Below are 144,179 nucleotides of genomic sequence, written 5' to 3'. Positions count from 1 at the left end.
CTAGAGTCTAGCCTGCCATTTCCCAGGTCCTCAGTTTTCCTACCATCAAGGCATTAGTGCAAGACCCTCTTTGTAGAGCATGGAGAAGTTGTGGATAGGAAATGCAGAAGTGTTTTACATAAAGGAAAAGACAATAGAGAAAAAGTATGAGAGACCACCCCTCCATCACCGCCATCCCTTTCATGGGCTGACTGGAGAAGAGAGTTTAAATCCACTACATGCCCTTTTAAAACACTTGCCTACAAATATGGTACTGCTGGATGAGTCCTCATTTATACATTTAAATAGAGAAATTGCTCATTTCTTTCCCATTCAGCCGTGTAACATGAGGCTGTGACATATCTCAGAATCAAGTGAATAACTGAAGGCTTTAAGAAGCATTTCCTGATGGCACGGTCAGTGTGGAAGGTGACTTCCAGCTTTGATACATGCTAAGGAGAAGGAAGCGGAGACTCAGCTACCTGTACCTTGTGTTACACAGATGCCATTGCAAGTCATGGCAGCATGGATATAGGGTTTTTGCTAGTGAGTTTTCATATTTCTAGTGTAGAGAGAAGAAAGGTATAGGGCATGAGAAGAGGGGAGAAAGAGGAAGGGCCTTCCCCTGGGACGCAATACACATTGACAGAAAGCACTGAAAGTACTTTTGAAATTTCTTCAATTTGGATTTGCCTAAGTTCTCTGCACCATATGAGCCACCATGGGTGTCAGCATCATTTTCTTTGCTCTCAGAGGTTGAGAAGCATCCCTGTCTGTGGTATGTAGGGAGTTAACTGAGTTGTCCTTAGTAGTCAATATTAATGTGAGGAAGGAAGAATCCGAAAAGGAGGAACTCTTCAGTTGAAACAGTTTTTGAACAATTGGTTTGTCCCCACTTGTGATTTTACAATGACTCTATAAAGAAGAGCCAAAAAGTCATTGAAATGGGTTGAGCTCATAGTGGAGATGGAAGGCTACTATGCTTCAGCCCCATCTGCAAAGTGAGCTCCCATCTGGGGTTCCAAGTCCTTAAGAGAGCTGAACATCTGAGGCCAGTCTTAGATTGGGGCACAGGTTGGAGGGTAATTCTATTGCAAAAGAACTCAGCAGTGCAAGAAGGGAGAGAAAGAAAGAAAGCTTCCCCTTGCTCTGGAGGACTTGGAGGATGGAAAGTGGTCAGCAGATTTTTTAACGCAGTATTTCATCAGGGGCTAGTCTTTTCTTTGAAGCTTTCCCTGAGGGTCTACATCTAATTCCAGTGTTTTACTTCATATTGTTCTTAGCACCCAAATGGAAACTACCTCTACTCTGGGCTCTCATGCCTGTGTCTGCCTGTCTTGTCAGTATGTTATAGTTCCACATCTACTCATCTACTTTCTCCTCTGGAGTATAAGAAGGCAGGGATCATATCTTTCATCTCTGGAGCCCTAATGCTATCACAGAATATCACAGTATATATAGATCCATAATCCCTTATCTGCAATTCCAAATTTATAAAGGTCTGAAAACTTAAAGTTTTTTTTTTAATAACTTATTTTACAGCAAAACCTAGGTTAGGTGTTATCGATGTTGCAAAGTCAAAATGTAGTAACAGAGTAGAAGCAGCTGGAAAAATGAAGGAGGAGCTAAAAGGCAATAAAATCAGGAAACTTTGCTGTTTAGTCTAAAAATCAGTATAACAAAATACCTGACACAGGTTACTTATGAAGTCTAGTGGTTTATCTAGACCCATGGATCTAGAGGTTCAAGTTCATGGTCAGATGACTCATGAGTTTGGCCTCTGGTGAAGGTAGCACATCATGGTAGGAGCACATGTTGCAGTGGGTGCTCACTGCTGTGGCCCGGAAGCAGAGATCCCAAGAGCCCAGATCCTGATCCTACAATCCTCATCAAGATTATGCCTCTACAGGCCTTCCATAGATCCTACTTCTTAAAGGTCCTCAGTGCCTTTGAGCTGCACCACCTTGGGGACTAAATTTTTAATACATGGATGCCTGGGGTCACTCAACATTGTAACTATAGTGAGCATGAAGGAAACAAGAAATAGTGAGACCTTCTGAGATGAACTCTGCAGGGATCTCAAAGACCAGGACTGATGTGGGTTTAAACAGTAGATAAGATTCCTAAAGATAAAGGAATGGAGTGGGGAGATAAACTTGGGTTCATACTTACAGCTTTCTGAGTATTTACCCAAATTTTTTAGGTATATTACTCTCTTCCAAAGAAGTTTTCAAACTCTCCCAGGACTGGGATCTAAATTTTAGTTTGCTATTCTTACCACTAAATTCAGAAAATATAGTCATTTTCCTGGAATTCTCTAAGTTTGTAAGAAATAATTTTAGAACTTACATATAAATTACAGGTTCATAGTTTTTTGAATGAGTAAAAACTTATGGAGTAGTAATTTTTTAAATCAATATATATATATATTTTAGAGCAGTTTTAGGTTCCAAAAAATCTAAGTGGAAAACACAGAGCATTCCCATTGATTTCTGTACCCAAAGACATGCATGCTCATCCTGTACCAGTGATGTATTTCTTACCATCAATGAACATGCATTGAAGGTCATTATTTTAATGTCTGTTTGTCTATGCACTATCTCTTTCTTAAAAATAATAACGGAGGCAGTCACATCATTTCCCTAGGTCTGATCTGCCAGCCTGGCTCCATTTTGCCCCTGCTTAGAGGTTCTTGTTCTACTGAGAAAGTTGCCAGCTGCAAAATTGCAGTGCAGAGATAGACCAGGATTATAAGTTTTGAAAGGAGCAAACACTGCAAAAGCATTGAGATTATTCTTGTGCAACAGAGGAAACTCATTGGCATAGGTATTAAAAATAGAAAATGACCTAGGAGATCATTATCCGCCCTAAGGGTTCAGAGTAGGGGAAGTAACACAAGCACATGGGCTCCTGGTTCTCCTTGAATGGGGGAACAAATCGACACATTTGTCACTAGCTCCCAGGGACAGCTGAGGCCAAGTGTTCTCTTTGTCCATGAGTGTGGCTCCAAGGACAGCAGCACTGATCACACCAAGCCCTTCCAATTACTTGTTCTTTACAGTTTGCTAAGCACATTTAAAGAATCACTGTAGCCTCACAACATCCTAGTGGGTTATGCAGGGTTTGTATAATTCTCTCCACCTAATAGATGAGGGAGCCTCATGGAGAAAGTTTCTCCTAGCTTCTCAGGGGTGGAGTCAATGCATGAGTGGCATGAGTTATTGGCCCATATTTACTGCAGGGTATGTAGGGTTGGGCATCAATTTCAGGATCCTCTGGATCCTATGATAAAACCAGGTCAATTATTTTCTACTTTAATGTATAAAACGAGAACAACAAAGAATAGCCATCCTTCTGAAGCAAGGTGTTTTAATTTGTATGTAGGAAGAAAGATTTCTGAACCAAATAATTTTAGGAAAAGCTTAAGTGTGGCTCTTCATCTCAGATCTTCTTGAAGTCATTAGCATAGCAATGCAGTTGTGAATCTTCCAGAGATGAAGTGGGTGTAGCATTCCCCCCCAAAACACTGGACCATGACTGAGCATCCTAAGTGGACAACTCTTTGGGAAGTAGGAACTTGAATGGGGGCCAGGTAGCTGCTTTCTGTCTACTACACATCGTCGGGTGTCCTCTGTAGAGGATTTCAGAGAAGCTTGGAGGGTAAAGGATAGAAAACTGAAATCTCCAAGAAGCTAGAGAGACACACTAAGAAAAAAAAATACTGTCAACCCAGTGAAATATATTTTCAAACATATAAGCATGTTAGGGGGCCTGGAGCCTAGTATGGCCTGGTGAGGGGCCCGTACAGATTTGTAAGCACAGAGTCTGGATTCACTGCAGCTAGGGGAATCTGAGTCAGTTGACTGTAAAGAATTCACTATGAAACAGACATCATTACCTTATGTGTATAGATGCCTGCATGACCAATGTGATACTACAACATGTAAAATCAGGAAAATGGTACTCCATTTGTGTATAATATATCAAAGTTCATAAATGTATTCTACTGTTATGTTTAACTAGATAGAACAAATAAAAATTAAAAAACATAAAAATAATAAAAAACAGAAGTGGGAGCTTTGGAGATAAGGAGCTAGGCAAGGTATAGACTTGGCTATCCTGGGGTTCTTAGAGAATCTTCTAAGACTGTGATGGCCAGGTTGGCTCCTGCTTTGAGGCAGGGGACTGGACAAAATGACTCATGCAGGTCATGTTCTGGCCCTAGAGTACTGCAATAATGAGCACTCTTCAGTATTAAGCAGGTCTGCAGAATGAGCACTATGGATGCTATCTGTCAGAGGGGGTGAATTCATTCAAACCTAAGCCAGAAGGGGTGAGAAGGTGAGGGCATAGGAGAGAGAGAGAGGAGAAAGACTTAGAGCCAAAGCCATTTGAAAAAGTCCCAGAACCTCTGAATGAAAAGTCACCCTGCCTGCAGAAAGCTGACCTCCCTTCTTCCTCCCTGGTAGCCGAGCAGAGGCTGACCCTGGGTCTCTGTCACTTCCACCTCCTGCAAGAAAAGAGGCTCTTCTCTCCCTGTAACCTCAAAGTGCATGACCATCTGAGGGCCACCCTTGATCTCTGTGGTCTGTGAGTCACCCACACTTCATTCCTTCATGACCTCTCCTCCATAGAGGGGGGCAGGCTGTGTGGGGAGAGGTTGGCAAAAAGTGACAGTGAGCAGCCACGAAACAAAAGGAAAATCATGAAGGGAGCATGTACCCTGGGGATGGGTTTCTTGCAAAATCCCGAGTTTCATTAAATATAGAAAGGTAGGATGAAAAAATAATATTCGCTCATTGTTACAGTTTCAAAGTCGGAAGCTGGCCTTGATTTCAAAGAACTTATGTGTAATGTGATGCATGGCTTTTTCTTCTGTCTCTCTTTTTATAGGTAAGTGACATTTCATTCTGCTCATCCCCAAGGCAAAGTTGGATGTTTTTAAAGTGGAAAAAAAAATGAGTGGAAAAAGAAACGGGGAAGGTGGGAAGAGGTGGAAGTCGAGGGTCAGCACAGGTAGGTGCCCGCTCAATTCTTCATTGTTTTGTGTACTGGAGGGGCCTTCCTCGGACTTGGTGGCAAATCCTTTCTCCAGGAGTGAAGGTCCAGGTCGCAGCTGCAGCTTTAGAGATGGTGATGCCTTTGCTCTTTGAAAGGGACCGTCCTATAGAATGCTGGCTGTGCTGTGGCCAAGAGATGTTTTTTTTTGGGTGAAGTCTCAGGTGTGAATGGATTTGGGGCTTTGTGTCCCAATGTCATGCATCAGCTACTTGCTGTGGGAAGGAGTCAGAGGACGCAGGGAAAATGTTTGCATAGAACGAGAAAAAATTAGAAACATGGAAGGCTGAAAGGACTGTCCAAAGTATAGAAATTTCTAGATGGAAAGGATTATGAGGAAACTGAGATCTGGTACATTAGGAACCATTTACTTAATTTTAAGGTCTATTTAATTACTGTCAACGTATTTTTCCATTCCTGCTTTTGATCACTGAGGCTGAAATGCCACTTATTTTCTCTTTAACATGAAGCAGAGTGGCTTTCTAAAAAAGCTGGAGGCTGATTTGTCATTATAATCACCATACCTCTTCTTGGTCAGTCAAGGGAGGCATTTTAAAGTTTCAGACTAGCGTGGGCTTTCTACTGCTTTTAAATTCAATTGCTTTCCCTTAAGATTGGAGTGGAAGTGCTCTTTTTTTTTTTTCTGAGTAAATTGCCAACGATCTACTGATATAATTGACCAATGTCTTGGTCCCACTTGTATTTGTTATTTTCCTTGAGAGAGAAAGGGAAAGAAATGTAAAACATCCTACTTAACAGTGTATAAATCTAGATGGAGAATGTAAAACTCAGTTCAATAAAAATATCTAAAACATGCAGTCCTATCTTTGTCCAACTAAGGGAGATAAACAGAACTAAATGGAGGGTGAGTTGCTAGAAGAGGAGGGGGTATAGAAAACAACTTCAGTATATGTCAAAGACCTCCCAGGAGACTCTCATGCACACTAAAGAGGCACATCTGTGACTTGAGAAATCTTAGGAAGAGGCCAAAAGAAAATCTGTTATTAAAGGTATGTAATTCCATTTCTGAAATTTAAATGCACGGATATTATTTAAATCTTTCCTTCACTATCAACAAAATGGAAAAACGTTCATACTACCTCCCTAAGCAAGGGAAATATCACTGTATATGGAAAAATAACAGAACATCTCTTTTCATGGTGTCATATCCCAATCCTGTAGATCTTTTATTATATTTTCTACAAAGATACTGTGACTCCTGCCACACCATCTTAGCTGCAGACACCTGGGAATACATTTTGGTATTTGCTCTACATGATGGTGAACTCTAAGCTACTATCTTTCTGGACCCCAGCCCAAGTTGGGGCTCTACTCTACCCCTACCCTGTGTTGGAAATGAACAAAACCTGAACCAGGATGTAATCCCAGAATCATGCCACTCCAATAGGGCAGTTAAAGGTGGGTTTGTAGCCATGGACTATCAAAGTTGATTGAGTCATTGACTTAGTAGAAAGAATCCATTGTTTTAAAAATTTATCTATGTAATAAGGGCTGCAGAATAATTTCTAATTCATCTTGATAGTCTGCCTTTTCTTTATAGGGCAAATCGAATGCATGGGTGGGAAAGGGGCAGCTTTTTCTCCCAGTCTTATCCCCTAGACACCATATTTGCCTTGTCAGCCTGGGAGGGCAGGGAAGGTTGGACACTCAGCTTATTATGATGGATGAAGTCAATGTCTCAGAATTTTCTATTAATAAGGAGGTAATAGAGTATATGTTAATTTTACAAGAAAAAATTCCATGGAGCATATGAGTACATGGGATATATTTGAATAGTTTTAATACATGATGATTCTCAGAACCATGAGAATAAAATTCTATTTGCACCTACCTAATAAATAACACATTCCCCAGCAGTACTGTACCCTGTGGACAAGGGGGTAGGTTGTGTTATACACACATATCCCCCCAAATACATAAACTCTTGCACATGCTCTCTAACACACATGCCTATTTTTAGATGCATATTTATATAGCTGTGATTTTGTCTTTGAAAGGTGCCAAGGAGAAAAGACATTTTTTTCAGAATCAGATCTGCCCTCTTGATATCAGTTCTCAAGATCTTATGTGTTCTATTTCATCTCTTCCATCACTCACCAAATGCCTTTCCTGGTCACTATATTTAACTTCTGTGCATGGCTGCTTAATGCACCAAGTTCTTCATTTCCTTGGTATTCATCGATCTGGCTATCTCCCCAGCTCCAGTGACCCCTGTTGGCACAGTTAATCATTTTGAGCCTAGCATTGATCTTTCTTTCTCTGTTCTCCTCTCCACCTCAGGTCCTGTGGCCTTTCTTGACCCCCCCTGTCTATTTGTTCCAGTCTCCACCTGGAACAAGAGCCAGCAAATCCGATGGAGTCTGGTGCTTCTTGGTCTCTAGCATGTCTGGGTTTGGGGAAGCACCAATGAGTTTGTTGGGGACTATGTGCAGTGACTTCTAGCAGAGATTGAAAAAAAGAAATATGTTATATTCTATAGCAAGACAAGACTTCTGCCATCCCTTGCAAATCCTGCTTAGGGACTGCTAGGCTCCCAGTCTTTGGTCAGGAGGAGTTTTTCTTTAAAGCTAATCCTTACTGGGTTTCTAACATCTTGCTAACTACACACACACACACATGAACACACACATACACACACACAGATACACATACACACTTATTTTATTTTCAAAACAATCCTATGTCTTTAGTTTAACCACCACTTTAAAAAAAATGGAAATAAAGGCTTAAAGAGATGATTTCCCCAAGGTCACCTAACCCTAAAATGTGAATTACAGCTTGTGACTATGTATTTATTACATTTACATCCTCAACTGCTAAAAACTATCCTCGAAAAATAGAAGATGCCAAGAAAGGAAAGTCTTTGACCCCATCTGATCTTGCTCTTTTCTAGGAGTCCAGATCAACCCAATTTGTGACTGTGCAGTCATTCTCTGGACAGAGCTCTGGATGATCCAGTACAGATGGGTGAAACATAACTAAGCTGAGATTTAGAGGAATCTAGTTTGAGGCTCGCAGCTGCCACTAATTCACTGTGTGCCTTTGAGTAATTTAATTCTCTGAGTCTCTTACATTATGACAAAAACTTACTTGGCATAATACTTCCTAAAACTATCAGAGACCAAATAACAGAATGATACTCTGAAAGGGTATTCTAATGATATGCAATCATTACCATTATCTGGAAAATTTCCCTTTGTCCTGGCCTTCCAAATCCTTAAGTCTAGTGCCCAATTTTCCTGACCGAGTGTAGAAGTTTTACCAAAGTAAGGAGAAGTTCTTGGCAGCTTTCTGAATCTTCACTTCCTTTCAATACCAGCCTAGTGGAGAGCAAAATTAGCCTGTCAATCACTCAGAAATGTGTGGGCCCCAGGAAATTAAATTCCCCCTCTCTCCAGCTGTCTACCCCCAAGTGCCAGGTACCAATGCATACACTTGTTACATGTTTCTGTTCCCGAGTCTCTTCTTCCATACGTTAATCTGATAATTTTAGCAAAACAAAACAAGTATATTTGAAATGGAATTTATTCATCACCAAAGTCTAAAGGTTGTAGAATGCAGTTTTTATGATGTCGGTTGGTTTCTTTCATCATTCTGTTGGAATTCAACTTTTCATTTGCCCCAAAATATTTAAAAGCCATTATTATATCTGTCTGCCCTCCCTTAATGGCAGACATTAAGAAGAGAAGGTTTTGGCTCAGAGAAGTCAAACAGGGGAGCTAGGACCGGTCAGAACAACCTTATGTGTGGCTGACCTGGAAATCCTGAAACCAACGCCCTTCATGCATCTCTTCAGGACCTTGGACAGAACCCACTTTCTGCTTCATGCTCTTGTGACAAGCTGTAACAAAACACTCTAAATGCTCCCTATGTTTGCAGGTGGCACTCACACTTCCCCTCCTGTCCCTTAGGGAAATTAAGAAGGGATCTTCTCTGAAGATTGACAACTGGAGACAGCTGCTCTATCTTACCTATCCTTCCCATACCTCATCTCTGGAGTGAGTTATCTTAATCCTGACATTTGCCCAACCATTCAGAGTTAAAACCTTTTCGTACAGCAGGATGAAAAATATTTTGATTGCAGTGATGTGAAAAGCCAGGTGGAGATTCCATGGCAAGTGAAGGATAAAGAGTATTATCCAAACTACTTGGTCACTGTTACAGGCTGAACTCTGTCTTTCCAAAATGTATATGCTGAAGCCTGAGCCACAGTAGTTCAGAATGTGACTTTTAAAGAGGTAGTTAAGATGAGGGCTTTTAAAGAGGTAGTTAAGATGAGTGGAGATCATGTGACTGGACCCTGTTCTAATGTGTCTGGTGTCCTCATACAAAGGAATTAGGTGACAGACTCAGGGAGGAGGAGCCATGTGAGGACGAAGGAGGAAGACAGGGAGATCAGCCTTAAGAGAAACTAAATAGACAACACCTTGAGCATGGACTTGTAGCCTCCAAAATGGTGAAGAAATAAATTTGTATTGTGTAAGCTACTGAGGGTATAGTATTTTGTATAGCAGTTCTAGTAAACTAATACAACCAAAAGATGAGTTCATCAAGACCCAGCCTGAGTATCTATCTGGGAACAAGCAGAAGCTCCCATAGGCCCTGGGAATAAGCCAGCATTTTTAGTTAAATTCCTGCTTTGCTGTATTTTTCTTGACATTTGGCATGTTGCTATTTCAGAGGTCTTAGTCCATAGGTGGCTGGCTTCACTCCTCGGGGCTCAAGGTGAGGCAGAATTTCATGGCAGAAGAGTGTGGCCGAGGGAAGCAGCTCATATGAGATCAGGAAAAAGAGAGACTCCACTTGCAAGATAAAAATATATACCCAAAGCCATGCCCCAATTCCCACTTCCTCCAGCCACACCCTACCACTTCAGTTACCACTCAGTTAATCCCTATTAGGGGATTAAATCACTGGTTGGGTTAAAACTCTTACAGCACAATCATTTCTCCTCTGAACCTTCTTGCATTGTCTCACACATGAGCTTTTGGGGGACACTGCATATCCAAACCGTAACAGATATGTAGCAGTAGTATCATAGAAATATAGCATAGTATTATAGTATGTAGTATATGCCAGGGATTGTGCTAAATATTCATCAAGATGATGTCACTTAATTTATCTGGTCTTTTCCTCTCCTGGTAATTGAAAACAATTCATCTATTCTCAGTACTGTCAAACTCCTCAACAATGAGTGGAGGGTCTGAGAGAGGACTATGTACTCTTCTCCCTTTACCTTGCTAATATTCACTAACTGCCACTTTCACTGTCTTGTGGTAAGAAACAACTTGAATGTCAAGGAAATCCATGAACCTCATAAGAGGTTCAAATCCCCACCCCTGGCCCTGACTCCTACCTTACCATTTAGTGCTCCTTATTTAAATGGAACTACTGGCCACAGACAACTGAAGTCAAGCTCCAAGGATGCACATGTGGTGAAATTCCCACTGTGTTCTCACCAGTGACAGGGCCCTCTCAGCCTTTCCATCCACAAGTTGACAGAATCAGAGTTACATAGATGGCCAGACTTCTGGTGACTTGCTGACAAAGCAACACTGAGAAAAGGGTGATGGATGCACTAGAATTTGGGCATCATCAACCATGGTGAAGTATGGTTGACTATATCAATGTTTCTGAACGATGAGTCATTGCTCAATTCCTGGGTAAAGATCTGAAGCACACATTCTCCAATATTTTCTTCCTTAACACATCTAAGAGTTTTAGCCTCATTCATTGGGATTTAGAGTCACTGCAATTTCCATAAGGGACTAACTATGAGGACTACAGGACCTCACGCAGATGGAATATTTTGACTGGTCTCTTTCCTCACTTTCATCCTTGGCCCTCAGTATCATAATGTTAGGAAATTAGTGGGCTTTAGTGATGGCTTATGCAATCTCGCCACCCCTTCTCTGCCCTACCTAAAATTCCTCAACTTCAGTTTTATTCTTATCCCATAAAGAGGAAGGAAAAGATGCTACATGGGATCTACAAACCACTCTTGCTGCTGGCCTGCTTGTTCTACAGGTCCTCTCTTCTCTGGGCTTTCAGAGTTCAGCCATGTGGGCTTGGCACTGGTCCTTGTCTCTCCAGCTAGAAAGTAGTTCCATGCACAACCTTGAATAGCTGTTAACTTTGACCTCACCTTGGAGGCATTAGAGAGCTTTAAAAGACACTAGTACCCTTGCCCCATGCCTAAAGACTCCTATTCCGACACTGGGGGGTGGAGGCCTGGACATCCAATTGTTTGCACTGTGCTGCCAGAATTAGAAAGAGTGCATGGGAACACTCCCTCTTCCCACTGCCTTGGGTTTGATGAGTTTAACTTCGAGAGCACCTTTCTTCTAAGTTCTTCATAATCATGATCTTTATACCCCATGCAGACACCTGCCAGTGCCTCATGCAACTAGAGCCTCATAATAGAGAGCTGTTTTCATTCCTATTTGTGGATGAGAAACTGAAGCAAAAAGAAAAAAGAATAGAGGATAAATATCTTGTGCAAAGTCATGCAACTCATAGGTGAAGAAGCAGGGTTAGGTTGGAACACATGTCAAGAGAAAGAAGTTTATTTCTAACAATTCCAGAGGTTGGGAAGCCAAGAATGGGCAGCTGGTAAGAGCCTCTTCACTGCTTCTGCCTGTGGCAGAAAGCATCACATAAGTAAGACAGTGAACAGGAGGGGCAAGGAGGACAAACTCAGCCTTTAGTCACTTAAAAAAAATTTACCACTTCTGAAACAATGACATGAATCCATTCACAATGGCAGTATCCTTGGGGCCTAATATTGTTAAAGGCCTCATCTCCCATTATTGCAATTGGGATTAAGTTAGCAACACAAGACCTTTGGAGGGCACATTTAAATCATAGCTTACCACCAATGGAGAGTTGAGGATTAAAAAAAAAAAACTTGATTATATGTTACAAGTCCCTAAGTCCCTGGGATGTGTCCCCTCCCCTACTGCTTATAGCTTTGAGTTGAGAAAGGACAGTGCCCATGTGGCCTCTGCTGTGAGCTCTCCTGGCCTGGTTCTTGTTGAGCAGGGCTGAGGTGGAAGGTATAATGAGTTTGAAGCAAAGACTTAAGACAACTAATTTTCCCCCTTCTAATCCCCAATTTCGGACAAACACTGGGCCCAGAAGTGAGTGAGGGAATTAAATTAACGAACACAATTTCTCCCTGTCATTGAACTCTGACTAATGAGTCTATTTCTGGGTAATAAGAAGGAGCAGGAAGTGACAAGGCAGTGTAATGAATTAGTGGCCCAGAACCTCGTTAGTCAGAATAATCTTTCCACGAAAGATAAATGATGCAAACATTAATTATAAAGCCAAGATGGAAATGCATCCCATTATTTGGCTTCCTAAGAAATCTATCCCAGTTATTACGAGGCATCTCAGACAACAACAATAATAATAAAGCAAAGGCTCAGTGAGAACTCTAACCCCCAGGGAGACTCACTCCACTGGTGGTGGCTGGTGGAGGAGGACTGAGGTCAGTACTGCTTTTTAAAGGGGCTGCTGATTCTAAAGGAAGCCAGTCCAGCCCTCGGGGTTTTGTACCAGAAAGGATGAGACTGATTCCCTGGCTGTGGCCCCTCTGTGCCTTGCAGGGTTCACTCCGGTCCATCAGGTCAGGTGAAGGGTTCAATAAGAACATTCTACCCATTTTAAAAAAAAGGAAGAAGAAGAAAGCTAAGGTTTTCCAAGAAACTCTAGCATCTTAAAAGTCAGGTTAGAGATCAAAACTATGGAGGAAATAGAGGTTAAGAGATCAAGCTCTGGGGCTGGGGATGTGGCTCAAGCGGTAGCGCGCTTGCCTGGCATGCGTGCGGCCCGGGTTCGATCCTCAGCACCACATACCAACAAAGATGTTGTGTCCGCCGAGAACTAAAATAAATAAATAAATAAATTCTCTCTCTCTCTCTCTCTCTCTCTCTCTCTCTCTCTCTCTCTCTCTCTCCCCCCCCCTTTCCTCTCTCTTAAAAAAAAAAAAAAAGAGATCAAGCTCTGGATTCAGCCAAGCTGACATGCTCACTCTGTGTGTTCCAGAAGGTTCCTTGGCCTGTCTCTCCATCTAAGAATTGGAGATAGCAATGTGTCAAGAGAGTTATCAGCACTTAAGTGGGGGCATATATGTAAAGTACTTGGCATGTATTAAGCGCTCCATGGATGTCGTCCATAATTTCTTTTCTCTTTTGATGTGTTGGTAAGGTTATAGAGCTCGGAAGCTCATGGGGAGACATTAAAGGCAGTTCCCTTGTTGCCAGCTGTGATGGGGAGGTGGGGGAGGACAATCCTGCCAATAGTGTCTTGCGTTTCTTCAGTGGCAGTGTGGAACAAACGCCTGGCTCCAGGCTCCAGAGAGGAAGTTCTCTTATCTCAAACTTTGTGTGTGTGTGTGTGTGTGTGTGTGTGTGTGTGTGTGTGTGTTTCTTTCTTTCTTTCTTTTCTTTGTTTCTTTGAATTATGGTCATAGCCCAGAAGGTAAGGAAGGGGATAGGGAGGAGGACTTGACCCTAAGCCAAAGTGGAGGAGGGTGCATCTGAGGAAGAAATGTGGTTGCTGAGACGGCTCCTTGGGAGAGTAAATAAGCCGGAATTAAAAACTATAAAAAGTGCTTTGCAGTGTTGAGGTAATAAACTTGTGCGTGACTTAGCAGCTCAGAGAGTCCTCTGCTTCTGAAGACTTTTGCTGTCTCTTGCCCATGGAAGAACTGGGAAGTCATCTGCTGGCAGGAGTTGGAACCAAAAATGTTGAAACCCTCCTGCATCCTTCCAGGTGGCACCTGAGGTAGAGGCTGGGAGTTGCTTTAGCTGTTTAGGATTTGCGGTTGTCTGACTGGCAATACTTGGTAATGAGAAAAGAGAAAAAAAAAATCATTAATTGGAAATGAGTTTTAATTGTCTCTGACTTCTCATTTGTAGGCTATTAAAATGAGTTTTCTATTAAGCTATCACATCAGGCTGCCACACTCTCAGCAGAAGACCCCAGAAAGTACCCCTGACTTGTCTTCTGGCTTCTGCTTCATTTCTCTGGCCTTTTACAAAAACAGGGCTCTTGGGTTTTAAGCAGAACAAAGCAAATGAAAAAGAGAATAGAACTAGAAATCTTACTGTCAAAAAGATTTTTATTTTGTTTGCTAAAAAACACATGCCTGCATGTGTTTATGATTCTGAGATTGTTTCCTGCACATTTCCAAGAGCTTCAGGAAGGTTGGTTGGGAAACTGGGCTTGGTGAGGTCCGGATGCTCCTCTGTTACATGACTTGTTGTCTCCCTGGATTTGAGGGTCCAGGTAGACCTAGAGAAATGGAGTCTCTTGGTGGGGCAGAGCAAGAGGGGTAGGAAAGGCTGGACCAGTTTGCCCACCTCTCCTCTCCACCACATGCATATCTGCAGTTCCAATGCGTCAAGGGTATATTCCTGCCCAGGGGCTTAGGCCTTCTTAGAGATGGAAGAGGTCTTTCTCAAAGATGTCAAAGGTGGGCAGAAACCACCCTGGTACTGTACATGGAGAGAGCAGGGGCACCTCAGCCCTCTCCTGAGGAGTTTTAAGTATGGAGTCAATAGATAAAACCCAGGACCTAGAGGCACCAAGAACCAAGGAACATAGTTCCTGCCCCTTCTTACTCCGACTTCTTACTTCCCCTTCTCCCCCTCCATTACTCTGGCTCTCTCCTTCCTCCTTCTCTGCCCTTTTTACTTCAGTGCTATATTCTCTACCCACCACCACCACCCCCACCTCCCGCCCTATCATGTTTCTTTGGCTCCTTCCTACCAGCTCTTGTCTCTATGCAGAAGAGCCAGGAATCCCTTAATAAGCAGGCTCAGCTCAAGAATTTGCTAGGTGGCTCTTGGCCTCTCACCCTACTAGGTAAGCTCTGCTCTCAGCAACTTTACGCTGCAAGGAGTTATTTCCATCCCCCTCAGGCAGAGGCATAACCAGCCTGGAAGGCCAGTTCCACCCCTCACCTCCCCAGGGCACTATCTGCTTCTATCCTCCCTCTTTCTCCCCAGCTCCATCACTGCACAGTTTATTTATGGAGAGCCAGTAGCACTTGTCTCCTTCCATCTAAATTACCTGCAAATTCAGGGGATCCTCCACAGTGCTTGCAGTACAGGCCTTGTTAGCTCTGGGATTATAGAAAATGTGGTTGAATGGATGCTAACTCTGGGTCTGGGAGGACCCTGCAGGGTTCTCTCACCCTCTTTGAAGCCCATGCTGGGCTGGGCATGTCTATGACTTGGCAGAGTTGGAAAATGGCTTGAAGCCCTGTGAGATCAGCCAAAAGTCAACAGTATAAGAAGCCAGGACCTGGGGCAAATCTGCAGGTCACCAGAGATTGACAAAGTGTCAATCAACAATAGTTGATCAAAGCAATGGCCTCAAAAATGGCAAAGACAGTAATGGCACCTTGGGAGCCTGGTGTAGGTGATGGTATTTCTTGGTTTGAGAGCTGAGGTCCTTTTGGAGGTCAAGTCAAGGTTTAGGGTCTCCAGATTTTGGTGCCCTGTGACAGCAGCAGGTGCTCAGCTCAAGAATAAAAAGAACTCTCTCCTTGGCCCAATTTCAGAGCCCTGAGCTATCCCTTGGTCCCCTGAACCCTCTGCCTACATTGCCACTAAGCGGCAGATGGCTGGGCCCTGCAGTGCACTCTGTACTCCTCTCAGCAAGCTTCATCTCTTTCTCTTCCAGAAATTGTTTCTGGAATGAACTAGACTTTCACACTGGGTTCCCGAATGTCAGGGCTTCTTGGCAAAGGAGGAGGGAAAACTCTGAGCATTGTGGGCATAGGCATGCAAGCTCCTCAGCAGCCCCAGGAGAAGCTGCAGGATAGCAAGAGGACCCCTAACTGTTCCCCCGTCAGGATGCCTCGCAGCAGAGCCCACAGGCCTCAGTGCCTTCAGGATGCAGTCAGCATGTCCGGGAGCCGGTCTGGCTAGGGCAAGGTCGTGGGGAAGCTGACAGAGTGGATCAAGTGCTCCTCCTCTGAAGGCATCTCACGCTCATTGTAAACCCTGAGCCTGTGTAACACACATTACCTGGGGCACATTAAGGTTGAGCATCTTGTGGCTTTGCAACTCTAGAGAAACCCAGGCAGTGGGCATCCCCTGTCCCATTTAATTTTCCTGGGATTCCTGTTCCTACTTTTCAATACCTGGTTTAACCTAACCCTTTTCATTGTTCCCAGAGTTCTATGACAGCATTGATTTGATGGCAGGGTGGCTATTTACACTTTTCATCCCTACAAACTCCTGGAATCTATGGGCAAGGGACGTGATCTGACTTAGGTTTTTAGTATTCCTGGGACATAGTATTCCATATTGGCTTGTGGAATTGAAATACCCATGAGATGTCCTTGGTTTCTTTTCAGTCCCCCTTCCTCCACTCAAACTTCATGATAACTTAGACTTTGAAAGAAAAGTCTGCTGTGCTTTGGGAAAAAGTCCCTGTGTTCATCAAGTTCCTTGATGGAAGCCTAAGAACAGCTCTAAGCAGACAGGGCTGGGAAGGGCTGGAGGGTCAGAATTGCTGGTACTGAATTGAGGATAGCAGTGAGATGCTGCAGGCTGCCCAACATCTGCAGGGCTGGGAGACCCTGCAGGGACTTCGGACCCAGTGGGCGGAGTTCGTGCCCCTGGGTGATCTCCATCACTCTCTCCTACGCCTGTGTTAGAGGACACTGGAAGGCCAGTGATCCTTTCTGAGCAGGCAGTGTGGCAAACTCATGGGGACACATGGGCTTTCTGCCAAATGCACCACTGGAGCTTCTGCCAGACTCCCAGTCTGCTTTTCGAGAGAACTGCTAATTGTTTGCCCATGTCTGTCTGTATGAGTGTGCACACGTCTGTCTGTCTATCTTTCCTCCTATCCCTTTGACCCTGCTCACCCGCCTGCCTTAGTTTACACTGGAAAAGCCTCCATTGAAACAGGACACATTTTGATGCCGTTTGGGGTGTATGCTCACCATCCCAACAGGCTTCTCCATTGAGATCTCTCTAGAACTATTCTTTGTCCTTCAACAGAAGCTGGACATAGGACACTGTGCTTCGGCAGTCCTAGGTGACATCGGAAGGCCCTCCCACAGATACCATCTTCGCCCTACACTCTCTCTCTTCTTTACCTCATGAAGCGGGAAGGCGGAGGTCTTACCTTGGCAGACTGCCTTTTAAAGTAAAATGCCAGAACAGGGATTTGACATCCCAGTGTCTTTTTTTACCCCTCTCCATCCCCCCAGTATGTTGGTGTCAGAATCTGATGGTTTGAAAAGCAGTGCAGAGAAAGAGGGTGGGAAGAACAGCATCTCGGGGAGATAATTGACTTCAGAAATGCTATGTCTGAGAGAGAGAAAGAAAACAAGTGAAAATATGTTATTTTACAACCTTGATACTCCTGACCTCATTGAAAATAAATATCCACACGCTGTAGGGGTGAGCAGGTAGACAGGAGGCGGCGTTCCAGCGTGGGGCACTGGCGCCCTCTTGTGGCCATTAGCAATAGTGCCATGTCTGAGTGTTCTCTTTCTGAGAAAAGCCGGCAAGTCTTAAAAGCCTTTGATCACTGCCTGAACTCAATCTAGAACTTGCCTTAGAGCTAATTGAGAAAGGGAGCAGTTCATAAAAGTCTCCCTTCCCTATCCAGGACATTACTGTTTCTCCTAGCTTTCTAGAAGAGAAGATGCCAAGTACAGTAGGGGAAAAAAAACCTCATTCTAAAGCTCAGTTTTGCCTTCGTGATATATCCATAACACATCCTTTGTAGGTCTCAGTTTCATCATCTGTAAAATGACAGACTTGAACTAGATGATGCTTCTGATCCCTTCCAGCTTGGATAGTTTGCCCTTGAAGTATGCCAGAACTCCAGAGAGCTGGCAAGTCCTTGACAGCAGTCTGATGGGGATCTCTTTGTATGGGGATTGCTTTATTTCATTTGAATTCATTTAGGCCTATTGTTGTCATCCAATGAATCTTGTGTTGGCTCAGTGTAAGAGAACCAGCTTTTTTTTTTTGTTCCCACTTGCTGTGACGAGAATATGGCCATTGTTATTTGCTAGGCTGATTTTCCTGTCTGCATTTCTGTCATTCGATCCTTCTCTATTTCTGAAACTCTCTAAAAGATACAAAAATCTTTCCCTTGGGATGTAAGGCATCGGCCACTAAACTCACTGAGGCTCCAAGAGGTACACCCACAGATCTGTGAGCTGATGGCACCCTGACTTCTGGGTTAGGAATCAAAACATGAGGTTTATTATTAGTGCCATTTGTTCTTGTATTTTCCTTTTCATCTGGATCTTAGCAGAATCCACTCACTGCTAGAAAAGAAAGCACTCCAGTATTCTAGGCATGCCCCCAAGCTAACATTTTCTCCACTAATCCCTCCATATGTGGAGTGTCTGGTATTTTCACATGTAGCCCACGTGAGCAGACCTCAGCCCTTGCCCTGCACTCCCACCTCCTGGCCCTGGCTGGACTTCTAGATCTCCAGATCCATCTTCATGTTAGTTTTTGTGTAAGGCTAAAAAAGTCATTTATCTTTCCTGCTCGAACTCTTAGTATATTTCTGTTTAGCAAGACGGCAATATCAGACAGCTACTTTGTTTTATTAAGTGTATTAAAGAGCTGAGAAGCTCATCTGTTTTCTACAGTTTGTTGACTGGTTATTTTGGCTACATCCCAAAATATCATGGGTTGTTTTCCCAACACATTTTTGAATTATCCTTACTGGCTATGCTATGATTTCACTGATATTATTATTATAATTCATTTGTATCTTTCAAAGACTATAACATAGACTAGAACTTTGTCAAATGCAATACTACAACCTGTTTGGAAGGGTGGCTATGTTGATAAATAATCATTACTTGTCGAGTGCCAACTGTGGGCAAAGAGGCTTTGCCTTCTGGTTCTTTCATTTCTCATGACAGATCTGGAAGGGAGGGTGTATAGTATTATCTCATGATGACCCTGAGCCCCAGGGAGGCTGAATGATTTCCTCATGTTGTCACAGCATCCAAATCCTAGAGGAGACAAAATTCACACCCACCTCTAACTCCAAAGCGTGTGCATTTATCATAATGGCACTACTACCTCAGTCCCATCTCTACATGAATTTTCACTTGGGGATTTGATCTACTGACCAGCATATTGACTGTGGGTTTGTGTGTTCTCTTGAATTTTGAGACCCCTAAAACAGAGTGGTCCTGTCCCTAGAAGAGAGGCAAAGCTCATACCTTCACATAGTTTTGACGTTCCATAACCTGGCGTCCAGATGCACAATCTATGGGACTCTTTTATTGCTTTAATCATGAGTGCTGGAGGGATGGATGGACAAACCACTTGAAACTACAATTTTACTCTTATAAACTTAGCCAGGCAGATTTGTTTCTGAAGGACTAACAGCTACATTTTGACATGATAGCCTTGAACTTGAACCCTTGGCTTTCTCTTCTGGAGAACTAGACTTTTTTTTTTTTAATACAAAGGATTATTAGAAGACTCAAAGCTCTATTATGTCTCTAAAGTATTTGAACCTATGGGAGAGAAATGGTCTTGAAATATTTAAATAGTTTTTGGTTGAAAACTAATGAGGTGCTTTCAATTAAATTGCATAAAACCAAACCAAGACCAATGGGCAGAAGTTACTTAGAAACTACCAGTTCAATATAAAATTAATTTTAAGGATCTGAAATGTCTCAAAAACTGAAGCACTGCACTAACGTGCAGTTTTTCTAGCACTAGAAGAGTGTGTGTGTTCATGCAGACTAATGTTCACACAGGTGTCCATGTACATAGGGAAGGGGGCCAATAAAAGATAGAAGGCTTGCGTAGATGACTTGAATGATTTTGCATCTTCTGTACATCTATAATTCAGTTTTAAAGGTGGATCTGTATTGGAGAGATATGATTGCCCAAGAAGCTTGCCTGGTGTACTTTCTTTTCTTTGAAATTTCAAATCTTTGAAATAAGTCACAAGAATAGCACATTTGTCTGCCTTCACCCATATTTACCATGCATCTTCTGAGAACAAGTTTTTCTCTTGCATAACCACAGCACAATGATGGAATTCAGGAAATTTAACAGTGATCTATGACTATTATCCAACATAAAGTCTGCGTTCAAGCTCACCCAGTTGTCCCAATAATGTCTTTTGTTCCATTTTCCCCTGACTCAGGTGTCTTTAGACTTCTTGAATCTGGAATGCTTCTGCAGCCTTGTCTTTCCTGACATTGACAGCCTTGACAATGAAAGCCTGTTTGGTAGTGCTGAGCACTTTTCAAATGCTGCTCAAATCACTGGCCAAGTCGGTGATGTTGAATTCGTACAAGTGGAATGGGAAGAGATCTGTGAACTGGTAGTCACAGCCCCTGAGGTTGGGATGCCCACGGTGTGAATTCTGTCCTTCCACTTAGGGCCACTTGAATTTGAGTTAAGTCCCATACCTCTTCCTCTCTGCAACGGGGCCATCTCAAGGCAGTTACCAGAACTAAGTGGCATATTAGAGTCCTTAGGAAAAGAGAGCAAAGTGCCAGACAGAAGCAATACGTTATTATTTGTTATTAATATGCCAGAGAGACAGCCTGAAGATAGAAAAGAGTAGTGAAATTGAAGTCTTTAAAAAACTATAGAGAAAAGTAAAAGGGGTTAGTTAGGCAGGATCGCTGAGTGTATGGTCAGATGTGGTGTCCAGGGTCCTTCTGCAGGTGTCACATGGTGCCTCCCCTCTGTGCCCACTTCCAAAGGCTCCACCATTTGGAATGGCCATGGCTTGTTGAGTATCTACTGAGAGCCATCTGTCTCCATGGGAAGCCTACAATCTCATGTAAACCATAAATGTGCTTATGATCTCAGTGTTAAGATGCAGAGAGAGTTTCAGACAGATTAGGTTATCTACTCAGAGTCACACAGTCAGGAAGGGGCAGAATCAAGACTCGAAGAGCAAATTTCCAATATCCCTGCAAAGTGGCAGGGTAAGGTCCTGACTGTGTGTACTCCACTAGTCCTAAGATGTCACTGCAGCCCAGAGACACAGAACCCTGTGACATGGAGCTGGTCAGCAGGTCCTACTCCTCTGTAACAGAGTATATTTGAGTCTGTAAATCACCAACTCTCGTTAGGCAAGACTTATTTCTTCATTGATATGCAGATGTATGCTAATAAGCTCTGGTTCCACACTTCATTTGATGACCTTCTCAGTTTTATTTATATACTGACTTGGTAAAGTGGTGAATCTGAAGAACTCTCTAAGGAAATAACAAGCATCACAGCTTCCTGGAGCTCCCTCTCTTCATCTCCATACCTTGGTCTAGGCCAGTGTTTTGGAAGGTAGAGAACCCAGGTGCCCATATCACATGCTAGAACACACCTAGGCATTCACTGGTTTCAGCAGGGCCAGCTGGATGGACCTCTATGGGGTTGGGTGGCTCAGGCCTGATGGGTGTACTTCTGAGCATCATTCCCCAAGTGGGCCAGCACTGACCACTGAACATTCTGTTCTCCAGTGTCACCCTCGCCTGCTCAGTATAAAGGCCAGAAGGCAGTGCAGGTCTTCTGCATCTTATTTGACCACGACACACGACACAGAAAGAGGAATCAATCTGAAAAGGATTCTCTTTCCTTTTGTACCCTCCATCCTAACCTGGAGCCACGTGCATGCAGAAAAGGCCTGGCTGGTGGATTTGGGATTTTTAGACGTGCTTCTGTCCAGATGCCTGGTCACATCACAGTTATTCTTCAAACATCTTGCTCTCTTTGTTCTTCCCCTCTCTCTATCTCATTCCTCTCTTCCCATCTCTTTCTTTGATCAGAGGCCTCAGATGGCCTATTTTCTCTTTGGGTTTGGGGGAGAGGTAGTCACTGGCTCTATCCTTTCATTTCTGGACTTTTGATGGTCCCTATAAAGCAGAAAACAGGGAGCAGTGGGGTGGGCTGGGGTGGTCAGCAGACTGGGCTGCATGGAGAGCATATTCACAGGCCCTAGGTCCTCCTTCTAACAAGGCCTCATCTTCTTGCATTCAGCTTCCTCTGAAATTTTTTCCTCACTTATTACAAGCTGTATAACTGCTTTTAAAATTGAAAATATTTACTTTTGAAAAGGTTTTAAGGAGACAAAGCCCTTCAGGCAAGAATCCTCCCTCTGGACCACAACTGGTTTCATCCATGAGTTCATCCCCTTCCCTTCAAGTTCAGGGATCTGCTACCTCTCCTATTAGAACATGTTCCTGCCAGGCTTTTTTCCCTACTCCTCCTGTATTGTTGGGTCCAGGTGGTTTAGCATGTCCAAAGTCAGAGGAGAAACTTTTATGCATGAAAGGGGAAAGGGCAGTAGAAGAAAAATAGGGCTTCTATAAGATGAGGGTCCAACTCTTAGAGAGTAAATATCATAAAGGGCTTTCATCATGCTGTCAATTTCCATCACTTTTAGTGGCTTCCTGGAATACTCATTGAGAAGGATTCTGAAGCCATGTCTGGACTTAACAGGCACAGCGGCCATGACTGATTAATCATGGCTTCCATGGGCACGGACAGAGGAGTACTGGCATGTTGCCATCATCACTTTTTCATGGTGCTTCTAACCAGGAGCTGCTGTCTACACCTCTGATTATGCTATTCCTTCCACTGTGTGGGTCCAATTTCTATCATTTCCTTCTGACAGCTTCTGGGGCTTAGACTCCCCTACTAAAGCAATAAGAAAAAAAAAAATGTGAAATGTCCAAGCATTACTATCACCTGAAACTGCATAGAAATGCAAAATCTTGGGTCCCACCATGGTTGTACAGACTTAGAAACTGGGGGAGGGGGTGATACCTCCAGATCATCCCAGTGCAGAATAGTATGTGGGAACCACTCTTAGGAGAAGGAAGAGGTATGGATGTTGAATTGGAAAAGGCTGGTTTTTGACCAACATTTTTTTTTTGTATGATTTCAGCAAAGTCATGGGAAGGTGAATCTGCTGGTTTAGGATTCTGTGGGTGAAGCAGCTTGAGAAAGACCTATATTTTATAGCAATATTCAGCAGCAGATTTTATCGAGCTTCAGTAAATCCCTCCTGGACAGGGGAGGATGAAGCTCTCTGGGTGACTGTGTGATGTGAACCCAGATGCAGACATTCTCTGGAGCCTTGACCCCCCATCCCTCTCTGGTATTTACACCTCTGTCCGGCCATTGCATCACCCAGCCTTCCCTCCCTTGGGTCGTCCTGTTCATAAAATCGGGCATTTTTTATTTCATTGAAATGAATGAGAGAGGATACCAGATCTGGGCTGATAGAGGGAACTGGGAATACCTAAGGACATGCATTCTGGTGTGGATATGTGTGCACCTCTGTATGTCTGTGTGTACAAGGATGTTGGTGATTATTTTTTCATGTCTCTGTATGCACTTGTGTATGGTGTGAGTAGGTCTCTGTGTGGGTCTACATATCTCTGTATGTCCATGTGTGTGTCTCTCTGTGTTTCTCTCTGTGTGTCTTTGTATTTGTGATCTATTTCTGTGTTCTGTGTGCATGTGTGCATCTCTGTGCAAATGAGTGTGTATCTTTCATTGTGTCTGCGTGTATGTTTTTTCTGTGTGTGTGTGTGTGTGTGTGTGTGTGTCTTTGTGAGCCCATGCTCCCTCACTGTGTGCACTTTGGCTAGAGAATCAAGGTAAACATGAGTGAGCAGGAGCACACTGAGCCTACCCATCCTTCCAAGTCCCGGAGAGAAGAGGTCTCTGGGAAGAGCACGCCCAGGCCCCAAGTCCCGGGGCTGGAGGGAAATTCTACTCATCTGCAGACACCTTTGCTGTGCCTTCCACAGGATCATCATTGAACCATTCCCCTGACGGAGGGGCCTGGGCTAAGCCTTGCATGACTTCAGGAGGTTATTGATCTCAACCTCCCTCTTCCAGCTGCTGACAGCTCCATCTCTGCAGGCATGCTTCATCAAAGGAAACTCCAGTTACTCATCTGGAAAATAGGCTAATGCCTGACTCAAAAGTGATTGCAAGGACTAACTAAGAACATCTTACATAAAATAGCAACTGTGATTTTAGGTGTTTAAGGGGCATTCAGCAAACCCCAGAAGACCAACTCAGAAGTTTCTTCCATAGCACGTTCCTGCTTTCTACAAACACTTGTCAGCTGGGGGCCAGGGCAGACTGAGGTTGACTAGGTTCTCCCTCCCGCCCTACAAGAAAGCCAGAGCACACTCCTATTCCTGCTACAAGCAGGACCGTGCCCCTTCGTGGGGACTGAAAATCCTCAAGCTGGGAAAGCCATGGGGTGGGCCAGGCTCTTGTGTTCTCTTGATGCCACTGACTTGGAACTAGGGTCCTTCCTTTTCAAAAACTCCTCTCTAAGGTTTTCTCTGCTCCCATTTGCTGAGTTTCTATAAAAGAAAGGCATCCCAATTTATTTCTGTTCTGATGAGTCAGCTGCCTCTCACAGCAAAAGGATTTCTTTCGAGATCTTATTCACCTCTACTTTTGGGTTTAGACTCATTTTAGCTCTTAGCAACTCAAGAGAGGGGCAGACCCCACCACGGGGTCTGTTTTCAGTGAAGGAAATCTGTGCTCATATCCCACTTCACATTTTACCTATGGTCCAGGATTGCAGGATGAAATAGAATGAGCTTAAAAAGTCACATAAATATCACACATCCTACAACTCCAGCTTCCTCCCTACCTCATCCTTTCTGACACACACGCACACAGACAGGTTCAGGGGCCTGTAGAATTTTCTAGAAATTCTGCTAGTGCAAGTACCATCCCACTCTCATCAGCACAGCTCTTATCTCTCATTAGAACTGAACTTTCCTTCTGAAAGTACAGCTTCCTACTTTACTATAAAACCCAGCCGGAAGGTTTGCATGCTTTATTCCTAGTTAAAAGAAGAATGTTAACAATACTTCCATCAGCAGAACCTCACTCCTGAGACTAAGTAGCTCCCCCAAATTCATCTCCTTTGTCTTTGCTCCTCTGAAGTAGTACAGGGCAGGGGGCAATGATGTGTGTATCACAGGAGACCTTTGGCAGAGTAGACCATAGCTGGGCATCATACAGAGCCAGGCAGGAAAGGAAATGACCCTGTCCTCAAACACTGGTCCTAAGTGTCCCTTCAAACACATGAAGAAATAGAAAGATAGGCTACAGAGGAGTCGCATGGGGTGGGCGCCTTATGAACAAACACAGTAAGCAATGGGTGGGCATAGCAACAGGGCTAATGGAACCCGATTTGGATGGGAGGATGGATTTGTAGTTTCAGAAATAGGGTCCAGAGATATCAGAGTTTTACCTTGTCAAAATGTTCTTGCTAAACTTGCACTGGGACTGAGTGAAACACAAAATGTCAAACCCTATCATTACTGCCATTGAGTGGGTATAGCATGAGGGCAGGTGGCTTGGTTCCCAAGCCAGCAACAGTATTCACATTTTGGGAAATTGCAGAGAGATGCCAAAGAGCAGGAGGTTGGATATTTCCTTCAGAGAATTGTTGGACTTTCCTTTGTCGTGGGAACTGATGCTTTTTCAGGCTGACTTTCCTTTAGATTATCCCAACCTTGGCACCATGTTGATTATGAAGAAAGGATCTGATGGGAAGGTGGGGCATATGTGCAGTTAACAAGGGGCATTGATGGAGGCTGGGAGATTGAAGCTTATTCTGATTAATCGAAATTCCCTCTTACTTGGAGTTCAACAGAACTAGTTTCCAATATACTACTTGTTTGCTGGTTTTGCTGCATGATAGACTATTCCATTTAATGCAGCCTTGCTCAGCTGCATTTCTTCAATCAGCAAATGCAATGGTTTGGATCTTAATTGACTACAAAGGCCCACTTTAAGGGGTATCCCCAGCCTGTGGTGTTATTAGGAGTTAGTGGAAACTTTAAGAAAAGGGCCCTTGTTAAAGGAACTAGGTCCTTGGAACTTTGAAGGGGATATTGGAACCCTAGCCTCTTCCTCTCTCTCTGCTTTCCTGCCACAATCGGTTGAGCAGTTGCTCCACCATACACTCCTCACCATTGGCTCCAAGAAACAGGGCCAGCTAATCATGGACTGAAATTTCTGAAACCATGAGTCAAAACCGTGAGTCTTTTTTAGGTGATTATCTCAGGTATTCTTTCACAGCAATGGAAAGCTGACTGACACATAGTCAGGATAATCATCTTCTGATTTTGTCCAAAGAAATAAATGTGGTACATGAATGCGGAGCTCAGCACATAGAGTTCAACTTGGTGATGATGGCATTGACATGAGGATGACAACTGAGATGGCAGTTAGTAGACCAAAGGGTCTCCTGTGATATACACATCCTTCCTCTATCTTTCCACACCACCTTTCTGGAATGATCCAGGAAGAACCTTTCAGTCAGGGTGACAAGTGATGTTCCTGAAATTATAGAACTGTAGTCCAAACCTACTCACTACCTGGAACCTATAATAAAAGTGTCCCCCTCCCCCCACACAATGCTACCAGGACAAATGCAGCCCACCCTTTCTGTTTTCTGCCTTAAAAGCTTTTTCTCAACAGCATTCTGAGACTCGGCTCCATTCTCCTTATGAACCCTCTCTAGCCAGAGCTAAAGCTTGCAGGGAGAAAAGAGAAGCTGTAGGAAGCTTCCACTCACATGGTTGCTCTACTGGCCAATCTCCTGTGCCCTTACTGGCTCACCATTTCTTTATGCAAGGTTTTAGCTCCTCACTGGTTTAGCTTTGAGGTCCAGTGGTCCATTGGGAATTTGACTAGCCCCAGGTTGTTGGCTCTGCAATCTTCTCAAGTCTGCTTGTGGTCCTCATTTTCATCTCTCCCAGGATATTCTTTTTCCCAATATTTCCCCATTCCTAGAGAGCAGGAAGAGGTCTGAAGGCAGCAGTGTGAAGTAGCCCAGGGGTGACCTGGGAGATACTCTGGGACTCAGTTTCCCCAGCTGTATAAGAAGGCATGCTACTCTGCACCCACCCTGACAGGAAGATGAGCCTTTGTTGGAGGCAGAAATGAGAAGAGGAGCCTGGGTGAGTCTCAGAGAGTGACTGAGTTTTCCAAGGGCAAGCGAGAAAGCTGTCTCCTGTTAAGGTGGGAGAACAGAGGGAAGACAACCTCCGCATAACAGAGGGGACAGTGGTAGAACCCATCTAAAGGGAAGGCTTAACACAAGAGAGAGCTTTCTGGATGTTATTAGGTAAAAGTGAGGTTTCCCTTGGGAAATTATGGAGGTGTCTCATTTAAATTTTACAAGAGCCTTGTGAGAAGAGACTGTTGATGACCATTCTTAAGCCCAGCAGTTGGGTAGCTTGCCTAGAGAACTCGGCTTGGGAAGCAGTCCATACTCCATACCTAACCTTAGCCTTTTTGGATGCACTGGCCCTGAGGATGTGCAGCTGAGGCAGAGCAAGCATCTCTGAGAAGCCCTGAGGGGAGAGTTGGGCTGGCAGGCTGACTGCTCTCCAGCCAAATGGTAGTGTCTGCTCTTTGCCAGTCACTAAGTCTCTGATCTGGTCTTTTGTCACCCTCTGTGTTCGCTCTGCTACAGTTACATTGATAGCCAGCATGCAGCCGGTTCTCACACACCAATGCACTTGCCTCAGCCTCTCCACCTGGCTGTTTTTCTGCTTGCCTGCCATGCACCATTCCTCTATATCAAGTGGATTGTTCCCTCACTTCTCTCAGGCCTGTCATCAAATGTCCCTTATCAGAAATGTCTCTCAATCTCCCTACATAGTAGAAACAAGGCCAGAGCATTCGATCTCCTTTCCTTGGTTTTTCATTTTTCTTCACCACTTTCAATACCTGACAAATTATACATCTACTTGTTTGTTTAGTGTCAGTCTCCTCCCACTAAAATAAAAGTTTCACACAATCAGAGACATTGCTCTCTTCCTTTCTTCATCCCCTGTGTCTACAATATTGGCACAAAGAAGCCATTTAGTGTGTGTGTGTGTGTGTGTGTGTGTGTGTGTGTGTGTGTGTGTGTCTGAGTCTAGAAGGACATTTCCACCTCTGGAATCCTATGGTGGTATTCTATGTATGTAGTAGCATGAGATGATGATAAAGAAGTCTAGACTTGGCCCTGATCCCTGGGAATTTTAACATTGCAAGAAGTGGGGGACACACATAAGGTGCTCAATCACCAAGCATGGATCATAGCCCTCAAGAGGGAGGGTATCACAGGTTGGAAAAGGGTGGGCTGCTGAGGGCAGCCAGGCCTGGGTATTTGCTTCCTGTGCTCTTAAGAACTATCTGATTCAAAGATGGCTCTGTGCACCTCTAATGGCTCAGCTCCACCCAGATACCACAGCATGCCTGTGTGAGAAGGACAGATAAGAATGGGGGTAATTGCCTTTGATTTCTTTGATGTTTCAAAGGTAGAAAATAATTTATCCTCTTCTGAGAACCACTTAGTGATGGGCTGGAGGTTGAAGAAGTTTCCATCTGTTGTAAATGCTAATTAGAAACAATTATAACCCAGACTTGACCTGTCTGGGTGCACCTAAGTGAGTCAGGCTGAGCGGTGGTGGCCAGGCCAGAGGCCTTTGGGGGCAATGGAGCCTGGGGCACTGGGTTGTGTTCTGCAGGACCAGTAAAGACAGCCGGAAGTGCTGGATTTGTACAGACAACTGAGTCTGAGAGACATTCCATTTGCAGTATGAAATTCTGTGGCAGATCCAGGCTAAGTCTCAATGTACACCTGCATCATAAAATGACCTTCCCCTCTGTTACCTATTCCTAAAAAAATGATTTCACTAATTCAGTGTTCCAAGGGGCATTAAAAACTGTCACTGCAAAAAAAAAAAAAAAAGACAAAATATGAACTATGGTAGCCTGTTAATCTTTGTGAATTGATGATCTTCTGGAAGCAGGTGTCCAGAGATGGTCTCTTCACTAAAGGTTGCCTGCCCAACAAAGTATTTGAATGTAATGTCTCTGTCCCTTGCACAAAACTGCATGTCCTTTTCAACTTGGGCCTCTGAGTAGGGACACATTCCAGCTCCATCCCCTCAGTGACCCTAATGAGGGTCACAAGAAGAGCAAGAATTTTATATTGTTATGACCAGGAACTTCCAGGGGCTGAGCAGAACGCTTGGCTTCCAGCCCTTCACCGGGTCATGAGGCCAGGAGACTTTGTCTCATGCTGTTAGAGTCTGCCCTTCTTTCTGTTTTCCCTGTCTTTTGGGTGTGACAGCAGAATGGGGTAGCCATAATTCACTTGAATTAATGCTACCTAATGACCTGGGATGGGAACAGGAGACTTTGGAAGGAGTAAATACAAGAAGCAAAACAACTCAACCATAATGATACTGGAAGAGAAGGATCAAAGGTTACAGGGAGAAGAGGGTCCCCAGGTTGGTTGGAAGAAGCTATGAAGTCCCCTGCCCCTTTCTGGCTTCTGCTGTTGATTCTCGGGTGGATTTCAGCACCCCCCAAGGAGCCCTTTAGCACACCGCCCATCACCCCCAGACATCCCTTCAGTGCCAAATGTGCTCTAGCAAAGCAATCAAGTGAACGTATTTTTAAAAGAAAACTCATTTACCAAGCAGGCCTCTGGAGTAGTTGATGGAATAGCCCTCCTCTGGATGGAAATAGTGGTGTAATGGCCTCCCCGGGGCTATTATTGCACTGACATTACAGCAGGCTAATAAACCCCAGAGGGGTGCGATACATGCTGCCAGGCACTTCTCACATCTGGATGAGGTAGCTGCAGATGCAGGGCTGGTGGCCTGCTGCAGCTCTGGATGATGGCCACCAGAGGGCACCCATGCTCCCTGTGCGGAAGAAGCAGCCTCTGCTGAAAGCCGGTTCCCTGAGTAACTAGGGCTCTTTTCAGAGGAATCTGTATTGGCGCGGGACCAGCCTGCCGTGCCCTCTCTCCCTGTCCTAGATGAGTTTGCAAAGCAGAAACGAAAGGAGATTTTATAGCACATGTCACTAACACAGGCCAGCATGTGCTTGATTATTTTTAAAGTACACAATGATTTCAAATCCTATCAAATTTGATTGAATGTTTTATTTTGCTTTTGGGGAACTTTGAGTTGAGCTCTAAAACCTCAGAGGCAATGTGAGTTGTTCCTTGCTCCTTTCTGTCACCTGGATGTGCAGATTTCTCTTCACCTGCCTCTCCTGTCCATTGGGACAGGATTTTACCCCAGTGCCTGGACCTAATCGGAATGACCACAGGGCTTCATTGAGATTGTGTGTTGAATTTGATGTTGCTTCTTTTAGGGGCGGAGGTGATGTATGTGTAGAGGAATCAGCCACTCCCCAGTGTACGACAACCAAATTGTCCATCCTGCTGTCAGATCAAATGACTTCATTCTGGATCAGAAAACATGGCCCTTATCTCACAGAGCAATGACCTCACACTGTCTCAAAGGCCAATGAATGCCAACGCATATTAGAGGTGTCTCTCTAGGATCTATAGACCACAAATGAGCTCTGAAAGACATATTTTTATTTTTTTTAAATGAAATTAGTTGGTTTTAATTTTACATGTACATATGCTTCAGTAAAATCAAGTGCTAGCCAATGAATTAGATGTTTGCTTAATGAAAATTCTGGGAAGCAGCCTGGTAGAAGAGGAAGGATGAGACAGTCCATGGAGGACTTCAGGATCCTGAACTAGGTGTTTACTTAGGAAAATTAAATTATCTGGTGAGTGTGGGATGGTCACCTGTGACTCAGCATGGAGGAGTAGTATAGGAGCATAGCACCATGACAGAGGTACAGGTGGCAGGGGAGTGGTTCTCAGCCTCCCCTGTGTAGGCTGAGCCCTCAGAAGCACAATAATCCTAAAAGGTGTGGTAGCATAGGAAGATGGAAAAGGAACAGAATATTTGATCCGATGGATGGTGAATTTATACCCCTTCTAATTCCAGCATGGGACAATAACTCTGTTCCTTAACTTTCAGGGCCTTAATTCAAAGGCTAGCTTCAGTCCCAAGAGAGACATAAGATTTATCTTGTGGAATTCAATTTCCCCACAAATGTTGCTTTTAGTCCCGTTTCCCTGGAAATCACTCATTCTTCTGTAGTTTCTCTGAAAGCAGGTGAAGGCAACATCCACAAGGCGGGGCTGGCAGGCTTGGCAGCCTCTCTAGAGGGATGGATTGGGAAGGCCTTGTGCAGGGGTGTGTGGAGGCCTCAGCTCTTCATTGCTTTCCTTCTGTTTCCAGGCTGCAGGCTGCCCAGGGCTCATGGCACAGCCGCTCTCATTTTGAGGACTCCCTGTCTGAAAACAACTCCTTTTCTACAGACACTAAGTTCACTGTCTTCTAGGATACTTGCCCATAATTTCATTATATAGACATTCTGCCTTCCTCTCTCTGCTGCAGAAGTGAAAATGAGAAAGAGACAGGTGGGAGAAATGGAGAAATTATTAGTTACCAGCACCTTATACGCTGGTTTTCCTTCAGAACACAAAATCTAACACAGAATATACCTACTAAAAATAACCCCAGCTATTGAGAGCTGCTCCTCAGGTAGTGTGCTCTGAACTTGGCATTTATCATTTTCTTTTTTCCTTCTCGCAACTACCCTAAGAAACAGATGCCGTTCTTGCCACCCTTTTGTAAATGAGGAAACTGAGTCTAGGAGTAGTTGTGAGTTGTCTCTGGTAGCACATCCAGTTTCAGCTGAGTTGGGTCTCACTTCCAGGCTGTGCAGCCCAGCGTGTGACTATTTGGGCTGGGTGAATTGGCAGGAACCAATTGCTCAATAAAGCCCAGGAGACTGGTGATTCCTTGGCATAATATCACTATTGTGTTGTGCTCCCAAAACCTTAAGAGTTAATGAAACTCCCTTATATTGCTTCTCAGAGCTCCATATTTCTATGATAAAATAGAAATGCAAATGTATACCCAAGAGACCAGCATGGGTGACACTGATTCAGAGTTTTCTGTGTCTCATCTCCCTTCCCTGGCCTCTCCTCTCCTACCTCAGACTTGGACTGAGCACTTCAGAGGTCTAGGTCAAGGCCACCTCCACCCTTCCTTTTGGGCAGCTGGCATGACACCTCAGGACACTCTTTCTTACTGTCACCACCTACCAGCCCTTCAGGGAGACTCCATAATAAAAAAAGAAACTATTTTGTTTTATTAGTAAATATCATTTACTGGTGATCATGTGCCAGTAGTAAATGGCGGGTTCACAAGATTGGCTCCCTGCACTGCACACTACGAAGGGCATCAATATGATCCTACACTGTGCTGTAGGAGATGACAGCAGAGAGTATTAACCCAGTGGTCCTGCAAGCCAAGACCCAAACTGCTGATGTCCCACAAAGAGGGATATACACTTCACACTCAGGATTTGGGTCGCTGTACCTTCCCCCTCCCCTGAGACTGAGCATTTCACTTTCCATACTGGGTATCCATATTGGGTACAGGAATGCACTGGGCTGTCAGGGAGAAGTCTGGACTCTTGATTAAAGAAGGAGGACTCAGGCCTCCCTGGGATCCTGGTACAGTTCACACGTTCACAGACATTTTGTTGGGAATCTGAGCAATGTCTTCCTGGATATGGAGGGGTAGGCGTTCTCCCAGAGGAATGCACACAGTTGGTAGAGATTTGTGCCCCAGTACCTCAAATATGAGCATGACCCACCCAAATATGCAGGAATCAGCTAGATGGAAACTGTCATGGATCTGCCTGGTGCAGGAGTGTGAGCCCCCATCTGGGCCCTGGATACCCACATGAAGACATATATCACTGGTGGTGCTGGGTGGCGCCAAAATCCAGGAACACAGGAAAGTTTATACTTACTTAAAGAAGTAGAAATGTCCCATGCCTCCAAACCATACAACAGTGATGTTGTCCAGTGCTGAAATAGGGACCAAATTCCCATCCTCAGGATGTCAGAACAAGGGTATGTGCAGTTAGATAGGGAAGTTCAGGACAGTGAGGAGACAGCATGGGTCCAGAGGAAGGCTGGGCTGGGGTGCTAAGTCATGGCCTTTGTCCAAACCTCCAAGAAACAAAATGGTGGGGTCTCTCCTTTTAGTTTGGGATGAACAATGGAAAAGAGCAAGTCTGGCATAGAGGGTAGAATGAGATCAGGAACCCAGGATGGGGGCTCCATTTCCTCACCCCAACATTGCATCTCCATTGGAACTGAACATGCAATGTCATGGCATAGCAAGAGGAGAAGTTGGAGCCCAGAGGCCAGAGGTGTTGGGAGAATTTACTTCCCAAGAAAAAAGCAAAACTTAGGAAATATACTCAATAAATAAACCAACTAGTATATACAAGAATGACTGGTACATCCTGCAAAAAAAAAAAAAAATCCTTGACTAGATAAATTTGGCCTAAGAGATCTTCGCTAAGTATGACATTTTAAAAAACTGGGGTAGAGAAAGGGTATCAGGTATAGACAGAAGCATCCCTGGGGATTTTGTAGGCGGGCACAGGTGTCTCTGGAGGTATCAGGTGTAGGCACAGGGGTCCCTATTGATATCCCCAGCTTTGAGGGATCACTTGAGGCTAATTTCTCCTGAATGCATCTACTCAGCATATTCTGAGTTTCTGGGCTTCACAGGTTCAGATGCTAAGACACCTTGTGGTACACACCAAAACTCTCTGGAGTCACTAAAGAGACAGCTGTGAAGAACCAGAGATAGAGAAGCTGGTGGTTGTCTCCTGCCCAAAGATTGGCTTCCTACAAGGGTATCCTACAGCCTAGTGGATCTATACTAGGTACAGGTTGTTAATTATTATTATTATTATTATTTTAGTCTTGGATAAAATCAACAAGCTTTACTTGGGGGAATGGCTGTACCCCAAACGTAGGGACAACACTGAAAACCTCATTCTAACATGCATTATGCCATTGCCTGGGCTAACTGGCCACTTCCCTCCTTTGGCAAGAGTAGAAGGGCCTTGTCATGTTGCTCATCCTCCTGCACTGGCCAGTCCCAGGAGACTAGAATGGAGTGGGGAGAAGGGGAGAGAAGAGAAGGATGAAGGTTCAGAAAATACCTACTGTGTTCTCAGGCCAGAGTGAGAAGCAGAGGGAGGCTGCAGGACAGGGCTTGCAGGATGCTTTCATATAAAGGACAAAGGGAAGTGGAAGCCACCTTTCATTAAATTGGATCAGGAGGAGCCCACCACCTCAGGCCCCAAGCCCCCAGCCCTGAGAGCTCAGAGGGAACAGTATCATCTTTGTCTCCTCCTGTCTCTGGCAGCTTCTTCCCAGACTCTTCTCCAGAGGTACCTATGCCATTTGCCTTATTCTCCCGGAAAACCTTTCCTCTAACTTCCTTCTGTTTCTTTTGATATTTCTTCTCTATCTTCTTTCTCATTTCTTTTCTTCCTTTAATGTAAAATCCCCAGAGTGGGGTCTGGGTAAAGGTCACAACACCCAGGGCTCAGGTCACCCTCACAGAGTTTCTTTGGGATGCAATGATCACACTGAGCTCAGTTCCACTTCCACTAGGGGCAGCATTTTCAATTTTTTTTCTTACTTTTAACTTGTCTAATAAGACTTAACTGAAGAAAGGGGCTGAATTAATGATATTCTTTGAGCTCCCACCATGCGTTAGAAAGTTTCCTTACATTTTCTTGATACTCAAACAAACCAAAATAAAACTAGCATGCAGTATAAATAGCCTTACTTTTGACATGAAGCAATTGAAGATTATGACCTGCAGTCAAGGAAACAGGGGAGCCATGGATGGGAACTGTGTGTGTCATGTAATAGTGATCAATGACACGATGTTAAATAAATAGGGAGTGAAAAAATGACAAAGTCAAGGTGAAGAAAAGCCAAGAAAAGGAGATCAAGAAGTCATAGGCGTGCACTTCTGCAGTTCTTTATAACCTCCACGTTCCTATTCTCCTTCACCCATCTCCTGCCAGGATTTACTCTGATCCCCCTCTGCCCCAGAGATTGGTTGTGAGCAGCTTTCTGAATCACTGGCATAAGGCTGGCTCCGTTTTAAGGAGAGAAAGGAGTGGGGAGAAAGTGAGAGACCAGTTTGCATTTTGGCATCTGGGTTTGGTGTGGCATCAGGGAAAAAAAATGCCTTACTTAGGATGTTACTTAGCTTTTCATCATTGTGACCAAAATAGAGGAGGAAAATAACCTAGAAGAGGAGAGATTCATTTTGAGTATGATTTTAAGAAGTTCAGTCCATAGTCAGCTAGCTCCAAAGTAGGAACATGATGGCAGAAGGGCATAGCCAAGAAAGTCTGCTCAGCTCAGGACAGCCAGGGAAAAGAGAGAGCACAGAAGGGATCAGGGAAAAGATGAACCCTTTCTAGGCAGGCCTACAGTGACCTACTTTCTCTAAATAAGTCCCAATTTCCAGTAATCCATTTAGCTATCAATGGATTAATGCACTGATGCAGTTAGAGCCCTCGTGGTCCAATCAGTGCCTAAAAGCCCCACCCCTGAATCTTGCTTCATTGAGGACCATAAATTCAGCACACGATTTTTGGGGGGATAGTCCAGATCCAAGCCATATGATCAAGCTTCATAAAGGATGTCAGAAAAATGTAGAGAATTGGGCAGTAAACCAAGAAGCCAAATCTCCCCAAGGCTTAAAGACATTTTCGATAAAGTCAGGAAAAAGAAAGGGTTAACATAGAAGGCAGCAAAGGATTAGCGATTCCAGGAAAGGATCAGAGGGACAATGTCACTGAGTATTCAGGGCTAGTTTTAGATGCTTCAGCCAAGAAAGAGCATTGTGGGTCATTAAATGAATTTAGTTAGGATTTTGGGTTTTATACTGTGGTTAATGAATCTATGTAAGTATTTATAATGGGAATGGCAGAACAACTCTCATGCAAGACAAATCATTATAAGGCAAAGTCAGGCAGGCCCGTGAATGGGCTGGGATGTGGACAGGACTGGGCACTTGGCCTTACAAGGAATCACTGTGTTGAGCTGTGGGTCGGAGCAGAGGCGGATCAGGAGAACTCAACAACGATCTCAAGAGCTCAGGGGTCCCTGGCCCTGGTCAGAATAACTGTGGGACAGAGGCTTATTCAGGGGATTGCTTTCCTAGTTCTGAGTTGTTCTGTCTCAATGAGGGATGGGGAAAAAATCTCCAGCTGAAAAATGTCACCTTCAACCTGACACTGGAGCCAGAGCATTTACAAATCTGCCTGTCACCATGACAGCCTGACAGATAGCAACCTTAGCCGGGACTGAGTTAAATCGCCACTATAAGTCTTGCAAAAAGTTTTGGCTCTTAAGATTTTTATCATCAAGACAGGTTAAGGAATGAGGGGCCCGGCTTCCAAACAGGAAGGAGACTGAGGGTCTGTGTCTGCCTTCCCAGGAAATCCAGCAGCTGTGGGATTATCTATTACCTGAGGGGAGGTGACAGGAGAAAATTACCCAGCACCAGCCCCATCTGTTGCTGAGCACCATTTATTTCACCTTCACTAATTCACTGGGTTTGTCATTTTTTTCTTTGTCTCAGTGTCACCCACCCAAACCCTACATATACATGCCCTGTGTTCCCAGCCAGGCTCTAAGCTGCAGAGACAAAGCCTCCAGGATCTTTTCAATGAACTGCAGTCCTCTTGAGCATCTCTTCATTCCCCCTTTCTCTGCCATTTCTTCCATAATTGATTAGGAACTGGAGGCGAGAAAGGAGAAATGATGATGATTGCTTTTACAGCCTGGCTGGTTTTGCAGGTAGAGCACATTTCTGCACTTGGCTTTGTCTCTGGGGATCCACCTCTGTCAGGATGAGGTGGCTGAGTGTTACTAAAAGATCACAGACTTGTGTCACTGGGAGAGAGATTGCAAAATCTGGGCTCAAGCCTTGGCACTTGTGTTATCCTTAAATGCTTGGTCATCGGCCTCTCCCCAACTTCTGTTTTCTCATCTGGGGTATAGATCTGCTTCCTGCCCACCTGCAAGGGTTGTTGTGAATATTAAATGAGATAGTATTTGAAAAAGCTCAGTGAGCAATGCAAAGGATTATGAAATAAGAAAATGAATTTAAAGCAGTTAGTGGTGCCCTGTGCATAATAAATGTTCAATAAAGATGATTAGTATTTGTATGCAAATATAAGCAATTATGATTGCTCTGTACTTTTGTAACATCTGCCATTTTGGGAGGTCTCAAGGTAGAAATGGTTCCTTTCAACATTTATTGAGTTAGTTTCATGTGCCAGGACTATATTCTATCCTACATCTGTGGAGATTTCAAATTTCAAATTTATGTCTTCTGGATCTGGAAACATAGAGTCTTGTGGGAAGGACTTTGACTGATTGGAGAATAAGCTTAGACCTGCACCTAATGTGGATGGGAGAGGAAGCTGCCAGAAAAGGGCCCAATAGAGAAAGTGACACCTGAACTAGGGTTTTAAGACATTAGCCCACTGAATTGGGGTAACAAAAGGGCATTGGAGGCAGAAGTGGGAAACGTACTTCATAGACACTGGAGGACAGGGATCAGGGCCCCCTGGGAATGCTGGAGAGCTGGCAGTGACCCTGAAGAATAGGGCTCCAGAGCTAACACTGGACATATGGACAGAGGAGATATCTCAGAAGGAACATATTTTATTTTATGCCAAGGACCATGAGCTTTCCTGAAGGGCATTGAAAACCATTAAAGGCTTTTAAACAAGAGTGATAGGATCAAATTTACCCAGAAGATCACTGAGGATTGGATGGGGCTGAGTGGAGAAGAAAGGTCAGCTGACAATATAGACATCCAGAGGCTGGAAAGACACTGCCTGCCTTAGTGAAGGATGAGAAAGCAGTTTACAGTACGATTGTCCTTCAGCATCTGCAGGGCATTGGATCCAGGAGGCAGACCCTGTGGATACAAATTCCATGGATGCTCAACTGATGTAGAAATGCATAATATTTTCACAGAACCTACATACTTTTTCACATATGCTTTAAATGATTCCAAGATTACTTATAGTACCTATTACAGTGTAAATGCAGGAAAAAATTTCGTCCATGTTCAGCAGTCACATTTTTCTTTCCAGTACTAAGGATTGAAAACAAAGGGGCTCTAGCTTAAAGCTACTCCTCCAGGCCTTTTCATTTTTTATTTTGAGACAGGCTAATTTTCTTGCTTGTTTGCCCAGGCTGGCCTCAATCTTGCTATCCTCCTGCCTCAGCCTCCTGAGTTGCTGGGGTTGTAGGCATGCACCTGGCTGAGACACAATATTTTTCACATACTTTTAATCCACAGTTCGTTGAATCTACAGACGCAGAATCAGTGAACGCAGAGGGATAATTTGTACATTCCACTGGACTTTCTCACCCTGAGGAGAAGCTGGGAGGGGACCATCCCTAGCAAAGAGGGTCAGTCAGGGAGAGCCAGGAAATGACAAGCTGATGCCACCGGAGGGCGATGACAGAAGGGCTGAGATGCCCGCCATTACTCCTCCAAGTTAGATCACGCAGAAAGAGCAACAGAGGACTGTCTGCTAGAGGACATACAGGATGCAATGTCAGGAGCTTCTCGGTGTTCTGGCTCATGGTCAGGTCAAGGATTGTAGTCTTCTGCCACCAAAAAAAAAGAAAACAACAACAACAACAAAAAAAAAAACACCAAAAAAAAAAAAAAAACCCTCTGTGACAAGATAAAGATATGTGCTGGGCTCTGTAAGAAGTTGGAATGTGCTTTTAACACTCCTAGCAGGGATACCATGGCACTACCCACCAAGCAGATCCCCATGAGATGGTGTTAAATATTAAACAGAGTTAGCCTAGACAGGCATTTTGAATAAATGGCTTTATAGCAGGTTCACCTGGTTTTCATTATCCATCATCTTCAGTTCTGTGAGCAACCCTATGAGGCACCTATTAACACTATATAAATGTGGTTTACAGAATTTATATGATTTTCCAGGAAATGACAAAGGTTTTTTTACCCCAGAGCCCAGGGCTTTCATATCAAATCCTCCCAGTCTCTTGTATTCCATAGACAGAAAATATGTGGAGACTGAATGTCTATGGGAAACCTCATCTGCATACCCACCATGGGGGTTCAAGCAGCAGGTCAGATGTAAAACCCCAATTACTTGAGTGTTGACTCTATCCAAGGTACTTACGTGGACATCTATAATATAATCCTTGAAGCAGCAGTATGGGTTCATGATTATTCCCATTTTCAAATGAATAAACAGGATCAGAGAGGGGTTAACTTTCCCAAGGAAAAACAGCCATAAATGTCTGTGTTCTCCATAGCTGTTGTCTCTGCTCTATTCTTACCCTAAGATTGACAGGAACAGAAAATATTGTTGATGCAATAGATCCATGATAATCCCAGGAAAGGACTGGCTCCGGGAGAAGGGTAATGAATTCTATCAGCGACAAAAGGAGTTATTAGCCTCAGAGGAAACATGCACATTTCCTCATCAGTAAGGATTGTTGGGAGAGTATTGGGTGCCCATCATCACTGTGAGAACTGGAAATGGATGATACACGTGGCATCTATCCTGGAAAGGATCATGGGGCCACCAGGAAGCAAAGCAGAATGCAAGCCCAGAAAAGCAGCACTGATGATAGAGTTAATGCAAGTTTAAGTTGCTTTTGTATGAGAGTCTCACTGTCTCTTGAGATAGAATCATCTGGGAGATATGGGTAACCCCAGTTACATTCTAGGTTCTAAGGAAGAAAGCGTGCCAAGTTAAACGGAGTTTCCATTCACCCCCACAAACCTGAATTAGACCCAAAAATGTTGTGCTTCTGTTTTACATATGGATTCTGGATTCTTTCCAACATGTCATTCTTTCTAAGTATTTTCTTTCCCATAGAATTAGATCCATACCTAAATGACCCTTTCCCTGTACCACACTTCTTGGAGCCTCATTCTCCTCATGTGATGATAAATGATACTACTCTCCTTATTTGACTGCTCTGAAAACTGAAGAATTAGCATCAATGATGATAATTAGCTCAGGAGATGGCACATTAAAGCCGAATAAATATTGGTTTTTCTCTCTTGTCTCACCTTCGTGTTGCAAACAGGTACACTCATGCACACACACGCACGCGTGCGCGCGCGCGCACACACACACACACACACAGCAAATCACAACCTTGCCAATAAATCTATGCTAAGTCAGAGTTAACTTAGAAAATCGACATGGTGCAGGAGCTTTTAGAGGACTGACATTCCTCAGGTTATGGAAAACAATAATAATAAATCTTAAGGAATGTCACCTTGCCCCTGGCACTGAAGACAAGAAGCAGAAAACGTTAGTGGAATAGCCTTGAGTATGTGGAGAACAGTGCAGAGACATCAGCTCACAGCAGGGAGGGGGCGGCAGTGTTCAGAGGAAGCAAGCTGGGGGCACAGTGGACTTGCCATTTCGTTGTCAAGCTCTGTGCTTGTTAATTTCTCTGATTCCATTGCAGTGTGAGGTTACAGGGTAAGATGGCAGTGAACGTGATAAATGCAGAGATCACAGTCAATGAAATTTTAGAATGAACTCAAAAAATGCTGCTACATTGGTCCAAAGCCATTCAGATAGTGCTTCTCAGAGCCTCTCAGACACCACAGGGACTGTGCTGCTGCTATGGGCATGGTGGCCATTTGAGACTTTCCCTGGATCTATCACTATAGTCTCATCTAAAGGACTTCACTTTTAATTGTTTTACATATTAGCCCTTTGGGTTTTGTGTATGTATTTGTGTGTGTGTGTGTGTGTGTGTGTGTGCACAAACCTGTGCGTTTAGGTCCTTTAGTAATTTTGGAAAGTTATTAAGCATCTGTATCTCTTACAATATTATTTCTCAGCTCTTTCACTCAAAGTTCCCATCAAGCATCTGTCAGGTCTTCCCCTTAACTGCCATTTCATATTTTCCTTTTCTCTATTTCTGGATGACTTTCCCAGATTTACCTTCCATTTCAATAATTGTTTCTTCTCTGATGATGTTTAACTATTCATAGAGATTTTTAAATTTTTATGACTTGATTGTTTATTTCCCGAAGCTGTATGTTTTAAGGCTCCACTTTTTTAGGCCTTTGATTTCAGATGTATTTGACTTCTGCTCTTTGAAATGTTTCAAGATGACTTATCCCATAGTCTCTATTTAGTGATTTGGTTACTTAAAGTCCATAGGGACCTTAAAAGTCTAGTCTCTGACGCCTGCTCCTGCTCAGATACTTCCTGGTGCATTTGGGATTATAGAGTACAGGGACATCTACAGTAGAAAATGTGGGAGTCAGAACTCCTTTGTGGCCCAAGGTCAGAGTCTGTGCCTTCCAGAATAATTCTGTTTGCCTCTGTCTGGAACAATTTTACCATTACAATTAGCATAGAGATTACACATTCCTGTGAATTAGCATGGGGAGTATAACTCTGGATCCTAAATCCACCTATAGCCAGGCCTATAGTCACAAATTCTCTAGAGGCACAGCTATTCCATCCAGAGTCCAGGTCAAGACAGAGTTTTTTTGCTGTCCCCATGCTAATTTTAGAATTTTTTCCAATGTAAGTTTTAGAGGCAATGAAACATCTCAAAGTTATGTCATCCGGTTCTTTGCCTCAGTCCCCAAGCCCCTGTTAAAACCTGGCCTCCGAGTGCATGCCACCAGCAGTTGATCTCTCTCCTCACCATTCTTCTTTAAGTCCCCTCTTCGTTGTTGCTGTTTGGCGAATTGCCTTGTTTTCTTTCAATTGTCAGCACCCTTAGCAACATCATTATTTAGGAGCCTTTACTATGTGCAAGCTCTGCTGTCAGTGCCCCCCATCTTTTCAGGAATTGCTTCATTTCACCCTCCAAACAATACTCTGAGGCAGCTGCTCTAATTATCCCCATTTTACAGATGAAGAAATTGTGATTTCCTTTAAGGAACAGGTGTTGAAAAAAATGTAAGTGCTAAGGATGTAGTTAATAATTTTATAGAGGAGTCAGATTCATAAAGGAAAATGATTTCCACATAGCTAGTTCACATCAAAAGTGAGAACCAGCACCCTATGTCCTTACTCTCAGCCCAGTGCCAACTTTCCTTGTTAGGAGTCTTTCTTTTATGAAGCTGTACTTATTTCTTCCATTGTAGTTAAGATTTCATTTGCTGAGGGACCTGAAAGACCAAGGCATCCTTTTCATAAAGGTACCATGACCACTTTGTTCTATGTCACAGCTGATCTTTCTAACCTACTTAGTACTAGAAGATATCAAAAGGAATTGTATCAACTGAACACAAAATTTTTAAAAGGGTGGATGTCAAATTTTGTCCATCAAGGAGTGTGCTTCTTAGAAACACAGACAAAGAAATTCCCTCCATGAGAAGTGTGGAAGTAGATGTAGATTCCCTCCCTGAATATGAGCAGTTTGGGGAAAAAAATCCTGTAGCCTTTGGGGTGTAGAGATCACTTAAACAGCATCTGTATTGTGCTTTCAAATTATATCACTGCTTGAATAGAGAATTAATGTTAAAAGGGAGAGGCAGCATGGAAACACAGGATTTCTTTTTTTGCTGTCTTAATTCTCTCTTGTGTTCTTGAAGATGACTGCTCATAGGAGACCGAATAGAACAAGTGAGAGAGGATGGGGCTGGGGGATTCTGTGACCCTTAGGATATGAAATTTTGGATAAGGCTGGAGGACAACAAAATAAGGAGCCCTGTGGGTCTAAAATGCTAAAGGATCTGCAGTATGGTGACAGCCATATAAGTACACATGAGTCAAGATGTATTGACTAGTCCACTTAACGTGTGTGCATTTTAACTTTCGTACCTCAACAATGTTGACTAGAAGTGACAACAAAAGTAGCCAGCTTCCATGTTGAACAAGAAGGGGTCCCAAGCAACAAATCCTCATAGATTCATCCAGCCTAACAGAAGAGCCTAACAGAAGAGGCTGAAAATTGAAATGTACTTCCCAGGAATAAATTAAAAATTGAGTTTTGGGGAACCTGCAGTAGTCAAGCACTATGCGAGGCCCTAAGGCTGTGAGGAAAACTACCTCGGATTTAAGCTTACAGTCTAATAGTGAAGACAGAGGTGGGAAGTTGGAATTCAGTAGGCAAATGCTCGGTTTAGTCGAGGCAAGAGCAGAGGAGATGAATGGCACAAAAGTCCTTAACACTAAGTCTATATGAACCCTAGAGATCAGAAGAATCCTCCAGTATCGCTGTCCAAAACAATCAGAAGATCAGGTTGTGGATGTAGCTTAGTAGAAGAGCATTTGTCTAGCATGCTCAAGGCCCTGGGTTCAATACTCAGTACCACAAAAACCAAACAAACAAAAAACAAAAATAAAACAGTCAACAACATACACAAAACCCCTTTGTGTGTGTGTGTGTGTGTGTGTGTGTGTTTTCAGTACCTTGGACTAGAACACAACTCTTTAATACCAGATCTCCACCATATGGAAGCCTGGATACCATATTCAGGCAGAAATCCAAGGAGTTGAGAAATTGTCCATGAACAAGCATGTTAAGCACAAATTCTGATGCTTACTCTGTTCAAGCACTAAACAGAAGTTTGGTTAGATATAATCTCATTTATCTAGGAGTTTGGTACCATCTCAATTCATGAGTTATTTTTTGATTATATGTATTTCTTGGCCAGAGACATAATGTTTTATTGTAAAGATAATGAAAATTTCCACTTTTGTTGAAACTTCAGAAAACTTCTTAATTTATGACTTTTTTAATGCCTCAAAACCAATTTATATGTCTATCCATGCTTGTTTCCTGATAATATCTTCTCTTTTCATTGTCTTTCATTTAAGAGACCCTCTTTCCTCCTATGGCTTTAGTTACCTGTAAGTTGACAACTCTGGAGTTCATATCTCTAGGCAAGATCTCTTGCTTCTTAGCTCCATTTGACCCAGTTGCTTACTGGGTCATAATAATCTTCTTAGCTCCAAGATGACCTAGTTGTTTACTGGGTCATAATAATAGCAAACAGTTTTCTAGCATTTACACATACCAGGCACCATTCTAAGCACCTTGCATACATTAAGTCATGTAATCCTCATAGATGTCTTTTTAAAAATGTGCTATTTTTGAATGACATCCTCTTGGATGCTTTCTAGCACCTCATGCTTTACCATACCTAAAATGATGTAGCAATCACTTCTTTAAAACCAGCAACTCTGCCTTCATTGCTTCAAATCATCTTCCAACCAGTTACTTAAAGGAGAAACCTATAGATCATGCTCAACATTTTCCTTACTCAGTCCCTGTTCCATCACCAAAACATTTGTCTTTGAATTTTCCCTAAGGGAATGTAGCATGACACAGTTACTAAAGGTTTTGTCTTTGGGGTCAGTTTGCACAAGTTTGAAACCTGATTTTGTTACTTAATAGCCACGAGTTCTTAGAGAAGTTACTTCAAGTTTCCCTGCCCTGGTTTTATTGTAAGAGTTAAATGTGTTAAAAAAAAAAAAACAAGATTTTTAGAACAGTGCTTTAAAAAAAGTAAGAAAGTATGTTCTTCATTTCAGGTTCCAGTTGATGAGCAGTGCATTACACAAACACGAGAGCAGGAAGCACTAACAGAGCTCCCACTAAAGAACAGAGCAGTTGGAGACCCACAGATCTCGGATTATGTTCTTTTTTTTTCCACCTGCTACATGTGTGGCTTGGGCAAGTTAGTTAACTTATTGAACTTGATTTTTTTTTTAATCCATAAAATGAAGGTTATTATCTTCTTTCCCACAGGGCCTTTGTGAGGCATAAATAAGAAACTATGCAAAGCCCCTAGTATGAAAGAAAATAAATGTTATTCCTCTTCTCCCCCAGTCATTGTTTTTGTCCTCCTTCATCCACTTCTAAGAAGAAAATAATGAGTTACCAGAGAAGCCAATAGTCACGATAGATGGGAAAGAAAGAAGGGGGAAAAGGGAAGAACTTAGCAGGTGTATCAGCTTTGCTTTGAACTGGAATCTAGAATCATAGGCAGGAATTGTATTCTGTCAGCTCTAACCCTAGCTTTTTACCTTTATTTTCTTTCTAAAAGCAGAATATCTGGTCAACTTATAAATTGCAACCTGTATTTTAACTCCATACTAATGTTCAATACTCACATTTCTGAAGAAATGTGTCCTCTAGCTATCCCATCCTCTTTACAGCAAGTACACTTGGAGCTTGTCAATGTTAAGTACCTTTTTATTTCTTAATGTAATGGTGTGTCAGTGGGCCCCTGGAAGTTGAGTATCTAGACAAATTCAGGGCTGTCCCTCAGATAGAAGGCCAAGAAAACCAAGGAGTGGGTGGTGGTGGAGACAGTGCATCATTGGCAGGCCCCCCAGCAAGTGAAGTACACAAGAGCGCTTATCCAAAAACTTTTAAGCATTTCATGGTAGCAATAGCTGAGCACTGAGACAAACACAGAGTTTTTCTGGGGTTGGGGCCCAATGTGAACAGGTCACACACCCATGAAGCCAGCCCTGGTAGGAGGTCTTGGCTCTACTGTCCACAGGGCCCCTGCTGCCTTCCCTCAGATGCTCATAAATAGCCAGACCTTCCGTAGACATGGCTTAGTCTTTTCCCCTTCTGCTCAACCCAGGCATTAGGAGCTTACCTCATCGGAGTCTCTGATACCTAACCTCCCATTTCACCTTCACCAGAGGTCAGTCTATTCTTTGAACCCCTGATTTATCATTCTCTGCTTTTCCAATAACCTTTATTCCTTCTCTTCAAAAGCAAAAATAGCAATGTTGAAGACAGTGTGGAGTTTTGGAAATTGATATATAGAATGCTTGTTTGTTATTTTGTTCCACTCAAAAGACTTTTAGCATAATTTTCTTTTTAATCTCTGATACCATATCATCACTAGCTACTGTTAAGACTGCATTGTACAGATGAATTGACACATAGTGAGTTGAGGTCATACACTGAACAGGTGGTGAAGTTGGCATTGGAATCCACTCGATTCCAGAGAGAGGAAAGAGTGTTGGCAGAGTGTGGGGAGGCATAGAACAGGAAGAGGTGGGGAAGAGCCACAAAGACAAACAAACATAAAGAAAAAGCAAACTATATTTCTCACAGGAAGATGAAATACTATTAAGACATCAGCTTTTCCAAAGGGACTTTATTATTTAAAGTCAATTTGAAACAAAATAATACTTATCTTTCTGTATTGGCTGTCCAGGAAGAATAGAGTTAAGTTTCAGCCATAGATAAGAAAACTGGGAAAGAGAAACATAATGATAGGTAGCAAAACCAGTCCTTATTATTTTTAAAGCATTCAACAAAGCTATGATAATATAAACTGTGAGTTTAATGCAGAAGAATTAGTAGATTAATGTATGTACAGAGTATATTGTCCAGAAACACATTGATGATATACAAGAATTTTTTTGTATGAGAATAATTTGAGAAATCAGCCAAAGAAGAAGGAAATATACCTAAGTGCCACACGAAATATTGATTAATTTTAGTAGAAAAATTTATATAAAGCCCAACTCTTGGATGGTAGTTGTATTACCAAGAAGAAAGCAAATGCAAAGTCACTAAAACTATAAATAAATATAAATAAAACTACATAAGGATTCATGATGGAGAAAGTCATTCTGTGTTCCAAAGCAATGAACTAAATAATGGAGGGAAGACTGGATGAATTTGGCAACATTAAGATGAAAACCTTCTGTTCATAAAACATCATAAAATTTAAAAAGTTAAGACAGTCAGGTCGAAGAAATAGGATCTTCCAGCACTTGTCCCTCATGGAAACACCAGTTTGAGAAACAATCCATACATAATGATAACTTCCTAAAAGTGAGGCACTAAAGGATTTATCTAAGGGATGACAATATCTGGGTGAAGTATAGAAAACAAAAAAAAAGATGAATCAAAAAAGAATACAAAAATCATATAGGCTAAAAGTAAAGAAATGAAAAAAAATATTTAATGTAACTGCTACCTAAAACAGAGAAAGAATAACAATACTTATATACCCCCAAAATAGACTCTGGAAAACTGTCAGAAGAAATAAAAAAATCATTATATAATGATAAAGATGTCAATTCATGAATAGGATATAACAATTGTGTGTGTGTGTGTATGTATATATATATATATATATATATATATATATATATATATATATATATGTATGTGTATGTATATATACACTATATTCAATATCAGAGCATGTAAATATATAAAGTAAACACCAATAAAACTAAAGGAAGAAAGAAAGATGTTATAATAGTAGGAGACTTTAATATCCTATCTTTAACACTATGTAAGTCATCAAGACAGAAAATCAATGAGAAAGCATTGGACTCAAACAACAGTATAAACCATAAGGACTTAAGTACAAATAAGGGATATTACTTATAACAGCAAAAGCATACATATTATTTGCAAGTGCATGTGGAACATTTTCCAAGAGAGATAACATATTAATCCACAAAATAAGTCTTAAGAAATTTTAAAAAATTGAGATTCTATCAAGAATCTTTTCCAACCAAAAATATTTGAAAATAGAAATCAATGAGAAAAATTAGAAAATTTACAAATATGTACAAAATTAAGCTGCATACATCTGAACAAGTAGTGGGTCAAAGAATAAATCAAAAGAAAAAAATCTCGATACAAACAGAAATGGAAACATGCATACCAAAACTTATGGGAAGTAAAAAAAGCAGGTTTTTTTTAAATTTCTATTTTTATTTATATATGACAGTGGAATGCATTACAATTCTTATTAGACATATAGAGCACAATTTTTCATCTCTCTGGTTGTATATAAAGTATATTTACACCAATTTGTGTCTTGTCTTCATACATGTACTTTGGATAATAATGATCCTCACATTCCACCATCATTTCTAACCCTATGCCCCTCCCCACCCCTCTGCCCTATCTAGAGTTCATCTATTCTGCCCATGCTCCCTCTCTCTATCCCCCACTATGAATCAGCCTCCTTATATCAAAGAAAACATTCAGCATTTGTTTTTTGGGGGGAGTATTGGCTAAATTATCTTCTCTAACTCCATCCATTTACCTGCAAATGCCATGATTTATATTCTCTTTTATTGCTGAGTAATATTCCATTGTGTATATATACCACAGTTTCTTTATTTACTCATTTACTGAAGGTCATCTAGGTTGGTTCCACATTTTAGCTATTGTGAATTGTGCTGCTATAAACATTGATGTGGCTGTGTCCCTGCAGTATGCTGTTTTTAAATCCTTTGGGTGTAGACTGAGGAGAGGAATAACTGGGTAAAAAGGCAGTTTTTTTAAATTTAATTTTACCTTATTTTTAATTGATATACTATAATTATGTATACATGGGATACAGTGAAATGTAATATGTATATATAGTGAAATGATTAAATCAATCCAATTAACATATCCATCACCTTATATACTTTTTTTTGTGGTGAGCACATTTAAAATATATTTTTAGTACTTTTGAAATATGTAATACATAATTATAAATTAAAGTCACCATGCTGTAAAATAGATCACTAAAGCTTATTCTATTTAAATGAAATATTTCTTCTATCTAAAACTTTTGAAATTCTTGCATCTTCCATTTTTCCAATCACTCTTACCTGTAACCTGTGGGGTCTTTCATGCTACTGTCTCCTTCTCTGAATTCAACCTTTTTGATTATAGCCACAAGTAAGATCATTCAGTATTTTCCTTTATGCCTATTTTACTTACCATGGTGTTTTCCAGTCTCATCCATGTTGTTATGGTTTGGATGTGAGGTGTGCCCCAAAAGCTCACATGTGAAACAATGAAAGAAGGTTCAGGGGAAAAATGATTGTGTTGTAAGAGTCTTATCCCAATCAGTGATTTAATCCTCTGATAGGGATTAATTGAGTGATAACTGAAGTGCAAGGTTGTGGCTTGCAAGGTGGGAATTAGGGCGTGGCTTTGATGTTTATATTTGGATTTGGAGAGTGGAGTCTCTCTCTGCTTTCTGATCACCATGAGGTGAGCTGCTTCCCTCTGCCACACACTTTGTCATGATGTTTAGGCTTATGCCAAGCCCCAAGAAATGGAGCCAGAATTCTATGGGCTAAGACCTCTGAAACTGTGAGCCCTCAACTAAACTTTTTATCCTCTATAGCTGTTCTGGTCAGGTTCTTTAGTCCCAGCAACTGGCAATATCATCTTTATCAAGATTGAATGATAATTGTGCTCTGTATATATATATATATATATATATATATATATATATATATATATATATATATATATACACCACATTTTCTTTTTTTCATTTATTCATTGCTGGATATAAAGGTTTCTTCCATATCTTGGCTATTATTAATAAAAATCAATGATCATTAATAGTGCAGATATATCTTCAATGTGTTTTTGTGTCCTCTAGTATTTCTATCATTTTGTTCTTAAGTAATCTCCATACTGTTTCCCATGATGGTTGTACTAATGTGCATTCCCACCAATAGTGTGCAAGTGTTCCCTTTTCTCTTTTCGAATACTTGCTATATTTTCTATTTTTCATAAAAGCCATTCTAACAGCATCTGAGCATTTGAATTTGAGAAAATTTTATTTTTTTTCATGATAAAACCCCTTAAATATTAGGTACAGAAGGGCTAAACCAAGTAATAAAGGTCATATGTGACAAGTTTGTATATAATGTCATATGCAGTAGTGAAAAACTAATTTTTTTCTCTAAGTAGGAATAAAACAAGATGCTCACTTTTACCACTTCCATTCAATGGAATTCTCAGTAGTTAGGCAGGACAAAGAAATAAACAGCACCAAAATTGTAAAGGAAAGCATAAACTTTTCTATTTTTATTCATGTGATCTTAGATATAGGAGACTTTAAAGACCCAAACCAAAAAGAAAAAAAAAAACACATAGAACTAAAAATCACCAATATTCCAGGATACAAAATTAATGTACAACATACATAATTTACTTGCATTTTTACACCTGAACAATTAACTGTCTGAAAAAGAAGTTTAGAAAACAATGTAAGTAAATATTTTAACAATATAATAAGCTGTAAATATCTTTAATACATAAAAAGCTCTAAAAATTTAAAAAGTAAATACTTTAACAGTAAAATAAGTTAAAAATCTGATGAGTGACTTTAAAATATGCTAATAATGAAGAAACATAACAGAAACTTTAAATTACTTTTCATCAAAGAATTCAAATTAATATACAATTAAAACAGGTTTTTGTTTTTTGCTTCACAAATTGGCAAAGATAGAAAAAATTTAACTCAGCATCTTGGCAGTGAGTAATCTCAAACACTGCTGTTGGATATGTGAGCTGAAAAGTAATTTGGCTGCATGCAATGAGGGTATTAAAATACCAACAATTTTTACTTCTTGTTTCCATTTATAGGATTATCTCCTACAGTGGTTAAAAAGTAACTAAGTAAAACATCTTTGTAAAAGGCTATTCATTGCAGTGTTCTATAAAACAGTAAAAGATGGGAAACAGCTTAAAGATCCAACAGTAAGATAATGGCTATACTGTCAGCAGCATCTCCACAGAACAAACCAACAGTGAGTCAAAAATATTCTAAAACAATTACATGTACTGAATACATACAGACTTTTTAATCCCAATTCCCTAAAACAACATAATATATCAACTACTTGTATAACAATTAGAAAAATATGTATTATATTTAATATATCAACTATTTGTATAACAATCAGAAAAATCTGAATTTTATTATAAATAATACAAAGAAGATTTAAACTATATGAGACAATTGCATAAATTATACACAAATACTGCATCATTTTATATTAGGGAATTGAGTACCCATGGATTTTCATATTGTGGGGTGTTCACCCTTGGATATTGAAGGATAACCATATGCAGTAAATATGATACAAATTATGAAGCAGATAAAATGTACATGTTTTATGCATTCATTTAAATATCTGAGGGCCCTCTATGTGACCAAAATGATTGGCAATTCCAGAATATATTTAATATAACAAATATAGTATCATTGAATTAAATTTAAACAAACAAAAATATTTCCTCTTGTGGAGCTTATCTTTTTGATAGCATAAAAACAGATTAAAAACACAACACATACACATTATAGAAGACATGAGCGCAATAACAGGGGCAAAGAGAGAGATGGAGATGAAGGCAATGAGAGATGGCTTTTGTTTTCTTCCTTCTTTTTTTTCTTCTCCTTTTTGTATTTTCCAGATTTTCTTCAATTAATATATTTTACTTGTATGATAGAAATAAGTGAAAATTAAAAAGAAGAAAAACAAAGCAGCAACAACAACAAAAAAAAGAAGGAGAAAATGTGGGAGGGAGTAAGGAAAAATAGAGAAATGGATCTTTGGCTTTGTGGCCTGATGACAGGGAAGAGTCTGGGGATTGGCAGAGTGGAAGCCAAGGCTGGTCTGAGGTTGTAGGTATATGGTGTGGTCATATCCTATTGTGTGTCCCTGAATGTAACGTCTCATCCTCTGTCACTGCTGCCAAGTGCTTCATGTGAGGAGGACTTGCATCTCTCTTTGTGTGGAGAAACAGATATGACATTTTATACCCTGGGTATATGATTATAACAAAATGCAAATTCTTAGGGCAACAAAATAGAAAGTAGTTAAGTACATGTTCTAAATATAAACTACACAATGCTATACATGAAAGTAAAAGAGAGCAGGAGAAAAGATAACAATCCTGCTAAGTACAAAAGGGTATTGTTGTCACTTAGCTGTGATAAAGTTCTGTTTCTAGCCATTTACTTTATTGTCCTCCTCCTATCTACATGATTCAGCTGAGTCTATCTCAACTTATTCTCAGCTATTAAGCAAAGTCCAAATGTTAAATGCCTCATTAACACTTCCTGACACCAGGAGCAATTTCGTCTCCAGTGATTTTCTTAACTTCTGCAGCCCAATTCATTCTTTTCTATTTTGGGGGGAAATTATCCCTGAAAAACTTTTATCTCTTCCATGTTGCATATTTTCCTTTGCTTTTTTATCTTCATGTATGTACACTTTATATTAAAGGCAGGCAACAATGTTCTCTTTTGGGATTACAATTTGTACTCAGGACAGTTCCGTTGATTCTAGAAACAAACTAAATCCCCATATCATAGGATCTCCATCCACTTTCTGTTGTTGTAACTGAATATTACAGACTGGATAATTTATGAAGAATAAATATTTGCTCATCTAAAAGTTCTGTAGGATGGTAGGTTCAAGGTCAAGGAATTGCACCTGATCAGGGTTTTCTTGCTGGTGAGAACTCTGCAGAATCTCAAACAGTGCAGGGCACCCTATGGTGAGAAAAAATAAGCTTGATAACCTGGGTCTCCCTTCTTATTCTTATAAAGTCACAAATGAATCAGGAGGACCCATTCTTTATGACTTCATCAAATATTAATTGCCTTCCAAAGGCACCACCTCCAAATACTTTTAGCCATATGATTTATAAGATTAAGTTTCAAGATGAGTTTTGGAGGGGATAACATCCAGACCACAGCACATTGTTTAAATAAATGCCATCATTTGGAGTAGCACAAATGTAAGACATATGCCCTAAATCTTCATATAGAGTCCTCTCTTTCTAGTTTGTTTTTACTTGAGTTGTCTATTATATGTTTGATACCATATTGTTCCTGTCCTTCCGCAGAGGCATGGTCTGCTTGCACCAACTTTGCTCCTTTCCAAGGTCAAAATCCAAGGTATTAATTAGATTTGTTTTTGTTTTAAAATTTTTATTGGCACATTTTAATTATACACAATTGTTATTCATATCCATACATACAATAACAAAATTTGGTGAAATCCAGTACCTCCCCTTTTTTTTCTCCCTTCATTCTTTAGTATTAGGGTTTGAGAGGTGCAATTTTATCTGATATATGCTCAATGACATTTATCAAAATAGGCTTCTTAATTCTCTAAGCTGAAGCAATCCTAGAATAACAGTGCCTGATAAATGCATTTCGAATAATATAAAGAAGCAAACTCAGTTTGTACATAAAACTGTGTTATGTGCTTCAAAAAGATTCATAACATTAAGCATTAGGTCCTTATGATATAAGACATGAAAAAGGATGATTCTTAGATGTATGGTTATTAGATAGGGAACAGGCTACCCCCAGATAGAGTGGCTCAAGTAAGATAGAAGTACATTTATATCTTACTTGATTATTCAGAGGTAAGTGGACTAGGGCTTCACCAAGCCCCTGTCATAACCAATGCTTGATCTCATGATTATTTCAGTTATCAGCAATTCCCAGCTAACAAGGAGGAAAGAAGAATGTAGGGCAATGTGTACTCCCTTTGTTCTCATGCCATTGGCTCAATCTTAGTCACATGACCACAATTACTTGAAAAGCATGGGAAATGTGGTCTGTAAGTGCAGAGCCGGAGGATGCCCAGCTAAAACTGAAGAAAAGAGAAGGTTTCTGCTATTGAAAGGAAGAAAGGAAAAACAGAGGCTCTATTATATTCCTATGGCTGCCATCACAGATTACTGTAAACAGTGTAGACTGAAACAACAGAAAATCATTCCCATACAGTTCTGAAGGTTAGAAGTCCAAAATCAAGATGAAATTTCAAGATGAGTTTTGGAGGGGATAACACCCAGGCCACAGCACCTTGTTTAAATAAAGGCCATTATTTGGAGTAGCACAAACTCCTTCTGGAGTTTGTGAAAAAGAATCTGTTCCAACTTGTTGGCCAGCTTCTGATTACTACCAGTGATTCTTGGAGTTTAGGGCTTGTGAACTCCTCCCTCTTATCTCTGTTTTGGGCTTCACCTGGTGCTCTTCTCTCTGCATCATTAGGCAAACCCTCATTTACTTTGTCTTACACAGATGTTAATCTTTAGGTTCAGGAAACATCCTAATTAAGTATGACTATATGTATTTGTTTGCTAGGTTTACTATGACAAAACAACACAGACTAGGTGGTTTAAACAACAAATAAATTTCTGTTACGGTTTTCTGGAAGTCCAAGATCAAGGTGTCAGGAGGTTAGGTTTCTACCAGCACCTCTCTTTGGCTTGTGGAAGGATACCTTATCATTGTTCTCACATGATCTTTCCTCCATGAAAGCAAACTCCTCATATATCTTTTTGTGTTCAAATTCCATTTTCTTCCAAGGACAATAGTCGTATTGGATTGGGTGACATCATAAGGGTCTCATTTTAACTTAATCATCTGAATACAGCAGCATTACGAGGTACTGAGGTATTATGCTTTGGATATGAAGTATCCCCCAAAGAGCCATGTTTTGAAGGTTTGGTCCCTAGTGCAGCAATGTTCAGGGCTTTGGAGAAGTGACTGAATCATGAGGGCTTTCACCGTATCAGTGGATTAATGCAATGATAGGTGAATGGACTGCTGGGAGTGTGATTTAGTTGGAGGACAGAAGTCACGGGGGCCATGTTGTTGATGGGTATTTCTGGTCTTGTCTCTAGACCTTCTCTCCCCCCACCTCTCTCTCCCCCCCACCCTCTCTGCCTCCTGGTTGCCATGAGCTGAACAGCTTTGCTCCATCATGTGTTCTCACCACAGTGCCTGCTTCTCCATAGGTGCACTGCAATAGAGCCAGCTGAGCATGAACTGAAACCTCTACAATCATGACCTTATCTCCTCTAAGTTGATTTTTTCAGGTATTTGTCACAGCAACAAAAATAAGATAAGGGGAGGGCTTAAACGGGGAAATCTGGGGAAGATGCAATTAAGTCCATAACACCATATCTTAACTTGCTTGCATCTGCAAAGTCTATTTCTAAATAAATGTAGGCTTTTTCTTTTAATGACTTCCTACCAGGGGAAATAGACAAGACAAAGAGAGAAGCAGTTACTGAATTCTAATTCTTATTCCTATTGCTGTGGTTTGGAGATGGTGGTGAGTTGTTCCTCAAAAACTCCTGTGTTATTGCAGAAGGTAAAATGAGTAGATTATGAGCATCATAACTTAATTGATAAGTGGGTTCATCCACTTGATGGCTTAGTAGGTGGCAACTGTAAGCAAGTAGGGCATGGCTGGAGAAAGTTGGAAAATGGGGGTATGCCCTTAGAGATTACATTTTTGCCCCCGGCTCCTCCTTCTCTATCTCTATTTCCTGGCTGCAATGAGCTGAGTGACTTCCTTCCATCTTGATGGTCTACCTTATCTGGGGTCCAGAGCAATGGAGTCAGCCTTCCACAGATTGAACCTCTGGAAATGTGAGTCACAATAAACTTTTCTTCTTTTAAGTGTGTGTGTGTGTGTGTGTGTGTGTGTGTGTGTGTGTGTATGTTAAGTATGTGTATTTAAAAGCATCATTGAGGTATAATTGATATGCAGTAAACTACATATATTTTAAGTGTGCAATTTGGTAAATTTCAACATGTGTGTGCTTGTGAAGTTACTACTACAATTAAGATGGTGAAATTATCCATCAGCCCAAAGGTTTCTATTTGCCTTTTTAAAAATCCCTCCCTGTACCAGCCCCATCATCTTCCTCTTGCTCCTGGACCCAGTAAACCACTAAACTCTTTTCTGTCATCATGAATTATTTTGTGTGCTATAGACTTTCATGTATTTGGAATGAAACACTATGTATTAATATTTGTCTGGTTTCTTTCACTCAGAATAATTATTTTGAGATTTGTCCATGTTGCATTTGTCAATATTTTCTTCTTGTTTTCAAATAGTATTCCCTAGTGTGCATATGCCACAATGTGTTTGTATTCAGTGATTGATGAACATTGGGTTGTGTTATAATTTTGGTATGAAATATTCCCCAAAGGCCCATGTATCAGATGCTTTCTTCCAATCATAATGCTAATGGGAGGTAGGAGGTAGTGGAGCCTTCAAGAGGTGAGGATTAGTGGGAGTTCTTATGTCATTGGGGTCTTGCTCTCAAAGAGGATAGTGGGACCCCCAACCTTTCCTCTTTCTCTCCTCTTTTGTTTCCTGGTCATGAGGTGAGCAGTTTTGCTCTACCATATGCTCTCACCATATTGCCAAAGCAACCGAGCCAAGGAATCATGGACTGAAGTCTAAATCTGTGAGCCAAATTGACCCTTTCCTTTTTATAAGTTGGTTATCTCAGGTATTTGTGACAGAAAGCTGACCAGCACAGGTTGTTTCCAGTTTGGGATTACTAGTAATAAAACTGCTGTGAGCACTTATAAGCAGTCTTTTTACAGTATTCTAGTCCTTTCAGTTCATTAGAACACACTACATCAACTAAGGAGTTCATAAACAACAGACATCTGAGTCTGACAGTTCTGAAGACTGGGAAGTCCAAGGTGTCAGCAGGCTTGGTATCTGGTGAGGACTGGCTTTCTGCCTCATAGATGGTGCCTTCTTGCTGTGTCCTCACATGATGAAAAGGGCTAACACCTCCCTGGGGCCTATTTTGTAGGGCTGCTTGTCCCACTTATATGGGCACTGCGCTCATAACCCACTCACCTCCCAAAAGGTCTTGCCTCCTACTACCATCACTTTGGACATTAATATTTCAACACATAAATTTGGAGGAACAGAAATTCATACCATACCATGTGGTTTCATTTGTCCAGGTTAAATAACTAACAGTAGAAGAGTAGGTATGTGTTTAGTTCTTTAAGAAACTGTCAAACTGTTCTCCATAATGGGCAGTATATTTCACATTCCCATCAACAGTATATGAAGTTTAATTTCCTCCTACTCTCCAATACTTAGAATTATAATTATAGACACTCTGAGAGGTGTACAGTGGTATCTCATTTTGGCATTAATTTGCGTTTCCTTAATGACTGATAACATTCAACATGTTTTCATATGCATATTTTCCAATTATATATCTGTTTTGGTGTGAGGTGTCTGTTCAAATCTTTTCACAATTTTTATTGTATTTTTCAAAATAGTATTATTGATAATTTAAAATTATTTATATGTGCCAAATATATTATTTGTCAGATATATGATTTAAAGTATATTTTCCAGTCTGTTACTTACATTTTAATTCTTATCACAAGAAGCTTTGAAGATCAGAAATTTTAAATTTTGCTCAAGTCCAATGTATCATTTTCTTTTCTTTTTATGGATTTTGTTTTTGTTGTAATAGCTAAGAAATCATTGCCTAACCTAAGGTCGAAAAGGTTTTCTTTTACATTTTACTAGACAGTTTTATATTCATTTTTATCCACTTTGAACTGATTGTTGTATATAGTACAAAGCATGGACTGATTCTCTTGTTTTCAAACATATGCATATTGCATTTTCCAGCAATATGTGTAGAATAGCCTCTTTTCTCCATTGAATTGGTTTACCACCTTGCAATAAATCAGTTGTCCTTGTAAGTGTGGGTCAATTTATGAACTCTGTTTTGCTCCACTAATCTATTTTTTAATCTTCATGCTAATACAATACTGTTGATTACTGTAGTTTTAAACTAAGTCTTCAAATTAGCTAGCATTAGACCTCTGCTTTTTTTTTTTCAGAATCGCATTGACTCATTGTGCCTTTTGCATTTCCATATGGATTTTAAAATAAGCTTGTCAATTTTGACTAAAAAAATCTACTTATACTTGGATTGCTTTTGTATTGAATTTATAGATTAATTTGGAGGAAATGACATTTTAACAGTGCTGAGTCTCATGACTGATTAGATCAGTGTCTCTATTTATCTAGTTCTTTAATTTCCCTCAGTACTATTTTGCAGTCTTCAAAGCACAGACCTTGAATATTCTTTGTTGAATTTTTCTCTGAGTATTTAAAATTTCAATATCTTTTAAATGGTATTGCTTTTTATTAATTTCAGTTTCAGATTGTTCATTGCTGATGTATAGATATACAATTGCTTTTTGTATAATTTTTAATCTTGTAGCAGTACTGTGGTCATTAGTTTGGGCCATTTTTAAAAATAGATGTCAACAGATAGTCTATAATGGCAATAATGTAACCTACAAATGGCAGTTTTCTTTCTTTCAATCTGTATGCCTTTTACTTTTTTCTTCTTGCCTTATTGCATTACCTAGAACCTGCAACGCAATACTGAATCTACTCTAAGTCTTGTGAAAGGACTTCCTTGTCATGTTCCTGATTTTACAGGGAAAGTGTTTACCTTTTTACCTAGTTGTAATGTTTTCATAGATGCTTTTTATCAAATGAGAGAAGTTCTTCTAGTTTTCTGAGTTTCTTTTTTAAAATCAGAAATAAATGCCAGAGCTTGTCAAATGCATTTCTCTTATCTATTAAGATAATTATATGCTTTTCTTATTTAGTTTATTAACATGGTGAACTACCCTGAATTTTTTTTTTTTTTTGGAGGGGTGCCCAAGATAGAACGCAGGGGCACTCGACCACTGAGCCACATCCCCAGCCTTATTTTGTATTTTTATTTAGAGACAGGGTCTCACTGACTTGCATAGCCCCTTGCTTTTGCTGAGACTGGCTTTGAGCTCTCAATTCTCCTGGATCAACCCCACCCCCTGAAGTGCCACCATTACAAGTGTGTGCCACTATGCCCAGCTTACCCTGAGTTTTAAATTTTAAACTAACATTGTATTCCTGGGTTAAAACTTACATGGATTTGATGTACCCTTTTAATATATATTTTGTTTCAACCTACTAGAATTATACTTAGAATTTTTGCATCTATGTTCATGAATCATATTGGTCTGTGTTTTGATTATTATTATTATTTTGTCTTTTGCAATCTCTCTTTCCAATTTTTTTTTTTGTCAAGGTAATGATGACCTTATAGAATAAAATGGGAATTGTTCTCTACTCTTTAATTTTCTCAAAGAATTTATATATAACCAATCTTATCTATTCCTTATGTATTTGGTAGAATTCACAACGAAGCTATTTGGTCCTATATGATTTCTTGTGGTAGGACTTTTATCTGTTAAGATCTCCTAGATAATTGGGGCTGGGGATGTGGCTCAAGCGGTAGCGCGCTCGCCTGGCATGCGTGCGGCCTGGGTTCGATCCTCAGCACCACATACCAACAAAGATGTTGTGTCCGCCGAGAACTAAGAAAAAATAAATAAAAATTAAAATTCTCTCTCTCTCTCTCCCCTCTTTCACTCTCTCTTTAAAAAAAAAAAAAAGATCTCCTAGATAAGATCAGAACAATGTTTAATGTCAGACCTCACTAATGACTCAATACACTCATGGGAGCCTCCTCACTGCCTCATGAATTGCCAGGTCTTCAGCCAGTCTGGTTGGAATAGACAGTATTCTTGGTTCTGTGTGAGTGCTGGGCACTGTTTCTTCCAGCCCTGTGGGAAGGCTCATTTTTCAGCCTCTGCAAGTTTTAACACACATGTACTCTGATCAGGACTGTGCTGGACACCCGAGGAAACCCTCTACAGATTTCTGAAATTCTCTCTCTGCACAGTTTTCTTATACTTACAATCTGTTAGGAGAAGTCTATCTGTCTTAATCTCCCTACTCGCAGTTGCTCAATTAAGGGAGTATTCAAAGCTCTGCCAATCTTTTATGTTCCTGCATAGAGCCTGGAAACTCTTTCTAGAAAGTTATCTGGGAAAATTCCAGATCTTACCTCGTTATTTTTCCATTTCTCAGGGAATGCTCTTTTTCATTGCCTAATATCTTCCAGTGTCTTGAAAACTTTCATCTTTCTTGTTGTCATTGTTTCAGGTAAAATGGTAAGCCAGACATTGTTTTACCATCTTAACCAGAAAAGAAAGTCTGCCATTTGCTTTTGAATGTAGGGGAAATCATGTGGGTACTCTTTGAGAGCAGCTCTTTGGTGGTACCAGTTCTGTAATGCCAAAGACAACATTCAGGCAGAGGGGTGAAGACAAAGTCTTAATAATCTGTAGCAGTGAATTTTGGGAAAAAGTATGAAAAGGAGGGCACTTGTGACAGAAGCAAGAGACTCTATTGCCTTGCAGGCTTAATATGATAGAAGGAACAATGTCTCTTAAGGGCCAAGTCTGAGAAATGATGGACTTCTGGATGGCCTTCTGAGTGCTTGACAACAAGCTGTTCAAGACTGTGATTCCAAGCTGAACATGCTGCTTGGCTGCTAAGTGTGCAGGCATTTATGAAGGCCAAAGGGCCCCTGTTTATTTTAGCATCTGCTGTGCTCCATCAATGCTAATGGAGTTTGAGAAGCCAAATCATCACACATTACATCCACTGAGAAATTCAGTCTCCAGGATTTAAGTGGAAAAGTAACAGAAATTTCAACTTTAGGTGAAACTCACAAGGGTGCAAGTTGAAGATAATTGGGGATTACTTTGTGTCCAGTTGGTGGACTTACTGTGTTTTAAGGTATCATTCTCACACTGGGTTCTTGCTTTCCATGTATTTGTTTTTAAGGTAAGCTCCCTTTAAATACCTTGTGAGAGGAAACATTGTCCTACCATCCTCTGTTGTCAGTGAGTGCTTCCTTCAAGTAAAGAAGTACCATATGGCAGAAGAGGAAAAGAAAGACATCTGCTACAGATACTACTACTTCACTGACACTTTTTAGAAAGGCAATTGAGAGGTTAACAATTATTTTGTGCTAGGTGCTTGATATGAGGTATTCTTTTTAATTTTCACAAAAACATGTCTGACAAAATGACCTCATACACCTTGCTAAATCCAATGCATCTATCTTCAAATCCCAGGATCTTTGATTATGCTTCCTGTGGACTCCTCACCTTTGGACAGGTATGTACTTACTTTTTACTCTCTGGGCTTTAGAACCAGACATAATATGGAAGATTGGCTTCACCTTGAAAAACCATGCATCAATTGATTCAATGGATCTCTAATGTAGGTGATGAAGTAGGTTGGGGAAAAGCCCATACTAGATTCTTACTTCACTAAATCTGATAATCTAGTGACTGTGGAAATGTTGAGATTTAAAACCAACTCTCCTGACACCTAGGCTTGAGCTCTTCATGGCACCATTCCATGTTCATCATACAATTTAGCACGATGCTGACTACCATTAGATTGGTGAACTCTCTTGACTCCAGGGACAACATAGGATAGTGATTAAAACTGTGAAGTGTGAAGTTTGGTGCCTTTCCTCATATTCCAGCTCCACCACCCACTGTCTGCAACACCTTAGGTAAATTACTCAGCTGCTTTCTGCCTCAATTTTATCAATGGGGTTGATAATAAGTATCTATCATATAGGGCTTCATGAGGATTGAGCAGAGAAAGAGCACTTAGTTGAATGCTTGGTCCATTGCAAATATCCAAATTATTATTATTGATATTATTATCATTATTATTATCATTCCTCTCTTCTCTGTTGATACCTAAAAACACTATCCTATTTAGAGTTAATGGGGATTGTTTTACTTTCCTTTGAAAAACTATTGTACATTAAATCAATGATCTTAAAGCTTGAAAGAATGATAGGAAATATCTTTTAAAATACCTAATGCTTTTGCCCCCCCCCAAAAAAAAAAACAACACCACCTTAAAAACTCATCCCAAATTAGGGTATGTGACCCTAGGAAACCAGGGCAACTCTGGTAAGTATCAGTAGTGTTACTGCAGACTGAGTATCCTTTATTTGAAATGCTTGGGGCCAGAAGTGTTTATATTGCAAACATTTTGTATGTTGGGATGCCTCTATTGACTTTGCCGGCTGAGTAGCTTGAAATCCAAAATCCAAAATTCAAAATGACCTGAAATATAAAACTTTTAAAGCACTGCATACAGTTTGGGACCTGAATGTGCCCTAATGACTCACATGTTAAATGTGATACAATTGGGAGGAGGTAGAATCTTTAAAAGGTGGGGACTAGCGAGAGATGTTGAGGTCATTGGGGTCTTGACTCAGAGGGAATTGTGGGACCAAGGCCTTTTCTTCTCTTTTACTTTCTGGCCATGAGGTGAGTGGTTTTTGCTCCTCTATATGCTCTCATCATGATGTGCTGCTTCACTATAGGCACAAAGTAACCACAACAACTGATCATGGATTGGAAACTCCAAAACTGTGAGCAAAAGTCAGACCTTTTCCCTTTATAGATGAATTATCTCAGTATTAGTTATAGTAACACAAATCTGACCAACACAAATACGATATTTTGAATCTCAGATCATTTCAGATTTTGAATTTCAGATTTTCAGATTAGGGATGCTCAACCTAAATTGGAAACCAGGAGACTACAGGATTTTCCTTTGCTATATATAATGATACCACACTTGCTATTCTCAAATTTCATCTTAGTAAAGTGACTTTGTGTTAAGAAGACATGGAATAGATTGCTGATTCATCTTGATGGCCATTAGGGTTTTGTGGTCATAAAATGTGATGTTGTTTATAATGGAGTCAATATATTATCTGGTATCATAAATGGTTAAAAATATTAAATATGCATAATGGACTATTACACTGATTTTAGAATCAATATGTCTGGTTTTGAGTCCCACCTGAATTTACCAAAGAGATATAGGATGCTGCTCAAGTTTCTTTTCTAAATATAATCTCCATTTCTTAATTTGTAAATAAGGACTGATTTGCTTATTTCCTGGAGTTGTTATGAGGATTTAATAAGTAATATTTGTAAAGCACCAAACACAACTCCTGGTATATACAGTCCAATAAACAAAAACAGATAGATATATAATTATAATTGATCTCATTATTATTATTTCATTCATCTGATCTCTACTGTGTTATTAGTATTGTGAACTTAAAATGTAAACCAGTTCATTACCCTTAGATGGGAGAATACTGTGTCTCCAGCCCATAATTTCCTCTTGAAACCACGATCAGGAGGAGTTAATTGTTTGGCAAGCAAAATGATTGCCAAAAGGAAAATTTTGATGGGATCCCTTTTGTATGGACTCATAACTATATAGCAAGATCCCAAGGCCACTCCTCAAGCACATTAATAATCAAATCCATGTTCTAATTTAGGAACATGCCAAGCTCAAGATTTTGGCAGATCTCTACAGAGACTGAAGGAGAAAGATGAGGGATAATCTACAGATGAGAGTAAATATGCTGATGTTAGTGTTTCACTCTCTGCTTTTTAATGAGCCCGAGTGATGAAGAGGACAACGGTGACAGTGAGATGCATGACTCATCTGATTTAGCTTCAACACACTAGGAGGGAGCCTCAGGGCCACAGAGAAGTGACGGGGTGAATAGGTTTCAGAATACTCAAGGCCACCAAAAGTTTTTCGTCTCCCCTACTATGAGGTTCTGGACTGAAATACTAGCTCTTCTTTTATCTATTTTTAGTATCACACAAATATATGTGATATGTACCTTTAATCTCTAATTTTCCTAGTGAAGAAATGATGACCCAGAACGTTTAGGTGAACTATCTAAAGTCTCACAGTTGGTTAATGGAGAGAAGGGACCAGATCCCAACTGTTCGCAGAAGTTAATAATTTTCTTAGAATTCCAATGTTTAAATGAACTTACTACTATTTGTTAATTTTTTAAAAAGAAGAACCACTCTACCCAGAGAAATTAAGTGACATGCCATCCAGGGTCACAAAGCCTTTTAATGGCTAATCTGAAATTGAAATCCAGTTCTTCGGATCCTCATTTTGTTGCTCTTCCCACTACACAATGGCAATACAAAATTCCTCCTTTTAGATTCTAGCCATTGAAAGTTATGAGGCATTATCTTCTGCCATTCACATCATCCAGTGGTGTTTTAAGCTTGTTTGCCATGGCAACCATCAACATATTAAGTCCCTCAAAGCGGAGTTGGAAAGGCAACTGCAGCTCTGCTATTGTTCCTGGCAATGGATAGGAAAGTGCAGCGCCAAGGATCAGTTACCACTGATCCTCTCTACTCAAGTGACACAGATTACATAGCAGCTGGTCCAGAATTCAGTTTTCTCCATGAAGGTTTTGCTATATGATGTCTACCCCAAGACAGTCTCCAGTTAAACATATAGCAAATTAAAATAGGAATAAAGATTGTAGGTTATAGATCACCTGTACCACCCTTCCTCCCTCCTCCCTCCTTTCCTTCCTTCCATCTTTCCTTCGTCTCATTCTTTCTATGGAAGGAATAAAAAAATCCTCAAATCCATGTCAATTGTATTTTAGCCAAGTAGACAAATTTGACCCTCCATACCCCAAGCCTCTAAGAAACTAAGCAATGGACTTTATAAGAAATGCAAATACAAATATATCCAGATAGTTTGCTTTCTGTCTTCCTCCTCACCTATCTTATTCTACTCCCACCAGTGTCTTCAGCAAGGGTATGTATGCTCGTGTGTGTGTGTGTGTGTGTGTGTGTGTGTGTGTGTGTATGTGTGTGTGTGGAGAGAGGGAGGGAGGGAGGGAGGGAGGGAGAGAGAGAGAGAGAGAGAGAGAGAGAGAGAGAGGGAGTGTGATTTGAAAAAATATATATACATATATGTATACATATACAAATATGTATTGTAAAGACACATGTTGTTTGAAATGTGGTTTGCTGTCCATTGACCCTAAAGTGGCATAGCTCAGCAGGGAAATGGGAGATGGCTGGCTGGTGGTAACAGGCAGCAAGGAAGCCTAAGGGCCAATGCAATTTCTTGGAATGAAATACAGAATTCATGGTCATGTGATATTTTGAAATAATTTCCCAGCATGACATTACTTACCAGGCAATGCATCTTTTAAAAGAATTTATTTAGAACAAGTCAGAGGAGGAAGAGACTACACTTTTTATAGCAGGGATTATAAACCAATACTGTAATTAGTGATAAATGGACAAGTATGCTTGAGGGGAGGGACTACAGGTATCTGGGCCACAGGCTTTGTTCTGCTGTCCAGATGTTGTACCAGCTGCAGGGTGATGAAGGAGTCTGTGGACCTCACCTTCTCTACTTGTCTGATGCACATAACTGGAGGCTTCTCTTTATACCTGCCCATCTGGCTCTTGGCACCAGGAAGTAAAATTATTATTATTTTTTCCAAATGAAAGGCTTTGAATCACAGCTGTTAATTACCAGATGATTATTAAAAACACATATTGCCTACTGAGGGTTGAGAAGACAACTCATGCATGCTTTCTGAGCCCACTCTTAGGGACTCTTTGCCTCAATCCATGTACACATTTCTTCAAAGAAAGAAGTGTGGCTTTGCTACACATGTAGGAAAATGAAAATAAGAAATGTAGCAAAGAAAGTCCAAGACACTGTTTCAAGTATAAAGACTTAGTCCCCATGCACAATATATTTTAGAATCTCAAGTTGCTTATCCTAGCCCAATGCTAGGCTCAGGCTACCTCAATCTGGTAGCCTTCCAGACACCTACTGGCCCTCCAATCAGTCTGACTAAGGCCTATGCATCAATGATTCCCAAGAAAAAGTGAATAAGAAAAGACCCATAAGAAGCACACTAATAAATTATAGATCTTAGCTGTCCTGCTGGGTTGCTGGAACTCAGGTGAGGGACAGATGGAGGCTGCCTGAGCAGACACAGCCTGGGAGTGAAAAGAGCAGTCAGTGAGAAGCGGATTTTTTGCACAACAGGGGAAGTAACTAGAGATTATAGCTGTACAAGAAAGTGAAAGCAGGCTTGGAGATTGCAGTGTGTGTTAGAAGAGGTAGGGGAGGAACTCCCAATGTTATGGGACATGGGATGGATTTTCTCTCTAGGATCCTTTTTTTCCCCCCAGGGGGCACCATGGTCTCTCCTATAATCAAAGAGTATCATTTCCTCTCAAAATTCTCTACTTGGTGCTAGGCACAGTGAGGAAGACAGACATCAAATACAGGACATCACTTTTTATGGTGTTTACAATATAGTTGGTGACAAAGGCTACAATAGATAGACCAGTTCCTGAACAAAGAAGGACAGAAAATATGTGTTAAATTCACACATTCAACAAATACCTATTGAATACTCATCACAGCATGTTTCAAATACTATATAAAAATAGGAAAGCATAAAATTATTGCTCTTGTGAGCTTATATTCCAGCGGAGAATGGTAGATAGTATAAAATCAGAGGATTTTAAATATGTATGGTGCTATATGCAAATAAAAGCAATAGAGAAAAAGGAATTAGAAAACAGGATAAGACTGTCTTGATGGAGGTAAGCCTATTTACACTAGTTACACATAGTGACCAGGGTAGGTTTCAGAGAAGAAATAACTTGAAGGATGAAAGAATGAGCCATGCAGACTGCTTGGGAAGAAAGGCAAAGAAAACATTCTCCCCCAAACAGGGTGAGACTGAATCAAAGTATTACTAAGATTAGAAACACTAGAGAAGCCATAGTGACTGATGTGCAGTGGGGGGCCAGAGGCCCTTCAAGGTCTTTAGAAATATTTGGGTTTTATTTGGAGTGAGGTGAGAATTCACTGGGTGATGTTCAGATGAAAAAAGATATGATGTAGATCCCATTCTTACACAATACCTTTGGTCTCTGTGATGGTTTTCAAACTTAGTGTGTATCAGAATCACTTGCAATTTGTTGAAACACGTATCACTCTGATCCCTTCAAGTAGATTCAATGGTACTGGGGTAGGGCCTGAGAATTTGTGTTACTAACAAGTTTTGTGTACTGCTACTGCTTCTGTCCTTGAGGACCACAATTTAAGACTTCCTGTGAATTGTTTATTTTAGAACCATCTACAGTAGCCAAGACATGGAATCAACAGAGGTATCCATAGATAGATGGATTGATAAAGAAAATGTACACAATGGAATATTCTTCTGTTGTAAAAATGAATGAAATTTTGTAATTTGTAGCAACATGGACAGAATTTGAGGACATTAAGTAAAATAAATCAGGCACAGGAAATCAAATACTATATGTTCTCAAAATTGTGATTAAAAGTTGGTTTCAAAGAAGTAGATAATAGAATCATGATTACCAGAGCCTGAGAAGGATGTTGAGGAGGGAGAGATTTAGAAAGGATGGACATGGGTTGCAGTTAGATGGGAGGCAGGGCTTCTAATATCCCATAGCACATTAGGATAGCTATAATTGACAAAAGTAATCATTTCGATAGAGCTAGTAGAAAGGATTTTGAATGTAATCAACATAAAGCATTGATACATATCTGAGAGGATGATATGCCAATTACCCTGATGTGATCATTACACATTGTATATATGTAGTAAAATGTCACACTGTGTCCCATAAAATGTACCATTGCTATTTGTCAATTAAAAATAAGAACATTTTATAAAAGGAATTCTGTAAGAGAAAAAGTAGAAAGTGATGAGCAATAAGGAATGAGGAATCCTTTCTAGAGGAGATAGATTGATTTTAGATCCTGAAAAACAGAAAGGAGTTTGAACAGGAGACATTAGCTCCATTAAAGAAAAGAGCAATTACAGGAGTAAATGCAGAGTGGCAGTGGGTGTTTTTGTTTTGTTTTATGTTTTTTTGTTTTTTTCTCTGTTATTCTACCTGGTGCTAGAAAGAAGGTGGGGTGGTTTTTTTGGGAAAAAATGTAGAGAGGCTTGAAAGACATTTATCTACCAAGAGAGATATCTAGAGAGCTTATATTTGTTCTAGAAACTTCTAGCCTCCCTGGTACAAATTTGCAAGGTTCACCATCTTGCATTTTGTTGGAAAAAAAAGAAAAAGAGATGTCTCACAAGTCACTGTCTACCTTTGGGCTACCCTACAGTCAGCCTGCTTTCTCTGTCTTCTATCATCTCCATTTTTGGAGTCTAGGGCTGCCTCTGTCTTTGAGGACACAAGCTTTTTCCTCAGTTGCCCAAATCATAGTCCAAGATTACTGTGAGTGACAGGCTTTACTGAAGGTTTGTTGAATCTGGAGGGGAACAACTTAGCAAGAATCAGAAAACAACTTAAAATGGGTTACCAAACATCACAGCCCTACAGATTCCTCAACCACCCTGATTTGGGGAATTTTCCTTTGGCTGTTTTTCCCAAACCTCAGTCTCCTATCTTGAAATTCTGTTCACTTCTATCCCACAAGACTCCAACCCCCTGTGCTCTTGAAGCAGATTCCCTTATTGACCAGCAGGCCAGCTCCTGAATGCCTTGGACAATGTTATGCAGGGCAGCATGGTTCTGTTTTCTCTCCTTACTCTGCCTTCACTAGTCTGTGCCATTGCACTGCACTCCCAAACAAGGGCTCATCAAGAATTTTGTCTAAAGAAATGCAGTGCTCCCTTAGGAAGATACATTCTCTTGGGTCATCTGGCATCAAAATCAGCCAGTTTATAAAGGAGTAACATTATCTTTCTCTTCTAAATTACGCATGATTAGCAAGGTCAAATATATTTTAAATATATCTTTTAAAGGAGGAGAAATTGAAATGAAAATAAAAAATAAGAAGTCAGTACTCAAAACAGATGGCTTTATATCTCAACAGTTGCCAGAATAAAGCTACAAATTTGGCTTTTCCTGTAGTTCATAGGAAAAGAGGCAGCAAACGATGGGGGTCTATTTGTGAACTAGGGATATCGGCTTATCATAGCAAAAAGAGTAATTGCTAATTGGAGTAATTAGAGGGGACAGCTTACAAACTCACCAGAAAATCATTCCGGTAAAATCTTTCATACAGACAGTTAAATGTAGTGTGTAAAATCAGGAACCCCAGGAACCCCAGGGTTGAGACTCATGCAAGAATCCAGGTGAGAGCTGACATTATTCTTTACCCATTTTCCATTCTTATGTGCTCACATACATCTTGTATGCATACCGCCTTTCCCATGCAAAGGTTTCCCTGTCTTTTGGACTGCCCAAAGTGCACTTCTGCTCTTCCACAGAACATAGTATATATCATGTATCACATTTGTATTGTAGGTATTTGTGTACATGTTTAAAGAAAATAAACTTCACAGGGACAAAGGCCAGCTCTTATACTCCTTTGTCTAATGTGGAATAGAAGCTAGAAGAATATTTGTATAGCAATTATTGCTCTTTCCTTAGGTATATACAAGTATGGTGGAGTATAATGAAATATGGTAAGGATAGTGTAACAGGATGGGTAAGAGTGTATAATTATAAAAATATACACTTAGGATTCAGACTATATGAATTTAACAACCAAAATATCTTAGCATTTACTAGCAGTGTGACTTTGGGCAAGATATATAACCACTCTGTCCTCAATTTTATCTGTGCAAAGTGGTTATTAATGAAGATGAAATGAGTTGATACATGTAAAGGATGACAGAGAACACCTGAAAGTTCTGAATATATATAAAAAAATACTAGCTACTAAGACTATTAAACACGATGTATGTATTTGATACAAATATATACATTGTATTTAAACAAATATGTGTTTGATACATATTGGCTTGGTGTGTTTTCTGAAGTCAAACCTGGATGCCTAAGGTGACAGTACAATGCTAAGACAGGATGTTAAAAAAGTTGTTTTGTCAAATTAAGTTAATTTTCCCATTAAATAAGTTCATTTGCAATTAAGTATGCACCATATAAGAATTGCTCTTTAAAAGTATGCGATCTCTTTGGGCTGGGATTGTGGCTCAGCAGTGGAGTGCTTGTATATCACGTGTGAGGACCTGGGTTCACGATCTTCATCACCACATAAACATAAATAAATAAAATAAGGGTATTGTGTCCAACTATAACTAAAAAAAATAAATATTAAAAAGTGTGCAATCTCATGCTTTTTAGTTTAGTCGTAAGTTGGGTAATTCCTAACAGTATCTAATTCCAGAACATTTTATCACCCCCAAATGAAACCTGCATCACTAACAGTGACTTTCCATACCCACTCTCAGTTCCTGGGAAACACTAATCTACTTTCTCTTTCTATGGCTTTCCTTAGTCTGTGCATTTCGTATACATGGAGTCATTCCATGTGCAGCCTTTTGAGTCTGGTCTGATTTCGTCACTTAGCATAATGCTTTCAAGATTCATCCATGTTGAGCCATTGCATTGCTTTATTTCCTTTTATGAATAAAAAATAGTCCATTGTATGGATGTAGCACGTTTTGTACGTGGATTTATCAGTTAGTGGAAATGCAAGGTATTTCTTCTTCTGTGCTATTCATTACACTCATATAAAGGGTGTTTTTGAGACTATGTTTTAATTTTGGAGAAGTATACTTATTAGTGGGATTGCTGTACCATACAGTAATTCTGCTTAACATTTTAAATCACTGCCAAATTTTTCCAAAGTGACATTACCACTCTACCTTCCCTTCTCCAATGTAGGAATGTGTCCATATCCTAGCCAACACTTATTAGCGTCTGCCATTTTAGTCATAGTCAGCCTTTGCATCTTAGTTGATGTGAAGTAATTTCTCATTGTGAGTTTGTTTTCCATTTCCCTGATGACTAACATGACTGAGCATCATTTCATATTCTTATTGGCCATTTGTGTATTTTTTAAACAATTGATTGTGAACACATATTTGTGATCAGAATAGGTAATCTAAATAGGGGGATATCATATACCCTAAAGAGCACGCACACTATTAAAATTTGGACTGGAATGTCCCCTGAAAGCTCATATATTGAAGGCTTACTTGCCAGCACAGCAATGTTCAAAGGTGAGGATTTGAGGAAATGATTATATCACGAGAGCTCTACCATTTAATGGATAAATAATTTGAAGGGACTACTTGAGAGGTGGCGGAAACTATAGGCAGATGGGCCATAGTTGTAGTTACTGGGGCTGTGCCCTTGGGACTATATCTTAGCTCTGCTCCTTTACTCTCTCACTATGCTTCCTGGATGCCATGAGCTGAGCATCTTTCCTCCATCATGCACTTCTGCCATGACATGTTCCCTCATCTCAGACCCATAGAAATGGAATCCTCTGACCACAGACTGAAACTTCCAAAACAATGAGCTAAAATAAATCTTTCCTTCTCTATGCTGTTTAGATCATGTATTTTGGTTCCAATAATGAAAAGAAATATATGCTAATACAGAAATGTATGTTAGCATATAAGGCCAGGATTAAAATTTTTATAATAATAAACATACAGATAGTTGCTGAAGTCATAAAAAGCAATAATTTCTAGGAGGAAGAGAAGAACTAGGAATACTTGGGTTACACTTAATGATATACTAAAAGAGAAAATAAAAACAAAAGGATTTGAAAAACTCAGGAATGGATCTAGAATGCATCTTTGAGAGCAAAATTCAAATTTCAAGAATTCTGTTAGGATCACCAACCTTCCAGAGGTCACTACTTTTTCTCTGATTTAAAAGAGTCCATAGGAAGACCACTGCCAGCTCTGGAAATCAGACTAATATCTTCCCAGGTTTTCAATAAAATAATTCTAGTTAGAGGACTGCTACTCAATATTTCAGTACACTGAAATGTAAGTCTGCTTTTTTTTGGGGGGGGGGTTCATTTTGTAATTTATGAACTATTTTACTGCTTAAGAAAAATTATTTTAACTTTAATAATAGTTTTAATAATTTAATTATTTCTACTATGTTTAATAATTAAATTATTTATATTTTAAGAAAACAGAAATATGATTTCTTAAGCCAGAAAAATCCACATAACTCAGTGAAACACATCTGACTGTTGGTTGTAAAATTCTGCCTGGCCCACCTCCCTCTTTTCCCTTGATTACTTTAGGTCCAATCTCTTGACCTTAATTTTGCTCTACTTAGAAGATTCAAAAGGAAAATCACAAGCATTGTGATTTTTTTTCCCTTTTTACATTCACCTGGTTTCCTTAGATCTAAGCTATGTAGATCAGCTATGCCTTTCATGTTGCTTAAAATAACTCATTTAATCTCATTGGGCAGGCAAATAGTTAGGTTTGATGCTGATCTCCATTTGTGAGTGAGATCAAAGCCTTTCCCTGTATATGGTGTTATTTAATCAACTCCAAATTCCTCTAGAAAAGGCCCTTAACTGCACCTGTTTATCCCTCTTATTTTAGTTCATTTTATGCAGCTTCAAACACAACTGACACTCATCTGGGTCCATTAATGGAAAATCAAGGTCATGGCTGGGGCACCAATCATCACCTTTCTAGCCTTCCACACCAGCTTGTGCATGTGTGTGCCAATCTTTTCAATTTCCTACTTGATTTAGTGGAAGCAATCAGCAGAATTGACCCTGAATGTTGGCTGCAAAGCTTTCTTGAAGAAATTCACCAATAGCAGACAGCTGGCTGGCTGGACCCCAAGACTTAGTTCACCAAAATACATTTAGCGAGGAAAGAGCCTGCTGAACTCAGTCTCAGAGGAGAATCCCTCTTCTCAGGAACATACTTTGTGGGCTGGGTGTGCTGGTTACTCTTGACATCTATTCTGTGCCTGGGTAATGTGTTGGCAGACCTCTCCTATGGTGCTTCTTTCTATACAGGTGTTCGTCCATCTGATGACCTATTGGGCTTGATATCACATGATGATTTGGAACTGGCTTGTGCTTTCTTTCTATTATTATTATAATTGCTCAATCATTTTGATTTGCAGATTAATGGGTTTACAGATTAATGATACTTGCCTGTATCATGCTTTGATCAGGTCCAGATCTGTGCTTTCTAATTCAACTATCTGTGCTGTTTCTCAACTGGGCAATCTTGAGCATATTTTCTTAAACTCTCTGGGCCTCCATTTATTCATCTGTAAAGTGAAGATAATTAAAGAGCCCTTTTCATGGGCTGTCATGAGAATTAATGAGATAAGCAGTAGCAAATTCTCCATACAATAGAAAGTACAAAACCCATCCTGCATTGTTACGTATTAACATGATTTGTTATTTATTCACCCCATTGTCCAGGATGGAAACTCCTGAGCCTTTGTTAATATCAATTTCTCTCCTCAGTCCTGCTTTCTCTCTTGTTGGACCTTGTCCTGATTATTATGTCACAGAACATCTCTGAACTCCATCACTGTCTTTCCATTCCCAGTGCCACTCGTCATTTGAGGACTCATCATGTCTGGGTGGTCCTGTCTTCCACTTTCCTTTCCCAACCTGCCATGTGTTTCTCAGGCTCATCAGAGTTATATTTTACAACACAGAATTGGTCACATCGAATTGATCAACTAACTTTCTCAGCATGAGATTTCAGCAGGGGAAATTTTGAGGCAATTTACCAATTGTAATTTTGATGAGATGCCTCCATATTTTTTTATTTTCATGGATGTTTTTATTCATAGAAAGTGCCATTTTCTCAAGCCCAGCGCTATATTACTCCATCATGTATACATTGTTAGTATGATATATTAAATGACACTGAAATTTCTATTTCTTTTGACATCTTGATATATGGTCAAGGCTTACAGATAATATATGTATTTTCCATGTCCATATGTGCTTTCTCGTGTGCTTAGTCACTTTTCCCCATGTACATGTCTTAGTTCATTTTCAAATGATTCTGTTGGTGGAATGTTTAACATTATGAGTATTGCAGTGATGATCATTTATTAATTTGCAGCATTAGCATGATGAATATAATGATTAACCAAACATTTAAGCCTTACTTTAATGAAAACATATTTTCATATCAGCTGAAAGCTGTGTTACTCTTTTTTTTTTATTGTTGGTTGTTCAAAACATTACATAGTTCTTAATATACCATATTTCACAGTTTGATTCAAGTGGGTTATGAACTCCCATTTTTACCCCGTATACAGATTGCTGTATCACATCAGTTACATTTCCATTGATTTACATATTGCCTTTCTAGTGACTGATGTATTCTGCTGTCTATCCCAATCTCCACTATCCCCCCTCCCCTCCCCTTCTCTCTCTCCACCCCAGCTACTTTAAATCATTTCTTCCACTTGTATAATTTTATGTAAAAATGTTGATGTTTTCTCCAACTCCATGAATTAAATCCAAATTGTCCTGTCATTGGTTCAAGGTGTGTTAAGATCCACTAATCCATCTGCCTCTTTCATTACCCCACTAACAAGAAGCTTATTCTTTTGTTTCCTCTAGTAGCTGTTTTTTCCCCACTTAACACTATAACATTTTCCTGTGCTATTAACATTATTCTAAAATGTGATTTTAATAGCTACATAACAATCTATCATATGGATATGTTGTAATTTATTTAACATTCCCATAGTGTTGATCATTAAGATAATTTTCAATTATCTGGTATTATGAATAATGCTATCAAAAGAGTGTTGTTCATAATTCCTTGTCTACATCAATAGATAGTTTTTTTGGAATAACTTATTGACAATATGAAAGTATGTTTAAAATAGCAAGTGATGGCAGACTCCCTTGGGGCATAGATATATATCTGGAAGTAAAGGGACCCCCTAATGTTACTGTGCAAGGAAGGAAGACACAGGAAGGCAGGGAAGAAATCTGTCAGTCAATGACTTTGTTATGCTTTGTATCTGGAATGCCCACCAAAAGTCTCATGTTGAAAGCATGGCCTCCAATGTAGGAAGATTCAGAGGTGAGGATTTTCAGGCACTGATTGGATCATGAAGATTCTGCCCTCATCATGGATTAATCCACATAATGGACTCATCTATTGATAGCTAATGGACAACTGGGAGATGGGACCTAATTAAGAGAAATAGATCACTAGGGGCATGCCCTGGAAAGGGTTTTCTTTTACCCAGCCCCTTCTTCCTCCACCCTTCTCTTTCTCTGTGCTTTGCAGCTTCCATGAGCTGAAAATCTTTATTCTGTTACACACTTATGCCATGATATTCTGCTTCACCTCAGGCCCAAAGCAAAGAGCGAGCCGACCACAGACTCAAACCTCTGAAACAAGAAACCAAAATAAATGTTTGCTCCTCTAAATTGTTATTGTCAGATATGTTCGTCACAGCAACAAAAAGCTGGCTAACATAGACCTCCCACTCAAAATTCACCCACCACATCCCTACCTCTGATGCTGAGTCCCTAGGTAAACCGAGGCCTGTCCTTTTTTTTTTCTTTTTTAAAAATGTTATTTTATTTAATTTATTTTTATTGGTTGTTCACAACATTACAAAGCTCTTGACATATCATATTTCATACATTAGATTGAAGTGGGTTATGAACTCCCAATTTTACCCCAAATGCAGAGGCCTGTCCTTTTAATGGTCACCCTGAAATGAACCTGTCTTTGGAGGGGTTGAATATTCTTTACCATGGTGATTAACTGAAATATCAGATCAGGGCTACTTAAGGATCCAGCACATTGCTTTTGATTTTTTCTGTCTTTGATTTACAAATTTCTGCTTTAGTAAGTCCTTCCTTCCTCCTCCCTCCTTCCCTCCCTTCCTTCTCTCCTACTTTTACTCCCTTCCTGTCTTCCTATCTCCCATCATTTTACAGGCTGAATTGTGAGCCAAACATGTGTTTGGTAGTGTGCTACACAGACAATGGCAGAAGTAAATGAGACACAGCCCCCCAACTCAAAGAGGGAACCTCACTGTTAACAAGATGCAGTGTCTACAATTTTGATTTCCATCCATCTTGCTCTGTTCACTTATGAGTGGCTCCCAGCTAATCCTGTGCTTGCTTTGTCTTTTCCCCTTACTTTAGGATAGATGCTCTGTTAATACCTGTCCTCCTCCCCTCAAAGGTGTGGAAGGGTATGCAAATTAATATTTTCAAAAATAATCTGAATTTCCAAGATGGATGATACTCTCATTGTTGTCACTATAAGTGACATTATTAATAATCCAATCACCAATATTAGTATTACCAACAGCACACTATCCCCCTGTGCCACCATTCACAATCATTAATACTGCACCTCTTTTTATTATTTCTCTGCTACTACTCAGGGACTGTTCAGACAATTAAAATCCGATAATAAGAGCAAAGAATAATTAAAATAACACCAAGAACAATAGAAATGAGATGACAAATATTGAAAAAGCCAAGAAAACCTAACCAAGGGGCTAACTTCTCTGTGACAGGTGCTAATAAGATCAACTAGGAATATGTGATAAAATCCTTCCTGAGAACTTGAAAATTCTCTCTTTCTTCCTCAGTGGCCCTTTTGCCATTGAGGTCTCAAGAGGTGCTAGATTGTATAACACTTATTTAGCTGATCCTGCCAAAAATGTGCTACCAGGGGGGAAAAGATGAAGAAAAGAAAACTCTTTCATTACGAGAGCCATACTGAAGAGTATTCCCGCTCTGGCTAGATGCTGGCAAAGCTCCCAGGCAGTCTCCACAGCTGCCCAGACCCTGTGAAAGCTTTGTCGAGAGTTTAAGACAGCTTCACACGTCACTTCCCCCATTTTCAATGCTCCCTTACAGGTCTTGACCCTCAGTTTCTCCACCTGAAAAATGGATGTAATGTTCAGACTCACAGTTTGTGAGAAAGCCAAGTAAAATGTCTCCTTATTTCTCCTTACAAATCAGACAAAAGGGATATGAGAGTGATTTTGCCGAAATACACAGGTATTAAAAATTAGATACATGTGAATTTTACTGTCTAAAAAACCAGTCGGGTTAAAAAAAAAGAACAACTAGAATAGGCTAATTTTGTTCCATGTGTTGCCTGACAAAGTGTTTGACTTTGAACTAAGATTCTATGATTTGAGTTTTACCTTAAATGGATGCTCAGTTTTGTTGCCTGTGCTGTCAGCTTGCTCTGATGCTCCTGGACTCAGTTGCTACTTGTGATGATCTTGCAGGCAAAACCAGTGTTGCTAGGACCATTTGCACATGTAGTGAAAAGAGCATAAGACTGAGAGCTAGAGACTGCCAGAGATCTTAGGTGTGCCACATGTCAGTGTGGTAAAGAGTAGTGCTCTTGAGAGGTAGCAAAACATTTAGGAGGTGGCATCTACAGGTTAGTCTTAAGATTTGGGGCAGCACTCTTTTAAGGGGATAGATGTTCTGTGTTCCCTCCTTTTCTTTCTTTTTTTTTTCTTTCGTATTTTGCTTTCCCTCCCTGAAGTGATCCAGTTTGTTCTCCCATGATGTGCCACAACAACCCCCCCCCCCCCGCCAATGGATATCATTTCAGATGCACAGCTCATAAGAAAAGCCAAGCAAAATGTACACTTAATATAAAACATAAACAACTGGCCATGGATGGAGACTTCCAAACTGTGAGCCAAAAATGAACTTTTTCTCCTTATATGTTGGCTACCTCAGATATTTTGTTATAGTGATGGAAAACTAAAACAGAAATGTTGGCCACTCATTTGGTTTTTAGTATGAGATATTCTTGAGTGTTTTTGAGCAATACTAGGGAAATACTCAAAGCAGCATGACCTTCCCCAAATCATACCTCTCCACGTCTCCATTTCAAGGAGGAGGGCATTAACCCAACTCTCTCTTCTAACTCTGACATAAGTTTATTTCACAGATGAGCAAGCAAGAAAGGTGACCTGTCCAAAGTCTTGATCTCAGTATATATTGCACTCCCAGTATCCTCTAATGCCAGTGCTAGAATCTAGTGCAGTTTCCAAGTTAGCCTGCCACTTTATATCCAAAATGTCATAAACATGGCCATGCCTCTTTTTTATAGACTCATGCACACCTTTACCTGTATTTCAATTGCATTCCAGGCCCACACATTCACAGGTACTTAGCAAATACAGAGTATTAGGTGACTCTGAAAAACCACATCATCTGTCTCAGACACAAACTTTTCTCCATTTTCAAAGCTCTGAGGCTCCAGTGGGAAGCAGCAGCTGGCCCCACCCACGCTTCCCTTATCCATCAGCCCAGTGTCAGCAGCTTCCTCAAATGGATTTCACTTTCGGTTCCATCTCATTTGACATTTTATCAGCTGGAAATGGCTGTGAGATGATGTTCTGTCAGCTCCATACCTGCCAAAAACCTCTCACTCCCTGGCAAGGCAGCTGAGGACACAATAAGGAAGAGAAAAAGAGGTGCAATGATCTGCTTGACTCAACTTTCATAAAATAGTGCAGACATTTCTAAACCCCCTTTTCTCAGAGTAGCACAAGAGGACAAGAGAACAGCAGGAGAAGGATGAATAAGGAGAGAATCGTCAAACCTACTTCTATCCTGGTAGGAGCTTTGTCCACCCGAGTCGAGAATTCTGTGCCGATCCTTCACGTTCTCACGTATCATTGTGACAGGTGTTTACCATAAAATATGCCATACTTAATGAAGGAATCTCATGCAGCAGAAAGGTATTCTGCCAGGAGGGTGGAGTCATACCTGCTGTCTCCCATGCATGATGGTGCTAGTCTGTGACTTAGGAGGCTGCCTCCACCTGATGGCAAGCTGACCTGCCAGTGGTCTAAAGGGCAGGGAGGGAACGTGCGCCGGATTCTGATGGATCTGGAGACAGGTAAGGCATTCCACATAGGATAACTCATTTAAGCCTGGGAATGGATCTTGTGAGATGAGCTCCAACTACTCAGTGCAAGAAAGACTAAGAAAGGAGACCAAGTGACTGGATGGATTCCAGGTGAACTGGAATGGGCGAGGCAGAGCTACAGGTGCAGAAAGGTTAGATCTCTCTCTCTCTCCCACATTTTACAAGAACTAAAAAAAAAAAAAAAACATCAGAGATCTAGAAGGACCTTTGTGTTGAAGTTTCACTAGCATATTTGTTCTGCTTGACTTCTCAGTTAGAAGAGAAACCATTCATGCTGTTTGTTTTTACTGTACATCTATTTTTTATCTGGTACCAACGGTGTTGATTTTTCAGCATTTTCTTATTTGTTATTTCATTCGCCTCCAGAACTCAAGAGTAGAGTGTCAGGTATTTTCCCCCTCCTTTCTTGATCCTGGGGGAAGATTAATAGATCTGGGTTTGATGATGCCTGCTCTCTCTGCTGCCTCTCCCCTTTCTCTGTCTCCTTTACGTGCTTCCTCCTTCTCTCCTACCCTTGTCTCTGCAAATGCCTTCCCCTTGGAATCTGATGCTTGATTTCTGCCCTGGAGTGATCAGGGCAGGAAATGTTCCCACTCTCTTCAAACTCTGTCAAAAATATTAATACCCAGTACACGGCTGACACCCAGGCCCCAGGTTGCCATCCCTGCCATTTTCTTTTCTTTGTGTGATTTTTGGTTTCAGAAGTTAAATGGTTTCTTTTTTGATATGAAAATTAATTTCTGGACAAAAAAGAAATATGCCTGCACTGGGGCCAAATTTGTGTTGTCTCCCAGCACGGCTGTAATTACACTGTAGATCAAACTGACGCCTTCGTTTTCAGTGGCTCTTTTCCCTCTCTGATGTCCCTGAAGCTGCCAGGATCGCCGGCAGCAGCAGTTTTCATTAGTAGCAGGGAAGGGTATAGGAATGGATGTTCTTGGTTAACCATCATTTCTAGGTCTCTCTCCTCAAATTCTTTTTTTTTTTTTTTCTGGATGGACACATACAGGTCAGACAAGCACAGATGGACACAGGTTTCTGGCTCCCTGGCCTCTTGTCACAGTGTGGGGCTGAATGGTGGTATGGCACCCTGTGGAGTAGGCACGCTCATGCTTCTCTTTCAGGTGTCAGCAGTAAGAAGGGATTGACACATTTCCCAAGGTCCCTATACACTTCCCATTACCATGCTTCCCTCCAAAAGCCTGTGTCCACCTGCTAAAAATGATCACTGTAAATTACTATCAAGGTATGAACTTGTGAAATAGGGCAGAACCAAGGCACCATTTTCCAGGGTAATGAAAGTGAAGTGGCTTTTATGCTGTATTATTCAGTATTGTGGATTCTAGAGAAATTCCCAGGAAGATATGGTCACCATCATCTCCCAGCTCTCATAGGTGATTTTCAATTGTTCATACGTAGCTCTGCTATTGTTTGTTTGGTGTAATTAGACCCCATGATCTATAGCCCTCATGTGGACATCTACTCTTTGCCAGTAAGACGTATATTACTCTCCAAAGCAGCTTGTTTGATTTTGACATCTACAAGGTAAATGCAAACTTTTTATTTACAAATGTGACTGACATTCCTTTAATTTTCCCATAATGTGTTAGATCAAAATGATTTGTATGTGAAGAAAGGAGTGTTGGATTAGACTTTATACATTGAAATGTCAACCTGGACAATTCTCATAAAATGAACCAAAGCTCAAGAATGGGATTATATGGTTTCTTGGATTGAACTGGGGACCCGGGGATGTGGGCCTCAGTCTGCAGCCTTGCCACTGGCCTGAAGAAGTCATTCGTCTACTTTTTCCATCTGCCAAGTAAAGTAACAATCCCTCCCAATGCCTAGCTCACAGTAGCATTATAACGATGATTGAGATACAGTGCCTTATGGACTCTCCAAAGGAAACCTGCTGCCACCTAAATTCTTGCTCACACCCTCTTTCCCACAACTTTAATAAATTGAAACTCTTATTTATTGTGTTGCTATGTATTAGTATTATGAACTATTCACTACCTTACAACTTTATTTTACCAGTCCAAAAATTGGGGATGATAATGTTGCCCTTGAAAGGCTGCAGGAATAATTAGATGTCATTGTTTCATCAGTGGAATTTCAACCTAGAGAGCAAGGTTTCTGTTTCTTACATGCCTCATGACTTCGTGGTAAACCTCTTGTTGCCACAACTTGGTACAGTTTGCGTCCCTGTGTCTATTCTCCTGCCCTTCTGTGATGACTATCGAGAGCTTTGAAAAATCAGGGGGAGCTCAATGCCACGTGCTGGAACCTGTCAAGACCCAGGGCAACCTATCCATTTGCTTCCAGTGGACAGATGCAAAGACATGACTATGCCACATCAGGAATCTCCTGCTAGTCACAGTGACAGTGTTTGCCAGCATGAGAGAAGAGATGTTACTGTGTTATAAAAGGTCCCAGATGGGAAACTGCAGTTGCCAAAGACTGCCTGAGGTTCTGCTTACTCTTCCCTCTTCAAATACAGACAAATCTACAATAGAAGTTGCAGGTGAAGACCCTATAAAAAGCATGAGGGTTGGGGGGCTCAAAATGACAGGGAAACACCAATAATGAGAGAACTAAATTCACAGTCTTTTAGACTAGACGTGATTATTTGACATCTCATTTTAATGGAAAAATCAATGGTTTTAGAACCAAACATGAGTTTGAAGCCTCACTCTGACACATTATGCTGCAGAGTGCTGACCATGTTATTTTCGATCACCAACTCTCAGTTTTCTCATTTACTAAATCAGGATAATACCTTCCTCCCAGGGCGAATGAGTGAGAAGGTAGCATTGTTGAACACACAGGCTATGGAACAAGACTGTCTCAATTTCCAATCTCACTGATTACCCCTATGGGTCTTCAGGAAAGCTGAAGAAACATTCATCAGTCTGCCTCGGTTTCCACATCTGTGAAATGTGAATAATAAACATTACCTTTGTCAAAGAATGTCCTGAGGATTAAATACAAAACATGGAAATTTAAGGCACATGTAGTGATGCTCATAATGAATACTGGACAAATAGTTTCCTTTTTTGGCTAATAAATGGTTATCATTAACATTATTATTGTACTGAGTTAGCTTATTATCCATAAAAATAGAGAGTTCTTAACTACTAATTGGACAAAAATGAGACTCCAGTTAAACTGTGTTGTTTTAATGGCTTATACTGAAATCCATAGACAAATGTTTATTTTCTTCCACGTTTTTCTTGACTCATGGGTTTCCCCCTTTTAATCCAGTCAGTATCTCTCTCTCTCTCTCTCTCTCTCTCTCTCTCTCTCTCTCTCCCTACCTCCTCCATGCAGTAAAGCAGAGCTGCAGGCAGTCAATTTTGAGTCAGTGGGCTGTGAAAAGTGGTTAGAATAATAGTTTATTGACCCTGAGTGTGGCAGCTGAAACTGAGGGCAGGCTGGGCTTGAGCAGAGCATAATCGTCACAATGGAGGTTAGATCATCTTTGATCATTTCCATGACCTTTATGAGACAAGGTGTTTGGAAGGAGTCTGACAATATACCCACCCCCCAACCCTCCCCAGAGACCAGGGGAGACAGTGTAACCAAGTGGGGGCTGGGCTGGTTGGAGGAAGACACATGACTGACAGCCAGGAGGAGGGCTTATGCTCTGCACTTGCCCTGGGGAGTGAACTGTTCATCTCTTCATCTTCAGGAAATCTGAAAGTCTGAGCCCTGAGAAATTATTGAGCTCCATTGGTGATGCTGATCCTCATTTCAAAGATGTAAGAGCCACAGAAAAACACTTTATTTTTCCAGATGGCTCTTGATCATTGGGATTCTGCCCCCGAACACTGACTTTTCTTCTTCATTCACTTAGGTGATCATGGACTTTCTGATGAAAACAGAATTATAAAATAAAATATTTTTATTTTAAAATTAATTTATTATTTCCATATTGCAAACAATTTATGTGCAAGTGGAATTGCTAATTATTAGAGTTGAAAGTAGAGAACAAGGAAAGACTCAATGAAGAGAATGAATGAATGATGGCCTGTAGTTTGCATGATTTTTAAATGAAATAAAATTACATAAAATGATATAAAATTATATTCACAAAGATCAAGAATAGTGACTCAAATATGTAAACCCAGTGACTCAGGGAGACTGAGGCAAGAGGATGCAAGTTTAAAGTCAGCCTCAGAAAAGTTAGTAAAACCTCGTCTCAAAATAAAATTTAAAAAAATGTCTGGGAGATGTATCTCAGTGTTAGAGCACCCCTGGGTTCAATCCTCAGTACCACATATACAAGAACTATATATAAAATAGTATTTCTCTCTCTATATATAGAGATAGATATAGATATAGATATAGATATAGATATATCTAAAAAACCTAAAATATGTAAATTCTTGGTAAACTTTGTTGTGGCATTTAGAATAGAAGATATTTCTAAATGACAAGTTGTTATTTCATTGTGCAAGCCACTTCTTTACTTCTGTGTGTTTTGGTTTATTCCTTTTGTGATTCTTTGAATTACTTATGTTGTGACAAAGAAAAGATTGTATATTTAAGTAGAATAGAATCTAGGTGAAGGACAAGTTTAGAGATGTGAAATAGATGAACTTTAATTTCTTTTTAAAAGAAAACACTAATACAACTAAAAAGCAAGCATATGCAAATCTTTTGGGTATTTGTGATCTGAAATACATTGCTTTTCACTTGGGCTAGACAAATAACCTGTGCAACTTACAGAGTCTGTGATTTTTGGCAGGCCATTTCCAGTATTAGATAAAAGAGTGCTTATATTAATTGAAAGATGTGTACTCTGTACCATATATATGGGGACATAGAATATTAATTTTCATTTTTTCAACTTAAAACAGAGAAAGTTTGGTGAACAAGGTAGTCAACCCAAACAAAAGATTCTTTATTGAATAATCAATGTAAGTAGAATTGCTTGCTATGGAAGTTAAAAAAGAAAAGATTGTATATTTAAGTAGAATAGAATCTAGGTGAAGGACAAGTTTAGAGATGTGAAATAAATTTTAGTTTTCAGAGCAACAATTTGATAAGTGCTCAAATGACATTTGTATTCCCTGAATGCAAAAGTGTGCACCACCTACTGAAGAGATGGAAAGAAGGATCTTTCATTGTTGACACTAGAGCTGCATAGATGCAACCTCACCTTTTCAGTTATTTATGTATTTATATAAAACACCTGAGATCTTTCAACTTGATCAACTGTTCAGTTCAATCATTCCAAGAAGGGAGTTCAGAAAAATTATCCTTACTGTTTTGTTTTTCTCTCACAAAAAAATGTATGCAATAATTTCATCAAAATTTGAAACTTCATGGTATCCTTCCAGTCTTGGGCATATGTTTAATTCTTGGCAAGTATATATCCATTTCTAGTGGTGGTAACTATTTAAGAAATAATTTTGATAGAGATAAAATGGGAGAGAGAATAAAATGTAAAAGTCATATTATAGAGTTTATGTTTACAAAATTTCCCTTAAAAAAACAATATGTTATTTTTCAGGAACCAAGTTTGGCAAATTTCTATAAAAATATGAAAACTAATAAAGACAAAGAAATTATATCACCTGAACTTTCAAAGTACTTTTCTTAAATGGACAGTTTGCTATGTGAATTATTAATGAGCTCAGGATCATAGATTTAATTAAAATTATTTCTCATATATGTAGTTCCTACAAGCTGTGGCAATCACCCATAATAAAGACTTACTCCTGTCTCAAATTTGCAAGTCACTGTACCTTTGTGCATTTTCCTTCCAGGACTCAAACAATATAGAAAAAAGGCAATAAGAATGGGAGATGATGTATAACAGTGGAAGCAGCTGTTCTTATTTTTCTGAAATTGGTTTTACCCTTTAGTATCATACAGACACACTAGGGTGTTAGGAGTATCCAGTACTCTGGGACAGAGCTACTGTATCCTGCACAATCACCCAACACATATAGAATTCTACCACATTGTCTTCATTCTGGCACTCTGACTGGAATATATTCCTGTGGTCATTTGCATTTTCCTTATGATGTATTCTAACTCACTCTAATAATCTTCCAGAATCTAATTGGCTCTTAAGATGAAACATAAATGACTGCTTACTCCAGAAGCTCTTGATGTTCCAAAATTAGCTCATAGTTGAAGAGCATGTTCTGTTCTGCTTCCTGTCTTTGGAGATACTGACTTTCTTTGTAACTGGAAGCTTGTCTCTTAACCTTTCTTGATTTCCCCATCTGCAAATCAGAGTTAATTATTCCTAACATTAAGAGTCTATGGAGAGGATTAATTTGTTAATGTTTGTAAAGTACTTTAGATATGTAAAGTGCTAAGTGTTACTAGATTTCATACAAATAAATTGCAATGTATCATCTGAAGGGACTAAATAATTGAGTTTATTTAACAAATTTACAAAAACACTTTTAATATATCTAACATTAATACAGAGATTATTATTATTTGTAATACAGAACATGCAAATAAAATTCAACTCATTTTAGTAAAAATATAAAAGAAATGACTGTTGTTAGAAGCAAACTATGCACCCTGGGGGAAAGTGACTCCCAGTTTCAAGTATTGCCGGAAATTCCCTCTTCATGTAGTCTGCAGAAAGTATGTCAGAGAAGATAAAAGAGAAAGAGACATTCATTAAGGAATTGGATATGCATTAGACAATTAATGTTTTATAAAAATGATGCTAATTTCCTGATTGTGTTATTCCTATACTCTGAAACAATTTTGGTTTAACAGTGTCTTTTGCAGTTATTTAAGGGCAGACTACATACTTAAACTTAAGCCCGACTTCTCCAGGACCCAGAGATTGAATACAGAACTGATCAGACTTGACTTAGCCAAAAGACATACATATCCTAGTTATCCAATATCCCACTGATTTCACCTCGACATTTTGGTGTGTCAACACAAACACTAGTATTATGCTTGGAATCACTGAACAGAAACTGTAAGTTACAGATAACTGTAAGATATCTGTGGCTGATAGTTTTACAGAGGTCTATCTTCTGGGTAATTGCAAGTAGTTTACATATTGACAGATAGAAGCATTAGACAGTTCCCCACAAACATGATTCAGCCAAAGTTGATATAAAGAGATGGCATTCCTTAAACAAACCCTGATTCACAAAGTCAGGAACTTCCACTCCACTTATGTTGAGTTGCTCTCTGATTGATGTGCTACCAGAAACCACTTTGTGGAGTTATAGCCATGGGTGGCAATGATTATGGCTTGTATTACTGGGGATGTATTTCCCAGAGCTCTCCCTATATGACTTGAAAGGATTCCTAAAGAGAGGAGAGTGTCTGCACCCTGCACTGGAAATTAGATGGTGCCAATAAGGCTCTGCTCAGTGTCTTAATCTTCCAGGTGGTGAGAGTTGGTGATTCTTATTCATACCATAAATGATGAAGTCACAGAGGTATAAGAACTGAGAAAAACTGAAAGTTTAAAACCCCTATACAGGGCTGGGGTTGTGGCTGAGTGGTAGTGCGTTTGCCTAGCATGCATGATGCACTGGGTTTGATTCTCTGCACCACATACAAATTAATAAAATAAAGGTCCATCAACAACTAAAACAAAACAAAACAAAACAAAACAAAATAAATCAAAAACCCTATACAAATATCATATCACTGTTTTTTTCTGTGATCAGAACTTTTCCCCTAGCTTAATGTTGCTTTTCGCCCTTTTACTCACATCTTTCTTTCTTCCCAGATCATTATTGTAATAAACCAATAATACATATGGAAAAGAATCAGTGGAGTAGAACTGAGTTTCTGATTCCTTCCTTGTTGATTTGCCAAGGTAGTCTTAGTCAAATCACTGATCTAATAAACTCTGTTTTGTCATCTGAAAAATTGGGGTTACATATATATATTCCATAGGGTTTTGTTGAAGGAAAAATGAAAAACACTTTCTTGGAAATATTTCCAGGACTTAGGGAACATAGCATCCTTAGAATAAGTGAAGTTGTACCTCTGATATTAGTTTCTCCAAGTGGGCAATGAACCCATGTTTTATTTTTATTCCAATAAGGAAACATTTCAAGAAAATATTATCATTTTCTTCTCTGTCTCTTTTTCTGCTACACCCTATAGTACTAGAGCTGGTTCACAGCAGAACCAGGCATGGTGAGGGGATCCAGGGGGATTCCAGTTCATCAGAGGGTACTTCATTTACCTTTTCATTGGGAGTCTTCACATTCTTCCAGTCCTGTGGGTAATTGAAAGGAAAAGGTAAGTAGACATGGTGGAGGAAAAAGAAATCTTCCCTCAGAATGTGACTTTCAGGGCTGATGAGTTTTAATTTATTTCTCTATGGCAACCATCAGGGACAAACATCTTTCACAGAGCTGGTTGGACACATTTTTTTTTTTTTTTTTGCATGCTGGTGTAACTTGGACACACACTTCACTTTTTCATTCCTGGAAAAGTGAAACATCACCTAATGGGGAGAACTCCATTGGCTTGTATGTGGGGAAATGCTGTAGCCAAATTGATGTGGTGGAGGTTTTATAGACAGGAAAAGAGGAAGCCACAAAGAGAAAGATAAGGGAAGCTCATGAATGTATTTCTTCATTATGTACCCAGACACTATGTTTGCCTTTTTTGGTGCATATAGTATAATTTTCCAGATCAAGATAGTCATGACACACATTGTATATTTAATCCTGTTCAATTTGCAGTTTCAGTTTGTGCTCAGATGGATAGAAATATAGGTGTACGGAGACAATAATAAGACAATGCATTGAAATAACGTTTATCTTCCAAGGAGCTCAGAGTTTTATAATTGAAGGGACATTGCTTTTTTTTCCTCCAAACACTCTCTGGCTTTGAACATTTGACATTCTGATTAAACTTTCAATTTCAATATTATCTTTCATGGGTCTACTGTACCATAAGGGGGGGAAATAGCAATTATGTCAATGAAAACTACTTTATGAAAGAGTTAATGATGTGTCAGAAAAAAAAGTCTAACCTCTATCTCTTACCATGCACAAAACTCAACTCAAAGTGGGTCAAAGACCTAGGAATTAAACTAGAGACCTTGCACCTAATGGAAGAAAAAAATAGGCCCAAAACTCCATCATGTCGATTTAGCTACCAACTTTCTTAATAAAACTCCTGTAGTGCAAGAATTAAAACCAAAAATCAATAAATGGGATGGATCCAACTAAAAGCTTCTTCTCAGCAAAAGAAACAATCAGTGAGGTGAAGATAGAGCCTACAAAATGGGAGCAAATCCTTACCGCAGGCATGTCAGATAGAACACTAATCTCTAGGATATATAAAGAACTCAAAAACCTAACACTCAAAAACAAATAACCCAATCAATACATGGGTCAAGGAACTGAATAGACATTTCTTGGAAGAGGATATACAATCAATCAACAAACCTATGAAAAAAATGTTCAACATCTCTAGCAATTAGAGAAATGCAAATCAAAACAATTCTAAGATTTCATCTCACTCCAGTCAGAATGGCGGCTGTTAAGAATACAAACAGCAATAAGTGTTGGCGAGGATGTGGGGGGAAAGCACACTCATACACAATGCTGGTGGGACTGCAAATTGGTGCAGCCAATCTGGAAAGCAGTATGGAGACTCCTTAGAAAACTTGGAATGGAACTACCATTTGACCCAGCTATCCCACTCCTTGGTTTATACCCAAAGGACTTGAAAACAGCATACTACAGGGACACAGTCATATCAATGTTTATAGCAGCACAATTCACAATAGCTAAATTATGGAACCAACTTAGATGCCCTTCAGTAGATGAATGGATAGGGAAACTTTGGTATATATACACAATGGAACATTACTCAACATTAAAAGAGAATAAAATCATAGCATTTACAGGTAAATGAATGTAGTTGGAGAATATAATGCTAAATGAAGCAAGCCAATCCCAAAAAAACAAAAGCCAAATGTTTTCTTTGATATGAGGATGCTGACTCATAATGGCGATTGGGGGAGGAAGCCTGGGAGGAATGGGGAACTTTAGATAGGGCAAAGGGGAGGGAGGGGAAAGGAGGGGGAACAGGGGTAGAAATGATGGTGGAATGAGTTAGACATCATTACCCTAAATACATGTATAAGACACAAATGGTGTGAAGATATTCTGTGTACAATCAGTGTCTTGAAAAACTATGCTCCAAATGTATAATATAAAATGAATTGCATTCTGCCATCATGTATTACAAATCAGAATAAATAAAGATATATTAAAAAATAAATAAATAGAAAAAAATAAATCCCACAACAATGGTCTCCTAAAAAGAAAGAAAGAAAGGAAGAAAGAAAGAAAGACAAAGAAAAAGAAAAAGAAAGGCCGAAGGTCCTAAGTAAGATCTCAATGCATCACTTACTGATTTGGTGTCGTAAATTTAACCAAGTCGTTTAGTCTTAGAAATTCAAAATTTCGATAAGAACATCACAATCTATAGGTGTGTGGTGAGGGAACAGTTGAAATACGTGGTTTATTATAAGGCATTATAACATACAATAGGATTATTATAAACATTTCTTGGAAGCCCCTTAGGAGTAGTTTACTTTTTATATTAATATGACAGAGGGAAACTAAGGCACAGATGGAAATGTGCTTTTGTTTACTATAATCTATAAATTAATAAACTCACAAAACTATTTTTGCAGTAAAAACTCTCCTGTGAGCTTAAAACTCACTCACTGAGATGCTGGCAGAATAACTAACAAGCACCCAAGCTGCATTTCTTTTGAGTTTTCCCTGCAGATCTATTCTTCTTCCTGAACTCTCCCTGAAAAATCTTCCAGTTGCTAGCACAGTATCTGTGCCTTTAGACTGTGCCTCCTAAATCTTTCCCTCAGCAGTCTTCTCCTTGCTGCTCAGACTACTCACATCATGATGAAGTCTCTTTCTCCAGTTCTTTACTAAATTTAATAGCTGGGCTCTGTGTCCATTCTTCTTTTCTCTCTCTCTCTCTCTCTCTCTCTCTCTCTCTCTCTCTCTCTCTCTCCCTCCCTCCCTCCCTCCCTCCCTCCTCCCTCCCTCCCCCTCCCTCTCCCTCTCCCTCTCCCTCTCCCTCTTAAATCACCTTCTACTTCCTTTCCAGATTGATATATATATATATATATATATATATATATATATATATATATATATATATATATAATACAAAACAAACCATACAGCTTCTAAATGTAAAACAATTTTGTGGGTTTGGGTGGCTCATATAATAATCTTTATATCATTATACAGACCGCTTTTTATCATTTGACCTCTCAAACATTATCCACTCACCAGTCCTAACTCTCATTGGAATTTCTGGCAATGCCAAGGGAGTTTCCTGAAAGTCTAATGCAATTTTTCATTGACAATCTGTTCTCCTTGCATAGAATTCTCCTCTCCTGTTTCTTTACCTGCCAAGCTCTTCATTATCCTGTGGTCTCAGGCATGTCTCTGCCAAGATACAGCCAACATATCACCACTGTCATGGTGATTGATGATGGGCCTCTCCACTGTGTTCACATGATAGCCCCTGGCACCTGCCACCTCACATGGTGAATTTAGTTTTACCTGATACATCTTTCTTAGCAGGATCCATTGACTGGGTTCAAGAAGTTTTGATGGTAATGTGCATAAAAGGTTAAGGTGTCTTAGGCTAAGACAGTTTAATTCTGATTTAGAGCTCTTCCTATTTGTTCACACACTCACTCAACAAGCTATGTTAAAGGTTTGTGATATGCCAGGTATTTAGTAAGTTCTAGGTAATATAATAGTTACCGAGTTCTTAGTTGTCTTGGGCGTCTCTTAAACCATTCATGAATATGGATATAGACCTGCTTTACAGGGGCTAGTACCATGGACAGAGTCTGAAACTTGAGCAGTAGCAGTTGCAGAGAAGGATCTTTACCAGCAGGGGGCAATGCAGCTAAGCGGACGCTCCAAACAGCCAACAGGCATTAGGAGCTCTGCCTTGAATTAATACTATTCTAAACGTTTTCTATTTATATGTGAAAATTCACATGTCTTTGCCTTTTGGGACCAGACTAGCTCTATTCATCCTCCTTTAATGGCTTTGTAAACACTGCCTTCCATGACCTGCTTCCCTCCTCCCTGTCCCCATCTACTGCCTCTTACACCATGAAGTGATTTTTATTTTGATTGTATTCATTTTCTATAAGGAGAAAGGCTCTGAGTGAATCGTACATCGGTTCAAATGACTTTCTGTTTTGAGATTGTTCCCAGGGGGGCGCAATTCTTTTAATTTATTTAATCGGATGTGCTTTTTCAGAATGGCTCTCCTCTGCAAAACAGACGGGAGGAACACAGCACTACCTCTCTCTCCACATGCCTGGAGACCGTGAACTCTCTACCTAGATCTGTACTGGCCATGGGGGCTGTGAGGAACCACAGCATGATGCCAATGTGTTTCTCCAGTAGCGTGGAGTCATTGATATCAGAGGAACCAATCTTGGTTTGGCCTTCCTTTTGAACGCAAGTTCGTCCTATCTCCCTATTTTGTTTAGACTGAAAAAATAAAAAAAAGTCATAAAGCAGTGTATGTCTTCAGGATTTAGACCCATGATCATTTCACATAAATAATAAACTCTCTTTGGGCATCACAATAAATCATCAATTGAAATAGGAGTGGGCACTGGAGGAGGTGGAACTTCCCAGTGTATTTTTTCTGAATAAATTCAATGCAGAAAGTCTTTAAATAAATAGGAAAGTAGGTTTTAGGGATCACATAGGCCTTATTTTGTACCCCAGTATGTCTACTTTCCAACAACATGACCTTAGGCAAATAACAGATTTAAGCCAACATTTCCTGGCATTCATTAAATTGATAATGATTATCTCCACCTCCCAGAGCATGAAAAGTACTCAGCACCATACACTGTGCCTGGTACAGAGTGAACATACAAAAAAGGGCAAGAAGAAAGGAAGCTATCGTTAATATACTTGCACAATTAATACTATCAGAAAACCATGGGGTTTTTTTAATAAGTGAAGAAATTTGACTTAGATATAGGTCCATCTTTGTTACAGACTTAGGTTCCTGTATTGTCAATGTTTTACATACAGGATCATAAGTTTTTTCCTGGAAGCTCTCCAGAACAGACTCTGAATCTTCAGCATTCCTTTGTTTCCCGTGTTTGGCAGGATTCTTGGTATAATAGTAGCTCCATGAATGTCATATGAAAGAAAGCTCTCCCAAACTGTCCCAAAGCCAGGTGGGACTTGGGTTGTTTACTTTAAGGACACATTGATCTTAGGTGAAATATCATCAGGCACCTGTGACACTTGAGAGAAAGAAAGTGCCAGTTACCTTGTGTTCCTATCCCTCTCTAAATTCATGTTTTTTTAAAAAAATATATGTGTTTTCCTTATATTCATGAGACTAGACTAGGTGTTGCCAGCTTTGTCCTAGGCTACTGCACATGTCTGTTCAAGATGGACAAGGCCCCACATTTCTATGTGGGACCCTGAATCTTCCTCAGTGTCTAGTCAGAGGCCTTTGAGATATTACATTAACTCAATTGTACGTTGTCACATATCCATGTGTTTTTAATGTCAGAAAAAAAAAATGTTACTCTGGCAACAAGCTTATCACCTCCTTCCCTGCTGCTTGCCACTGGAGACTGCTTTGCAAGTTACTGTAACTATTATAGAGTTCCTCCTTCTTCCTTCAGTCTTCCTAACTCACTGTCTGCTACCTCAATCAACCCAACTCTTCGAGGCAGAGACCCAGAAGTCTCCTGACTTGGCCATTCCAAGGATCCTACTATCTTAATAATATTAAATCTCGCTAATACCACTTCCAAAATTCATCTTGAATTCTCTTATTTCCATTTTTTCCCATTAAGGCTTATGCCTTAGAACTGCAGAATAGCCTCTGAATAGAATCCACTCCCACCCTCCTGGAAATCCTTCTTATCACAGGATCCTGTGGGAGCATTGAGAGCATGAATTTGCATGTGCCACTCCCTTTTACCTACTCCCTTTAGTAGAAAATCCAGAAGGTGTCCCTGACATGGTTGCTTAGTTGCTCCTGACTCTGCTTCAGTATTCTCAACAGAGGTGGTTATTTCCAGTCTCGAGAGAAAAGTGATCAGCTCCCTCATCCACATGTCTTCTACATGGAAAATTCTCCCACTCACCACACAGCTACTGCCTTCTTACTTCCTAACCACCCTACAGGACATGTTTAAAATGTTCATCTTCCAGAGAGCACATTTTTCACTCTAGTCTAATTTGGGTGTACTCTGTTGTCCTTAGTATGATTTATTCATTTGTTTATATTTTAAATGATACTTGTTATTATTATTTGTAGGTATAATTGTTACATATTGTGTAATTGTTACTTCATCACACACTAAATTATAAATTTCATATTTGGCAAGGATCAATTATCTTTTTATTTTTCATTTTATACTTAGTGACTGTAGTGTGGTACCTGGTCCAAGAGAGATACTAAAAAAAAAAAAAATACTTAGTGTCTAGAGAAATCAATGTATGTTTTATTTTTCTGAATATTTAAAACTCAGTTGACCTCAAGGAAATGCAAATCAAAACCAATGTGAGTTACATTATACAACCATGATAATCAATGAAATCACAGTGTAGCAAAATAGTGTATCACAATCAAGTGTCAGCAAGGATGTGGAGCAACTGGAACTATCTTACACTGGCAAGAATGTAAAATGCTGAAACCACTTGTAAAAATTGTATGGTGTTTCCTTATCAAATGAAATGCCCATCTACCACATGACTCAGCCATTTAGCTCCTCAGTATTTCTCCAAGGCAGATGAAATTATATGCCCATACAGACTTGAATATAAATGTCAATATCAGTTTTATTTGCATTAGCCAAATTTAGAAACAATTAATGTCTATCAACAGATTAAGGGATATTTAGAATATATTTGTCCAAGCAATGGAGTATGATTCAGCAATAAAAGGGATGAAGGATGAATACATGCAACAATGGGGATGAATATCAAGTCATCATGATGAGAGGAAGAAGTCATTTGTATAGAAGAGTATAGATTGAAAAGTTCAATGATTTCATATATTTGAAATTTTGGGAAAAACAAATCAAATATATAGAGACAGAATGCAGAAAAATATTTGTATGTATCTGAGAGGCTATTGAAATTGAATACCAAGGGCACAAGGTAACTTTCTAGGACAATGAAATGTTCTTTATTTTGATAGTGTTGAAACTTACACAGATGTATACTGCTAAATGGCTACCATTATTGTATATAAATTGTATCTCAATGAAGTTGGCCAAGGGGGGAAAAAACAACTTAGTTGAGCACAATAGAGCATATCAGCTTTACCCTTACAAGTAAATAAATGGCATTTCACTCTAGGGCTAGGAGGAGCCACAATGATCTTCAGGGTGAAAACTGGCATTGACAACAGAAGAGAGAGCAATTATATTTTCCTTGACAGCATTTTTCAGTTTATCACAGAAAAGTGAATTTGGGGGCTCAAGAAATTCAGATACAGGTGGGTTCCTAGGGAAAATAGTGAGTGACCAACTAAATTCCAATTTCTGACAAAGAGTAAGTAAATTTAGTGTAAGTATGCAACATGCTATATAAGGGATACACATATATTAAAAAAAATCATAAATCTGAAATTCAAATTTAACTGGGCATCCTCTATTTTTATTTGCTAAGCCTGGCTAAGCATGCCACATTATAACCAGAATGTTTGAAATCACATGTAGAAAGATTTTCTTTTGAACATGTTTTGCATTTTATGATGCCATTCCAATGGAAAATTGGAAGCAATATTCTATATAGTAAAAATAATGTGGATTCTGGAGTGAATCAGACCTTAATTCTTACCCCAAATTAGCTCCTTACTCTGAGGATTTAGACAAATTACTTAATATCTCTTCAAAGTGAGTATAATAACATGTAACATAAAGATTTATTTGAGAAGTGGCAATAGAAGGATTGGGTATTTGTCACTCTAATTAACCTAAGGGACTCTCTTTTCCCACTGCTATCCTACTTTAACCAGGTGAGACCAGAGTCTCAACTTCCAGAAATTATATAACATTAGCACCTGGAAAGAGGCAAATGGAGCTCAATTGTCAGCATTAGATCTAACCATAAAAGGGGTTAAGGGCTGCCATATTGGTTGGCATCATCAATGCTCCCACACTATGATGAAAAGGCAGGTGTTGGAACAGTGTTGGTTGGAATAGGACTGAAATTTCCTTTTTACTGTCTACTAATGCTTCTTGAGAAAAAAGAAGAAGACATTCTTTTGAGAAGGAATAGGGAGGGATTTTAACCTGCTCAGAATATGGAAAGGGCTTCCTTATATTAAAGAACTGCTATAACCTGGAATTATTTCATCTCAGGAAAAAAAAAAAGATAAGATTGTTCAAAGGTAACAGTAAAACTGCTTACTCACTTGACTTGCTTTACCTGAAAATTTCACAGAGAACTGAGGGCTCTGGGTGAAATATATGGCCAGTAAACTCCCAGCCATTAAAAACAAGAATGCTTCTTTGCCTTCTGTGAAGTTGAACGCAGTGGGAGGTTACTGAAGCAGAACTTGCAGCCATGTTCAAAAGGGGGACTTAGCAATTTCATGATCCATCAAATCTTGGCTGGTGATGCTGCTTAGTGCAGGCGCCCAAATGCCCCTTTGGGGTCCTAAGTGACAGTAAGTGGCTTCAGCCTGAGCAGGCTGTCTTGGGGCAAGCCATTACTAGTTCCCTGCATCCCTTATCTCCTACAGGAAGGGTAGCATCTCTTGGAAATAATATATCTCCATTGTTATTTTAATTTTCACCTAAAAGCCCTACCAAGGTAGCTCCAGATTCTGCCAGGAAGGCCCCAGTTCTTGACTTAGGAAGAATCACCTCTTTCTTTAGCCCACATTCTTAGGTCTGGTAGAGACTCTGGGATGGCTCTGAGATGTGTTCTCTTCCACTTCTCTTCTTCCACTTTTTCACTATTTTTGTGATTAACTACTGGTGTCAAATTATTTCTGTAGGAGCTCTATCATGCATGAACTCCACTTGACTACCTCCTCAGTAATTCACCTGAGCATGCCATTTTCCCTAGGAATTTTTGCCTGTCACAGCTCATCTAGATAGGACTGATGCATTAGCTGTGATCTTTGAAAGTGCATGGACAGGAAAAACTTGAGTGGGAGAAGATTTGGGTACTGTCTATAACCCAATTCAATGGCTGTGCTCGGTCCATATTCAGTGTCCTTGGGACAGCAATAAATAAATAAATAAATAAATTCCTCTTAATTCAGGAAACAAAGGTACTGCCATGGCTTGAGGTTGTAAATTCCATTGAAGTGACTCAAAGTTAAATCCTCAGAGGATTCTTGTTATTATGCTTGTTGTTTTGCTTTTTCAACAAAGTTTTACCTCTAATATATTCACACAAAATCAAAACTCAGAGTCATTTACTATGGTACAAAAGAAGATAACCAGAGCAAGGGAAGTGAGACAGAGATTAGTAAAAAATTACCCAAGTTGACAAAAGTAACCTACCACAACATTAAAATGCAGTGAATATTAAAAAAAAAGAAAGAAAGAAAAGAAAAAGGAAAAAAACCCTTAGAAAGCATATTCTAGGGATAAAATGTGTATAAAGGACTTAAAGTTTAGTTATTTTTCTACTAGCTTTGAATTTTTAATAGATCGTCATTGAAAAATCTGCTTTTAAATGGGCCATATTTCAAAGAATCCCTGGATGGTGGCATTGCTCAGAGCAAGTAGCCTTACTTAAGCAACGAGAGGAAGTCTATGATTTAAAACTACTTTATTCAGTTTTACATTATATTTTGGTAGCTAAGAATACGTTTCATTTAAATATACAGTTACCCATGATACTATTATTTTTTTTATACATAATTATTTTTATTTTTTTTAATTTTTTTATTGGTTGTTCAAAACATTACATAGTTCTTGATATATCATATTTCACACTTTGATTCAAGTGGGTTATGAACTCCCATTTTTACCCCGTATACAGATTACAGAGTCACATCAGTTACACTTCCACTGATTTACATATTGCCATACTAGTGTCTGTTGTATTCTGCTGCCTTTCCTATATTTTTTACTTTGATTCTTTAACCAACTTTGGTCATCCCCCTTTTTTGGCGGGGGGTACTAGGGATTGAACTCAGGGGCACTAGACCACTGAGCCACACCCCCAGCCCTATTTTGTATTTTATTTAGAGACAGGATCTCACTGAGTTGCTAATTTCCTCACTACTGCTGAGGCTGACTTCAAACTTGCAATCCTCCTGCCTCAGCCTCCTGAGCTGCAGATTACAGGTGAGCCCCACTGTGCTTGGCTAACTTTGGTCTTCTTTTCCCCTCTAGTTGATCCAGACTCTGATCACATTGGATTGTAATTTAGGCATACTTCACTTCTGGACATTTTTGAAAAATTGAATGTTATTTACATTTGAAAAAAAAGGATTGTACTTTACACACACCACCAAATACTGTCTCTTAAGAAACATCCCCAGAAGAGAGAGAGAGAGAGAGAGAGAGGGAGAGAGAGAGAGAGAGAGAGATAAAGAAAAATTGTTCTTAAGTAGGAGATTATTATTACTGAATTTAGTAGTTTGGTACAATTAGAGTTTTCCGAGTCATATTTTAAGAAAACTGTATATGTTTCAGTGGCTCCTAATAGAAACAGTAATTCTTGGAACATGAGTAGATCACCCATTTCCATTGGAAAAAGAATTCAAACTTGATATCTCCAGACAGTTCATTTTTGAGGAATTTGGACTAGGAAAATCTAAGGAGAAGAACAAAGGATGAGCTCCTATAGCTATTGTTTGGAATAAATTCTTTCAAAACCTTATGATTCTACTTAAAACCTAGGGGAACATAATGACCAAGTTCACAGCTGTGCCATCTGAGTGCCTAGAGAAGATCACAGGCACACAATCTTACTATGCTCTCTATACCCCAGGACTATTCACTGGCATATTTATAAGTCCTTTAAAAATTGCTTGAGGCCTTTTAGGGAATGAGAAAATAATTCCATCTTCATGGTTCCAAGTGAAGCATTCCTGGGCTGTAAAACCAATACCATAGAGGCTGAGATTGCCTGGCATTCTGAATCCTGTGAGCAAACAGGAGACAATATGCAATTTACACAGTTTTGCAAATCTTATTCAAACATACATTGTGACATAGACATTTTCATTTTTCTGTCATCTGTTCCTCTCCTCAGATCTTATTGTCTTTCTCTCTCTTTTTTCTCCATCTCATTTGCTTATACACACTTATGTTTATAGTAACAATATTGTTTTCCTTTAGTAACAAATTTATAATCACATAAAAAATTCTAGGTGGTTAGACATAAACTTCTCTTCCATAGGAAGCCAACAGCCTAAAAGCGTGCCAAACGTTTTTTATTGTAAGGGTCAATCTTGGTTTGATAAGGTTCATTTTTACAGCTGCTACCAAACTTTGTGGGAAATAACATGCTTCACCCAGGTCATTAATTTACCTTCCTGAAACTGATAAAATACGAAGCAAGAATCCATTGGAACCTTGATCCCAAATGGATTTCTCTCTCCAGGAAGAGATCCAAGTTTTCTTTTATTTTTAGTGCACTTAAAAGATATTCTTTTTGAAAGTGGGCAGGGGTAGGGAGAGAGAGATGTGAGAGTGTTAATGAAAAAACTAAATAACTTTCTGAACATGAACCCATCATCTGAAAAACAGAAGCTAATTTTGAATTATTAAAAGAGGCTGGATCACAACTCACCACTGAGAAATAGAGGGAGGGAAAATGGTGTTTGGGAAGTCCAATTATTTCTGAACCAGAGACAGTCTTATTAAGTTGGGCAGAAAATTAATTAGGCTAATTAGAAAGCCTCATTGGAATTCAGCAAGGAGTTATGAGAGGAAACATGACAACACTGGATGTGTTGGGAGAGGGAGAAGGTTCTGGGCTAGACTGAAATGAGTTTTTCAGGAAGCAATTGGAGGGTGATTCACACACATTGCGGTTGATCATTGGGTCACTTCAGAAGGAAGCAGCAGCGTTTTTATAGACTTTCTGTTCCCAGTTGTGGGTCTTCACTGAGTATTAAAAATGATGTCTAGTGTATGTTATAAGGAAAAAAATATCCCAAAGATTTATTCTGAGGTTTCAGAGGGATTTTATATTTATTTTGGTATTTCCGATATGCTGGTTCATCAGCATGGCGCATTGTTAAAAAGTGCTGGGTGGTGTTTTTTTATCTTCACGGATTTATGGAGTCCTTAAAACATCTGTTCTGTTCCTATTCCCCCTGCTCAGTACAAAGAGGTTAGTCAGGGAAGCCCCTCTCACTGCTCTGTCCAATGCACTGATGTTGGCAACTGGAAATAGAGACACCAGGCTGAGATGATCAGAAGTGCTGGGGGCTGGGAAGGAACAGAGGATTCCGTCTCCAGAAAAATGCATGGATGGACACTGGTCTTCCATGTGATGAAGGGTGGGACAGAACTCCTGATGAGCCCTGATGCTCCAGGAAATGAGAGACATCTAGAAAGAGGCATGAGGGAGAACAGAAAGCTGGACATTTTAGTACCTGGTGCGAGTGAGGCTGCTTCTACGTTCTTTTGCCTATTCCCTACAGTGATCCTAAGTTGTGGACATTGCTAGTCACTTCTTGCAGGTAAGGTAACAGGTTCAATGTTGAAGTCATATGGAATTTTCACCTATCACACAGGGGAAGCTGAAAATCAAACCAAGGTGTTATGGACTGAAGGTTTGTATCCCCTGCTCCTCTAATGTTGAAGTCCTAATATTCAAACTGATGGTTTTTGGAAATGGGGCCTTAAGGAGGTAATGGGTTAAATGTAGTTATGAAATGGGGGAGTTCATGATGAGATTGGTGTCCTTATTAAAAAAAGAAGAGTGAGATCTGTATTTATCTATATCTCTATATATCCATTTATGTAGGGAGAGGAAGGTGGGGAAGGAGAGGTTGAAGGGAGGGAGGGAGAGGGTATGAGGATGCCAAGAAGGTAGGAGTCTTCAAGTCAGGAAGACAGCCTGACCATGATGAAACCCTGATCTGGGACTTCCGACCTTCATAGTTATAACAAATGACATTGCTGGTGATCACATTAATTTCCCTAAATGAGGACCTTATCTTGACCTCCCTCTGCAGAAGGGTACAAAGAGTTTTACTAACAGGACTTAGAAGGTGAGCTACTGGGGGACAGAAACAAAGGGATGCTAAGAGGTCTGAATTCTAAGTGTCCTTCAGTACTGTAGCTATGTAGGACACAGCAGATGGCAGCACAGTCTCCCTGTGGGCCAGGGGCATGTCGGAGCTGCATGTTGGAAAATTACGACCCAGGAGTGTGGGGCTGACACTGGGCAGTCTGCTCAACCTCCCCCAGGCCCAGCAGGTGCATTGGCCTCATGGCCCTTCCTTGGCGTGGGCCTCTTCTGAGGCCGTACTTTTCCAATCATTAGGTTTGCCTGTCAAGCTGAGCCAAATAACGAGACAGGAGTCAATTAGTTCTCCCCAATAGACTGCTCCCCTGTCTATTCCTAGCCTCCCAGGTGACCCCATTATGATAATGGCCCAGCCTGGCTGCTCTCAGAACAGGACTGATGGAGAAGTGAGAGCTTCCTTCAAATGTGAATTACAGAGAGACTGGCAGACTATGGCTCTGTTCCCTGCTGGCTCTGGACAGGAGCCTTCTGCCTCCCCATTGTCACTGCTGAGAGATGCCATGTGCTTATTCAAACTGCATGCTGCTGGCATCCCAGGAACATCCCATTGTGCCATTCATTCCAACAATGGGCTCAATTCTGCTGACACCCAGGGAGACAGGTGGATTCAGAGTGCAAAATGTGTTGCTATCACTCTGGCATCCCCATTGGAACTCAGTCTTTAGAGCAGGTGCCCATTATATGTCCTCAGGTGGATGACAGTGTCCCTCACTCCAGGCTTCAATAAGCATAGCTTTATATAAAATATATATACAGTCTGATAGGCAAAATTTGGGGATAAAAATGTTAGCAAGTCAGTCATTCATCTGGGTATTTGATTTAACACCAAATATTTTAGTCTTTCCAAATATTTGGGTATGCTAATATTATGATCACATAACCAAAGAAATGTCTGGATGCCTTGATTTTTAAATAATTTTTAGGATATTATTAGAGTGTTCCATCCTGTATGTTCCACTGGTCGTTGAATCAATGCAGGTAGTTGAAGAGTTGTGATACAATCTTTAGTCAAGAGTAAAGCTAAATTCTGAGATAATTTGAAACACAGAGATTGAATGTATGTTACATGTGATAAGCTGTTCATTTAAGGAGATAATATTAGCCAAGTGATTTATAGCCTTAGATAAATTACTTTGTATTCTGGGGATGATAAAATCCACATCTATGTCTGAAACCAGAATGGGAAGTGGAAAATTTCTCAGGATTCCTCATTCCAGGGTCCATACTGCTCTGCTTCCTGTCTATAGGCAAAATTTCCTTTTCTTTTCTTCGGTTTTTTTTTTTCATTGCTTAGTGGTTTCCTTTTCTCCTCCATTCAGTAAGCTGCTTTATATAGTACATGTCCCTGTAGTTCTGGGATAATTTATTATTTAATTATGTAACCATTACATAATTCTTCAGCTTTAGCCTTCAATGTTTCTATTGTTTTTAATGTAACTGCTATCCAGGCATGTAAGTTTTATATATTGTTTCCATTGCACAGCAATAATTATGTAACTCTGCAATTCTGCAACTATTATTTCTATTTGTTTAATTACATAACTATAACAATATTAAGCCTCTAAAACATTTGGTGATAGATTTATGGGAAAGATGTTAGGAGACAGCAATAACAATGATATATCAGAGTAATAATAAAACTAAATAATAGTATTAATATTAATATTAATGGTGATAACAGTAATAAGCAGCAACATTACCATTTGCTTTTTCTTCATGCTGGATTTGGTCTCTTTAATGGGTTTCTTCCCCAGTCTCTGTGGTTAATTAGCTATATAACATTTGGTACTCAGCAGTGGATACAACCTCATTTCCAGATTTACCTGGCAAAGTGTGTTTTATAGAACACCAGATGGAACAGGTCTGTTTTATTCTTCTTTATAAGGCATGGGGTGGGCAGATTTCTATCTTTTCCAGGTCACCTGGGGACTTTCCATCGATGGGATACCCTGTGTGGAGAGACACAAATGCTGTAGAAACCCAAGAATCTGAGGTGTGTTTGGGATGCAGGAGTTGTGTTGTTAATGAGTCGTTATGGTGGAAAAAGCATGAGGTTTGGATTCTGACAGATCTGGATTGAATTCTGGCTCTGCTACTAATTGGGTAACCTTGAGCAAGTTACCTAACCTCTGAAGACTATGATTTCCTTATGTCTAAATGGGGTGTAGTAATACAATACAAGCCTCATTGTACTGAAGACTGTCGTGAGAAGTAAATGCAATAATGTGTGCAATAACTTAGGGTGTAAGAGATGCTTATTGGTAGCTGTTGTTTTGGAGCTACCAGTTAATGAGATTAGGAGGAAGAGTGTGATTTGAAGTTGTACCTCTCTAGAAATACCCTGTCCTAACTCCCTCTCATGACCCAGAGGTGGTTAGTTGGGGAGTATCACCGACCACCTCCCAAATTACCATAACTCTTAAAAGAACTACCATTTAACATAATGAGGGATGAGTTTTGCCAGATTCATTACACACAGTATCTAATTTAATCAGCCATAGCTATTCTAGAAGGCAAGTATGATTGTTATCATCTAGATGAGGAAATTGAGGCACATAGCAGGCACAGAATGTGTCAGGCTCCTTGTGGCTCATTGGTAGCAGTGCCTATGTGAGGTGCAGGCCACCTGTTACCAGCTGTACCATGTAACAGAGGGAAAAATCTCTTTTTACAACTTTGTCTCATCAGCTCAAAGAAGCTACCTGAGTGCTGCCCTCTCTGCAGAACCAACTTCCTGATGCCCATTGTGTCTCGTTCCAATCCATTCTCCACAGAGCAGTCAGCCTGATCATCCTAAAATGCAAATCATTTGCCATTGTAGCCCTTTTAAAGCTTCTGATGGCTTCCCCTTGTTGTTGAAATAAAATCCAGCCTTCCATCAGGCTTAAATCTAAGAATCTTTGTGATATGGTCCCTGCTTAATATTCCAGACTCACCTCCTCCCACTCTCCCTCACTTGCCAGACCCCCAGACCTTCCCTGGCTATGTTGAGCTCATCCTTTTCATTCAGCTCTTCTTCCTGGTATTATTTCTATCTTCTCATTCTGTATATCTCAGTTTATGTATAATGTTATATAAAAACTCTTCACCCAAATCAATCCCAGTTCCATATCCTGTGATTCCCTAGCAAATGCCCTATTTGCTTCCTGTATAACATGTCCTCTCAGACAGGTCTTGCTTCATTTCTGATCAAGTAGTTCTTGTCCTGTGTTCCCCACCAGACCTCTTTATATTTCTACCCTTCAGTAGCTGGCAAAAAAAGTAGGCACTCAGGAAACATCTACTTAAGAAAAGAATGTTTATCCGCCCTTATGTGGTTACATGTGCACCGGGGCTTAAATGGTTCATGTGTACTAGAAAGAAAGGAGGGTGCATTGTTGCACATTCAAGGAGTGATCTAGCACCCATCTTTAAAAGCTTGATCAGGATAATAGTATCATGGGTGGTGGGAGCCAGGAGCTGGAAGCACAATGGACCCTGCTGTGGTCATCCAAGGTGCAAAGGGCTTGGGGAGGGAAAGGCATGTACTTGAGGGAATCATGGAGAGATAACCCTTCTGTACTATAAATGTGTGGGGAGTCAGGGCTGCCTTTCTTACCCGATATTTGAGTGGGAAATTTGGAACTCAAAACAGGCACCTTTTCAGGAGTCACACAGCAGGCACCCATTCTGCCGAGAGCATCTTTTTGTTTGTACAATTATCACTAAGGAACTCAGACAGACCAGCCTCTGTTATTCCAGCTGTCCTTGAGTTATTATTATTTTATTGAAGCATTTTTCTTCCTTGGGTTATATATATGTGTGATTTTAAAAATCTAAGTGACATTATTTATAGCAATGTGTTCTTTCTCCTTTCTACAACTGTTTTTTCTTTTCAATCAGGCTCTCTTCATTCTTAGACATCCCATTTTAGTCACTGCCGCTTGAATAACAGGGCACATAAATATTCAGATCTAGCCCTCCTTGTCCCCTTTCAAATTCCCATTTTTCTTTCATTTCACCTTCATAAAGATATTCCTCTGCCTTTCTCAGTAACTTTGTTACCATAACGCTAGCTTCTTTTATAGTCTTTGCCTCATTTCTTTTATTTTTAAATTATTCACGAATCTGATCAAGTAGAAGTCAGTTAACTATTCAAGTCATCTCTCTGTATGTGTTTCCTTTTGTATCCAGAACTATGAACAAGGTAATAAGTATTATGTAAAGGTTAACAAGGCTCCAGAATGAGTTGGATTGGGTTGCTAGCCCAGCTTTCTGATTTACTTAGTGCCCAAGGCAAACGGCTTAACTCTTTTAAGTCCATTTTCTTCACCTGCAAAGACAGTTCAAAAGTCTTAATTTATGGGATTGTTGTAAGAAATAAACAAGATAATGCATAAGCACAGTATAACTCCTCCCTAAATTTATACGTTGAAATCTTAACCCACAATAAGATGATATGAGCAGGCAGGCCCTTTGGGAGGTAATTGAATTTAGGTGAGATTATAAAGGTGGAACAGCTATCAGGGGATTAGAGAGATTAGAACCATGAAGGGATCTCAGAAGAAGGACCTCCGAAAACTTGTATGTGAGCCCTCAAAAGACAATGAATCTACTAGTACTCAACTTTACAGGTTCTAGAACTGTCAGGAAAAAAAAATCTGCCTTTTAAACTACCCAGCCTACTATATCAAATATAGCAGTCTGAAACGACTATGGCACCATGTAAAACGCTAGCAAGTCTCAATACATTTGAACTCAATTATTATTTGTAGCCCACCTAATGGAAACATTGATGGTACTAACAGCACTAGTAGAAAGTAAGTCAGGAGTCCCATTTTGTGGGACCCACACCCCAGGGACCCAGGGTAGATAAATAATGTGTCTTAGACATTTCTGTACTATTTTTAAAGCATGCATTTACTGTTTAGTACTATCAAATAATTTAAATGCTTTCATTGGTTAAAAGCAAACCTTATTAGAGCAGGTGAAGGGTCTTGAAACCTGAAAAAAACTGGTAAACTTTTACGAAAATTACCAAGTACAAAGACCAGGCATGGATCAGTGGCCCCTGACAGCTCCTTCTCAAAGCAATAGGCAATTAAGAATTTAATGGCTTCCTTTCTAATGCTGATATACTTATCTCACAGGATTCTCTCCTTAGGTCTTCTTAGATTTAAAATTTCACCCTGCTCAGAATCCCCTGGATGTTTTTCCTTTCTATCAGTTCTTATTTTATTCTCCAATGATTTGGTCTTTTTAGTTTCTTTAAGACTAGAAAGTCTCCTACTAAAACTATTCTTTCAATTAGGGAGGAAAGCACTCAAATCTCTCTCTAGGCTTTTTCCCTCTGAAAATGCTAGCAGAGAAACTCCAGTGAAAACACAAGATGGAAAAATAGACAAAAAGGAAAAAAAAGAATGAAATTAAAGAACAAATAAAAAAATAAGTGTTCATCAGTAACTAATTCTTCTGGCATTCATAAAGCATTGATTGTTGCTTTTTTCTTTTCCTGGAAAATGAAGATACTTGAATTCATTAATTACAGACATTTGGATAACACAGTTGTATATGAGTGCCACAACCCTGCCTGTGGAGCTAGTATCATTAACTCTCTTTTACAAATGAGGCAACAGGGAGATCCAGAGCAACTGGTGTAGAGTGCTCAAGGTGACACAGCCAGTGACTTGAATCAAAGCCTAGGGTTTCAAATAGTGTGCTATTTCCACTTGGTCATGAGGGAGACTTCAAGAAGGGGGAAGCACCCACCTCATCTCTGTCTGCTTATTCTGAACCAAATGAGGAAGATGCCCAGAAGTCAGATGAAGGACAACAATATCAGTGTGGTCACTGGTGGTGAATATTCAGCCTCTGGCTTACCAGCAGTACAACCTCAGGCCCTTGCTTTTTGGCAGGCTGCTAACTACCTAGCAGAAGGGGAGATTGCTTCCCAGGACACCTTTCCTGCCAGAGCTCAGGGATGGGACCTGCTTAGGCAAATGTCCCTGGCTAACCCAGTCACACAAGTGTCTCCTATTCTCAGAAGGAAGAGCCAGGGAGAGGAAGAATGGGACAGAAATATGATTCCAACTCAAGTTCCTTCACAGAAATAAGAAAGCTGGGCAAAAATGTCCTATCAAGACCACATTGCATTTTGTTTGTTCATTTGTTTATAATTAAATCCTTCACCCACTGAGCCAGGTAGTAGGATCCATGTTCCCACTCACCTGATTTGCCCTTCAGAGGAGACCAGATGGCCCATGCTGAGAAGCCCAGATTGTGCTTCCTTCTTCAGTTCTACAGAAGGTGGAAGATTGAGGGTGCTAAGGCCAAAGGGAAGATGAGGACATGGAATTCTGAGATAGTAGGCAACCCGGTTGACCCACTCTTTATTCCTTCTATCACCCACAAAAATACTCTAGATGCAAACAATAAAATACATGTCTCACTGACAGGAAGAGTCAGTGTAGCATTTCTTGATGAATTCTTAGACAAGTCTGAGGGGAATGAACTGTTTAGTGTTCAGGCCTCAGGGTTATGACCAGTTCTGAGTCCTGCCTTCATAGAATTATGAGATTTTCTTAATTAGCAAAAATGTACTAAATTAAATCAATAGCTTCTGGGCAGAAATGATAGCTTTCATATGCACAAATATCCAGATTCTGAGTTGTTTGAAACTAAGCGGGATTTCCTGATATCTCTTCCTGATTCTTTCTATCCCAGTATTTGCATGGGTCTCTGGAACAATAGAGGAAACTGTCTCCTCAAAATATTTCACAGTCAATATCAGGAAGTTGCCACTGGTTTCCTTATTCTCTTTGGCTCATGGTCCTTGAGTCCAGGCTAGCTCAGAAGGTCCATCATTGAAAAGACACCATCTATGATTGTCTCTGGGTCCGAAGTCCTCACTTTTTGGTGTTCTTTCTGCTGCTGTTCTGTGCACTGGACAGTGGATTTTGTACACACCCAAACTCAACATGAAATTCCATTTCAAATTTATCATAACACTGGTGACTCCCATGCAGAGGTCCTCTAAGCATGTTCCTAGCAAAACCAAAACCCACTTCTATGAAAGATCTGTGAAATTCAACCAGTAGCAGCTGTAAAACTTATAACACAGAAGTCTGGCAATAAAAAAAAAATGTAGTCTCTTGATAGAAGGCATCTTGGAAATTCTCAAAATCCCACATCTATCTCACTTTAAAGCTTTTATCAATTATGTTACTCTTGTTCGTGACTGCAGTAAAACACTGTTTGGGTTTGATGTGATTCTTTAAGTGTATTTCTGGACTTGAAGGCCTCAGGGTCTGTGTTCTGAGCTGGTTCCATTTTATATAGATAACAAGATTAGAAATGAAGATGCCAGGGTTTCTGTCATGATTGCCCCAGAATCTCATGAAGATGATACCAGTATGTCCACTTATACCAATCTGGACTTCCTGAAAAATGTTTTGCTCCTTTAATTATCTGCAATACCTGATTAAACCTGGTATAAGCTTAATTTTATGAGAAACCCTTTGGGTCCAAATCCATATTGTTTCATTACTTTTTCATTTTTCAGAGTTAGAAAATATCAACATTTTCAAGAAAGATAACCGTGTGACTGAAAGACTGAAGGTGATTCAGATACAGCCATGCCCAGGACCAATTGTGCATGCTGGAACTTGGAGATCTTCCTTCTCAGAAATCCTCCTTCTAGCCCCACCTTTCTTCCTCGTACATGCCACAGAGATGTGGGGGAAAGAGAAAGCATAGAGTCTGATCCCTGCATTTCTGTGATAGTCATGTTATTTCTCTTTGTTATTTTTTTTTTAAAAAATAGCCGAACAAATCTGACAGTTTCATTGGTAGTGATATTAAATAGTACATGCTTTGTTAAGAATTTTTCAGTGAACCATAATAGACTGATTTGGACTCCTTGCTTGAAGACATCTGCTATATTCTGGATCTATATCTCACTATTTCCTTAAAAACCAACCTCAAGTTTCAGTATTGTTTATTGTTTTGCTATTGTCATTCATCTGTAAAGCTGTTGAATTTCCACTATATTCTTTGTATCATGCTACTTACTGATGGTTCAGATTTGAAAAAGGCATGGTCTCTGCTCAAGAGGAGTTTAAGATAGGAAGAGATTATATATAAAAATATATTTTTTCCTAGCCATCATATATGTGATTGTTATACTATGTGTTGATTTTTAAAAGTGTAGTAGGCTGAATTCTAAAATAGCACCCTAGTTCTTTCTCCATTCCCATACACACACTGTTTAATTTCTTCCTCTTGATTTTAAGTGGGGCCAGGGAGTATCATTGGATATTACCCTTGTGATAAGGTAACTAATCAGTTGGATATAATTGAATGGGAGATTTTCTGTGGGTATCATTTAATCAGGTCTGCCCTATTAAAAGAAGGTGATGTGTCAGAGAGACACTCTCATGTAGTCCTGTAGAAAAGCAAACTGAGAAAGGGACAACAAGTCTAGAACCAGAGTATAGTCTCTAGGAGCTGAAAGTGGTCACACAGAGAAAGCAGGACCTGAGCCATAAAGAAATAATTCTGCCAGCAAACTCCTAAGGGAGCTTGACTGTGGATCTTCCTCTACTTCCAAGGCACTATAGATGAGAATATAAACAGTGCACCTTTGTTCCAGGTTTCTGAGACCACAAGCAGACCTCCTAGCTAGTTTATAAGAACTCTGGACCCACAGAAACAATGACATAATAAATTCATTATTTTAAGCTGTTGAGCTTTTAGTGATTTGTTTTGCCACAATAGAAGGAAGTGTTAATTCTACCTGAGAAGAGGTGAGGAGAAAGAGAGGAGTTAATGTCTGAGTTGATGCTTAGAGATTTGCCAGACAGACAGGGGAAGAGATGTATTTGAGTGGGATGTCATCCAAGATATGCTTGTAGAACATCTAATACACCAACATATCTAAAGACAGGTGTCTGTATTAGTCTTTCTGATTTCTTTCTGATTACAGAATAAATACCTGAAAAAAAATCAACTTGTCAAGAAGAAACTTTATTTCGGCTTAGTTTCCAAGGTTTCAGTTCATAATTACTTGGTCCTGCTGCTTTGGACCACTGACTTTCCTTACCTGTGGTAAGGAAGCACATTGTGGTGGGGAACATGTGTAGTAGAGGAAACTGCTTACCTTGTGCGGGGTAGGAACCACAGAGAGAGAAATGATCTGGGTCCCAATATCACCTTCAAGTGCATATCCACCATATCCTGGAGACCTCACACAGAGTCCCACCCCTAAAAGTTTCATCACTCCCCAATATCACCAATCTGGGGACTAAACGTTCAACACTTGGGGTTTGTGGGAACATTTAAAATCCATATTATAGCAGTGTCTCAGTCTGTTTCTGATGCTATGAAAAATATCCAAGACTGTCTAATTTACAAATAACGGAAGCTTTTTTCTCATGATTCTGGAAGCAAAGTAGACAAAGATTAAGGTGCTGGCACGGCAGTGTCTGAGGGCCCTGTCTCTGCTTCCACAATGACATTTATTTACTGCATTTTCTGAACCTTGTATTCTCACATGGTGGAACAAAGTAGGCAGTTCTCTGAATCCTCTTCTATGTGAATATTAATTTCATTCATTAGAATGGAGTCCCTATGGCTTAGTCACCTCCCCAAAGTCCCACCTCCCAATGCCATCACTTTAGTGACGTTACTTTTTTATTTTAGCATATGAAATTTGGAGAGACACCCACATTCAAATCATGGCAGTAAGGAATCTTTGATTATGTGTGTTCTTTCTTAATATAACCATTGCACAATTGTATTTATGGACTTTTTCCTGGCAAAAGAGTGAAATTATCTCCCTCTTCTTTTCTATGCTGTGGCTTAGAATATTCTTCATCATTCTTCTTGGTGTCACACTGATGCACTTTTAAATCAAACATTATGAATGCACACAGCAAAAATATAACGGGCACCTTTACCTGCATTATGGCATTTTCTTTTTTTCCTGAGTACCCATATTCTTACATGGCTAATATTAAACTCATAACCTTCATAACTCAAGTCACATTGTCTTACTAAATACACTGTTTTTACTCAAACATAGTAAGTAACCCAACTGTGCTCCAACTTCAATATGTCCCCCCCCCCCTTTTTAGGGGGTAGTGGTTATTCAGTGTGTGGTTTTCCTCACGTTATAACATGGTCTGGTTACTCATGTGTCATCCTGTCATGTACGACTGCTGGACTTACTATACAATTCCCACAAGTGTATTAAAGTCTGAATTCAATAGTGTTAAGGACCTCCAATTCCTGACATCTTCTGTGGTCCCATTTTTAAACAAAATAGTCAATAGCCTTGGTACCATTGACTTTACTTTCTTCTGTTTTTTCCAAAATTGCTCTGAAACTTTCACCACGCTTAGAGTACTTAATCGTCAGTGAATTCTTCATAAATGTCAGCTGAAAACCCATCTGTTCCAAGAGCTTTCCTCTATCTCAATAGCCTTTATTAAGCTTCCTACCCCTCAGGCACTGATTTTTTGCCCCTTACAACCTCAATTTCTTCTTCCATAGCAACATCTCAGGGAGAAAGCCAATGTGCTTCTTCATTTCTTTCTTGCTTCCATTTCTCTCTTACCCTTGGGAAGGCGGTTCCTATCATTCACGCTCACCCATGACTTTTTACACAATTACACACATTCCTTCTTAAGGAGCTGGAGAAATTATTATAAAAAGTCACCCTACTGTAATTCACATTGGCAGAATAATATGCATTTCACTGCCTTCTATTTTCTGGAATAATCTTAGCCACTTTGTATTGCTCCACCCAGGCCAAGTGAGGATCTCTTTGCCAAAAATGTATTGGTGGCATACAGAATAGATGAGGATGTCAGACTTTTTGGCTCCAAAAATAGTTTTCCTCTGTTTTAGGGAAACTTGTGGTCACAAAGAATTGTAGTAAAAGTTATTTGTTTGCTTGTTTTTTTTTTCTATAATTTGCCATTAAGGATACTCCTTAGAGCTGTTCTCGTTTTGGTTTCCAGGAATACATTAAACTTAAGGTGAAGATAATTTGCCTTAGCACTCAATATGACTGTATCATTGATGATCTGAGTGCTATTGTGGGCTGCTTCCTTCCTAGATGCCTGTGGTTTTTTAAGCACATTCAGACTTAAAAACTGCTGAGGATCTCAGCCTGCTGGAGAAATCCTATGGTGTCTCCTGAGAGAAAAAGTCCATGTGTTCTGTTCCCTTTTCTCTTCCTCTCCTTTCCTATAATGACTTCATGGGGCTCAGCAAATGGACATCTCTCTTGGTGTTTTGTTTTTGTGGAATTTGGAAATAGTCATTCCAAGGGTGAATTTTTGCCCAGTTGACGGCCCCAGGTGGGATAGGGCAGTGGGGTGTATGCAGCACTTACAGCTTATCTATAATTTTCAAAATGTAGCTGCTTTGTAGGAAAAATATAGAATTGCTTTGTATAGGGTTTGTTTCCTGAAAATGTTAGATGTGGAGACTTAACACTCAACCAAGTCTGGCACCTTAACTTATTAGTTCACTTGGTTTATGATTGGATATCAAATTACATTTTGCCGTGTATAGTGCCTGCTTAATAGGGGTGAAAAATAATGTGCTTCCTCCTTGGAGGTGGGCTTCTCTGACAGGCAAATATGAGATGAAGTTTTGGTGATTTTTTTATATAGCATGAATCCACATAAATGTAAACTTTGTAATGTTATTTATTCTTATTTAATAAATCCCTAAAGGAAAATATTTGCCCCTAGATTTCCCCCTCCCTACTGTTAATTCCACCTGCAGGTATTCATTTAGGAAGCGTCTCTTTCATTTTCTGGTTTTGATCATTTATCTTATCCAAAAAGAGTGCTCATTAAGCAATTCTTGGTATATGGTTCATAGTCTAGCTCTACCTCACATAGGCATGGCATAAAAATAATTTCATATACTTGTTCTATTTTATCTAGGAGTTTTAAATTCAAGATATATAGGGATATGGAAAACTCAGTCAACATGATGTTTAAAGCCAAATGAAGGCTTCCTTGCCAAATAGCAATGGTAATGTGAAATTGATGTGGAGCTCTTGTGATAGGAGTTATGCATAAGTGACTATTTGGGATAGTGTATTCATTAGAACAGAATAAGTGCTTTGACAAAGATAACTCACTCTGTTCATTGGTTTTTCTAGCAGTTCTGTGGGCCTGAAATCACACCAGAAATTCTCTTCTGAAACAATAGTGCTGCCAACTTTATTTCTCTGCTTATAACTCCATCACCTAAGCCTGTCTTTGTCAGGATGATGATGGTAGCCTGAGGTTATTCGTAGTAATAGTCTTGAGTGGAAACTCTGGCTTTAATCTGGTCCAAGCTACAGGGCTGTGTCACTTTGTTTAATTGAGAAATCTTAATAGGCCTTTGTAGCTTGAAGTCTTTTATAGTCTTATTTCACATTGTTTGTCCTTCAGGAGCAGTTTCAAACTTATGTAATTTTAAATATCTGTTACTTTTATTCTGTTTCTTTTTGTGTGCAAACCAGCTAATTCCATCTTGAACTCATCTTTCTTAAAATACCTTGCCAAACACAGCAAGGGAAGATCAACATATGCTAGCATTCTGGCTCCTTCCAACCACTTCCCTAAGCTGCACAGGCTCAGTAGGCACTTGGTCTGCCTTCCATGTTAACAAGGGTGACAGTTTTACCAAATGTTTCACTACAGCAGAGCAGGGACTTCCAGCTTGCTAGGTCTGTTTCCTCACTGTCTACCACTAAACTGTTAAGCTGGTGTCAGATATTTTAGACTTTTTTTTTTTAATTACAGCATCCACTTCAATGCCCTGACTTTTGTAATGGTTAGGGTAATGTTAGCTATTGCAATAAAATATTTGAACATTTTAATGTCATAACAAAATAAAATTTTCTTTTTCTTTCACATAAATTCTAGTGTAAGTGTTACTAAAGCATGAAAGTTTGGCTTTCCTCCATATAGTTATTCAGGGATCCAGGTTCCTTCTGCTCCATGACTCTCTTATGTCCTAGGAATTACAAATCCTCAGTAACCATCCTGAAAAGGAAGGAAGTATGTGAGGCTTTTATGGACAAGACTTGAAAATTATGCATATTACTTCTGCTGAGATTCCATTCACAAGGACTCAATAAAAACTTTACCTAATAAAAAGTAAACTGGTAAAGATTACTTCTGTCTGGGCAGTCCCTTCCCAGCAATAACAACATTTATTCTACAAAAGTATGAAGCACAATATTTTGATGGCAGAAGGCTGCTCTTGCCAACGTGGAAAATGCTTTAAAAGAAATTATTGAGTTTTATTAATAAGGGGATTGTTTAATATATTGTTGGCTCTTTTTATCTACAGTTTCCATATCCATGAATTCAACCAACCTTGGATCAAAAAAATGTTCTTAAAAAATTGCACGTGTACTAAACATGTACAGAATATCTCTGGTTATAATTCCTTATACAATATTACAATATAGTATAGTAGCTATTTACCTAGCATTTACTTTGTATTAGGTAATATAAGTAATCCAGAGATGTTTTAAAGTACACAAAAAGATATGTGTAGGTTATGTGCAAATACTATACCATTTTTTAGAATGGACAGAAGCATCTTCAGATTTTTATATTCTCAGGAGGATCCTGGACCCAATCCCCCATGGATACTGAAAGATGACTGTATTTTTATATCTTCTATGTAACATATTTATCAATGCATACCACTTCTTTTGTATGGTGCCCTCCTTTTGTGAACCTGAGTTTAAAAAACTTAATTTGGAAAGAGTTAATCTTAAGGAGAAACACTAGGCTCAATGAGAAAGCACACATATTTATGCATAATTGTGTGTGCCCAGATATGCACTCACATATTCAATGAAGATCTTTTTTTTGCAGAAAAATGTGATTCCAATTAAATTTATTTTTCTTGTACGGGGATTTTTACTAAGTTGTGAGACATATAAACCATGTGTTTCCATACACAGTTTTTATCAGTAAAACTTTTTCACCTTGTGCAATCTTAGTGTTAGTCTGCACTGAAGCATGTAGTGCCAGGGTTTTCTCCAGCACCACCATTGTGAATATTATGTTCTTATTCTATAATCTTGGTTCAAAATATGATATTTTAAAACAACAACAAAAAATACCCTAATTTTTGCAAAATGACTTTCAAAAAATGTCATTAGTAATACTGCTAGTTTATTCTAATTTCCTGGCAAAATTGATGTGCTCAGTTATTATAGCTGCTACCAAGTTTCTGGTTGCTTCAGGAATTTTTACATTGTATTAATGTAATGACAGAGTTTACCTACAGTATATGCCTGTGAATGCTACAGCATACATTTCCATGAATAGAAACACCATGGTTTTTACATTAATCATAAAGGGAATTGATAATTGCCTATGGGAGTTTTACCTATGAGCAAAAATGTTTGACCCAATTATGCTTGCACGGTGAGGGATGAATATATTGAATTATGGTACACAGATCATTGGCAGATTTCAGGGGAGAAAAGAAACTATCCCAAGGGAATAAGTTACTAGGGAGTGAGTGTTCAAAATTTGAAAACTGATAATACTGTCATTTCATCACCTGTCACAGCTCAGAGGTTTAATCCCATTCAATGCAGCAGATGAAAAGGTAAACTTTGTATGTACAGTAACATTAAGCCCCTGTCATTCAAATCCAAGGATCCAGATGGATTTGTGGAGCAGAAACAGGCATCTCTACAAGAAGCCAAAACCTGTAAAGGTGGTTGTCAACTGGTTTTCCAAAAGGTTAAACTGAAGCTAACACAATTAACTTCTCCATACTTATGCTGTACCAAAAAAATAAGCTGCCAATCTTACTTCAAATGCCTTCAACTATATTGGAAACATTAAGATTCACTTGAAGTTGATAAAGTTGAGAAAGAAATTTAAGAGCAACTAATCAGACTTAATTCCCAAGTCAAGCTCATTTTCACATATTTAACTGTTGTATGACACAGAGGGTTTTTTGGGGGGTGTTTCTAATGTATTGAAATAGAAGGCAATTATAAGTCTGGAAGAAAGACCTCTTTAGCAGTATTCTGGAATTCTTCTTCTACCATAAATTATTCATATATAGAAGGAAGAATTTAAACATAAAAGATATCTCTAGCATATAAAGATAGTAAAACTTACAGCTCACAATTATGTACTCAAATCATATTTTATCTTCCCCTTCAATATATTGACTCCTTTTCCCATGTCCCCAAAACTTATGGTGAGCCTCCAATTGTCCAATTATTGTGGTAGAGAGAATTCTAACATGTTCCCCAATAGGTCACCTTTTTGAAGAACATGAAGGTAAGACAACTCAATCTTCTTATGAGGGCAGGGCTTATCTATGAATATGGAATAGTCTATCATAGCTCTCTGGACTAGGTTTTGCTATGGGGGAAATGTAGATTTCATTATCAACATGATTGTATGACATTGTATACATCTGCAACATAGTAGACTTGGGAGTGATAGATCAATGAGACAAGTTCTTGCAGGCCTGGAAAAAAGCAGACATCACTGTTATGGGTTGTCTATCAGGGATATGTGGCAGAGAACTATGGTCAGCTCCTGTGATGTGATGGCATTGACCCAGTCAACACTTAGCAGGAATGCAGGTACTTCAGAGCTAGGACTGGCAATGGATTCTGCCTACATCCAATGAGCTTGGAAATGTATTTGGAGCTGCTGGTAAGCATCACAGCTGTTGTCTTGATTTCAGCCTTGTCTGACTTTGAGTGGAAGTCTTTGGGATTTCTGACCCATAAAAAATATAAAATGATAAGGGTTTGCTGTTTTGACCTTATAGGTCTACAATAATTTGTTATGTGGCAATAGAAACAAAATAGAATCATACCCAACACTTCATATTACAGTTCAGCTTAGTCTTACATTTCATTTTATGTTTATTCTTTATTTCAAAATATACTTATTTATGCAGTACCTTAATATGCAGATGGTGTTAAGGAACTGTGATACGACACAGGCTCTGTCCTTTAAGTTTTGTAGGCTAGAAAGGAAAATAGGCACATAAATAATATTTGTTAAGAAAGTATCACATGTGCTCTAAGACTAGTTTCTCCCTGATCCAGCAGGGTATCAGGAGTAAGTAAATACATTTACCTGTGGAGCCGGGGATGCAAGGAAAGACTGTTTTAAAATTCAACTTGGATTAAATATTAAGAGAGGAGGAGTAGATCTCAGACAAGAAGGAAATGGAAGATCAGAGTAGAGATGCTATAGGACTGATCACACAGATATATTTCCCTAGGAACTACGTATGGGTAGGAATGGAGCAAAGGCCAAGTATGCAGTGGAGAGAATAGAGCAAAAGTGAGTCTAGAGCCACATTGGAATAGGATATCTTAGAGGTAGTGTTACTCCACATGTGGTCTAATGGGTAGCAGTGTGGGCATCACCTGGGAACAGATTAGACGTGCAGAATCTCAAACCCTCCTCCCCATCTGTCAAGTCAGAGCCTATGCCTTCACCACATCCCCTGGGGACTCACAGGCATGTTCATGTGTCAGGGATTCTTGAGAATAGTGAATCTGGGTGCTGCCTTTCAGGAAGGAAAGTGAAGATGTTGAAATGTCTTAAGTTGGATAGGAACATAATCAAATTTGTCTTTTAGGAAAAACATTGGAAGAAGTATGATGAACTGGCTAAAGTGGTAGGGATGGAAAGCAGAGAACCACTTAGAACATAATTCTAATAGTCCAGGGATGTGCATGAAGTAGGTGTAGAAAGGAGGGGGAAAATAAGATGTGAAGGAAGAATAGCTAGAATTTGAACAAGAGACTTGATGAAATCACCAAGTTTGTTTAAAGAGAACCCTTAGTGTTGCTGAGGCTGTGCAATGGAGAGGACATTGTCAAATGGCAGAAGTAGAAGGCAAATGATGAGTTTCAATTTGGGTGAGGTGAGATGCCTATGGTTTTTGACACAAAGATGTTTAAGAGGGGGCTGGGGTTGTGGCTCAGTAGTATAGCACTGGTTTGACCCTCAGCACTACATGAAAATAAATAAATACATAAAATGTTATTAAAATATGTTAAAGAGGAAGTGTTATATGGGACTGTGGTCACCAGGATGCCCTGGGTCATTAATAATTCACATGTCATCAGAGACTTTCAGAATATCAGAGATGCCATGAGAGTGAATGAGTGCTTCTAAACTGCCAATTCCTGTTCATGTTCTCTTCTAAAACTTAAAACTTCCAGTTGTACTTAAGCTTTCCACTTGGTACCTCTTCTACCTTATTCAAAAATACTTATGAAAACACATGCATATGTCCAATATTAAAAAGTCTGAAATGAGCTGAGCCTATCCCACAGACCTTTATATTATGATATGATGTGAGAAGATTCAAATGACTCCAGGTGGAAAGAGATCTTGGCATGGAGGGAATCCGACTCACCCACCAGGTTTCATATGCCTTTCTCCTTCATGAATAAACACAAAGAAAGAGACTTGTAAAAAGATTTTGTTGGATCTCTGTTTTACTTACAAGAAGAATATAAGGGAGGAAATGATATAAAGGGGGAAGCACAATATTAAAAAAATTATATAGAGGCCAGAAGGCAACTTTAGTACATGTCTTATATGAAATTCCATAAAGGCAAAAGTAAAAATCACTCATTTTGTGAAAAAAGAGAAAATAGAAGATGATGTAGCAGTGAACTGAGTGAAAAAGAGAGTCCCATTATATCAAGAAACACTTAAGGAAACTAAAAATGCAGAAGAAGGAGTGTGGTACAGAAATAGCAATCTAAAATTTAATCAGTGATTCAGAGAACATATTTGAGAGTGGATTTGTTTTCAAAAATTTAAAAAGAACAAAAATGAGTGAATTAAAGCATAAAATATAGCAATCCTAACTTAAGGAGAATTTGTGTCCTATAAGGACAACTCATACCAAATGAGAACAATATTCAAACAGTACATAATCATTTCCTCAGTTGAATAAGCATTCTAATTTATAGTTATAAAATATTGAATAAACAACAGGTGAAATAAATGAAAAAAAGAACATAGTGATGTATTAAACCAATTTAAATATATCATGTACTAATTTATTATTGTTAAATGTGTGCCACCATAGCAAATGCTGAATAAGATTCTGCTGAATTAATTAATAAATTAAAGTAGGAAACAAACATCAGAAGGTTAATAATGAGACTTCCAGAATTTTGCTTGTGGTCATGAGAGATTAATTAGTACCAGAATTCCCTCCTGCTGTAAACAACTAAAAAATGGCACAAAATATGTGAATTAGCATTTTTTTTTCAGACTTTGGTTAACTGTGAGGACTGTGATCCCTGAGAAAATGGAGAGAGATGAAGTGAACCTTAAGGTCCACAGAGCTGTCTTGTCTCCCTAGAGGCACTTTCTGGAAGAGCATCATTGGATAGATAGAAAATATCACATGTGCTCTGAGAGTAGCTTCTACCTGATGCAGCAGGGTGTCAGGAGTAAGTAAATAAGTTTACTCAGAGTTCAAGAGGATGAGGACACTAGAGAGGAGGAAAGTACAAAGAACTGCAGAAACTGACATGGATCCCCTAGATTCTATGGGAAAATGCACAGGGTGAGCATTCACATGGCCACGGATCTTGAAGTGGGGAAACTTTTGAGAACTCAGAAAGAACTGAAAAATCATTTCTGACAAGCTAGAGTGGCAAAACTTTGTTGGACACATGGGACACACTCAGTTACTACAACAGAAGGATCGTAATACAGAAAAATAAACAAAAATTGAAAGCTTTTTTTTCCCAAATAATCAATAAAATCCATAAGCATCAATAAGACTGATTAGTAAAATACAGAAATAACAATTAACAAAGGGGAGTGATGGAAGAAGAAATATCAGTATACCATCTATAGGAATGCAAAAAAGGATATATAATAAAAGCTACATACTAATAAATTTCACAATTTAGATATAATGGAGAAAAATCCTGGGAAAAAGAAAAAAATTACCAAAATTTTCAGAAGGATAAATAGAAAATTTGAATATATATAGTGTAAAATTTTCCCCAAAAGAGAACTCCAACTGATGTGGCTGTACTGGTTAATTTTAACAAGTTGTTAAGGAAGAAATTATACCAAATCTATTGAAACAATTTCAGGAAATACAGAAGAAAGAAACAGTTTTCAATTAAATTTATGAAGCCAGCATTATACTGATATTAAAACTAAAGAAATTACAAAGGAAAAAATCTATAAGTCCAAATCACATATAAATATAAACACAATAGTTCTTGGCAATGCATTAGAAAATTGAATACAGAAATACATAAATAGGATAATTCATCATGACAAGTAGATTTAATTCTAAGAATATAAGGTTGGCTTAATATTTGAGAAATCATCAATATAACTTCCTATACTAACAAAATAAAGGAGAAAAAATCAATAGAAGCAGAAAAAACATTTGAAAAATTCAACACCAATTCATATAAAGACTCTGAGAAAGTGAATGTACAAAGGTTAGTTCCTCAACCTGATAATGGCCCTGTACTGAAAACCTATAGCTAGCATAACACTTAGTGGGAAAGACAGAATATTCTCTAAGACTGAGAATAAGGAAAGAATGTCTGCTCTCATTACTTCTATCTACTATTGAGCTGGGGTCCTAGCTAGTTCAATAATTTTTTAAAAAGTATAATACATACAAATTATAAATAAAGATGTCAAATTATCTAAGTTCATGGATGAAATGATATATACATCAGAAATCTTAAGGAATCTATGCACTAGTACTGATAAGTGAATGTAGCAATGTAAAATGATACAAGACCAATATATAGAAGTTAAGTTTATTTCTATGTATGAACAATGAATTAGAAATTTCAACTTTAAAAATCCTATTTAAATTAGCATTGAAAAACAAAATATTTAGGGATGAATATTTAAATATAAATATAAGACTTGTTCATTTGAAACTATAAAACATTGCTGACTTTTCTTTAACTGAGAAAATTGGAATATTAATTCAAATAAGAAGAGATAATATACAGTTTCCATGGGTTAGAAGATAATATTCTTAACCTATCAACACTTCCCAAATTATAAAAAAATTTCAACAAAATGTGAATCAGTATTTCAGTGTCTGGTGGAAATTGACAAGCTGACCTATAATAGCAATACATATATATTCACTGATTTCCAAAAAGAGACCATAATAATTGTATTTTAATGTATAGTACTCAGTAACAAAGAAACAAGCAAAAAGAACCTCTAGGTATGCTTAGGAAAAATTTTAAACTCCTACCTTTACCTTATGTCTTCCATAAAAATAACTCAAAATGAATTAAAGATCTAATTATATGTATATGGCAAAAGCCATATACATTCTAGAAAAAAATATAAATTTTTTGAGATCACAGGTAGGTATATTCTTTAGATTCAGCACAAAATGCACAAGCCATAAGAAAAAATTAATATAACAAACCTTATCAAGATTCAGATCATTTACTGTTTCCAAGCATTAAAATGAAAGACAAGGCTAGTCACAAAATTGAAGAAAATATATCATAATATAAGCATCTAACAAATATTTTATATATATAATCTGTAAAATCATATTTTTTTAAGTTATTTATGGACCTTTACTTTATTCATTCATTTATATGTAGTGCTGAGAATTGAACCCAGTGCCTCATGCATGCCAGACAAGCGCTCCACCACCGAGCCACAACCCCAGGCTTACAAAAGCCCTTTTTTAAAAAAAAAAAAATTTTCTATTAAGTAAATATACTTTCATAAAAATAATAAAAGATAAAAGCTTCCATTTTTTTTCAATGGTAAAATACTTAAATACTTCTCAAAAGATCACTATGAAATGTCAGCAATAACATGAAAATATGCTCAGTGTCAAGCAAATCATCAAGAACATGCAAATTGAAACCAGACAAATAATTCTTCCCATCATCTAGAATGTGTAAAATGTGAAAGACTGAAAAAAAATATTGAAGATGTAGGAACAGGTAGAACTCTCAAATATTACTAGTAGAAATGATAAAATTGTTCACTTTGGAAATTGGTAGTAAATTAGAATTTGGTAGTTTCTTATAAAATTAAACAAACCTTAACATTTGACTTAAATAAATCTTAGAGAAATGAGATTTAAGATAAATTGAAGTATGCCCACAGAAAGATATGCACACAAATGTTCCTTCGAAATAGCCGAAAACTGTTACTGAAATTCCTATCAAAAAGTGAATGGAGTGTCCATACCAAGTGACACTACTGGCCAAGGCTACCTTCTTCATCTGGTTTTCTTTTTTCTGTGCTTTTGCTTTGCTGCTGTAATTTTAAGTATTTGAGTTTGAACAGATTAGCTTGGGGTGGGGTGGGGGTTTCCACAATGTGAGGAGGAATCAAAAAATTTTAAATACAGTGTATTTTCCAGCTTCCCGTCTTTACACCAAAAAAAAAAGTATTGACATTCATATAAAAAAAAAGTGAATGGAGCCAGGCATGATGCCACAAGCCTGTAATCCCACCAACTCAGGAGGCTGTGGCAGGAGGATCACAAGTTCAAACCCAGACTCAACATTTTTTTGAGGCCCTAAGCAACTTGGTGAGATGCCATCTCAAAAAAATATATAATAATAATAATAAAACATAAAAAGGGCTGGAGATGTGGCTCCATGGTTAAGTGTTCCTGGGTTCAATCTCTGTTACCAAAAAAAAATGATAAAAACATTTATATTATATTACTACAGGGTATCTTATTGATAATAAAAAGAAACTTTGATATACAAAACAGAATGAATAAATTCTGTTGATTAAGCTGAGCCAAGAAACTAGACAGAAGGATAAATATACTAGGAATTCTCCTCATTTTTGATGGGATTAAATCCATGACCACATCCTAAGGTAAAAATTTGAGGTCAAAGATGGATTTTAAACAGCTTACCTATTGAACATCATAACTTAGCCTAGCCTAATTTAAATGTGCTCAAGACACTTATATTAGCTTATGGTTGGCAAAATCATCTAACACAGTGCCTATTTTAAATAAACTAAATGTCACATGTAACTTACTTAATACAGAATTTGGAGTGTTTTCTCTCATGATAGTGTGGCTAGCAGGATGATCTTCCTCATTGCCAATGTCCAACAACACAATCGAGAATTTTTCTAAGTATTTCCGGCCTTGTCAAAGCTCAAAATTCAAAACTCAAAGTATAGTTTTTGTTGAATACATATCATTTTCTCTCCATAACAAAGTCAAAAAATTTTAAGTTGAACAATTGCAAATAGGGGATTATCTGTATATCATTCCTGTATGAAATTCTAGAATAGGAAAAACTAAGATGTAGCAAGAGAAAGTAGAGTCAGTATGTGATTTCAAGTGTGGGCATTGGTGAAGTATAGAAAAGGGACATGAGAGAGATTGGAAGTTGGAAATGTCCTAGAACTCAATTATACTGGTGGTGATGTAGATTTATATATATTATCAAAACTAATCAAACTGTGCAGTTTTAATGGTTGTCATTTATCATATGCAAAATACACCTCCATAAGGTTAGTAAAAGTGGGTTTACAAATGTTTGAAATTTCTCTTTCTAGCCTTTCTGAATTTTCTAAATTTTCTCTCCTAATTCATGTATTGACATTTATCAAGAACTAATTAATATATTATTTTGATTCAATATTTTGTTCATGTGTTAGTGTCTGTTGTAAGCACTCTTTACCAGCAGTTTAGTCAACTCTACTTGATCAGGATCATAAAAGACCATAGTCTTTTAAATCTTTCTTTCTGCATATGCAGTCATACCTAGGTATTTGCAGGGGATTAGTTCCAGCACTTCCGCAGACACAAAATCCTCAGATGCTGAAGTTCCTTACATACACTATATCATTATTCCATATGCTTTAAATCACCTTTGGATTACTTATAATATCTATAATAAGTAATACCTAATAAAATATAAATATTATGTAAAGAGTTGTATTTTTTTAAGAAATGAAAAGAAAAAAAAATGTCAGTACATTTTCCAATTCAGACACACTATTTTTTTTAATATCTTGAAATCTGTAGTTAGTCAAATTCATGGATGTAGAACCTATAGATAGGGAGGGCAGATGGCATATATTTGTAGGTTTTCTTTTACTAAAGACACAGCAAATTTATCACTTAAAAAGAAAAACACAGGAGGGGATGAACAGTCTTTGTATTTACAATTTTTCTTGTCAGTCCTTGAAGCTGACCTGGACAGTTTCTTGTTTTACAACATATGGGCATGTGCAGTGGCACATGAGGGTCCAGCAAGATGACCATACATAGAAGAATGCCTGAGTTTGGGAGAGGCCAAAGCCAGATCAGAAACAGAGTGATATGAATTTTTACAAGTTGAACATTGTGTAAAATGAGACAGATAAAAGTAGATCAGAAATAGTCTCAAAAATGAGAGTCATTTTTTCCCCTCAGATGCCTGGGGAAGCTAATTTTCCACTTTGACTTTTCGTAGCTAAGGCTAACAAAGAAATTATATAGTATTACTCAGTATCCCTGTTCCACTGAGAGAAAGTATGCCAGTTCTCTGATAGGGAATGTGCTTCTGTAACACAACTCAAGACAGAATTTATGATGAGGAAAATGTACCTTTAGTAATGAGGTAAATGACATCTTCAAGAGAATTAAAAAAAATGACAGACACCCTTCTCCAAAGGACTATTCTGATGCCCAAGACTATGAAGATGACACTAAGGAGATCTGATATTGTCAATTTGGAATACAAGGTCATGGCATTGTGCTTTCTCATAATATAATTTAATACAGTGTTAGTAGGGCTAAGAGAATAAAAGAGAAAAATAGCAGGTATGCATATTAAGCAGTCTTTCTCAAATAGCAGATCTATTACAAGAGCCTTTGGCTGATGCTGGGACTCAGACAATTATGACTGAATCCTCTAACAGGTACCTGTAGTGCAGGCATTCTAAGTTGCTGTGATGGCCATATGCTTGAGATAGCAGATGGGAAAGAGGATGTCATTCTGCTGTGGAAGTTGAGGAGCAGACAGAAGGCTATCTCACGGCAGAACAGGTGGGGACAGCAGGGGTTCCTTCAGGTGGAGCCAGCATTTTCTTCAGGGAAGAGATTTCTACCTTCTAAAGTATTTAAGCACGTGTTTGGTTAAGACCTCAAAGTTCTACACAATTTGGAAAAAATGGCATTAACTTGGAAAAATCTTAAGACAAGTCTTAGAGCTGGATACCTTGGCCGTTAAAGGAACTTTAGTATTAACCTTGCAAAGTATCTAACTTTTAGAAAGATTGTAACTTGATGTCCTTACCAAGATGAATAAGCTCCTAAGGGACCTAAAACCTCCAGCTGTGCATTGGGGTTCTGGCAGTAGTTTAGATTTAGAATGTCACCCAATGTTCCATATGTAAAGGCTCAGTCTCCAGCAAGGTGGGACCTAGTGGTAGGTCCTTAAGTCTTTGGGTTATGCCCTCAAAAGGAATTGAGTAAACCCGTCCTCTTCTTACTCCTTTTTGCTTCTCTACAGTAAAGCAAGTTTTGATCCCCCTAGGACTTCCTTCATGGTGTGGTGTCTTGTCATATGCTCAAAGCAACAAAGCCAAATAATCTTGAACTGAAACTTTCAAAACTGAGAATAAAATAAACTTTTTCTCATTAAAAATTGGTTTATTGGGCTGGGGATGTGGCTCAAGCGGTAGCGCGCTCGCCTGACATGCGTGCGGCCCGGGTTCGATCCTCAGCACCACATACCAACAAAGATGTTGTGTCCGCCGAAAACTAAAAAATAAATATTAAAAATTCTCTCTCTCTCTCTCTCTCTCTCTCTCTCTCTCTCTCTCTCTCTCCTCTCTCACTCTCTCTTAAAAAAAATTGGTTTATCTCAGGTGTATGAATGGAAAGCTAATGCAGTTATGTATGTTTTACCAAAATTATGCTAATACCTTACAAAAGTGGTGTCTGCAATTTGGGTAAAAATGATGCTGAGATGTTCAAATACAGACACTTCTTGAAAGTAAACACTAATAAAGTCAAGAAGGGGTGGGAGGATGACAGAAGTTTGTTTCATTATTATTTAATGATCCATATAATTACTGTGCACCCCCCAAGATAAAGAATCAGTAAAATAAAATAGAGAAGCTGTAGGGGACTTCAAAAAAACAAGTAAAACATGCTCTCAGAGATTTAAGGGTACAAAGATAGGATTGATCTTTTAGATTTATCATGGTATTTAAATATGAAAGGAGAAGGGTCTGTTCAGGTCCTTGGCCCCTTTGTTGATTGGGTTATTTGTTATCTTATTGTCTAATTTTTTGAGTTCTTTGTATACTCTGGATATTAGGGCTCTATCTGAAGTGTGAGGAGTAAAGATTTGTTCCCAGGATGTAGGCTCCCTATTTACCTCTCTTATTGTTTCTCTTGCTGAGAAAAAACTTTTTAGTTTGAGTAAGTCCCATTTGTTGATTCTTGTTTTTAACTCTTGTGCTATGGGTGTCCTATTAAGGAATTTGGAGCCCGACCCCACAATATGTAGATCGGAGCCAACTTTTTCTTCTATCTGACACAGAGTCTCTGATTTGATATCAAGCTGCTTGATCCATTTTGAGTTAACTTTTGTGCATGGTGAGAGAAAGGGATTCAGTTTCATTTTGTTGCATATGGATTTCCAGTTTTCCCAGCACCATTTGTTGAAGATGCTATCCTTCCTCCATTGCATGCTTTTAGCCCCTTTTTTGAATATAAGATAGTTGTAATTTTGTGGATTGGTTTCTGTGTCCTCTATTCTATACCATTGGTCCACCCGCCTGTTTTGGTACCAATACCATGCTGTTTTTGTTACTATTGCTCTGTAGTACAGTTTGAAATCTGGTATGGCTATACCTCCTGATTCACACTTCCTGCTTAGAATTGCTTTTGCTATTCTAGGTATTTTATTTTTCCATATGAATTTCATGATTGTTTTATCTATTTCTACAAGAAATGCCGTTGGGATTTTGATTGGCATTGCATTGAACCTATAGAGAACTTTTGGTAATATTGCCATTTTGATGATGTTAGTTCTGCCTATCCATGAACAGGGTATATTGTTCCATCTTCTAAGATCTTCTTCTATTTCTCTCTTTAGGGTTCTGTAGTTTTCATTGTATAAATCTTTCACCTCTTTTGTTAGGTTGATTCCCAAGTATTTTTTTTTTGAGGATATTGTGAATGGAGTGTTTTTCCTCATTTCTGTTTCAGAAGTTTTGTCGCTGATATACAGAAATGCCTTTGATTTATGCGTGTTGATTTTATATCCTGCCACTTTGCTGAATTCATTTATTAGTTCTAGTAGTTTTTTTGTAGACCCTTTTGGGTCTTCTAGGTATAGAATCATCTTGTCTGCAAATAGTAATAATTTAAGTTCTTCTTTTCCTATTTTTATGCCTTTAATTTCTTTTGTCTGTCTAATTGCTATGGCCAGTGTTTCAAGAACTATATTGAATAGAAGTGGTGATAGAGGGCATCCCTGTCTTGTTCCAGATTTTAGAGGGAATGCCTTCAATTTTTCTCCATTCAGAATGATGGTAGCCTGAGGCTTAGCATAGATAGCTTTTACAATGTCAGAGGAGGACATACAATCAATCAACAAGTACATGAAAAAATGCTCACCATCTCTAGAAGTCAGAGAAATGCAAATCAAACCCATCCTAAGATACCATCTCACTCCAGTAAGATTGGCAGCCATTATGAAGTCAAACAACAACAAGTGCTGGCAAGGATGTGGGGAAAAGGGTACTCTCGTACGTTGCTGGTGGGACTGCAAATTGGTGCAGCCAATTTGGAAAGCAGTATGGAGATTCCTGGGAAAGCTGGGAATGGAACCACCATTTGACCCAGCTATTGCCCTTCTCGGACTATTCCCTGAAGACCTTAAAAGAGCGTACTACAGGGATACTGCCACATCGATGTTCATAGCAGCACAATTCACAATAGCTAGACTGTGGAACCAACCCAGATGCCCTTCAATAGATGAATGGATAAAAAAAATGTGGCATTTATACACCATGGAGTATTACGCAGCACTAAAAAATGACACAATCATGGCATTTGCAGGGAAATGGATGGCACTAGAGCAGATTATGCTTAGTGAAGCTAGCCAATCCCTAAAAAACAAATACCAAATGTCTTCTTTGATATAATGAGAACAACTAAGAACAGAGTAGGGAGGAAGATCAGGAAGAAAAGATTAATATTAAACAGAGACATGAGGTGGGAGGGAAAGGGAGAGAAAAGGGAAATTGCATGGAAATGAAGGGAGACCCTCATTGTTATACAAAATTACATATAAAAGGTTGTGAGGGGAATGGGAAAATAAACAAGGAGAGAAATGAATTACAGTAGATGGGGTAGAGAGAGAAGATGGGAGGGGAGGGGGGGATAGTAGAGGATAGGAAAGGTAGCAGAATAAATACAGTTACTAATAGGGCATTATGTAAAAATGTGGATGTGTAACTGATGTGATTCTGCAATCTGCATTTGGGGTAAAAATTGGGAGTTCATAACCCACTTCAATCTAATGTATGAAATATGATATGTCAAGAGCTTTGTAATGTTGTGAACAACCAATAATAAAAAAAAGAATGGTTTCACTGTCCTAAAAATCCTCTGGATTCTCTCTCTCTCTCTCTCTCTCTCTCTCTCTCTCTCTCTCTCTAAAAAAAAAGAGCTTTGTAATGTTTTGAACAACCAATAAAAAAAAGAAAAAAAATATGAAAGGAGAACTAGAGAGTATGTTAAAGTCCAGCTCCAACTGATAACATTTAAAATAGAGATTGCACCTATAGGAGGCTAGTTCGATCAGCAACTCAGCAAAAAGTTAAGATACAAATGAGAAGAGGCATTCATAGGGTAAGGTCTGTTGCCTCAGAGAATTCCTATCTATTGGGCAAAAGGCTGATTTAATGAATAATTGAAAAGGGCTTAACTTTGTTAAGTGTCTTTCTTTTTATAATGTGATAGAATTATACAAATGGAATTATATGGCTTTTTGTAAACATCCATGTACATGCCATTATATGAGCATTCATATAGTAAATCTTTACTTCTTGTCTTTGAGAGCTAAAAAGCTAAAACCAAATCTTTGATTATAGAAACTAGACCAATTAAAATAAAGGGATTAATTTTTAAAAATGTTTTTATTAGTGCATTTCATTTATACATAATAGTGGAGGTCATTTTGACATAATCATACAGGTGTGGAATATAATTTACTCCATTTCAGTTGCCAGTACTTCCTGTTTCCCTCCCTTCCACCCTTTGGCTTGTTCTCCTTCCTCTACTGTTCTTCCTTCTATTGTTTGTTTGTTTTTTTAAATTGGTGCTTTATAGTCATACATAAAGGTGGAATTCACTGTGATGTATTCATATATATGCATAGCAAAATTGGGTCAATTTCATTCTGCACTTCCTTCCCTTTCTTGTCTCTCTTCCTTCCCCCTCTCACTACAGTTAGAATGGCAATAATCAAGAGTACAAACAATAATGATGCTGGCAATGATGTGAGGGAAAAGGTATACTCAAACTCATTGTTGGTGGGACTGCAAATTAGTACAAACACTTTGGAAAGCGGAATGGAGATTTTTTAAAAGACTAGGAATATAATCACCCTGCTATCCCACACCTTGGTATTTATCCAAAATAGCTAAAATTAGCATACTACAGTGATACAGGCACATCAGCACATATAGCAGCACAATTCACAGTAGCTAAGTCATGGAAACATCCCAGTTGTCTATCAATATATGAATGGATAAAGAAAATCTGGTCTATATACGCAATGGAGTTTATTCAGTCATAAAGAGAATAAAACTATGGCATTTGCTGGTACATGGATGGAACTGGAGACTATTATGCTAATTTTATTAAACCAGACAGATTCAAAAAGTCAAGGGTCAAAGTCTTAAATTTTCTTTTCCCTTACTGGGGTTTGAACTCAAGGGCACTCTACCACTGAGCCAAATCCTCAGCCTGTTTTTTAATTTTTGTTTTTATTTTGAGAAAGTGTCTCTCTAAGTTGCCCAGGCTAGCAAACACGATCCTCTTGCCTTAGCTTCCTGAGTAGCTGTGATTACAAGTATACAAAACCATGCCCAGCTTCAACCAATTCAGATTTCCAATAATCTCTTAATTCTATTGCTGTTTTACTTGAAGTTCCCCCATGGTGGGATAAAAAATAGTTTACATTAATACATTTTAAGTTAATTGCTCAATTCTGTTACTAACAGAATACTAATGAGGTATTTGCATTTATATACAAGAGTACAATTAATTTATAGTATTTTATTAGGTTTTGGTAATAATGCAATACTGGATTTATAAAACAAGTTTGAAGGTTTTTTTTTAATATTTCCTTGAATAATGTGGAATCAGTGGAATTTAAAGATTACTTGAACTTCACTTGTGAACACTTTAAGTCCTACTGCCTATTCTAGATGGCAGGTACTTAACTTGATTTGTTCAGGGTTTCTACTTCTTAGATCAATTTTAGTAATTTACATTTTTCTAAGATATTGTGTTTTCTCTATGTTGCTATTGAGGCTTTATAATTTTTTTAAGTTGTAGATGGACCCAATACCTTTATTTTATTTATTGGTTTTATGTGGTGCTGAGGATAGAAACCAGTGTTTCACACATGCTAGGCAAGTGCTCTACCACTAAATACATCCCCAGCCCTGCTATTGAGTTTTATGCAGAATTCTGTGTGTGCACTTTAATCAGTCCAGAGTCTGTATATTGTTCTGTATTTTTCTCCTTTCATTTTTCTTTCTTCAAACCATACCTAAATTTGTTTCCCTATTAATCAGGTTCACAGTTTCTCAAAGAACTAAAATTTGGATTTTTCCTTGCATATTTAGTTTTAATTGATTATTAATTGTATTCATGCTGCATCTTTTTTCCACAGGTCTATTTGCTTATTTTGTTCTTTCTCTAACTTCTTAAAAAATGATTATTTATTTCATCTATTTTCATCTCTCTTCATTAGTAATGAAGAAAATTAGGGATACATCTAATCCTGGTTTCCAAAGGTTAGATTGAAATTATTTTTATTTTATTTGTTTATTTGATAACGTTCAGTTCCTTTTTTACAAGGTAAGTGATCTAGGAGATTTTTTTGAAATTTTCTTTGTAAAGGTTTTCAAATATATTTTTATTATTTATTTCTAATGTGTGGAATTTTGATCAGAAAACGTTACCTGTAAAATCTTCAATATTTAAAACTTTTGAACTTTCCTTGTAGTCCAGCCAAAGATTCTTTTTTTTTCCTAAACCAACTCTTGTGTATACAAGATTTGTACAAGAATGTAAAATTAATCTGGGGTCAATGTCATTAACTACATACTTCAAATCTTTTATCTTCTTTCCATTTTTTGTCAACTACATTTCCCAAATCCAAAAAGCTTGCATTATGGTTTTTCTTTGTAGCTATTTTATCATGTTCTTAAATTATGGATAATTTTGCTTCATATAATTGACTACATATTGTATTGTATATAGGGATTTATGCCTATTCCATCTTAATTGCTCTTCATTCTAGGGCTGTCTCTGTTTTTATTTTTAGAAGTTCCAGTCTACACTAACAGTTGCTGTCTCTGCTGACACAACCATACATGTATTTTCTCCCTATTACTTAGAAAACAATTGAAGACAGAATTCTGCTAAGATTGACTTTAACCTATTGTAATGCTCTATTTTCCTCAATTAGATGGAATGATTGGAAAAGTTTTCTTCCATATCCCTGCTTACCTCACAGGAAATCTTTGTTGTTTGTTTGACTGCTTCTCCCATGTAATTTTATATTGCTCTGAAGTAAGTTTTGATGCAGTGTTCTAAGCAGTTTTGAGAATTTATTTTTGAGTATATGCCTTGTTTTCAGGATGAGTTTAAACACAATGCCTCCCTAACCAAGTTGGGAGGTGTTCATTTCTCAGCCCAGTTTACCCTTCTTGAATCTTTCCTCTGGTTCATCTTTCAACTTTTAATTACCTGTCTGGATTTTTCTTGAGTGTTTGCTTCAGATGGGGTGTATGCATGAAGCAATCTCTGAATTATTTTCTATTCTCAGTGTCTTTTCTATCCCCTGGAAGGTGAGTGATATGTTGACTGAGCCAAAGATTCTAATATTGCAGTCATTTTCTCTCAGCCACTGCTAGGTGTTATGTCATTGACTTCTGTCTTCCTGAGTTGCAGAGGAGTTCAATGCTAGCATATTTATTTTTCCTTTGTAAGCAACTGGTTCCTTCCATGCAAGAGTTTTCAAGTTGTATATTCATGTGGGACTGAGGAATTCCATTGCAATATGTCTATGCATGTAGTTTTCCTCATCATGCCAACCTGGAATAGAGTGAACCCCTCAATATTTGGACTATCCTCAGTTTTCTCACATATTCTCCTACTGTTTGTTCACATTTTCCTCTCTTGTTAGTTTTTTTCTTCTTATGAAACTTTTTTTTTATCTCTGTATCTGTCTTCAGTATTATTGCTTTGCAGATAAGGTATTCCCCAAAATCTGCTTTGTTAAAGCAGGGCTATTCAGAGATTAAAATAATTGGATAATGAGAGCTGTAGCCTAATCAATCCATCCTAGTTTGAATGAACTACCTGATGGTAACTGTAGGCAGGCAAGGTGTAAGAGGTGGGTCATGGGGGTGTGCTCTGGAAGGGTTTATCTTTCCTGTGGCTCTTTCCCTCTTCCCTCTCTCCTGGTCACCATGGATAGAGCAGCTTCCCTTGGCCACACCCTTCCACCATGATGTTCTGCCTTACCATGGGCCCAGAGCAATGAAGTTGCCCAACCATGGACTAAATCTCTGAAACCATGAGCCAAAATAAACTTCCCTTCTCAAAGTTGTTTACTTGTCAGACATATTTGTCACAGCGATGCAAGGCTGACTAACACATTTTATCCTTTTAATCTGTGCTTTGAGATATTTGTCCCTGATGTTCTAGGCAACTAATTTGAGTCTTGACACTGATATTTTCTGTTTCCATTCAACTTCAGAAGTAATAATAATAATATTAATAATAATTAATAATAATATTACTTTTTATTATTATTGGTTTTAGAAAGCATGTTTTTCAATGAAGATATATTTGTGATGCACTTGAATAGTGTCTCCTTTTTTTAAAAATTTCCTTTGTGAATTCCAGCAGCTGTTTCACTAGACACATATCTTAGTCTAAATATTCTTATTCTCTAATTACTAATTCCCCTTAGATGGATTATATTTCTTTTTTCAGAGGATCCAGGTAATGTTGTGAAATCACAAAATACGTGGGAGAAAGTGAAATTATCTGAAGTTGCCTCCTCCCCACGACTTCACCCAATTCCTTTTATCCTCCTGGCCTCAGGGGCAAAAAGCACTCAACCCACCAGTGCAGTACCTGCAGGCTTCCTGGGGATCTGAAAGGTCATTCAAACGAAGCAGATATTAAGATGTTGATCTTCTACCTGGTGTTCCACAGATTTCTGTGCAAAGACTAGCCTGTCATATGCCACTTTCTGGTCTTTGGCAAAGACACTTGTGGCTAATTTCTAGCTTTCTTTCCTGCTCACAAGAGAGTAAGTCTTACAGAAATTCTCTTCATAGCAATTTCAGCAAAGTTTCTAGTGTTAGACTGCCCTTCAGCCCCAGATGTGTGCCTCAAGAGAGATTAAAGTTGGAAATAAGAAAAAGAGAGATGCTTTCAGGTCACTGCAGTGCTAAGTTTGTTTTCATCCTTCAAAAACATCTTTGGAGCAAACTCTGTTAAACGCAGAATGTAAGCAGCAGCAGCAACAAATACTACTACACATTAATGTTAATGCTTTAAGACTTTTGATCCTTGAAAATCACTCTATGTCCTGGGTTTTATTGTGAGGAAACAGGTTCAAAGTGGGTTAGGGCAATGCCTACATTTGCAAATTAGTAAATAACAACAACAATAACAACAACAACAATAAATCTTCTCTTTTCAAGTCCCTGATTTTCTCCCAACTATTTAAACAAGCAAGAGAAAGTCAAGGCAGGCTTCATCTTATAAACTTTAAGCTAACTATATAACAAATTGGAAAATCAAGTGGTTATAAATATTGTACTAAAGTAAACAACCCTCAAAATCACTTTGGTGTAGAGTATCTTTAGATATTCTGGCTAAAGAAGAGATATTTTTTTTTATTCAGTTTACTGTTATCTTTCTACAGCCAAGAACAGTATCATATTTGCTTGTTTGTGTGTATTTATATTTTAAGTGTAATTTATGAATGTGATCGAGTATACATACATATACATGTACATATAGAAAAATCTGAGTAAACAAAGGGGATTGAGGAAGAGGAAGAAGAGACAGGAAAAGGGAAGAAGAATAAATCTGACAGAACTTTCATATGTGTATGCGTGGATGTGGCATGGATATGTCCACGGGACACTACTTTTTTTTTAAGTAAACTGTAAATGGATTGAAGAGGAAGGAGTAGAGTGGAGGGAGAAAAGTGGGGGTGGGGAAAGTGCTGGGAACTGAATTGGAGTAGGCTGTGTTCCATTCTTTTGTGCTTATGTCATGGTGTATCCTGATGTTGTATATAACTAAAAAAGATAGCTGGAAAAGAGGAAAAATCCACACATCATTATTGTACAGCTAATACATTTCTAAATTCATCACATCTATGTAGCTACCATGCAGATGGAGCAACAGTACAGTAGGCATATAAGAAGTCCCTCCCTTCTTCTTTACAATTATTATCCAACCTTCAAATAGTGACGATAAACCTAAAATCCAATAATCTAAAAGACTTCTGCAAGGACACCCTTAATTGCCATTCTGTATCCAGCATTTAACATAGAAGATTTGCTGTGTTTGACAAAATAATCATTGGAAAAGTGAATGAATGAATAAATCAATGGATAACTAAATGAATGAAGGATCAGGCAGAGACTCTTAAACAGCGAAACTTGGCCTGTATTTAAAATGAAGATTTGAGTTTAACTGGTTTAATTTGATGCAAGTTATTAAGTCTCACTGAGTCTCAGATTACTTATCTTAAAAGATAAATGCCAATGTCCATCTATTAGACATTGTCAAGAGCCTTAAAGTTAACCTGTATAAAGTTATCACCTGACAGTAGTCGCCAACTGCTAATTCTTAATAGTTGTTATTGTAATGATGGGAAAGGATACAACTATCTCAAATCAGGGTCTTTTCCCTTTAATCTAATCTTTTCTGTGAGAAATGACATTCAAATTATTTTTTATTTTTGAAACAAAAGTTTTAATAATACTCAATATTGTAGAAAAACACATATGCACACAAAAATAATTGGTCTCTCAGAATATGTATATTTTCCAACTAGTTTATGTCCTGTAGTAAGTTTAGGACAAATAGTGGATTTCTGTCCCTTTTCCTGTTGTGCCCTCTGGGTTAAAATAGTTTCTTACGGACTTTGGTCTCTACAGTCCTTGTGTTATTCTCGCCAGGTGGCTTACCAACCAAGCCTGGCTAAATTTAAGCTGGTACAAATTCAGCAGATAAAGTCCATGTTCTGAGTCTCCACCTTGGTTGCTTGAGTTCCACAGTAATCTAGCCTCATGTGACCTGGACCATCACAGCTTAAATTTGTCATGTCTACTGACGTGCTGCCACCTCTTCAAAGAATCCCCACTTTCCAGTCATCACCCCAGACATTATTGCATCCTGTTGTCCTCATGCCACCTGTGTGTGGAGGGTGTAGCTAAAACACCCATAAGAAATGGGCATGGCATCTTCACACCATCCCTCCTGAATGCCACATATTTTGGTATTGTTTTCATTTAGTTTGAAAACTAAAAAGAGTGGACATAGAGACAACTGGTTTCATATGCAAGGTCTAACTAAAATGTGTTTTTTCTGCAGATCTAGTCAAATGCCTGTTTAGAAGATAAATGATTATGGAATAAATTGTATTTAGTTAAGTTGCTTAATTTCTCTCATTAACAATTATTTCTATTTTGAAGTGGAACTAGTCTGGGTTGGATTCCTCAGGGTACAGTTAGGGACATGTACATGTGGATGTTGAGTGGAAACAGTCCCATCGTAAAGGAAACCCTGGGACCTCTCTTTAGTGAGAAATGCCAATTGGCTTAGAAAGATTTTTTAGTGTTTCCATTATTGATATACAGCAAAAAAATTGCAAAATATTGAAAACTACCTATGAATGAATGCCAGTCTGAGAGGTTCATAGAAAACCTGCCACGTTTGCAGAGTAATTTTCATATTAGTAATAATGGTAAATGCTCCAACTGCTAATTAGCTATTTCTTCAATTACCATTATTAATGATAGTGACAAGAATAACTATCATTTATTAAGTGCCTTTTGAATTTTAAGAAGGGAAATACTATTTTTATCTTTGTGATACCCTACCTCAGCACTTAATGTCTGGCACAGACTATTGACCTGATGTCTTTGGATAACTGAAGAAAGGAAAAGCAGATACTTTGGTGTGGTATTTCCTATAACTTGAAGCAACTCTGCAAAATAGGAAGCATTATCTTCATTTTACAGATTTAAAAAACTGAATCTCAGAGATGTTAAACAATTTATCAAAGTCATGGCACTTAAGTGTCTCCATCCCATGTCATTCTGAACCAATGGTCTTTGCAACCCCCTCCAGTGCTCCATAACAGTGAAAATTTGTCAACCTTCAAGGTAGAGGTTCTTTTAAAACCAATTGAAATAACTTTATTATTCAAATCTATCCCACCACATTCTCCACCTCCTGCCTTATTATTTTCATAAAGGGATAGGAGGGATAGGAATTTCTGTGCGAGGAAGAGATTTTGACAGATTCCAAAAGCAGAGATGGAAAGTGTTCTGACCCTCCGCAAGGGTCTGAGCCTCAGAGCATGGAGGTGAGGTCCAGCACCACATTACAGCAGGGCTCGGCTTCTGGCCCTTTTTGTATCAGTGAGAGATAGACAGATTGGAAGGTCCTGACCATTGAGCAACAAGAATGATTAGAGGGATGGAGGGATTGACTGGGAAGATAAGATTAAAAGACTCAGTATTTATCATTTGTCTGAGCTGCGACTGTGGGACAGACAGGATAGCTATGGACAAATATTTGCTGGGTGTAATCACCTGAGCTATTCAATTCATAGATGACTCTTCAGGCAAGGAGATGCTGTTTGACAGAAAGCAAAGAAGGGGGTTGGGAGTTGTGGAGCTGATCCTCCTATGTTGCCAGCAGTGGGTATTCAGGGTCTCACTTGCACTTCTGGTTGAGAGGGTATCTCTGTCTCTACTTCTCCAGTGTGGATAATTATGCTGCTATTCTGGGTACAAGCCAGTCTTTAGCAGAAGGTAAACATTTTGCTTTGGTCTAAGTTAAGACAATAGGGGAAAGGAAATAATCTTTTAAGTTAGTGATACTCAGAGTTATGAACTCTAGCAATAAATTCATAGTAACCATCAGTCACTCAAAAAAAAATCTTGCCTCATATCTTCCTGCTTTGTACCTTCTGTAAAATGAGTACTGTAACATAAATAGTCTACTTTTATCCCTCATCCATATTTTACTGCTTTGTTGCTTGAGAGTTATCCTAAGGAAGATAGAAATTCACTCCCTGCTACTTTCTGTCATTCACTGAATTCCACAAGTGTTTGAATAAATCATGACAATAGACTGATAAAAAATAAGCACTCGATGACTGATGCTGAATGAATGGATGAATAAATAAGTAGTACACATAATGTCAAAACTGTACCTTTTGGCAGTCATTTTTACAATAATGCCCTAGAATGCATGACATCCAAAACCACAGATAGGTTACACAGAATTTATAAAAGTGAAGAGTTCCATGTAATGTGTGAAAAGCATTCATAAACTTTGGAAGCCTCTACTTAGATTGACTACATTAAAGAAAAAGCCTAGCTCAGAAAGTTGCAGTAAGTAATGTCCCCTATTGAAATTGTATCATGATCCTCCTTGCCATTGTAGTGAGTTGTGCATAATTCTGGAGTTAGGGGAAACTGTATTTGCATCTTGGCCCCTTTTGTCACTGGATGTACATCAGCAGTGTTGCCATGCTGGACCCACAGGCAAACATGGGGAGAAACAGCAATACTGATTTGGTCTTTATGGTCATTTTTCACATCACAATGTTTAATTCCTATTCACACATCTTGTTTATTGTTGATTTTTTCATTAATTTTGATTTTTAAAAATCATGTAGTAAATGATGCATCTCAGTTACTGAATGAAAGCCTTACCCTGCTCAACCTAATCCTAGCCCTCTCTATATTTCTTTCTCCATTTGAAAAGCAAGATGATTTCTACCTTGGAGAGCTGTTAGGATTTATTTTTTTTTTAAATAAAAATAATTTTTTATTGGTTGTTCAAAACATTACAAAGCTCTTGACATGTCATATTTCATACATTAGATTAAAGTGGGTTATGAACTCCCATTTTTACCCCAAATACAGATTGCAGAATCACATCGGTTACACATCCACATTTTTACATAATGCTCTACTAGTAACTGTTGTATTCTGCTACCTTTCACTGTTAGGATTTAATGGAACAGTGGAGCATTCAGGTGCTCACATGCACAATAACTGTTACATATTATTATTGTTAACTTTTTGTTTAGAATCATTTAAGAAAGGAATAGTGGTATTTTAAGGCCACCTTTAAATATACTTGCTATGAGGTCAAATGCTTGATAAGTAACTTAAGGAACTAACAACAGGTGTCTTCAATATGACTTTTGTTGCTCCTTTAAAAAAAATTGAATAACAATAAAACATGCAATGTCTGGGTACAGTGAGGATACTGTGGCATTCCTCATGATGGTCCTGGTCCCACCAATGCAGAGGCATGGGATACACTTTTAAATATTTAATTCCTATTCATACTTGCAGTGCCAGTACACACAAGTTGAGAGTACATGATAGATACGTCTGTTACTGTTCTCTGTGCTGGGCATGGTTCAAGGTTCTGGGGTTGCACTGTTCGTGTCATGGCCCTGCCTTGTAGGAACAGTTGATGGGGGACATAGAACCACAAGCTTTCAGAGTGATAGAGTGATGGCCACAGTGGCAAGAACACACAAGGTACTCTGGAACTAAAAGGATGGAATACTTGGTCTAGAGTTGAAAAATAATTTTCTTGGACTGGGAGATGGCTAAACTACCTGATGAAAGTAGATCAGATGTTCCAGATGGGAAGAAGGGGAAAAGGTATTTCAGGCTGACAGGAAGTCATGAGCAAAGGCATAGAACCATGAGCCAGAATGAGCCTATGTAACAGTGAGCCTCTCTCAGGGAAACATAAACCACACTCGATATTTTAAAGAGAACATCTAATCTGCAGAATTGGGCCTAATGGTGTTGGGGAGCTGGGGAGGCAAAAAGAAATACAACAGCTCTTCTGCAGCTGGGGATGCAAAGATTAGAAGAAGTTAGGGAATCAGAAAGGAGAGCTGGTAGGCTTGTAGACTAGGACTGGTAGAGCAGTTATTGTTGTCTGCGGGCTAGAAGTGAGCCTCTGGGAGAGGCCACTGCTGGGCTTCTAATTCCTTTGAGTGAGCAATGGGCTGTGTTGGGAAACATGGAAAGAAGCTGTTTCAGTTGGGGTAATGTTGACAGGAAAAATAAGTCCTCTTTCCTGCCCTCCATCCTTCCTTAATGGCCCCTGCTGGAGAACCTGATAGAAATCCAATTGACAAGGAAGAAATGCCATTTGTTGAGTCCCAGGCTCAGAACCTCTGAAAAGAATATAGAGGATGTATTTGGAGCTGTGGGACAGTAGGAGCTCTAAGGAATGTGGGATGACTTTGGCATTGTGTATGGATGAGGTGAGAGGCTGGAGCTGGAGCTAGGTGGTGTCCAAGGGAGGAAGTGTTTGCTTCTATCTGGGCCCCTAAAACCTGCAACTGAGTGAAAGCAATGCCTCATCTCTCTAGAGACAGAATCCCTGCATCCTTTTCTCCTGACAGGTGTAACAAGGCAGCGTAGGAGGGGTTGGGCTTATTACACTTACAAATAGTTGGAAATGATCATTAGTAATTCATTGAAAATATTTAGCAAATGATGAGATAGGAAGATCTTTCTTCCTTTTGTTTTCTCTTAGCAAAGCACTTCATTGTTTAATGAATAACTAAAGGAAATACTTAGCAGCCTCTAATAATGTAATTCTAATTAAATGCTTTTTAACATAAAAAAAGATCCTGAATAATGTGTTTAGTAAGTAATGGTGTTCCTGAGTAATCTTTACACCAAGTGAATGGCTTGATATCATTTATTAGAAACTGGTTAGATAATTTTTTTCATTTTTTTTTGTGTGTGGTTTCCAAGGGCGACCAAAGGAACATCAACCAGAGGAAAAGAGAGATTGACAAATATTTCTGGTTCACATCTTCATCTGCACAATTTTATTTATATTATTTTCTAAATTTATTTTAACTGATACACAAGAATGTGAAAGTTGTACATGTTAATAGAGTATCATGTAATACCTGTGTAATGTTGAAATCAGGTTAAACATATTCACCTCTGCAAACATTTATCAATCCTTTTGTCTTCTGAACCTCTTTGTAGAACATTTGCTTTAGGCGTAATTGTGTAACAGAGGACAGGATACAGTAAGCCCTAGAAAAAGACCTGGTTCCTGCCCATTGGGAATTTGTATTGAAAATTACAAATCTAAGTGCACAAAGAGTATTTTCATCTGCTCATGGCAACACATGAGTTTATTCCGGATAGAACCCAAGGAAATATCAGACAAATGGAGCCTGTTCCAATAAATGCCTTTTCCTCTGGATGATGGCCCACTCTGGGAGCTATTGCTTACTTTTGTGTTCTTTTGCTGATGAAAGCAAGAATCCCTCAAATATTGAAAAGTAATAACACAAGTATGATAATGTGTATAAATCAATAATGCATTTTAGAACAATTACTAATGTAAGTCCCAGGTGTCTTTTCTCATAGATGGATTTTTATATTCACTGGAAAATAACAATCACTTTAGTATGTATCACTAATTAAAAACTGTTGAATAATTTCCAACAAATATTAAGTAATTATTGGCAATTCCATGTCAGCACCAGTAAATAATTATCTCACCTTGTATCACATAATTAAAATTACAATGCACCCCCAACAAATATTAAACAGTCATAAACAATTCCAATTGTGCACAAGTAGCAGCCACACGTTCGACTCCATTGTGTTTGTAATTTAAAATGACATTTTTCATTTGACTGCTGATTTATGAAATTTTTAAAAAATCAATTTGCCTTTCTTAATGGGCTAATGCCCTCTGGGGATATACCAGATGTTCTGCTGCCCAAGGTTGGCAGCTGGGCAGAAAAAAATTAGCCAAGCATATTGATGTGAGACCTAAACAAGAAAAGGGTAGTAATAATGGGCGTTGGGGTATAATAAATTAAAGGAAGATTTGCTGTAAAGTAATCTTCGTGATCCTCATCTTGTGGTCTGTGGATGTACAGGCTGCAGTGTGTAGGTTCTCCTGGTCCCCCACTCCATCCTTCTTCTTAGTTGCAGCTATTATTGTGGGTACATCAGTGGACAAAAACAGGGTGCAATTTCCTTTCTTTCTTTTCCTAGGAAACAATACCTATGGAGGAGAGGAGATGGAGAGCTCTCCAAGTAATTAATTGCACCTTCCCTCCCACAGCCTAGCTTTCACTAGATGGTAGTAGGGGTGGCAAGATGAGGGATCCAACTCCTGATTATTTTAGAGCAAATTGCAATTCTTCAGCTTTGACAAGTAGTTATTAAACACTTATTATGTGGTAGATACTATGGTTGGTGTTTATTTTAAGGTTTCCTATTTCAGAAAAGAGAGAGAGTAAACTTTCTTTACTTCAAACAAGTTAAGGCCTATAAATATATATTGATACAATTTTATGTGGTCACTGTGCATCTCAATGAAGATGTGCAATGTGATTGTGGTAGATCATCTCAAACTGTGGATTCTGAGATATTGCTACAGTTCATTTGGAGTATTTGCAACCTTCTTCCCTGTAGATGGATAATAACCATCTGTATAGGCACCTGCCTTGGGTTACTTTGATGTTTTCAGGAGGCAGATGGTGACATCCAGTGAACTTCTAACTGCTTGCTGAATAATATCTCCTCTAAATTATCAAGTTCCATGAGAGCAGAGTCCATGTCTGTATTAATCAAGAATGCTTTCCCAGGAATTGGTCCAGGCTAAATATTTGTTCAATTAATTATTGATTAAAATTCTAAAACAGCACACTCACACACACACACACACACACACATACACACACACAAAAGCAGGAGTAAAATTGTCAAGTGCTCTTTCAGTAAAGGATTTTGTTGTTTAATTGTATTTAATTGTTACTAATTGGTGAGTAAAGAATTTTGTGGCTCATAACAAATAACTCCCACCCTTCATAATTAAGAATACCCCTTTCCAAGACAAGTATGGCAATAAACACTGTAACCCATCCCTTCCCAAGACAACCTGGCACATCCTATATGACTCTGAATGGAGAGTGTGTTTCAAACTACGCCATCCCAAGGCACACAGTGAGCCTGGGTGTTGTGCTCTGCCCATGACCTTATCAGGGTTATATGGTATCTTCACCCCGGCATCCAAAAGGAGCCCTGCAGGTGCACAAGTTGTACTACAAAGGATTTTATTTATATGTTCCATTTCTCAGATAACGTATGGGCAAAACACAGGATAGAATTGTAAAGAAGTCTTGTTTGGAGAAGAGGTGGCAATTTTTTGCTACTGAAGGTAGCAAGAAAACCAGTTCTTCCAGTAGAAGTCCAGCCTCATATACCCTGGCTCAGTGGAGACTTGGTGTCTGTTTGTATACCCGAAGTGGGGAGGCAGATTCTGGAGCTTTGAAGCCAGTGCCTGCTTATCAAAGCAGGAGTAGCAAGTAGACTGTCACCCCCAAGGAGTCTTCCTTCTCTTGGTGGACACAGGAAAAACAAGTGAGAAGGGAAGAGGAAAGAAGAGATCAGTAAGTCTGAGTGTGGTTCAGATGCTGGGTTGACAAAGTAGGTTCTGATACTCTAAATGCAGTATTTGATCCTCATAGAAGGCTACTTCTGAAAGCGTTGATTAAATAGGCAAATGTTTGAAGGTACAAGGGGATGGGGGAAAACACAGAAATGCTTCCAAATTATGGTTGGAGGGGGTTTTGTTCCATATCCTGGCTGCTTATAAGATTAAATGAAAACAATACTGTCTTCATTTAATGTATTGCTTTTGTCAAAAGTAGATTCATGTGGGTGTGACCTGGATTCTCAAACATCTCTGCTTTGGTGGCAGGGGGATGGGGGGAGCATAGTGGTTCAGTTAAAACCAAGTGACATATTCAAGATGGTGATTAGGTGAATTCTACATGTGTTAATTCCCCAAATGATACAGAATACAATATTATGTGAAATGACAGACAAACATGTAGAACCTCTCTTTTCCTTAAAGTGATTTTTTTTTGTTGTTTCTTCTAGAGATTCTGGATTGGCACTTACCAATCTATTTTCCTCTTTAACACAAGCTGATTTGATGATTGCTTTACGTAGCAATTTGAGTAATGTATTATTTTCATCCTCTCTCCATCTTTACCACTGACTCTGTCTTTCAAGCTTATATAATTCTATCAAGGATTGGAACCTTTCTAAAATGATTAACCTGAAGTGTTCTCTTCCCAACTAGAGTTCTTCCTGCCTTAGTGTCAACTATGGCAGCAATCCAGTAAGATGAAGTCAATTTGTACTTTTGTGTCAGGATGATTTTCATTTGCATCCCTGTCCACCTCTTACCACTTACAGGATGTTGTCCATTTTTTAAAAACATTTATGGAGCTCATTATCTTCATTTGAAAATAGGAAAACAGTAGCCACCTGCAAAGTTATTGCAAGATTTAGTGAGATGGTGTACATAAAGCATCTGGTATGGTTCTTGGCACATTCCAGATCCTCAATAAATCTCATTTCTCTACATATGTGGCACCAGGCCAGGCCAAATGGGCAATGCTGGAGAAATTAGAGTGTTCCTTTAAGTACCTACACTTAAAAAGCAAACAGATTTGCCAATAAAAAGTGTTTATGACTTTTGGATTCTTAGTCTAGTGTTTAAGGAAATAATTACAACCCTCATTGCCTCACCTGGTAAGGCTGACCTAAAGATGCAAAGTTTCACATTTTGCTAAAGACAAAAACCAAACAGACTGAAAGGTCTTACTGTCATTTAACATATCATTCTGTGTTTGTGACACGAGAATGCACCTTAAAGCTGTGAGCTTCAACTTTTATCCCTTCCTGGTCCCTAGGCTCTCCGTGGGAATTCTGAAACATAGAACCACAGGTGTACCAAAGGAAGCTACATATTTTTCCTTCCCCCTGCAAAAGATTCACATGGACGAAAGAAATTGGATGGGTACATTTTGCTTTGTTTAAATAACACTTGGTTTTGCTGCTTTTAATCATCAGTTCCCCTGAGCATGGCATGCTTTCTGCAGCACATACTGGCTGCATACCTAACAGATATTTTGAATACAACAGCTTGACTCCCCTGCTGCTTGGATGATAGCAATTGGCTAGGTGTTCAATCCTCTTCCTTCTCCCCCCTCCATGGTTGCAAGGAGATTTCAAGTGCAATTTGGCCTTGCACATCAAACAGCAATTTTCCTGTAGAAATCACAACCTCCAAAAATTCTACCCTAATCAAATCTATCAAGCCCAATTTAGGGGTGAGCTTGTGTCTGTTTATCAAGGAAATGGAGTTGAAATTGCCCCCTTTAATGGAATCACAGCTGCCCACCATAATCTTTCACATGGATGTTTGAATTAATGGCAGGACTTGGCCCATGCTCTCCAACCTTGGAATTTGATTCTGGTTATAGTAAATTGCTATAATTTCTGTTCCGGGATTCTCAGGGATGCTGGTCCTTGTGGGAAGGGGTTAGAATTAATGTGTCAGATAAATTAAAGAATTCAGAAGTTGTTGGGAGAAGATTAGCACTTTTGCACAACACCCAATGAGTCACCTCTGCATTACATAAAACCCACTGTGACCCACATGAACTATTTTTACCAAGTCATGGAGAAAAGCAGAAAAAAATGGCTTTTTCGGAAGTTCAGATTTTAAATCATAACAGAGAAGATGTAGGTGGAATGTATTTGTCCTTCTGGAGTATAGGATCTCTCATGTGGATCAACTGAATATTTGAAATTGTACTGGATAGGCAGATATCTCAGCTGAGATATCCAGATCCTCCCTGAGCCAAGGAACAACCTTGTGCCCATCCCTTCTTCTTGTTCACTCTTATGACCTTCAGAACGTTTGATTTTGCTCGTGAAAGCCAGTATCTCCATAGAGATGGTGTTCGTTCCACTCAGACAATGGAACTAGAGCCTATGGCAAGTTTCCCCAGAGAACAGTCATTTCACTTTTAAAACATCCTTACTGAGGGGCATTTCCTCTTTCAAGTGTGTTGGCCTCCTGTGTTTCTATTAAGCCATTCTGACCACTTTTTTTCTTGCACATTTTTATGTTTTTTTTTTCTTCCTATTTTGTTCTCACACTAAGAAAGAGAGGTGAACTATTTATAATGCAATACCATAAATAAGAAAACCAGAGTTAAATGACATATCCAATTATGGGTGGCAGTAGAACAAGGCCACCTTTTTAGAAACCCGATGCTCTCTCCATAACACTTGGTAAAAAAATAGTTCACAGGGCTCACAGCGGGTTTGATGTGATGTAGAGGTGACACACTGGGCGTAGTGCATAACACTTTCTAACATCTTGTAATTTCCCCTGCTCCTCTTTGTCTGAGTGTGAGCTGGTATATCCTCCCTGATGTAAGGTCAAGAAGCCCAGCCCTGTGCTGACCTAAACAGACCTCCTGAGATGCCTCTGCCCCAATCCAGGCAGTTCCTTTTCACCTTTACC

The sequence above is a fragment of the Spermophilus citellus genome (genome assembly GCF_964194105.1).
Source record: "Spermophilus citellus genome assembly, chromosome: 2".
Taxonomy (NCBI): domain Eukaryota; kingdom Metazoa; phylum Chordata; class Mammalia; order Rodentia; family Sciuridae; genus Spermophilus; species Spermophilus citellus.
This window is presented reverse-complemented; position numbering follows the sequence as displayed.